Source organism: Protopterus annectens, chromosome 13.part0, assembly GCF_019279795.1.
Source record: "Protopterus annectens isolate FY-2018-M chromosome 13.part0, PAN1.0, whole genome shotgun sequence".
NCBI classification, from domain to species: domain Eukaryota; kingdom Metazoa; phylum Chordata; order Ceratodontiformes; family Protopteridae; genus Protopterus; species Protopterus annectens.
In genome coordinates this window covers 422,607,564-422,751,742 of record NC_056747.1, presented here as the reverse complement: position 1 = coordinate 422,751,742, position 144,179 = coordinate 422,607,564, and the positions used below count along the sequence as shown (strand labels likewise).

Genomic DNA, 144,179 nt, shown 5'->3' with positions numbered 1-144,179 from the left:
GTCTTGTTGACTTGGGTCTCCTGAGACAGTGTAACAGCTGCCTCATGTACACTGACAACCCTCACACTAACAACTCAGTCTAGTACAGAGTGTGAAAAATGTATGTACACCAAGAATCTTGAATCCCTGCTCTCTCACACTTGAAACAGTAACAATGAAGAGGCTGTCAGCTCACCCACCACTACTCATACACATAGTGTGCCTCCAACACAGAAATCAACATACACAGAGGTTCTCTCAAAAAACTTACTGAAACACCAGAAATCTCCAAAACAAAAGACTGCTACAGCTAACACAGTTCCCACTGCACCCAAGACACACAGCAACACCAGTGTCTCACCTACCAAGCCCTTAAGGCATAACACTCAAAAAAACTAATTTTCTTGTCACTGGAAACTCCATAGTGAGCCACACAGATGTCCCACTCACTAGGTTAGGTACAGAGAAAGTCATGGTCAGCTGCCTGTCAGGTGCCAGGATTCATCAGATCATGCATGCACTCAGGTTGCTCTGCAAAAACTCATGTAGAAGTGAAAACCTGAGACTTATCTCACTGGACTGTATGAAGAGAAACATGACTGAGCACTCCAAGTATGTGTCTCAGGCAGGTATGTCCCTACCCTTGAGCAGCATATTACCCTCACCTAGAATGATGCCACAGTATAAACAAAATTATCACTTTCAGTAATTGGCTTAGTTTTTGGTGTCATTCATTCAACGTTTTCTAGAATTCATAAATTCCAACACCTTGGATCATCTTATTCACACCCCCACCAGGGGCAGCAATATCCTAGACCTGGTCATCACCAACATGGGAAACCGATGTTCCACACCAGAGGTCAATTCCTCGTTGGTCAGATCTCGACCACAAGCTAATCAGCCTAGATATCCACATCCCACCCCCAGTCCCAATTAGGGAAACCATCGTAAAAAACTTCTCAAAAGCTAACTTCACACTTCTTAAGACAGAAGTGGCAAACTTCATGACACCCATGCAGACGGACAATAGAGGTATGACTGCCGAATCCTACACAAATGCACTTTATAAGCACTTACACGAGTGCATAGATCATGCTATCCCTAATAGAACCAAGATATTATCCTCCAAAAAAAGGAAGCCAATCTGGTGGTCCTCTGCCATAAACAAACTCTACAACAGAAGAAAGAAACTGTTGCAAAAAAGAGTAAAATCCCATGACTGGAGGAACTCCCTGGTCAATCTCGGTAAGAAGTTGAGATCCCTAATAAAATCCTCCAAAGCTAGTTACGAAAACAAAATTGCCACTGACTCTAAAGACAACCACAAAGCATTCTATAGCTATGTCAAGAATCTAAATGGGAACACTCAGATCTGCTCTGAGTTACAGCATAATGGCACTAAATATACAGAACCAACTGATATTGCCAACATCCTAACAGATAGGTTCAGTGCTAACTTTACCCCCCACTCACCCCCTAGAGGGCCCATCTCTTTACCGGAAGAATGCAAAGTTCCTATAATCACGGCTGCACAGGTAAAAAACACACTCTCCAAAGCCAAGAACACAGCATCCATGGGACCTGACAATATCCCAGGCTGTGTTCTACACGAACTACAGAATGAACTGGCACCCTACCTAAGTACGATGTTCAATCATAGCCTCACCTCAGGCTTTGTACCCACTGAATGGCGCACCGTGACAGTTATCCCACTCCACAAAGGGGGAGCCACGACGGACCCTGGGAACTACCGCTCCATTAGCCTGATGAGCCTGGTCTGCAAGGCCATGGAATGTATCATCATGGAACTCATAAACAAAGACATTGGTAATCTCCAAACTCTGGACCCTACTCAGTTTGGATTTGTAAAAGGCAGATCATGTCTCCTAAACCTGATTGACTTCTTTGAAGCAGTCACCAAAGCCATAGATGATGGTAAAATGGTTCACACAGCTTATCTAGATCTCGCCAAGGCTTTCGACACCATCCCCCACTCTGGAATTATAGATAAGCTCACTAAACTAGGTATAAATCCCTATGTCAAAAGATGGGTTGCCAACTGGCTCACGGACAGAACCCACACTGTGAAAGTAGCGGATTCCAAATCCAACATCAGACCAGTGACAAGTGGAGTACCACAGGGTTCAGTCCTGGTTCCTCTCCTGTTTGGTATCTACTTCTCTGAAGTGCTGGCCAACACAGAAGGTCTTTGGCTAACAAAGTTTGCAGATGACTGCAAACTAGGAGCCATAATCGAAACTCCTAACGATGTGGACAAACTACAAAAGGGCCTCACTGAGACAGATTCCTGGTGTCAAAGCCATGGCCTGAAGCTCAATGCCAAAAAGTGTATTGTCATCCCCTTTGGTAAAAACTCTGTACCCATGAACTACCACAAAGCTGGTAGTCTACTTAATGCCAAAAATGTGATGAGACCTTGGGACACAGGTGGACAGTAGTCTCTCCTTTGATAATCACATTGCCACAGTGGTCAGGAAATCCTTCTACATGGCTCATCTCATCACAAAAGGATTCTCATCCAGAAAAAAAGAGGTCATTGTTCCCCTCTACTCATCACTCATTAGACCCATTATAGGGTACAACGCCCCTTTTGGTATGTACCTCACAAGACATCTACAACAACTGGAAAGACCACAGAAATACCTCACAAAGAGGATTAATGGTCTCAAACAGATGCCCTATGCAGACCATCTCAAAAAACTACAGCTTTACTCCATCGCATATCGCCTACTCAAGGTCGATCTCTGCCTAACATACAATGCTATGTCAAACCCAGAGCTGCTGGACATGCTCCACTTAAAGAAATATCAATCCCTCCGAGCTACACGCTCTAGGGACCTTAACCTTGTCACCACAATAAACAGAACATGCTGGAGGGATAGATTCCTGTCCCAGAGACTTCCCATACTCTGGAACAGACTAGCTATCTATGTCAAACAGAGCTCCTCATTTGCACTCTTCAAGAAAAATCTTGATGATTGGATGGGAAATAGGAAATTCACCCCGGGGATCACTTCTGTGGCTCTGCTCGACAGGGGCATAGGAAAATAATTTTCTTTGGTGGCGAAAGCCAGGGTACATTTTTTGGCTAGGCTTGTATGGGCCCTAGGGCCAATAGCCTAGTACCTACCTATGAACCTATTCAAAGGGGATCCAGTTTCTGTCAGGTTGAGATGATATGGTCAACAAACCTCACTGCTTTGCCAGAGACAATTTGCACCTGGCATCACTAAATTTTTGGCTGCTGGCAAAGGCACTTGCCTCCCCCATTGTGCCTTTTTTAGAAAAGGTCTAAAACACTAAATTGCTGATGTGAAAATTGCCAACCACAACAAAATAATTCATGCTGCTAAACACTAGGAGATTAAACCAAAAACTGCACACCCTAGAAACACTTTTATCACTGGAGGATGTAGATGTCTGTGCAGTCACAGAAACCTGGTTCAAGGCCTCAGAGAGTACCCCAGCCTTGCAAGGTTACATTGTCTTCCACATCTTCAGACTACAATACAAATGTGTGAGAACCAAATGAGGCAGTGTTTCTATCCAAATTAGAGATAAATTCACCTCCCGACTATTTAGACTGGACAACTCCATGGAGTTACTCCAAGTTCAGATTACGGTGGATAAGACCCCCATTCAAGTCATATCTAGTTATGGATCCCCCTCCATGGATCATGATGCACATGAGGCCTACTTGACCAAAATTGAGTCAGACCAAATATTGCTAAATACTCTGGTCATGGGGGATTTCAATTATCCCATCATCAACTGGGAAACCTACTGTAGCCCTAACCCACTAGCACAAAAGTTCCTTGACTTTGTTAAATCAAATGGCCTGCAACAAATTTTTCAGATCTCAACAAAAGGACATCTGGTCCTCACTAAAATGACAAACAGATGCACCACTGCAACTGTCAGACCCTCAGTAGTCCAATCTGACCACAACTCAGTCACCTTCGAACTGACACTGACACCAGAACTCACAAAGGGCAAAGTCAGACTAAAAAACTTCATCAAAGTAAATTATACCCTCCTAGGGGAAGGTATAAATGCATTCTAAGCCCCACCCCCAGCTGGAAGTGGTAATTACAACAAAGCTTAACTAAAGCCCTGTACAATAATTGTATAAGTGTATAGACTCAGCTGTTCTAGAGAGAATCAAAGCCATAGCCCCAAGTAAAAACAAGTCAGCTTCGTGGACATCCAGCTTCAACAAACTTTACAATAAATGCAAAAGGTTGCTGTCTAAGAAAATTAAGTCGAGGCCCCACCAAAGGAAAAGCACCCTCCTCAACCTGAACAGGCGAATAAGACATGTCACGTCCTTTAAGGGTAACTTTGAGAAACTTGGCATTCACAACCAAGGATAACCATAAGGCCTTTTACAGCTATGTACATAGCCTAAAAGATAGGACCCAAGCATGTGCCGAACTAATGACTAACAGGATCACACACACTGATCCAGCACAGATAACAAGCCTGCTTGTGGACAGATTTGGTAAAAATTTCACTCCCTTATCCCCTCCAAACTTATCATAAACCTTGCCCCTGAACCCCCCTACATATCCAAAGAGCAGGTCAGTAAAACCTTGTCTAAGACAAAAAACACAGCCTCTGTGGGACCAGACAGCATCCCAGGTAGTCTTCTAAACAAACTAAAACATGAACTAGCATCATCATTAACTACCCTATTCAATCACAGCCCAACCACAGGCATTGTTCCTGCAAAATGGAGGAAATCAACAGTCATTCCCCTTCATAAAGGTTGCTTAGCCACAGACTCAGGGAATTATATACCCATAAGTCTGACCAGCCTCATCTGTAAAGCCATGGAACGTATCATCATGGACCTTATAAATAAAGACATAGGAAACCTCCAAACCCTGAATCTGATCTCATTCAGCTTCATCAAGGGCAGATCCTGCCTGTTAAACCTGGTGGATTTCTTCGAAAATGTGACCAGGGCCATTGGCGAGGGCAAATTTGTGCACTCAGCCTACCTCGACTTGGCAAAGGCCTTTGACACAATTCCACATTCAGGCATAACCAATAAACTTAGCAAACTGAATGTAAACCACTTTGTTGTAAGATAGGTTGACAACTGGCTTACAAGCTGGTCACACACTATCAAAGTGGGTGATTCCACATCAACCAGCAGACCTGGCACCAATGGGGTGCCAAAAGGGTCAGTGCTGGACCCCTTACTGCTTGGTATATACTTCTCAGAAGTTCAGGCCAAAACTAAGGGGCTATGGCTGACCAAGTTTGCAGATGACTGCAAACAGGGTGCAATTACTGAATCCTCAAATGATGTCAGTATACTTCAGGAGGGTCTTACTCAGACCAGTGACTGGTGTCTTAATCATGATCTCAAACTGAATGCAAAAAATGCATCATCATTCCCTTTGGTAAAAACAATGTCCCTTCACACTATCAAATTAACAACAGTGCGGTGTTGGTGCTGCGGTAGCATTGTTGCCTCACAATTAGACGTTGCCCATTCGATTCTCAGTTAGAGCGTCTTCTGTGTGGCGACATGCATGAATGGGCGTTCCTTCATTGAAGGTTGTGTGTTAGGCCCGGCAAGCCAGCACATAAAACTCTACTGTCAATCATTAGCAGACCGGAGTTCCGCTGTGGCGACCCCCAACCGGGAAAAGCCGAAAGACACAAACAAAGCGCCAGTACTTACAAAGTGGCAAGAGATCTGGGATCACAAGTAGGCTGCAACCTTAACTTTGACCACCATGTGTCTGCTGTAGTATAGAAGGCTTTTTACGTAGCATTACTGATTAGCAAAGGCATTGCCTTTAGTGCAAAGGAGGTTATAACCCCTCTGTACTCGTCATTAATCAGACCCATAATTGAGTATAATGCCCCTTTTGGCATGTACCATACAAAGTAGCTGCAACAATTGGAAAGACCTCAGAAGTTTCTAACTAAGAAGATCAAGGGACTCAAGCACATGCCTTACTGAGATCGACTATAGTCCCTGTCACTATACTCAGTACTGCATAGACTTCTTAGGGAGACTTATGCCTGGCTTACAGATCAATCTCTAACCCAAACCTAATGAATTTGCTGCACATCTGTAGATCAAATGGGACTTGAGCTACCCATTCCAGGGACCTAAATATGGCCTGTGACTTGAATAGGACATGCTGGAGGGACAGATTTGTCTCACAGCGACTGCCGTGTCTTTGGAATAGGCTGCCAATTCATGTGAAGCAGAGCACCTCTGACACTGTTCAAAAGGAACCTGGACGAGTACATGGGGCACCATAAATTCTTGCCAGGGATAGCACCCACAACCCTTCTGGACATGGGCAGTCATTACTAAATACAGTCCTGGGTATTAACTCGAGGATCTGTGGTATTACATTGGAATGAAATGGCTAGGCTTGAAATGACCTCCAGGTTGATAGCCTAGTAACCTCCTATGATCCTATGATAATGTTCTCTAAGCTGTAGTGATAAATGACAAAGGGGTTTGACATATGACTTTTTTACATGAATACCAAGAGCCAGATATTACAGGTATTTTACAATTACAATTTGATACCCATTATCACAAATAGTTGCTATTATATGTAACCATAATATGTTGATATACAGTTTTCATTGCAAAAGAAATAAAATTAATACACACATACACACACTTTCAACCAGCTTCGTTCATGCCCCTACATTCATGCACATGTCCACGGACATCCATACACTAACACCCCAGATCTTCACTGAACTTACTTGCACCATGAGTACTTCCATAACAGTGAATGGGTGACTGCCGTGTTCTTGCAGTGGTCAATTTTTCCTCACAAGATAACATTTGACTTGACCAAGTGATTCACTACAAATTGGGAGCCATCAGCATTTCTGTAGGAGAGCACATGGTTAATTAGCATTACCCCTTCTCCACACACTGCTGCATTAGCATAAAGTTCCATCTGTCAGATCTTTCTCTGTGCCTCAGCAGTAGAGAGGTCTCTGAAACGCAGTGGTTTAGCATGATGAAGAAACTTACAAACTTAGGCTTCCCTATCATTCTACATCTTTCTGAATCCCAGCCTATATGGTTCTTTGAAACATTAGATTGTTCTGCTTCTTAAATCAAGTGGCATAAAATTACATAACTGATGGTGCAGTTTCTTCTTTGCTTTTTTGAGCTAGGTCAGCGACGTAGGAAAAGTTACACAGTTGTCACTGGAGAATTCCCTGAACATTTCTTGAAAATATTTCATACTATTTTAGAGATACAGTCCTTTATACATAGGGGATAAAATAACCAAAGCAGTCCGGCTGCTGTTGTCAGTAAATTATATGTCAGTGAAAAAGGTATACATTAAAAAAAAGAACAGAAAAAGAAAAGTATACATTTTGATTATTTACAATGCTACAAAAACAGTTAAATGGCCTTACAGTGGCATCCAGGTATGCATAAGATGCACAGTATATATATATATATATATATATATATATATATATATATATATATATATATATATATATATAAAATAATGAAACAATAAAAAGCCTCAGACAGCTTGTATTCTTTGATCCTGTAACAGTTTTTTAAGGATTACCCCAGGACAGGATTTAAAGCTTGGAAAAGCTCATATTGAACTTGGCACTGAAATGCTGGCAGGCAAAGGATAAAAAATCCATGCCCTCATCTAATGTTGTTTCTAATCTGAAAATGGCCCCTCCTCAGCACAAATTTAATTTAGTGCACTACTGTCGCAGGAGATAGTTACTGGTCACATTCTAATCAACTCAAAAACAAATTCTCCAGGATGAAGTTTCAAAGGCCAGAGAATGACGCATGTTACGCTTTCGCCAAAAGGAAAAGACGAAAACAGCAGACCATGTGTCAGTGTATAGTATTCTCAGTTCTCGAGCCCTGTGTCTGTACTGGGTGGTACCAGCTGTGTTAGAATGGCTTGCAGCAAAAGTTCAGCTATGTCATTAATTAATAGCAGCCCTGCAACACTTCTGATATATATAATCTCCATTTGTAGATGTGAAAAAAGGGTTGTGACCAATCTATGCTTAGGACAGTTAGAAAAGTACCTTACAGAGCATCTTGCAGTGTTAAAGGTTAAGTACAAATGGCACAGTGATGGAAACTGTCCTCAGCAATTAGAAAATAAATAATTATTTGAGGCAAACTAGGCAACACTTATTTTTGACAGAGGGTGATAGAAAACATTAATGCTGAAAGAGTACCTTACAAGAGGTATAAAGAAATGTCAGAAGGATGCATTATAGGCCGAATACACAATATGGATATAAATGGTACAGATGGCTGAGGCTACTGGTCATAATGCTTGACTATGAGTATATACATCCAGTAGATATGCATTTGATCTATAGAATCTTCTCTTGCACATTGTGTGCCCCTTTCAGTGCTCTTAATGTTTTTCACCAGCACCTTTGAACCAAGTAGTCCCTAATCATTTAATATAAACGTTTTGTTTCACATTATTGTCCTTTATACACTTTAAGCAAGGGGCAGAATGATTCTTCATAACAAATAACACCAGCTTTAATGTGAAGAGTTACACAGTTATACAGATTATGTCTGGGTACTTAGGAGTGGCATACAGAAGGGAGGAAAATTACTGATGAGCATCTAGTGGGAAATCAGCTCTAGCATCAAGCACGTTTGTGTCTGATGAGTTAAGCAGATGTGCATTATACTGCACAATATGATATTGCTTTATGGTAGTCGATAAACATCTCTAGTCTGCTGCTTAATGCCATTTAACATTTTACATTCTCCCCATCCCTGCCTGTCTCCTTAACCTTTTTTCTAACAGCCCCAGGTATTCTAGAATGCCTCTGTGTAGGAGATATTACTGGTCACATTCTGAACAGCCCATCCATCACCCATTTTGTAACTCCATTCAATAGATCCACAACCTACTCCTTAAAAATGAGCTTTCATACCTCCAGGAGTGCTTGGTCCCCACAGTCTGTGTCCATATTCCTTCCTCTGTTCATCCTATTCGGAATGAACCCATCACATCTCCATAGCTGGATCTTTTGCACTCATGCCTTCCCATCTGTTCCAGTCTCTCTTGAGAAGGGCTTCAGGTTCTCTGGCTTCTCTTCGTAACCTTTCCTCTCCATTCCATTCACCCATCTGGTGGTTTTCCTCTAGTTATATTCCAGCCCCCGATCCCTATTCCAGCCCCCAATCCCTATTCCTGTTCATTCTCAAGAACTCCATACAGTACTGAAGGTGTAGCCCTTGCATGCAGTACTAAAGATGTGGTCTGAATAGAATCCCACAGATCAAGACCATGGGCAAGCACCTTATGGTTCATTTCAAGTGTAATAACCATCCCCAGATTCTTTTCAGATTGGTTATATTACATTATGTTAGCTTGATGTTAAATGAATCAGGAAGCCCATCTGGTTTGAACTTTAAGTGCATTTAATCTTTTATATCTCCATTTTCCCTTCTTAACCTTTCTCTCTCTCTCTCTCTATATATATATATATATATATTCCATGTCCCTTCAATACCTTTTTGGGTTCGCTCTCAGTCACACATTTTAGCAGGCTATTTCATGGGTCCAGGATCCTCTCGTTGAACAAGTACTTTTAGAGATGCAGGGAGGAGTCATTTCCTACAGTCTTCTTCCTGTGCCCCATCTAACCTACTCTGTCCATCCTTTTCAAAAATGACCCCTCACATTTCCCTAACATTATCTTGTTCAAATAACATTGTCATGTCAGTATTCTGTTTTCTGCTGCCATTGGCCTCTCCCTCTTTTCATAAACTCCATTCCAGGTGCAATCCACACCTGGATCTTCTTTTCTTGCTCTGCTGCTATCAGTACCGCTTCCCACAACTGACACATCAAGGATGTTCCAGTGAGCAATTTTCCTTTATCTGCACTGGGCCTCAGCTGGTACTTTCTTCCCAGTCGATCATCTTTTCTAATGCTTCCTCAGACTCTTCCCCTATTATCCACTGTTGCACTTACCTTCGTTGCTACAATAACATTGATTATTTTCTTTTTCCCCTCAGTGATTGCTAGACAACAATGCTGACAAGTACCAAACCTAGGAATGACCATACAGTACTTTGTTAGATACTTTACTCCTGGCACTGAACATCTCACCTCAACTCTCTTTGTGGTTCAGTCTAGCTATGCAGCAGTGGTGTTCCTCTGTCTTTGTTTTATATCCTGCCAGCCATGTGTGTGGGATCAGGTCAAAGGTACTTCCAGCTATAGTACATCTAAAGGGGATGCCTGTAGTATGTAGGAGGACTATAAATGCATTCTACTGAATGTCAGGAATGTATTTACAAACTGGGGTGAATATAGTCTGAAGCTGTGGTATCTTAATATTTCCCCTATTCTGAGATGCAGTGGCCTCAGAGCTATTTTATGTAGTTAATGGGGATGTGAGGAGACAGGAATAGTGACACCACTGCAAAAATGGGATATTTGTTAAGTGAATTTCAGAACTTACTGATAAGTGGTGGAATTGTAGTTAATTTCCTCTTATAATAGGGAGACATACACTGATACGGGTCTACTTCACATGACTGAATTTCATTTGGCTGAGACGATACAAATGAATTTTCAAAATACTGAAAAGTCATTTAACTGAATCTCATTATATTGAATTGTAAGCCATAGACATGATGTGCGTTTCCTTCTCCTGTGATTTGCTTGTAATAAAAAGAATTACTGTAACTTATAGTGCTGATTGTCAGAATACAGATAGTCATGTAGAAAGTAGAGTAGTGTTTCTTAATGTGGGCATGTCTGTTTACATTTTTATGGGAAGTATCTCAAGTAATATGGCGGATGTTTTGTGCGTTCCCCACCGTAGTGGCAGCATGGAGATTACTGTAAGGTAAGTAAAAGGTATATGCCCTTTTCCCCACTGTAGTATGATCCTGGAGTTAGTATATATAATTAGAGGGGTGTTGGGGGGGCCACCTAGTTTGGTTTTATATCACCTGATTTCTGTTAAGTAGATACATAAGTAGTTTTTAAGTTCTGGAAAGAGTTATTCATTGGTGTTGTAAGTGTGCATGTCTATGGTTTACAAGTTAGTATTTTAAAATGTAGCATTGTAAGGTTTCAGTATTATGAGTTTCAGCCAAGTGAGTTTTCAGTATTTTGAAAATTAGGTATTTTGGTCTCGGTCAAATAAAAGTCAGCAAATGAAATTTCAGTCATGTGAAGTAGACCCACTGATACACCCTTATAATATTCATCTGTAATCCAGTCATAAAATTGATCAGTTTTGACCAAGAATTCCTCCTGACTGACCAATCCCTCCGAGCTACATGCTCTAGGGACCTAAACCTTGTCACCACAATAAACAGAACATGCTGGAGGGATAGATTCCTGTCCCAGAGACTTCCCATACTCTTGAACAAACTACCTATCTATATCAAGCAAAGCTCATGATTAACATTCTTCTAGAAAACTCTTGATGATTGGATGGGAAATAGGAAATTCACCTCAGGGATCACTTCTGTGGCTCTCCTCAATAGGGGCACAGGAAAATAATTTTCTTGGCTGGCGAAAGCCAGGGTACCTTTTTGGCTAGGCTTATATAGGCCCTAACGCCAAAAGCCTAGTACCTGCCTATGAACCTATGACTATGAAACCACAATGGTTACTTTTTAAAGATTATTGTCCCAACCTTTTGAAGATAATTTCCCAACGTTTTGAAGATTATTGTCCCACACTATCAGCTTTCTCCTCAGTATTGTCTGTATAACTTTCCTTGCCAATGCTTTTAATGTAACAGGCTTGGGGCTGCCTGGAGTTTTCCTGATTCCCTGCTTGTACAATGGTACTGCACTGGGTATTAATCTGTTGAAGACCTCTGTGTAGGGTAGGAGTCTGTCAACAAGCTAGACAGACTCTTTAGGATTCTGGGAGGCAGCTTGTTTGGTCCTTGTGTTTTACCCTCCTCTAAAGGCCTGCATTTCCATCTTTACCACTTCTCTTTTTATCCTGTTATCTGTATACTGCTTCCCCCATGCCCTGTCTCTCTCTCCCAACACAGCAGTCTCCCCTTGCTTTCCATTGTAAAAGCTGAAGCAAATATTCAATCATTCCCTCTTCTTACAGTGTTATGTAATTTCTTCCATCCTTGCTTTCCTGACCAGGTCTGTCTGCCCCTTTTTCTTTTATTTATATAACAACAAATCCTTACTACTCTTTCCTAGTCTCACCTCCTTCATTGACCTTTTGTTTGCCTCTTTGCATTTGTACCTCCTCCACCTCTCTGCCCTTTCTCTTCCAGTTTTTGTATGTCTTTTCTTTTACCACAGTTGTTAGCCTCATATTCATATGTAGCTACACTGATCTTCTCTTTGTTCATCTTCCTCAACCCCCTGCCCCTAGGCCTGACTTCCACTACCCTGATAAATTCCTGTAGTTTGCTTACTTCTTTTCTCTTTTAGCTAATTATAATCTATTCACCTAAAATCCTACACTATTGTATTTGCTTGTATACTGTTACCTTTCCTCAACCTCTGTAAACTGCTATACTAGCCATATCACTTTTTGTTAATGGTGTCTTCACCTGAATTCCATAACCTCCTCTGTGTTGGTCTGGATCATATACAGAATTCTTTCCTTTCTTGTAGCATCTAGTAGTAGTTGGATGAACCTGCCCTCCACACCTCAGTCAACTCCTACTCCTTCTCTATCTTGGAGTTGCAAATCTCACAGTGTGCTCCTAACAGATTCATATGCCCTGGTAGTATAACATGTTTCCCTATCTGACACCTTTATTTATTTGCTCATTTAGTTATGTGTTTGTTTGTTGATAACTGGGTGGCCAACAGGGGAGGTTTTAGAAGCACTAAACAAACAACTAGACAACATGTCTTCAAGAAAAAAAAAATCTGTTTAGTGATACTCAGTGTTACTGCCCAGAGTACTTAGATGCTTTTTCCCATCCTTGTGCTTTGAAATGTTAGGGGGCCAGCACTATCTTAGCTGAATAGCACCCATCTTTCTCTGCATTAACTACCAGTATAATCCAAACAAACAAATCCAAACTGCAACTCGGGCTCAAGGACACAAAGTGCCCAAAGCGAAAAAACCCCCCAGTAAAAACAGGTTTATTACTTTGCAACTAAACAGTATGACACAAAAATAAATGGTTAAGCGCTTTTCGTCTTAATTTAGAAGACTTCTTCAGACCTACAACAGTAGCACAAGTGCACAGTTTAATACAGACCAATGGTGGTTTCAAAAAACACCAACCAATGGTATTGCATAAGTAATTAAGTAATTAAGCTTGGACACATGCCATCAGCAACAAGTCAAATACAAACACAGCAACTGTGAAAACCTGTAAAGAACAAAAATGTAATGAACAAAAATGTATAGCTGCTTTTGTGCACAAATAAAGACACATTAAATCACTGCATTTAGGTGGACAGAGTGTAACTCTTAAAATATGTGATAAAAATGATGAAAAAACTATGGAAAATATATATATAAATGTAAATGTTTATATACACATTGTTATGAGTTACAAGAGCGCTCCAAGTGGACTAAAAGAACGCTGTACTCAAAATAAAATAAAATGAAATAAAATAAAACAAGAGACTGCAATTTCAACTTTAACCAGTGTTGGTCGACTCAACTGTAATGCTTTCACAAATCACCAGCAAGGGTGAAGCAAGCTTTGATGTAAGATGAGACATATTTTTAAAGGTTTAAAACATGAAGCGAAAAACCTACATTCTTTTACTCAACTACAAATAAAACTGTTTAAAAGACTTAGTTAGACAAAAGACTTGTCTAGCGCATTAGGCTTTTTAATTTCAGAATACAGGCAATGGAAGTGACTTCATTCAAACCTGGGGGGTTATAAGAGTTGAGACGCAGTTGCCAAATCAACTCCTGTCTGTCCAAAATTAGATGATAAGGACCCCCTTTTAGATTAACAGTAACCTGACAAATCACTCAAAAGTGAAAGTGTTAGGTGTTCAGCACAATGCCTTGCCAATGCGTTAGAAGGTGACTTTTTTCTAATATGGTATGTGTGCTCATAAATCCTCTCTCTTAGTTTTCTGTCCATCTTACCAACATAATATGCTAGACAGGCTACACAACTTGCCAGGTAGACAACGGATTTAGAGTTACAGTTAAATCTAACCTGCTGTGAATTCTGTCCCTGTTGCTGTATATCTGCAATAGTTATAGTTTTCACATTTAAATGTACCACCAGATCTACTACAGGTACTACAGGACAAAGTTGAAAAAGATGGAAAAACTGCCCAAATGGCCAATAAACTACAATTTCTGGGCCAGAAACCACTACTTTTGTGGTAGCTAGGCTACCTAGTGCTTACCACTCCCACTAATAAGCTAGAAGGCTTCTCTCCAACATAGAAGGGTCTGGGGGGCTCAGAAACTTACAAAACAGTCCTGGATACAGCAAATCTGTATCTGGACTAGACTAGTTACAGGAAAGGTGGGAAACAAGCTTTTTGTTTGTTTTGTTTTTTTTTTTCAGAAAAGCAGTTAAAATGGTAGCAAAACACTTTAAATGCTGTACAAGCTAACACACTTGAGTGTGTAGCAATATTAAGGCAAATGCAGTTTAAATAAATGCAAATAATGAAAATGCTTAACCAGCGTAAAGTTTAATAAAGTGTCATTTGGTTTTATGCTCTGGTGGCTACACCTTCCTTTCCTTGTATTTTTAATCACAGGAGACACAAATACACAACCCAGAACACCACTGGGCAGCATCAGTTTTGGCAGTGCCCTTTTGTTCTGCATCATAGCTTTTAGCTCTCTTCCATCTTCCTATGGGTGGAGATTCCTATGTGAGTAAGCAAGACATAATAGGAGGAGGGGCTAAATAAGGGAGGAGAGGAGGAGGCTTTATGCTTGAGTGAATATCTAAATAAAGAAGATGAACAGAATTCATTTTTGCAACAGTCTTCATCATTCTCAACCTTCCATCTCTAAGATGAGGAACACTATCTCTCATAATGTGGAATAAATGGGTGAAATGTGGAACACTTTCTAACAGCTTACTAACAAATTCAACTAGGAGACTCTCCGGATGGTTAAAATGTGCCACTTTTTACATATAAAAAGTTATTTTCATGAATTAATATGCTTTAGTTTTATTTACCCTGGATGTCATTTAAAACATTCCTAACACTGTATGCGTGTTAGACCTTTTCAGTGTCGAATTTCGAGGAACATGAAATTTTTAACAGCCAAAATGAGAAACATTCTTCATAATGAGATACTCTTGGGAGGTATGATCTTTTTTTTTCATTTGGAAAGCTTGGCAGATCTGAAGCTCAGAATACCATTTTCTGGGGATATTAATAGTATTCAGTCATAGTAGAGAGGCACATGTTTCTGTTAGTACTGGTTAAATCATGGACTGGAGTTTATATGTTTTCTATGTCACTATCAAATATGGGCTGGATGGTCATTGTCTGAAGCAGGAGGGGAGAGAAAAGTTTTTTTTTGGGGGGGGGTCCTCTGAGAAACACACAAAAAAAGCTATCACTAAATCATTTGCAGTATTGATAAATGAGCAGGTACAAGTTAATTATGTGGTGCTACAAGACATAGTGCTGTTAGATGTCACAGTCCCGTAAACTATAATCTTCTGGCTCATACTTCTGAGTAAGTCCTCAGAAACCAAGAAGCCTTACAACTTTTTAGCAATGAAAATGTTTTGTCAAAGCTTATCTCAGCCACTTGGAATTCACTACTACCAAACATTAGAAAATGTGATAATTTCGCACAGTTTCACAAATAACTTGACCATTGCCTGCAGGAACAAATAAAATATATATGCTTCACTGACAGTTGCTAACGTGCACTTATGTAATGTCCAGTGCATTTCTCATTACACTTTAAAAACAGATCTTCCTGCCTCTTTGTTTTAAAAATGATTTTCTGTAGACTGTGTACACTGTAAATGTGTCTATTATTCATATAACTGCATTTTTATAGTACTGACTGTAAATATGTATAGTAGTCTCAGGCCGTGGTGGTGCAGCGGTTAGCATTGTTGCCTCACAGCAAGAGGTTCTCTGGTTCGATTCTCGGCTGGAGTGCCTTCTGTGTGGAGTCTGCATGTCCTCCCCATGGTCGAGTGACATTTAAAGACATGCAGGTAGGTGTGTGAATGAGTGTGCCTTCTTTGAAGGTTGGGCATCAGGCTGACATCTTGGCACCGTAAAAATCCACTGCCAATCATTAGCGGACCGGAGTTCCACTGTGGTGACCCCTAACCCAGGAAAAGCCAAAATACATTATTTTTTAGTCTCATATCTAATTCTTATTTAGTTAACACTGTACTACATTTATGTAGGTGTCTGTAAGTGATGACTCACTTTGTGACTAAAATGAGTCTTTTGACCCAGTTAACAAACAAACATAACTAAATAAATAGAATAAATTAGCCTATTCATCAAATTGGCAATGTATTAAAATGAGATAGACTGTTTGTGGGAAGGTGCCTTTTAAAAAAAAATGTATGTGCTCTGAAGCCAGTAAATATGCATGTTTTATTAGGAGAATGTGTCTCTGAAGTGAATTTATGGTGGAATACTGCTTTGCAGAGATTATTCTTCTTTTATGATTCCAAGCTTTAGTTTCCTTGGTTAAGACTTTGAAGTTTGACTTTTAAGTGATAATTGGATAAAGCAAGTATTTGTACAGTATCAATCAGAACTAGTTTTATATGCTGATATTAACGTCTGGTTGCAGTCTTTAAACAACTTAATAGTGTACCCCAAGTCTATTTTTGATACCAATGGATTTATTTTATTTTATTTTTTATGCATTTTGGGTCCCCTACATCATCCATTTGACACTGCTATCCAATGCCCGACATCCATTCTGGGTCTGTCATGTACTCCAAATCCCCTGGACATTCTCATTTTGTTTTGGACTGGTATGTTCATATTATGCAATGAGGACAGTAACAGCTATTTTTTTTCATGTCCAGGCAGCAAGACATTGCTTCTCATTAATATTAATGATAAATGCCTTGTAGCCATATTGTACAATATGCTGTAATAAAGGTACTGAGCTAACAGCTGCACTATATTTATGTGCAACAGACAGTGAAAGGAGCACTGCTGTGCATAATTTATGCCAAAACACACAGAATAAAAGGCATATTTTTTTAATGGAGCTGTAACATTTTGTTTTGAACTTTATGATGAAAAAAAGAGCAGATAAGAAAGAGACAGATGTTCACTAGGGAAACAAAGGAGGCTACCCATGCAAGAAAAGGGCATTTTATGACCTAAATATAGGAAAATAGTGATGGAGAATGATGTTAGAAAAGGGGCTACAAAGGTAGTAAAATCTGGAAATAAAAACTAACAGAAGACATAACCAGAGGGAAGAAAGAATTATTTAGGTGTAGAAGCAAAAGAAGGACTTTCAAGTGGCCAAGAACAGTAAGGAGTATAATATGGACAGGAAAAGTTACACATTCTCAATAAATTGTTTCTAACTGATCTAAAGAAGAAAGGAAGAATGCCAACTTAGGATAAGAAGAGGGGGAAAAAGAAAGGACATCAAACAAAAAAGTATACTTATGTAAGATATACTAATGAATCCTAAGATAAAGCAAAGTGCAGGAAAGTACAGTGTGTAAAGTGAACTTTCCATAATAGCAGATGTTTGAATGATCACTGCTGCAGTAGCCTTAGCTATATGGGTTATTTCCTGCTAAGGATATAACAGCCAGCCTCCAAAGGTTCAGGGAACCTTCCACATGCTCAAACTGTCAAGCAGCTCAAACTGATCAGACTAAAAGGCAAGTTTGGGTGTGAAGTCCTTCAGAACTTTCCTGCCAGCAGACAGAGGGAGGCTGAGCCCCTGAAAGGACATGTCTGGGAATAACAAAAATAAATGTCCACACCCTGGCATACAAAACACATCAAAAAACAAGGGGGATGGGGGAGAGAGCAGCTACTGCAGCAGTGATCATTCAAACATCTATGGTTATGGTAATTTTACTTAAACAATTGTACTATGTTCTTCATATAGATCATTGCTGCAGTAGCCTTAGCTATATGGGTAGATTACCATAGCTAACTATATTTGGGAGGTAGAAGGAGAAGGCTCCAGGAGCCCCTGGAGAATGGTCCTAACAAAGTGTGATCTAGACCTAGAGAGGTAATTCAGCTTATAGTGCTATACAGAGAACCAAGTAGCAACTTCTAGAATATTCTAGAATCCAACCCTTTCCAAAATGCCATAGGAAAAAGCCAAGGTCTTTGTAGTGTGGGCCTTGACCCTGCCTGGAATAGATTTTCATGGCGAGTATAACAAAAGGTAATAACTTTAGACAACCATTTGGGAATAGTCAATTTTGAAACAAGTTGTCCCTTATTCTTACCTTCACAAGATATGAACAATTGATCTGATGATCTGAAAGATTTAGTTCTTTCAAGATAGTACCTGAGTTGTTTGTGGACATCCAAGGTATGGAGTATCCCTTCTCTCTCAATTTAAGGTTTAGGAAAGAAAACAGAGACATGGATAGTTTAAGCTTAAAGTAAGCATGGATACCACTTTAGGTAAAAAGAAGGATTAGTTCTCAAAGAAACCCTGTCCTTGTGGAAAATAAAGTAGGGGTAACTCACCATAAGAGGTTGGAACTCAGATACCTTTCTTGCAGAGCCCAGTGCAATCACTAAAACTGTTTTCCATGTTAAGAATCTCAAGTCAGCCATATTAGCTGATTCAAGTGGAGCAAGTGTTAGTTTCTCTAACACAAAATTAAGATCCTAAGGAGTGGCCACTGGTTTACTTGGAGGCCTGTCATGCAAAACCCTTTCAAGAGCATTTTGACATGTGACTGTCTTGAAGTAGGAAGATCCATGGGCAGACATTCTGAAATGGTTGATAAACAAACCTTGATAGAAGAATAAGAAAGGACATAGAATGATAACTCAGACAATATATTGTAAGACAGGAGAACAACTAGCCTTAAATAGATGTTGGTTATGTTGTTGGCATCAACTCGAAAACCTTTTCCATTTGCTAATATATGAATTTCTAGCAGTAGGTTTTCTTGCCTCCATTAGAACCTGCTTTACATCCTCAGAAAACAGATGCCTTAATGAAATTAAGGCCTTATCCTCCAGGCAGTCAGTTGAAGATGATTGATGTCAGGGTGTGTCAAACACCTCTTGTGTGAATAGATCCATTCTGTGAGGAAGCTTGGGATAATTGCCTTAGGCCATTTCCAAAAGAAGGGAGAACCACAGGTGCCTGGGCCAGAAGAGAGTCACCACAATGATCTTGAGGATTCCTTCTGAATCTTCAGAGGTACCCTAAATATTAGTAGAAAGGATGGAAAGACATACAGGAACATTCCAGTCCAAAGAAAAGAAAAGGCATCTGTCTTCCAGGCCTTCTTGCATGGAGTCCTGGAACATAATTTTGCCAGTTGATTGTTCAGAGAGGAGGCAAAGACATCTACTTGAGGGATGACAACAGAATCTTGTTTATATTTGTGAGGGTCTGTCCTGGTCCTGCTAAGTTTGCCACACAATGTTCTTTGACAGAATGTAGGATGCCTGTAGAGTGAGACTGTACTCTGGAGCTGTATACCAAGATAAAATGGTTTTCCCTTGCTTGTTGATGTGCCACTTCACTGTGGTATTGTCTGTAACCACTTGTAGAGGTCTTGGGGGGGGGGGGCAAAGATGGTTCAGACAATTGAGTACCTTGATCAGGGCAAACATCTCCATGTTATTTGTGTGCTTGCTTCTCTTCTTGGTGTCCCACACCCCCTGCACTTTTATCTCTCCAAAAACTGCTCCCCAAGCAATGTCTGAAGCATCTGTGGTGACAGACTGCTTTGGAGAAGGGAGGGAGAAAGGGAGATCTTAATTTAAGTATAGCTGTTGTCTCCACCAAGTGATTTCTATTCTGACAAACCCTAGTACTTAAATCTGAAAAGATAAAGGGTGTTGATGCAGGGACCAAAGATATTTCAGATGCAACTCTATCTTTCTTATGCGGAGTCTTGACAGGGGTATCATAGGAAGTTGCTAGGCTAATGGCCCGTGGGCCTTACAAGCCTAGGCAAATTTTACCCTTATTTCTGTGATCAGCACTTATTGCTCCATCCAAGAGAGACACAGGTAGAACCCCTGGGGTGAATTTACACTTACCCACCCAATCATCTGGATTGTGTTTGAAGAGGGCCAATGAGGTGCTCTATTTGACGTGAAATGGGAGTCTATCCTAAAGGTGTTGTAACCTCTGGGAGACAAATCTGTCCCTCCAGCAGGTTCTATTGATGTCACATACCAGGTTTAGGTCTTTAGAGTGAGTATCTCATGTGCCATTTGACTTGCATATGTGCAGCATTTCCAATAAAGTGGGGTCAGAGATTGCCTTATATGCAAGGCAGAGATTGCCTCTGAGTAGTATGTATGAAACAGTATAAAGTGACAGTGATTTCAGCCAATCCATATAAGACAGCTGCTGAAGACCTTGAATTCTGTTTGTGAGGAGCCATTTTTGTCTCTCCAGTTGCTTTGAAAGGTACATGCCAAAAGGGGCATTGTACTCAATTATTGGCCTAATGGGTGAAGAGTACAGGAAGGTGATAACTTCACTTTTTCTCAAGGCAATGCCCTTACTTATGAGGTGAGCCATATAGAATGCCCTTCTGACCACTCTGGAGACATGATGATCAAAGGCAAGGTTGCTGTTGAGAGGTTTGTCACCACTGAGTGCGTACTTAGAGTATTGCCATTGATATGGTAATTTGCAGGAACATTGCTCTTGCTGAAAGGGATGATAATACATTTTTTGGATTGAGTTTGAGGCCATGATTTTGGCACCAATCATTTGTTTGCATAAGACCTTCTTGAAGGATGTTGACATCATTTGGAGACTCAATGACTGCACCCAGTTTGCAGTTGTTGGCAAACTTTGCCAGCCACAGTACCTTGAGTTTAGCTTGTACTTTGGAGAAATAGATTCCAAGCAGTAGAGGTCCCTGGAATGATCCCTGTGGAACACCACTGGTAACGGGTCTGCTGTTGGAGGTGGATGCCCCTATTTTGACTGTATGGGTTTTATCAGAGAGCCATTTCACAAACCACCTTACAATATAAGGGTTGATATCTTCCTAGGAGAGTTTGTCAGTGCATGAGAGAAGGACAGTGTCAAATGCCTTGGCCAGGTCTAGGTTGGTTGTATGCACAGATTTCCCCTCATCCAGGACCCTTGTAACTGTCTCGAAGAAGTCCACCAGGATTAACAAGCATGATCTCCCCCTCACAAATCCAAACTGCGTAGGATCTAGTGTTTATAGGTTACCTATATCTTTACCAAATGGACTCGCAGTAACACCAGCACTCGCAGATCAAATAAAAAGAACTTTAATTGCCAAACATAAAATATCCAGTTAAGCGCTTTCATCAAAAGACTTCATCAGAACTAACTCATTTTCAAACAGTTCCCCATTTAAACCAAATTCTGACATCACATGACATTCATTCATAAATTCTTAAAGTGCTAGTGTCCATTCAAATTGCTCCTTTTCACAAACAATGTGTTAAGACCATATAGTACTTTGACATACATACTTATGTGCATTGCCTGCCTATTAAATCACAAGTCAATACATTTAAACAATAACTAAAAAAAGTTAAATTAACTGAACTTTAACTACAATAGTTAATTTATATTTAAAAATGCCTGTTAAAAAACATTTAAAAATTATTTTATTTACAAGTTAATTCTACACTTAACTACCTACTAAAATAGGCTTAATTGATATCTGCTCATTTAGTCCAGGGTATGTAGAAGCATTCAGTTTAATTTGCCACCTGACCTCCTTGTCGCTTATTTTATTTTTAATGTCACCTCCCCTGAAATTATTTTTAATAACTTCCAATATTCCAAATTTGAAACCCGTACATGTAGTATTATCTTTTAAGTGTTTCCATAATGCGTTGCTATAATCTTCATTTCTAATACTATATGTATGATCGTAAATCCTATTCCTTAAACACCGGGTGGTCATACCCACATAAAAACATGGGCAGCTGTTACAGGTGGCCAAATAGACTAGATTAGTTGTCCTACAGTTCCCCTTTTGATATTTAATTCTAGTTTTATTATAATTGGAAAGCACTATTTCGTCCATTTCTACAATGTACTTGCATTGTTTGCAGGTACCACACTTTGTGGTACCACATCTCCCTTCTGTATCCAAATCCTTTTCTACCTTCCTTTCCAACAGTGCCTTGATGTTATTACCCTTTCTTGTAACAAAATGTGGCTCGTCCCCCACAATTTTAAACATCCTGTCATCCACCTTTAGAGTGTTCCAATTATTCTGAATGATTTTCTTAACATCCCCACTAAAGTTGTTATATTGCAATACACATGCCATACCATATTTATTGGCTGTTCCTTCTTGGTCATTACAGCCTCTGTCTCCCTCTGATGGTTTTTCCAAGCCCACTCCTAGTAAGGGTTTGTATAGTTTACCCCATTGGTTGCAAACATATCCTGTAACATCGTTTATCAAATCAGTCGGGTATCCCCTTTCCTTAAAGAATCCAACTATTTTTTCTAATTCAGTATCTACATCATCCCTTTCAGAGGTCATCCTGGCCGCCCGTATGCACTGACCCTTAATAATACTCTTTTTTTGGGCCCAAGGATGATTACTTGAAAAATGTAGGTAGGAATTACTGAATGTGTTCTTCCTATAAATGTTAGATTTGAATTTGCCATCCCTTAATGTAATTTGTACATCCAAATATGATATAGTTTCATGATGTTTATTCATTGTGAATTTAAAATGTTCACTACATGAATTCAGATATTCATGAAACTTGTTTAAGAGATCTAAGTCACCCTTCCACAGAATAAAAATATCGTCTAAGAAACGAAAATAACAGGAAATGTGTTGGCACCAATGTGTGTTGAAAACAAATTCCTTTTCCCAATCGAATAGTACAAGGTTGGCATAAATGGGGGCACAAGCTGCCCCCATAGCCACACCCTTCTCCTGTTTGTAGTATTCACCTTCATACCATATGTAGTTGTGGGTTAATACCACTTCCATGAAACCCATAATCAGTAATGTTTTGTCCCAAGATAGTGTTTTAGACCACATAATGCTATCCTGTAATCTCTGCAAACCTTCATCTCTGGGTATATTGGAAAAGAGATCAATAACATCCATTGTCACCATCCATTTAACCCCTTGGGCTAGTCCAGGTTCCAACCTTCCAAGAAAATCCCAAGAGTCCACCACTAGGTGTGGGACTTTCTTGACTAATGGTTTCAACCACTTGTCTATAACCTTTCCAAAAGGGAAGGTCTTGGACTGGCTCCCAGAAATAATGGGCCTGAATGGTGGGTCCCTAAGATCTTTATGAATTTTTGGGATACCCACAATGGTACCCAAAATGGGATTTCTCACCTTTAGAAATTGATATAAGTTGGTATCAATCCTTCCATCCATCAATAGGTCCTCCAAGTACAAATCTATTTTATGGTGCCCTATGTTGACCTCATTCACTGAGGACACACTGTACTTTCCGGACTGAAGTAGGATTCCATTAATCTTATTTCTGTATTCCTGGGTGGGGTATAACACCACCCCCCCACCTTTGTCCAGTTTCATAACCCGGATGCCCACATTTCCTTGTAGTTCTTTCAATGCACCTACTTCCTCCTTGGTTAAGTTGTACCTACCCACATTGTTCTTTTTACTATACTTGTAGATTTCTTCTATAATCAATTTCTCAAGAGTACCTAATAAATGGTTTAATGGTGGAGTGTAAGTACTTTTAGTATGAAATTCTTTGTCATCCTTTTTCGCTACACCCTCAAATTTAACTTTCAAATTCAACTTCCTAATGTATTTCTTGACATCGATAATACTATCAACCAAATTAAATTTTGCATAGGGGATAAACTTCATTCCCTTGGAGAGTAGGGTAAAATGTTCTTTCCTTAGGGGCACAACAGTGTAGTTGTAAATAAAGAAATTATCATAGGAACTTGTAACATCGTCCACCCTAATAATCTCATTGTTTTTACTTTCTTGTACACATTTAGTTACTTCACCTACACATTTCTTTACTTTGTGACCCTTCCCCTTATGTGGTAGTCCCCCCCAACTCTGCTTTGCCTGAATTGGTGGTCCTCCCATCCTTCCCCCCCTAAAAAATCATGGTTATTGTGGTACTGGTTGTGAGGTGTTCGATTATTATACCTACCCCCACCTCTTTTGTATCCATCTTGTACATGCGTGGTATTGTACGTATAATCCACCCTGCCTTTTGTCCTTTCCTGTTGTCTGTTTTTATAACCATTATTTGGTTGATACCCCTTCCTATTAGTGTCCTTAACCCATCGGTATGCCTCTCCTTTATTATACTGTTCTAAATCTCTATTTAACTTCTTGCACTTTCTTTCGAACTGTTTTGTTGTAACACTCCCTACCCAATTAAATTGAGTGTCATATAGAGATTCAAATTCATCAAACAGTACATCGTGTATAATGGTGTTGTTTAAATCATCCATTTCAGCTAATAACAAACAAATTCTGTTGTCATTACATCCAATAATATACTCCATAAATGTGAAACCGAACCCATCAAACATTTTGTTACATTCACTTTTATTTTTGTCATTCATTTCTATCCCCATAGGGATTTTGAACAACCCCACTGTCCAAACATTTTTAAATAGTTATTATCCAACTGCAATATCTTCAACTTCTTCCCAAATGCAACAATTAGGTCTCTTTATTATTTATTTATTTATCACATTTATGGAGTATATTATTGGATGTAATGACAACAGAATTTGTTTGTTATTAGCTGAAATGGATGATTTAAACAACTGTACTGTTTGATGAATTCGGATCTCTATATGACACTCAATTTAATTGGGTAGGGAGTGTTACAACAAAACAGTTCGAAAGAAAGTGCAAGAAGTTAAATAGAGATTTAGAACAGTATAATAAAGGAGAGGCATACCAAATAATGGTTATAAAACAGACAACAGGGTGGATTATACGTACAATACCCGCAATGTAAGATGGATGGAAAGAGTGGGGGGTGGTATGATAATTTCTTTATTTACAACTACACTGTTGTGCCCCTAAGGAAAAGAACATTTTACCCCTACCAAAGGGAATTTAGTTATCCCCCTGCAAAAATTAATTTGGTTGATAGTATTATGATTGTCAAGAAATACATAGAGAAGTTGAGAATTTGAGTAATTTTGGGGGTGTGAGTTAAAAAGGATGACAAAGAATTCTCATACTAAAACACTTACACACACCATTAAACCATTTATTAGGTACTCTTGAGAAATTGATTATAAGAACAATGTGGGTAGGTACAACTTAACCAAGGAGGAAGTAGGTGGTGAAAAAGAACTAAGGAAAAATGGCACATCCGGCTTAAGGAACTGGACAAGGTGGGGGGTGTGTTACACCCCCACCAGGAATAGAAATAAGATTAATGGAATCCTACTTCAGTCCGAAAGTATGTGTGTCCTCAGTGAATGAGGTCAACATAGGGCACCATAAAAGAGGACCTATTGATGGATGGAAGGATTGATACCAACTTATATCAATTTCTGTATCCCAAAATTCATAAAGATCTTAGGGACCCACCATTCAGGCCCATTATTTCTGGGAGCCAGTCCAAGACCTTCTTTTCCAATATACCCAGAGATGAAGGTTTGCAGAGATTACAGGATAGCATTATGTGGTCTAAAACACTATCTTGGGACAAAACATTACTAATTATGGGTTTCATGGTATTAACCCACAACTACATATGGTATGAAGGTGAATACTACAACAGGGAGAAGGTGTGGCTGGGGGGGCTTTGTGCCCCCCCCATTTATGCTACTTATGTTATTGATTTGGAAAGGAAAATTTGTTTTTTTACCACATTTTGGTGCCAACACATCCTGTTATTTTATTTTTTTTATTTTTATATTTTTTTCTGTGGAAGGGGTGACTTAGATCTAAACAAGTTTCATGAATATCTGAATTCATGTAGTGAACATTTTAAATTCACAATGAATAAACATCATGAAACTATATCATATTTGGATGTACAAATTACATTAAGGGATGGCAAATTCAACTCTAACATTTATAGGAAGAACACATTCAGTAATTCCTACCTACATTTTCAAGTAATCATCGAGACAGAGGCTGTAATGACCAAGAAGGAACAGCCAATAAATATGCAATATAACAACTTTAGTGGGGATGTTAAAAAAATTATTCAGAATAATTGGAACACTCTAAAGGTGGATGACAGGATGTTTAAAATTGTGGGGGACGAGCCACATTTTGTTACAAGAAAGGGTAATAACATCAAGGCACTGTTGGAAAAGAAGGTAGAAAAGGATTTGGATACAGAAGGGAGATTCAATTATAATAAAACTAGAATTAAATATCAAAGGGAACTGTAGTACAACTAATCTAGTCTATTTGGCCACCTGTGTTTAAGGAATAGGATTTACGATCATACATATAGTATTAGAAATGAAGATTATAACAACGCATTATGGAAACACTTAAAAAAATAATACTACATGTACGTAATTTAAAGATAATACTACATGTCACGGGTTTCAAATGGAATATTGGAAGTTATTAAAAATAATTTCAGGGAGGTGACATTAAAACTCAAATAAGCGAAAAGGAGGTCAGGTGGCAAATTAAGCTGAACGCTTCTACATACCCTGGATTAAATGAGCAGATATCAATTCTATTTTAGTAGGTAGTTAAGTGTAGAATTAACTTGTAAATAAAATAATTTTAAATGTTTTTAACAGGCATATTAAATATATATCAATTATTGAAGTTAAAGCTTAGTTAATTTAATTTTTTAATTATTGTCTAAATGTATAGTATTGTGATTTAATAGGTAGGTTATGCACACAAGCATGTATGTTATAGTACTATATGGTCTTAACACATTGTTTGTGAAAAGGAGCAATTTGAATGGACACTAGCACTTTAAGAATTTATGAATGAATGTCATGTGATGTCAGAATTTGGTTTAAATGGGGAACTGTTTGAAAATGAGTTAGTTCTGATGAAGTCTTTTGATGAAAGCGCTTAACTGGATATTTTATGTTTGGCAATTAAAGTTCTTTTTATTTGATCTGTGAGTGCTGGTGTTACTGCGAGTCCATTTGGAACAGAAAGCATTATTTAGTGTTTGTTACTGGTTGTTCGCTGTTCCAGTTATCTTTTTTTCTTACCTATATCTTTGTAGATAAAGTGCATGATGATTGTCTCCATGGCCTTGCAGATAAGGCTAGTCAGGCTAATAAGTCTGTAGTTCCCAGGGTCAGTAGAAGCACCACCTTTGTGCAGGGGGATAATGGTTGCTGTTTACCATTCAGCTGGGATGAAGCCGGTGCTTAAACTGTGAGTGAAAAGAGTAGCTAGTGGTGATGCTAATTCTTATTTGAGCCCATATCGAACAGCCTGGGATGTTATCAGGTCCCATTGATGCTGTCTTTTTGGCCTTAGAGAGGGTGTTTGCAACCTGGTCTTTAGAGATACAAGGTAGGGGACAGGTGGTAAGGATGTCATGAAGTACATGTGGCGGGGACAGGGGAGTGAAGTTTTCATCAAACCTGTTGGCTAGCAGGTTAGCTATGTCCACCAGCACAATGTATGTATTTCCATTAACTACCAGTTCAGCACATATATGAGCCTTACCTTTTAGGTTACAGATGTAACTAATGAATGCCTTATGGCTGTCCTTGGTTGAGGAAGCTAACTTGGATTTGTAGTTTGCCTTGGAGGACTTCACAAAAAGTCTTATTTGTTTATTTAAGCTGAGGAGTGAGTGTCTCTAGTTTAAATCCTGATCATTCTTACTCTTGGACAGCAGTTTCTTCATTTCATTTTATTATAAGCCTGTTAATGGTGAGCGTCCATCAGGCAGGTTTGCTTTTCCTTGAACAGCTTGTTTTGGTCCTAACAGGTACTGGTGAGTTAATGCAGTTATACAGGTGCTTGTATAGGGCATTGGTGTAGAGCTCGGCATAGTTATCAGTTTTGTATGAGGGGACACCTGCAATGAAGCTATTTATACCATCCCATAAGAGGTTATAATCTGCTTTGGAGAAATTTTCTAGTCTAGTTGCTGTAAGGGGAGGGTTAGATTTGATAGTTATGTCAAATGAGACTGATTTTTGGTCAGATTTCACCAGGGATGAATTCATAGCAGGGGAGCTACAGTGATCACCCAGATTTGTAAGCACCATGTCCAGGATGTTGCGCCCCTGGTGGGAGTGTCAACCAACTGGTCCAGGGCACTGGAGTTGAAAACTTTGAGTAACCTTTGGGCAAGTGAGTTTGAGCATGAGTAATTCACCCAGTTAATGCTAGGGTAGTTAAAGTCACTCAAAATTGTGGTGCTAGGATGTATCTTGATAAACTCAAGTTGATCCAAATAGGCAGAGTGGGTGTCCTGATTCATAGAGGGGTTCTGTAGCTGGAAATGGCTTGCATAGGTGTCCGACTAACAGTTAATTGCACCTGAAGTATCTCTAAGGTGTCATTCTGTTTAACCAATCTGGAAGTGTATTTATCCTTGATGAATATTGATACACCGCCTCCTTTAATTTTCGCGTCTTCAGTTTGTGGTCTGAATGTGTGGAAGGAGGTGTAACCCACAATGGCTGGGGTGCTCTCCACAGCCTTGAACCAAATCTCCATGATTGCACAAAAGTCTGCATCCTCCAGGGTGAGGACTGCTTCCAGTGAGTGCAATTTCATGATGAGACTCCTAGCATTTAGCAACATTTTTATTTATTTATTTTTATTTTACATTTGTTGACCGGGATAGTCCGACTGGATGCATGTCCATTTTCAGTGGAGGTCCGGGGAGAAAAGCTCCAAGGGTAAGCAGATACAGCATTACATAATGATCTTGAGGTTGTTTTTGGTTGGTATTTCTTATGTCGGCAGTTTTGTCATTGTGACACTGCCTAAAAAAGGCAGTATGGGGGTGCAAGAGCTATAGCCAGCAGCTGAAATCCCTAGATGACAGATGAAGACCATCTCTGGCAAAGCATTGAGATCTGTCGATTATGTTATCCCAGGCTGACAGATACTGGATTTCCTTAGAATGACACCAAAAACTAAGCCAATTATTGAATTCGATTATTTTCTGTTTGTATTGAGGCATCATTGTAGGTGAAGGTAAAATACTGCTTAAGGCTAAGGGCATACCTGCTGAAACACACAGTCTGAGAGGTTAGTCATGTCTCTCTTCATATAGTTCACATAAGTACATCTCAAATTGTTCACACCAACATGGATTATGACACAATCATAATGACCCTTGTTGAGAGACTTGAGTGCATGTGTCATATGGTGGATCCTGGCACCTGACAGACAGCTGACTGTGACTGTCTTCTTATCCAGCCTGGTGAGAGGGACATCTGTGTGTCTCACAATATAATCTCCTATGACTAGTATGTTAGGTTTAATTTTTAGCCTTATGAGCTTGACAGGTGAGACACTGGTGCATGAGCTACTGTGTGCATTGTGTTCTGCAGAGGAAGTATTATATGTAATGTGCTTGTGTTTGGGAGGTCTCTGATGTTTAAGTAAGTTTGTGGTGAGGACCTTAGCATATGTAAGTATGTGTAATGTGGGTTTGGGTGGAGTAGGTGATGAGGTGTGCATGCTGACAACCCGCTCAGTCTCAGATATATTGACTGGTGTGTGACAACATTGATTCAAGTTTTTTAATATAGTTGCATCTCTCACATGTTGAGTTTGTGCGGACTAGAAGTAGAATGTTGTCTGTGTACATGAGGCATTTGCTACACTGCCTCAGCATGCCCATGCCGACCAAGTTTGCTAGAGAAACTGTGGGAAATTGCCCATTCATAGTGCTAGGTGAATTTATATGGTACAGGAATATGGTAGGAAAGGGGTCACACATAGGAATAAATAGTGGGGAAGTTATGTTAATACCTCAGAGGCTAGGCTTAATGCTACACTAGTAGATAGAGCAGGGCTGAAAAAAAACTATTGAGGCCGTTACAATGGGGTGCTTACACACTTCACTACTATTGCCTGTTTGCCCAGAAATGTGCTAAAGATGAGGATCTACATTGTTGGGATACAACTGTATCTAAGGGAAAAACTGTAGAAATTATCTGTCTGGCTATGCCTGGAAATGTGCTAAAGATGAGGAACTACACTGTTGGGATACAGCTGTATCTAAAGGAAAACTTGTAGAAGTTATCTGTCTAGCTATGGCGCACAATTGAGAGTCAGTCCACAGTGCTGCACGATGAACAAACAAGCAGAAACCCGGGGGTTAAATACCAGAAGGTTAAAACCTAAAGAAAATTTCAAAAAAGCTCAAAAGAACCAGTGAGGTGCTTACTCCAAGCCCTAGACCAGCCAACATTTAGCCAGGGACCAGTCAGCACAGTGCTCTCACTAAAGTGCAGAAGGGCCCTTTCTTATTCAAGATGGCCTGGAAAATATGCTCAGAACAAACAGCCACTACAAACAAACAATCAGGCCCAGAAACAGCAACCTTGAGTCTGGACTATGTTACAGCAACTAGATACAATATTTTAGACAGAAAACACTGCAGAAATGCTTACCACAGCAGAAAAACAGAAGTGAGACACTAAATAAAAGTTTTAAACAAAAAAGAGTAAGGAGACTCTAGAAAATGTTTTTAACTGTAGACAAATCAGATGTGTGATACCCTCTTTGGCAGGAAAATCAGAACAAAGAGATGCTTAACAAATGGAGAAACTTTCCAGGTAAAACCTTTCAAACAGTGAAAATGGTTAAACGCTTTGCAATCAGTGAAAACAGTAACTAAAATGATTTAACAGGCCCATTAAAGCAGACAATTGCAGTACAACAGTGCAGACTCATTTATAGTAATAAAATACAGTAAACATTTGGCAGCAGACAATAAAAAGTGCAATAAAAGGTAAGGTGGGAACACATTTTATATTATTTCTTCAATATTCATGGATATTTTACCCACAGCGGGCTAATACCAGCTAGATGAGTATCTATCAGTCTGTATCTAATATATATCTCTGTATATCATCTTACTCCATTCATTTCTAACTTTAGTAAAAATTATTGGGGTGAGTTTTCCAGTAAAAAGAAGGTCATGTTTCCATATTCTTGTAGAAGGTAAGAACCATTTCCTCGTCAGCCATGCAGTCTGTCATATTAGCTTATTGGAAGGGATTTTTCCCCATATTTCTTATGCTCTCACACATATTCATGCTCATGGAGTGCATACAATACAGTTTGTATGTTATAGTGTGTGATAGTGTGCACTGCATATATTTTTTAGCAAACAGAACAAAATTTGCCCATCCTATATCTTCTTCTTCTTTCGGCTTTTTCTCAGTTAGGGGTCACCATAGCGGATCACCTGTCTGCTCATGATTGGAATTGAAGTTTTACGGTGTCGAGTTGCCAGCCCGGCACCCAACCTTCCACAGAAGGCACACACACTCACACCTAGGGCCAATTTAGAGTGTCCAATCCACCTACAGCATGTCTTTGGGATGTGGGAGGACACCGGAGCACCCGGAGGACATGCCGACTCTGCACAGAAGGCACGAGAACCTCTTGCTGTGAGGTGGCAATACTAACCGCTGCACCACCATGGCTGCCCACCCTATATGTAAACTAAATTCTACAAATCTTTGCAAACTGAAAGAGTGAATGGCTTCCTGATAGTTTCTTTTTGTGTGTAGTATCTGGCAAGCACTGTGTCAGCTAAAAGAAAAGAAAAATATATTTCCTCAATAGTAGGAACAGGCCTACTGCTTTACAGAATAATGGCCATCCCAACTATTTCCACACATCTGTTTTATATGGTCTTTAGTTAATAAGTCTCAAAAGCTACTATGTCTATTGAAAAAAATAAAATATACATACATGTTCCCCTACTGGAAAAAAGGTAAACCACCTTATTTTACTATTTAAGTGTACTCTCGGTAATTCATTGTCATCTATGGTTCATGATGTAGAATAAATAAACCTTTTAAGCACTGTATCAGTGAAGGTATATGAAAGATGTGTTTGCTAATGGCTCCTGGTGAGAGTAGGAACATTAGTCATTTTGACTTGGACATTTCTGTGTAGGCTCTTTCTGAATGCGTTTACTGATTGGATTGACTCCTGCTTTGGTTTAAGGCCTTCTGCTATATATTGAGATCAGTGGTGTGGCTCGGTGTTGTATTCTTCTGGCATGCTGAATGCTGTGCTACCTTGTGTTACTCTGGATGACACAAGGACAGGATAAAGGAAAATGACAGTCAAACCTTAACTTCTGTGATACGAGCAGTGCTATGCACAGCCATGTCGATTCAGTATTGCATAAGCTGAGCTTACCTTTGAGAGATGAATTTAATGTCTACATTTGTGATCATTAGGTTAGATTGTAGCTTTTTCTCATTTATGTTTATTTACCAAGGCAAGTGAAACCTTACATTTTGTGAAGTTACTTACTTAAAAGCATTGCTATTGTCTTTTGTGGTTTGCCCTCAAGTTAGCATAACATTATTATTTTGTTACTGTGCTTAAACTATGGTTATGTCTACAATACTCATATTAGTAATGACTTAAAATCTGCTGTGCTTAAGTTGTTCCACTGTTCATAGTGCGTATTTTCTAATATGCTTTTTTTTTCTAGCTGACTTCACTAAATTTGTCCCAGAGCTTACTATGATATTTCTCATTAATTTCTCACATAATTTTCACATTACTTAGTTACTAGTCTGTCACCATGGGTGGGCCACTGCCTTGCATGGAATAACATATCAGTAACCCTTCATAATACCAGTTGTAGAGACCTTTTAAGGCTGCCTACAACACTTATGTCCCCAGACCAGCCCCTTCTAAGTTTGGTTCCAATAATGCTTGTCTGTGACACTTTTAATCATTTCAAGGTGTTGCCTCCCTTTATCTGGCAGTGTCAGTACATGTATACCTGTTGGTGAAACATGCCATTTTCACAGTACATATGGCATGATGTAGGGTATGCATAACTACTGCTGTAGCCTTCTCTTCCTTATGCACCTGGATATCATTTGCAGTCCAGGGCCACATGTTGAGACATGGCTACAATACATAAATAAGAAAGCTGTACATGGCACTTTATGCACAGCCTCCCATTTACATATTGTAACTATGTTGTACCATATGGCCCTAGACAGAAAACCCTTTATGACATGTTCCTTCTGTAGTATCATGTCTTCATGGTTTGAGGCTACCCAATCATAGGCAAAGAGAAGGGTGCCATGCCAAGATTTTGGGTACCTACTTACATATTACATGGCTTCTCACTCCCTCTCACTGACATTCAACACAGGGTTTCTGGCTGCCACAGGCGTAATTTGCCAGGCAGGATATTTTCATTAATGCTGGAAAAATAAGACATGTTAGACAGACAGGTATATGTTTCAGAGACTATCCCTTCTCTGGAACAGGCTTTCCATCCATGTGAAGCAGTGTCATCCCTCTCAACTGTTCAGTTTTTCCCAGCACAAACAGATTTTTGCTTTATAGTTTTGGTCTGTTCCTCATAATTGTGGTTTTGTGGCAAGTCACTGAGGATTGATGTCACTAAATAATAAATAATGACAGGCATTTGAGTTCCAGGCTTTATTTCCATCAGGAAATGCATGCTAATACAAAACTGTATTATTTTATCAACGTTTTAAATTTACAAGAGCAATATTTTAACATTGCCCCTGAATTTGGGCCTTTGTTCCCCCCATTATCTTTGGCTATGTCCAGATTTCTTGTACTTAGAAGTTGAGAGGCATGAGCAGCATTATTCCCTAACCCAATTCAAATGTAACTTGGACTAGTGGATAGGGAATCAGAAATGTACCCCCCCCCAAGTCTGACACCTATGTGTCTAGTACACAGCATATAAAATGCTTGACCACCCATTCCCAAGCCTACATATATGAATTAAAATAACCCTGGGGAGGGGAAAAACTGGTCAGATGCATTTGGTAAACATATCTAGGAGCTGCAGTTCTGAGTGTGCCTTCCTTTGGATGAAACATTAAACCGAGGCCCCATCTGCTTGAGTTGGTTGTAGCTCAGGTGGGTGTAAAAGATCCCATGGCACCTATCAGAAAGAGTAGTTTTTTTATTGATATATGCATTACATATTATTTATATATTTTACATATTTACATTATTTACATCTATTTACAAATCACATTATAAACTTCAATATAAGCATTCCCCCCACTCTTTTATCCGCAACCAAAACATTTTTTTTCCAAAATCTTTGTCAAAGTCCATTTTCCATTGTATTTAATTTCATTTGGTCTCTCATTCCATATAGTCCATGAAATATAAAATATTACTCTGTCCATTTTCTTCACTTCTTCTTGTTTACATGCACCATAATAACCAAATTCTATTATGTCCATATTTATTTGTTCAAATTTTAACAAACTTTTCACCCTATTATCTTTACATATTTTTTTCCACAAATTATTAACTCTCTCACATTTCAAACACACATGCTCAGTAGTCTCAAACTCTCTGCATTTATTACATATTCTATTTTGCTTTTTTTCTATGGCATATTTGCCTTAACTGGCAATTTTCTAATAGACAATCTCCATAAAAATCATTACATTCTTTAATCTTTTTATAGTTATTATATCTCATCATTATGGCTTTTTCTTATCTATTTCTAAATGTTTCCATGGATCACTACAATAAAATGCTTTCATAATACTTATGTACCATTCCTTTCTAATTTTCTCACATATATTCTTCTTTAATTTCCATAACACAATTTTGTTTTGGTACTCTTTCATTTCTTTATTCACAGCGCTTTTACTTTGTCTTTTAATTTCCATTCCTTCCCACAGTTCTTTGTATTTATAATATAGTATCATTTCTATCAAGTTTTTATTTTCCTTCAAAATTCCTTTTAATACCTTATATAAAATTAAAGATGCTGCCTGAACTATTGGGCTTATTAAACCCAAACCTCCTTGCTCTTCTTTCATACACATAATCTCTTTTTGACTGGATTCAGTCTAGAGCTTCATATAAAAGAAAACATAATCATCATGAATTCCTTTTCATACCTAATATGAATCATATAGATGTTAGCAACATAAGCGATTTTACTGTTACCATGGTGTTCAACAAGTGCGCTTTTTTCTATATGAAAATCTATACGATTTCCAAAAAATAGTCATATCCTTTACTTCTTTGAGTACATTATCCCATTGTTGTTGTCTGTATTCATTCCTTCCAAATGTTGTTCCTAACATATTTATATATTTTTCATTGAACTAAACACCTCCTATCATACTTTCAAAACCAAATCATTTATTTGTCTCCTTATTTATACTTAAACTAATATTTTTTAAATGTATACTTAATTTTTCATTTACTTTTTCCATCCATACTTTATTTTTAACAATTAATACAATATCATCTGCATAATTATACATTATTGGCAATTGTACTTTCTTCATCATTTTGTATCCACCACTACTTGACATTTTATTAATTTTTTTCACTATTACATCCATAACTAATGAGAAAATTACACTACTAGCTGGGCAGCCCTGCTTTATTCCACATTCTATTTTTATTTATTTCCCAATCCAGCCATTTACATTGTTTCATATAGTTCCTTTCATAAACAGATGTTATCACTTCTAATATTTTTTTGCTTACATTATATGCTGACAAAATTCCCCATAATGATTTATATTGATATTATCATAACCTTTACTAATATTCTCTGTCATAACCTTTACTTCTACATTTTTATTTGTGATATCAATTATTTCTCTTATTATCCATAATAACTCTTGACTTCCTTTTCCTTTTCTTCCAAATATATTTTGGCCATATATTCTATCCATTTTTTCTGTAACCTTTTTATTATTATTCTCGTAAAAAAAAATATAATCTGTATTATTCAGTGTTATAGGTCTCCAGTTTTTATCTCCTCTTTATTTCCTTTTTTAAATATAAATTTTATAACTCCTGCACATATCTTTTTCTCTCTAATTCCAGTTTCTAACCATTCATTCATAACTTCTATAAAAAATATTTTTTACCACTCTTTAATTTCTTTATACATACCATATTCAATTCCGTCCAGTCCTATTGCAGAATTCATGTTAATATCTTTTAGAATTTCATTCAATTCTTTCATGGTTATTTTTTGTTCTAAATACTCATTAGCCTCCTTATTTAAGTTTTCTTTTTTCTTAGCAAATAATTCTGATACATATTCTTTAATTATTTCATATATTCCTTCTTGCCGTCTTATTTGCTTACCTTCTTTATTTTTTAATTATCTTACTATTTTTCCTTCTTTTATTATTTTACTTAAATATGGTACTACCTCTTCTTTCTTTCCTTGAAAACAATATTTTTGCTTATATAACAAATTAATTTTTAATTTGATTCATTTTATAAATTTCTCTTTTTCATAAAAGGAATTTTTCTCCTCTAATAAGTCTGTAAATGTTTCTTGACTTAATATCTTATATCACTCTTTTTCTTTTCTTTTATTCTTCCTTATACGTTTTAAAAATACTTTTTATTTTTCTTCAAAACTAAGCCACCAAACAGTCCAATTCTCATAAAACTCCCTCATAGTCATATGATATTTCTATAATTCCACATTATTTTTTCTCTTCTAAATCTAATTCATTTTCATTAATTCTCTTTACTCCTTTTATTATTCTTATATATTCAGTACCAAAATCCAGGAGCAACACCAAAGAATGCTACAGTACACAAATTAGAAGAAAACGAAAAAGGAGCGCAACTCCATAGACATAAAACTGGAACTTTAATACAACAAAAACAATAACTGGATAAGCGCTTTCGGCGTGTGCCTTCCTCAGATCCTGAAAACAATTCCTACACACAACTATTTAAGAACCAGCTAACTAATCTAGTTAAAAGGCAATTAAGCAATTAAAAAATGAGGCAATGAAACATAGCAACACTTACTCCCCATTTGCATAGTGCACTTGTAACAAAAACATATTTTAAAATGACTTAGATTAAGCTTAGAACAAAACTACATTTTTGTTAAAGACAATCAGCATAGAATATTAAAACTTATAGTAAATAAAACACTGCTGTCATAACCATTACACAGCTTGTAAATCTGTTAAAAACTCAGAGCTCATAATGTTAACATAGCAGGTTCACAACCATAATATTAGAGAAGCAACAGTCACAGCCTGATATACAACAAACAAATAACTATTGTCATCGCATAGAAGTCTGGTGAACTCTCAGAATTCATATTATGAACAAAATAGACACAAAACTCACCCATTAATAGCAGAATAGACTATAACTCCAAACTTAAAAGATGTCATGTTCACATCTCTAAAAGAAATGAAAGCATGCATAAACAACTATTCTATATTAAGTATATAGAAGGACTATTACAGAGCTGACATCTGTAACAAAGATGGATAGAAAGTAAAAATTAATAAATATATAATGAGCTTCCTTAATGGCAAAAAGTCAATCTTCGTTCCTTCAGGAACATTTTAAGTGGAACAATACCATTAAGCCCTGGGAAACAATCAGCCCTTAAGTCCATTATCCATTTAGATTCTTCCATTTCCATTTGATTTGTTACATCTCCTTCTCTTATAGTTGGATGAACCATTGCAAGGACCATAAATCTAAATGTATGGGTTGCATTATCTCGAATATGAGCATAGAACACATTCGTAACAACCTTAATGCGTATATTAGATTGGTGCTTAAAAATTCTTTCTTTTAACATCCTATTCATTTTGCCCACATAGAAACATGGGCAAAAAGTACATGTAGCAACATATACCACATTCTTACTATTACATTTGGCATTTCCAAAAAACTGGTATGTCCTTCCTGTAACTGGATGTGTAAAAATATTACTGGGATTGATAACAGTGCAGGCTATACAACTACCACATTTCCATGTGCCAGAACATGTATGTTCATTCCTTTTGGCTTTGCAGCTTTTATTGCAAAGCAACCTCTTTAGATTTTTTCTTATTCTTAAAACTAAAATGAGGTGTGGTCCCTACTATTTTTTTCAGTCTATTGTCTGATGTTAACACAGGCCAGTATTTTAGATTATTTCACATATTGTAGAATTATCACTACTGTAAGTAAAGTTGACCCTCATGGTCCCCTGCCCTACATTAGGACGTATTCTATCATCTTTCATCACTTCACTTGCCATTCCATTACTATACTGTTTAGAGTGGTAGGGTCTACCTTTATTCATTCTCAGATCTCTTGCAGGATCTATTGTTATTCCTTCTCTGGCTGGCCTATAAACACAATGCTTGAAACCTTGTAACAGTTTATTGCTTCCCATGAGAAAAGTGTCATCTTGAGTACAAAGCCTGGACACACGAGTGACTTGGTTGTCAATCACATTGCGGAAAATATATCTTGGGTGCATACTGGAAAAATGCACCATATGATTCCTCCACATAGGTTTCCAATACAGCATAGTATTTATCCCTTCAATAGGATCGAAAATGAAGATGATTTTCAGAAATTCAGTATCTGTTTTGGACATCTTAACATCAAATTTTAGAAACAAGGTAGTCTGTGTTAAAAAATCCACAAAACTTTGGACTTCTTCCTCACTTCCAGCCCATAGAATCATAATGCCATCCACAAATCTATTATAGAGGAGCACATTCCCTTTCCATTGGAAGTTTACATTCAGTGCCCATAGCTCTTCCCACCAAGCCAACACAAGATTTGCATAGCTATTTGTGCAGGGGGTACCCATAGCTACCCCCCACTTCTGCCAATAATAGCTATCTCCACAAACAAATAAATTGTTCTGTAGCACCAGTTCCAATAGGCTGCAGACAACATAGGAATCTACTTTCCTTTCTCTATAAAAATCTCTTATGGCTTCAACACCATATGAGTTAGGAATCGATGTAAACAAACTATGAACATCCATAGTGACTAATAGCAAATGGGAGAAGCCATAGATGTTAGTAGTGGCTTCTTGTAAATGCTGTAGGAACTGTGCCATATCTTTCACTATGTTCTTGTAATCACTCAATAGCTTTTTCAGCTCACTTTCCAAAAAGACTGAGAGGGGTTCCATTGATCATCCTCTGCCTGCCACTATGGGATGCATGGGTGGTTTAGAGCTGTTTTTTATGGATTTTTGGCAGTCCATTGATGATAGGTATGACAGGATGTTCTACTATGAAAAATTTGTATAGTTCCTTTGTTATACTCCTATTTATAAGCATCTCATAAAGTACATCTTCTATCCTCCTTTTTATCACATCAACTTCTTTCTTCATAATTCTTAAGTATGTTGCTCGATCACTGAACATATCCAACATACTTTTATTATAATCATCCGTACTCATCACCATCACAGCTCCTCCTTTGTCAGCTGGTCTAATGGTTAAATCCTCTCTAGTTTGTAGTTCTTTTAAAGCATCCAGTTCTTCTTTGGTTAAATTCTGATAGTATTTACCTTTGCCATCTGTTCTAATTTTGGCTAGTTCTTGCTCACATAAGCGCATAAAAATCTCAACCGTAGGATGGCTTAATGGAACAAACATGCTAGGCTTCCTAGGTGGTCTTTCAGAGTCATGATCTGATCTAACATTGGACCCAAAAATATGTTTTAATGTCACATTATGTCCAAAACACTTTATATCAGTCACAAACTGGTATAAAACTTAATCCTTTCTCAAGTAGAGTAACAAACTCTTTTTTTCAGAATACTATTCGAGATATTAGCAATTAAGGAATTCATCACAGAACTTTCCTTCTCTTCCTTTCCCTGCTTGCAGTCTGCCTACACATGGCTCCTTCACATGTACTAAAAAGGAAGTTGCTGTTCAATAGGTAGATGTATCGATCCTTTCTTGGGTACGGCTCCTGCTTGCATAGTGGGCATAGAGGATGATTCATTCGTACAAGTAGGATTAGGAGCATTTGTTGTATTGCTAACATTATGAGCTCTGAGTTTTTAACAGATTTACAAGCTGTGTAATGGTTATGACAGCAGTGTTTTATTTATTTACTGTAAGTTTTAATATTCTATGCTGATTGTCTTTAACAAAGTGTAGTTTTGTTCTAAGCTTGGATCTAAGTCATTTTAAAACATGTTTTTGTTACAAGTGCACTATGCAAATGGGGAGTAAGTGTTGCTATGTTTCATTGCCTCATTTTTTAATTGCTTAATTGCCTTTTAACTAGATTGGTTAGCTGATTCTTAAATAATTGTGTGTAGGAATTGTTTTCAGGATCTGAGGAAGGCACACATGCCGAAAGCGTTTATCCTGTTCTTGTTTTTGTTGTATTAAAGTTCCAGTTTTATGTCTATGGTGTTGCACTTCTTTTTCGTTTTATTGTTATATATTCTTCATTTTCCTCTACTTTAACCCATATTGCCACATGATCTGAAAATACAGCATACTTAATTCCTTCTTATAACTTTTAAACTATCAGATATTAAAAAAAATCAATTTCTGTCCTAATTTCATTCCTTTTATAGGTCCAGTGGTTATTTTTCCATACACTTAACTTTCCACTTCTCATAATTTCTTGAGCCATTTTAACATCACAGTTGCTGTTATTTTTCCTTAAATTACAATTGAAATCACCCAGCGCTATAATGTCCATATTTACACAAACATATAAAAGAATATTTTTAAACATAATTTCTCTCTCTTTTTTTGTTACATATGCATATAAAGCTATAATTCTATAAACATATTTTTCCATCTCACATCTATTACCGTAGTTTGGCCTAATTCCACTATGGTTACATCTAATATTTTAATACTTTATTGACATAATATACATATGCCCAAGTATGTTTCTTTCCCCATGTTCTAAACTACCACACCATTCTAAAGTTTTTCAGTTTGTGTTCTTTCTTCTTCTGTTAATAATCTGACGCCTTCTAAAACAATAATATGTGCATCTACTGCAGCACACCACTGTAATATACCTATCCTCCTTACTGTTCACATTTAAAGCTAATATTATCAGCTTTTAAGAACAGTTAGTATAATAAAATGTTTATCCATTTCCTTTCTCTAAGTATTATGTTTTTGAATTTTCTTTTCCTTCCTTTAACTCTTTTCCCTGCTGAATTATTTTTATTTCTTTCTGTGCACCAGTCCGCTTCTTCCTCACTTGTCTCCTCTGTTTTTTTTTCCTTGTTATTTTCTTTAACTTCATGTATAACCTCTTTATCAGTTACAACATTTTGTACATTTTCTTGTATAACACATTCTACTATCTTTTTATCCTGTATAGCATCATTTTCATTTTCTTGCACATTCATTTCACATTCTAGCCATGAATAAACAGTATTGCCACATTTTCTGCACTTTAAATCACATTTTTGTTTGCATTATGCCCTGCTTTACCACATAAATACCATCTTTTTTTATCTCATTCATTGATTATCATTTTTCCACAAAAATACGTTTTTGGTTGACCCCTGTATTTCACAAAACCCCTATTATCATGAACATAAAGCTTGCACAATGTATTCTGACCATGGATAAATATTTTTCTTTTGTTCATATGCACCCAAAAAAATTTCCATGGCCTGCCCAGTCTTAAATATCAAGTCACAAAAAGTCTCTTTATTAATTAAAATTAATGTTCTTATCTCTTTTGCTTTGACACCCAGCGGTGCTATGACAGAGTCCCAAACCTTATACCTGTCCAAACTTTCTTCTTTTTTACAGCTCACACATACTGTATACTTCTTTTTTGTTTCTTTTATTTCTTCTTTGCTCCTTCTCCCACAATTTGTGCATAAGTTTTTGTCTCTTTAACTTTTTCTGTTACTGTCTCTTCTTCTCTGTTTTCTTCTTCTATTTTCTCCATGATGTCACTCCATGAAATTGTTGCTGCACTTTCTGGTTCACTTTGGTTTACCATTTCTTCCAAATAATCATTCCCACAACCCTCCCGATTGGAGGGTTGTAATTATAGATTTCTCAGAGTTAACTGTCTCTCCTTCAAACAATCTCCTCTGAAAGTTTTTCTCTGAATCCATCTCTGTTACAGCTACAATCTCCTTTTCTTCCAGTATTACTGTATTTTCTGCACCCACGACATCAGAAAAAACTTCTGGTAGTGATTCTACCATTTCAGCTACGTTTTCATCAACCTTCACTTCATTTTCAGCCAAAGCTGAATCAGCCATATTTTCTTCCTGTTCCTCCTGGCTGCCTCGTCCTTGGACAGGAAACAGGAAGTCAGGCTGTGTAACACACAAATCCTTCCCCCAACTACCGAGAGTAGAAGTTCTCCAATGCCTTGGCCAATTTTCCACTAATAGTATAAACACCACTTCTGGTCTCCCTTGAAAAGAGGCTACTAGTGGGACTAACCTGGTCAACTAAGGATAGATAAATAAAAAATAAAATAAAATAAAAAAGAATCTATGGTGTATTGCATGAAATAGCACTGGCAGTTTATATTGTGCCAAGAAGAACCTAGTAATTTGGTGGGTAATGAAGCTAATTAGTGCCAATGTTTGTAAATGGTTCCCAGTGTGCAAGGCGCTATGTAAACTCATTGGTGCTAGCAGTGCATTACAAGGTGACCACAAAGTATGTGATCAGTATAATCAGGCATATAGCATGTGTATGCCCAAAGCTCCACAATACAGTGCTGTGACCATGTCATAGCACCACAGTACAATGGTATGTTGGGCAATATGTAGTTTACAAATGCAAGTCTGTGAACATGGGGCTACCATGTTACTTCATCACCTTGGATGAACCTGAATGAATGACCAAGGCTACTTCAGGGATTGATGAATAAAGAACTCCATTGTGGTATGTCAGACAGAGCAGGATTTTACTGTTCTTCCTGCACAGGAACTTCATGGAATATCTGTCGGACAGTTATAGTGGCCCCTTCTGTAAAGTGGATGCTTGGCATGAGCTTGCCAGAATGGTGAGTAATGCTACTGACATCTCCCATTTTGGTCAGCAGTATCAGGTCCTCGTAATATAGTGAACTGAGGTGGTGTCAACCTGACCTGCTTCAACAATGGGAGCAGAAGTTCAGAACGGGGAGCCTGAAATGTGCTGTAAGCATTTTTAGTACCTTTGTTTTCTAGTATCTTCACTGTTGTATGTGTTTACTTAAAAATAAACACTTCATTTTCCAGCAGTAGGGGAGCAGCAGTCGTATATGGCTTGGAGCTTCTGAAGGTAGGAGTACCTTTCCTGGCAGTGGGTTGTATATTACATCTGATAATTGCTCCTGTTGTTTCATCCTTCTTCTGGTCCACTTGTGGAAGAAGAGGATGCGGAAAAGCCACAATCACCACTGTCTGCACCAGTCACTGCCTTTGATAGCGGGTCACCAGGTCTACTTCTCAAGTGAATGGATGATGTTTCCTGTGTTGTTAATGACCTGGTGGGGTCACTAGTGCTCTGTATGTGTACTTCTCAGACAGTAGTGAAGGACCCTAGCTTCAAAGTGGACTGAACAGGTCAGCCCTGGTCTCCTGGCATCAGTTGCAATGTCTGTTGGCTATCATGGTGTGTCAGCAACTAGATGTATACCTCAGCAATATAGAGGACCTTATGATGTGGCTAGTAGAGTCACACAACTAGCAGGCCCACCGATTAAGCCACAAGCGGAGCAACCCTCCCATAACATTGGCCATACAGGTGAGCAACACTTGGGTTTGCTGCAGTCTGGGCTGCCCTGGCATTCAACCATGCCAGGACACCACTGTATCCCCAGCCTGGCATTTTCCCTGTCTTATGTGCCATTCCTCATTCCTTGTTCAGTCTGTCTGTATCCCTCCATTGTCCTGATTACCCTTTGTGTCTGTGTGCCACTCCTTTTGGATTAGGGTTTGCATTCCATGTTTATCTACCTGCCCCTGCTGCTTCCATTCATCCTTTGTCCCATCTACAGCCACCACTCACTGTTTTCCTTACCTATCCTTCTTTAGTGGGCGGCCATGGTGGTGCAGTGGTTAGCATTGTCGCCTCACAGCAAGAGGTTCTCTGGTTCGATTCTCGGCTGGAGTGCCTTCGTGTGGAGTCTGCATGTCCTCCCTGTGGTTGCGTGGGTTTTCGCCGGGTGCTTCGGTTTCCTCCCACATCCCAAAGACATGCTGCAGGTGGATTGGACACTCTAAATTGGCCTTAGGTGTGTGTGTGTGTTTGCGTGTGTGTGTGTGTGTGTGTGTGTGTGTGTGTGTGTGTGTGTGTGTGTGTGTGTGTGTGTGTGTGTGTGTGTGTTCATTCTGTGGAAGGTTGGGCACCGGGCTGGCAACTCGACACTGTAAAACCCCACCGCCAATCATGAGCAGACAGGTGATCCGCTGTGGCGACCCCTAACCGGGAAAAGCCTAAAGAAGAAGAAGAACCTTCTTTAGTAAATGCTACAAATGTACTCTACAGCTGAAACACCTTTCTTCCTTATGGTTACCTTTATGTGCTTACATCTGCTTGCTGTTTTCCTCTTTCCTGCTTTTTATTTACCCCATTTATTTTAAATTTATATAATGAACAGGGTTGGCACTTTTCTTTGCATAGCAATGTTAGTCTGTCTTATGGTTGCTATACTGCCCTTTTTATGTCAAGCAGCTGTGAGTTGCAGCTGCACGGCACTATATTACATGTGGTAGTGTGCATTTACTCAGCCACACTAACCTGCCTTAGCTGTGATGTCATCACATTGCTCAAAACTGTGCTGTAACACTGCTCTTATATTAGACCAGTCAAGCACTGTTAGATATGTTATCACTGCTGCTGTATTTTCTTATGCAGTCCTTTGTTTATGTCAGTAATATTTAATGACTGATACTTGTCTGATTACTTCTGAGCAAATTTGTACAGCAACCAACCTCAAAAGTTAGTCTTGTGTGAGTCTATGGATGCCAGCCTTTATCTTGCAAAATTCTTACTTTTTGTCAAAGGATAATGCCCACAGTGAAGGATAAATGAAAAATGCCCAGTCCAATATCAAATAACTCGTATATCTGATGCTTGTAGTTGGGATATCTGAGAGTTTTGCACTCATGGAATAGATATCAATACTTGTTATTGTGCCTGCTACTCATGCAGCCTTCCCACATATTAGGGTATGTAGCATATCCCAGAACTAGTACTTAGAAGATGTATGCAAATTAGGCAGTTTTGGCCACTTTGGCATCTGCACAGGATCTCCATTTTGAGGAAAATAGGCCCAACATGACACTGAGTAAACTCTCTTTATCAAAAAGAGGAATTTCTTAAAGACAGTTCTTCCTCATATTATACAAATATTGTCTATAAATCATTTATAAAATAGAAAATGAGTAGAAAAAATGTTAATATTCAGCACAAATATATTGCATGTGCATTCCCTGCGGTGATTCCTGGAAGAGACTGGAGACAATATGCTGGTGACATGGTCCAAAGAGGGGAAAAATGTTGGTGGACAAGGCTAAGCTTCTGTGGAGGTTGGGTGATATACCGCATGCCCCCATTACTCACCCTCCCCTCAGACAAAACCAAAGAATTCTTAGAGTGAAAGAAAAAAACTTATTAACACTAATGGATTAGTTAGTGTAGTGAGTTAATGCTCATGCTTTCTATGTTGTGTGCAAGGTTTGAAACCTTTTCCCCATTTCATTTTACATTTTTTTTTGGTTAAATATACTTAACCAATATTTTGCAGCTATCCCTGGTTTCTAATGGTGGCACAGAGGACTAATGTTCTTAATCTGAGATGGGAGAGTGCAGGATTTGAATCCTTTTTAGGGCCTTTACAGCACGCTACAAAGAGTATCCTTCATGTCTAGTGTTCCCTCCTCTCATGTCTTTAGTGTATTTTTTTTTTCTTTTTTAACATTTGTTACACACAGTATTTCTGGTGAATTGTGTTCCCCTAACCCATGTCTCAACTAAGTGCAGGTAAGGCATGATATTCCAGAGTTGTCCCTGGTGGCTTTTGTGCCCCCAGCCCACATCTTCTTTAAATGATTGAAGCTTTTCTTCCCGAGCCTCCACTAAAAATGGGCACCTACCCAGTTGGATTTTCCCAGAAATCAAATGTCAGTAAATAAATATTTCAGAGTTCTCCCTGTTGACTGCTTTTCCCCCAACTTTAAGTGGCACTGAAGCACAAGATGAAAGAGTTATCTCAGGAGACTAGTGGTTACCCCCTGTCCCTAAGTGCCATTGTGGCACAGTGATCTAATGTTACCCCTGGTGTCCAGCGGTTCCTCTCATCATTATGTTTAAGTGTTGTTAAGGCACAAGATGTAACAGTTATCCTTATTATCTTGTGGTTTCCCTATGACTTAGTGTTGCAGGATTTAATCATTTGTGTATGGGAGTGTGGAGGTATGACAACCTCCCCAACTAATACATACACAGACATTCATTTCTTACACACACACACACACACACACACACACACACACACACACACACACACACACACACACACACGCACACGCACACACACACAGACATACACCATGCTAACTCCCTTACTGCAACCTTCCAAGAAGACACACTTGCACTCGCACATGCAGCCCTTCATATACACAAACACTCGTATACCTCAACACTACACATCTGCTAAATTCCTTGACAATTCCCTCTACCAAGATGGAGGAACACAAGTTTTTGGCCCTGTTCATTAACATGAGTGGCTAGGAGTGGTTGTGTAAATGCAGTTCTGAGGAAGAACACATGTTTAATTAGCATGTGACTCTCTCCAGAATGCCTCAGTATCATTTAGTGTGGACGCACTCACCACCCATCATGATATTGCACATCTGCAGCACTCTTGTAGGGCTGTCTCTGAATCAGAAATGGTTGCCACGAGGTGTACACTTCATGTACATGTTACGGTAACCTTTCTGAATTAGGTGCATGGGCAAATTGTTATGGCCTCCATATCAGATAAGACTGAGATATCTAACATTCAGCAAATAGAAATCATTTCTGAAGAACGTATGGAAAGAGGTTATAATACAGAGTGCTACATGAAATGAAATCTACAGTTTTAAGTGAGGGAAACAGTAGAGCAAGCCTGTCATTCATTTGAGGTTAATAGCATAATAAATGAAAAAATGTGCATTGGAAAGTCTGCAAAGAAACATTTAGGGATTTATGATAGCTTTAATTGGCATATTACAGATATATGAAGTATTATATCTTGTCATTGGAATATGCGTAGATCATTTAAATAATTACGTAACATGATAGATCAAAAACCTAGGTTTATCTATAATGTTGTGAGAAAGTTAAAATCATCATTGTTGTAAAGTCAGTGTACTAAAGAATGTACCAGATCGACACAAGGGCACATTTTTGTGTCCTATTTGCATTTAATGTAAATATGTTTAAAAAAAAAATCACACTTCCATCTACAGGTGAATTATTTTATTTTTAAGCCTTTGCTACCAGCAATTCACAAAATATTGTGTATTTTGGCACAGTGTAGAAAACGCTACATATTTTATGTGGTGAGTGGCAAGTGCAACAGAAAATTAAAAGGTGCACTTAAGCACTAATAAGAAATTAGAAGAAAAATCCAAGCAACTGCTCTGTACAGATACACAAATGATGCTGAGAATGAACATGAGTTTTTTTCAGTGTTCTTGAAAATGTTGGAAATACGAGAAGTGGTGGCGTGTGCTATAGAACAGAAACTGCAGAGTATAAATACTCCATCAGTTATCGATGGTGCTGTTACCTGAAACCTATCCATAAAGGTTGTGGCTTTAAGAATTAGTTGATTTTGTATCATGCTATGTGGTAGATTATAAGCACCTGAGTATAATCCTGTTTAAATTCATATGAAGAAGCACTTTTACTGTGGAAGCTTGTGATTACAAATGTTTCCAATTGTACGAGACAACTTTATTTATTCTTTTGGATTTCTTGTTACACTCTGACTTAATTTACCCGAATGAGCTGTCTACTTGGTTGAACAGCTCTGTTTTGCTACCAGAATGACACTAGACCCACAAGGACTAACAGTAAATAAATCACAGGAAGGAAAAATGTCAAGATTTCCTTGCCAAAAGGAGAAGCAGATGATTATTCTGTGAATGTCTGAACCCTCGATATGTTTCAGATAGTAGTGTCAATAAAAAACAAAAAGACTGAAAACTCATGCTCTGCAGTGCATTTCCAATGGAATACTTATAAACGATACTGACCAGGGAAAAGGCCTCCCTTGGTTGTGCAAATTTATTTTTTTAAGAAAAACGTGAATCTGTGTTGTGTCACATTTTAGTAGAATTCAACACTGGTATGTCAAAACTGCATTAATGTGCATATTTAAAGTCCTTTGAAGTCCACACTCCTGCAGGTGAATACAATCCAGACGTAGTTTCACTGTAACTTAAATCAGAGGCAACCTATATAAAGATAATGTATCTGCAGAGTGATGATGCAAGTCTCCTGGCAGCACTGTGTATGAGTTACAGTGGTATAAAATGTTATGATGGCAGAGTGCTGAAATACTTTAGGAATTATTAAGCTTGAAAATAAGAAAGGACTAAACCACGTAGAAAACAAGAGAGGGGGAGACAGCAAAATAAAGTTTATAGGAAACCATCTAGTGGTTTTTTTTTTATTATTATTTATTATGCAACTGCTTGGTAGGAGAAGATTTCTTTTTGATTTGTATTTCATTTTATTTTGTAATGAGGTGCAATTATGAGCAATAATGAGCACAAGTTATGTGGATACTGATTTTAATATTTTTGCTTCTTTTAAAATTCTTTACTTTAACTGTTTGCAGCTGAGAATGGATTCTTTAAATGAGTATGCCATTAATAATGTGCATAAGTATCTTGTCCACTGTACAAAATCTGTGCGTATGTAAATGCAGCACCTGATAATATTAGAAAGACTGGATGATTTGCTTACTATTAGTGACTTAATGAAGATGATTGTACTTATTCCAACTGGCACATTGTAGAAAACTATTGTTTCATATATTAATGACTTGGCTGATGATATGAATACTATACTAGGCAAAGTGGGAATAGAACACATTTAAGAAAGGAAGTACCCTTTGCTAATAAAGATCACGCAACCTCTATTAAATATCATGCTACAGATGACAGCTTTGGAATTCAGGGTATCATCTGAAGATTCAGAGTAAAAGACTTTCGGCTTTTCCTGGTTAGGTGTCGCCACAGTGGAACTCCGGTCCGCTCATGATTGGCAGTTGATTTTTACGGTGCCGAGTTGCCAGCCCGACGCCCAACCTTCAATGAAGACATGCCCATTCACACTTGCACCTACCTGCATGTCTTTAACATCACTCGACCGCGGGGAGGACATGCAGACTCCACACAGAAGGCGCTTCAGCCAAGAATTGAATGGGAGAACCTCTTGCTGTGAGGCGACAACGCTAACCGCTGCACCACCACAGCTTCCATCTGAAGATTCAGAGTATGTAGAAGAAAATAAAAAAGAAAAGGAGAAGTTTACAACAATTCATTAGGAAGAAAATAAGTTGATTAGCATCTATAATGCAGAGAGACTATACTAAACAAAAGAACACTGCTTTGTTATGTACTACCCAGATTACAGGAGATGATAACATTGCTCAGTTGCAAAACATTCAGTCTACAGAAAATGGCATCATTTTTCTAACAGAAAATGTAGATAAAAGAGGCAAGGGGCAGGCTAAAAGGAAGAAATCTAAATTGAACTTGGAAGGGCTTAAGAACGTTACTGTAAGAAAAAGAGGAGAAAGACTGAAATTGACAATATGGCTGAGGATTTGGAATGATAATTGTATGCTTGCGAATTAATTAAGTTGTGAAAACAGTGGGAAAAAGACTAACAATGATAAAGATCATCCTTTTGTAACAGCTGAAAGAGCAGACATTACAGTATTAGAAATCAGAATTTCTTCAGATCTGGCCAGAAGTTATATACTAGTACTTGGAGATTCACTTATCAAGGGGCCTGATGCTCACATATACAGATAGGATATTTAACTTTGATTAGTGTTTTGCTTGCCAACAGCAGAATTATAGGTTGTGGATAGAATAAGGAAGTTTTAGCACTGTTTTCATCCATGTTGGTTCAAATGATCTCATTTCAAGGAGTCACCACTGTCTGTTAGTAGGGAAATTAACAGTCCTCTTAGGTAATGCAGCCTGTACATATATTAGGATATATTTTTTCACAAGTCACATATAGAAAGGAAACTTTTTTTGGTAAATGCTTACTTGGGAACAATTAAGATGTAGGAATGTGTAGAACATAAAAGCTTAATTTCAGACATACATGTATTTAGACAGGATAGAGTCCACTTGTCAAGACAAGGGAAAAGAACTTTAGTAGCAGATATATTAAAATAGTTGACTAGCAAAGGACAGTACATTTTGATTTATTTGTGCTGTTTTCTAATTCTAGGCAGGTTAATAATGTTTTAATTGGAAAATTCACTGCATTCACATAAGACTCATACTATTATTCTTTTGCTAGGCATGTTTAAAGAACAGTGATTGGAAACCATATTGACAGGTATAGTATAAATCTTTTTTGTTGTAGTAGTCATTCTAACAAACATTATTTGGAGGTATTATGATAAAAATTAAAGATTGTTATAAGATCTGTGATTAATTACATCTTTGTTGATAACACCTGTTTTACAGATTGTGCAGTGGTGACAACCCTGGAACATAATACAGTTATTGGAGTATATTTACCACCAAAGCCAAGTGCTAATGACCTGGAGGAATCAAACATTTCTTGTATGAAAGAAAGGAGGGAAAATAATAGCTGGCGATGTAAATTTACCAGAAATATATTGGAATAATCTTGATTCTGCAACATTAGTAAGGATATTATTTAAAGGGTCTGTATTAGAATATCGACAAAGCTGTTAATCAATGGCTTTATAATCAAAAATGCAGGTAAAATAACTCACTTTTGTGGGGGGGGGGGTTATGCAGCCCCCACACACACACACACACACACACACACTAAATGTATATACCAACTCCGAGATCACACTACAGAGGAAAGGGCAAATTTTCCAATCTTCACTGTACCACAATCTCACAAAACACACTTCGATTGCTGGCATTTTCGAGTATAAAGCCATTTGATTAATGGCTTTGTCGATGTTCTAATATAGACCCTATTTAAAACATACTTTCATGAGCAATTGTTGCAGATTGTAAACAAGCCTAACAGGGAAATGAACAGGGAAATGAACATAGGATATTGTATGTGGTCCTAGGAAGATGATTATTTATTCATGTGAAGTTATATCACCTTTGATGTGCAGTGATTGTGCAGTTATAAAGGTTAAACTACAGCTAAATAATTCTGTCAAACTGAAGTCTTAACCAGTGCACAGGAGAGTAATAACAAAATATATGGAAGGAAAGCAGGCACTATGTAAAACTAATTGGAGTGATACACTCAGTGAAAAATGGTAGAAGAAGTGTGAAAGAGAAATTGTTTAGATGCAATCAATCCAATCAATCAATCAGTCAGTCAGAATCTAGCCTCACAGAGTTAGGGGAGGTATATTTCCATAAGAACAAGATACTTCATTAATAAATAGTAATAAGGCTGAATTCTACCTTTGAAAATTGAAATAAACAAACAATTAAATATAGTGTGAAACAAGATCAGGGCAATATTAACATTTATGTGAACATATTGAGCATAGTGAGAAATCATTTTACAGGTATATAAGATGTGTTAGGAGTAAAGCATACAATTTGATAAATGTACATAGATTCTAAAATGTATTCTCAAACATAGCAGACTGAAGATACATCTACAAAATATTTTGGCTCAGCAAAGGGGAAATAATTTGTTTTGGTAGCATCTAGGTAACTTCAGATACTGAAATTAGATTATATTGAAAATCTACTATGCAAACTGGACACAAATAAAGCACAGGGAGGATTCAGAATTATTAATGACCAAGAAACACTTTGACAAAAACTTACAATAACATTATATCTGTTATTCACTAGGCCTTTTAAGTATAGGAACATTCCTCAAGATTGGAGACCTGCACTTGTTAAATCAATTTTTAAGAGAAAGAGGAATAAAGCAAAGCCAGAGTCACATAGACTCCTGAGTTTACTTTCATGCTGAGGAAAATAGTGGAGGAGGTTATTTTTCATAAACTACTATCAGAATTGGAAAGGTTTGACTTGAAACTGTATATTGGACTTCAAACTATATATCAGCATGCATATATTACATAGAGCTAGTTACGAAAATAAAATTGCCAAAGATTCCAAAGACAACCACAAGTCATTCTATAACTATGCCAAGAATCTAAATGGAAATGCTCAGATCTGCTCCAAGCTACAACAGAATGGCATTTAATATACTGATCCCAAGGATATTGCCAATATCCTACCAGATCAATTCAGTGAAAACTTCACCCCCCCATCTCACCCCCTAAATGGCCCATCTCCATACTGGAAGATTGCCAAATTCCGGTAATAATGGCCACACAGGTAAAAAACGCACTATCTAAAGCTAAGAATACAGCATCCATGGGACCAGATGACATCCCAGGCTGTGAACTACATGAACTACAAAATGACCTGGCAACTCACTTAAGTATCATGTTTAATCATACCCTCACCTCAGGCTTCATGCCCACTGAGTGGCGTACAGCTACAGTTATCCCACTCCACAAGGGGGGAGCCACCTTGGATCCCGGGAACTACTGCCCCATTAGTCTTATGAGCCTGATCTGCAAAGCCACGGAACGTATTATCATGAAACTTATAAACAAAAAAACATTGGCAACCTTAAAACACTGGACCCCACCCAGTTTGGGTTAATGAAGGGCCGATTTTTTCTTCTGAACTTGATTGACTTCTTCAAATCAGTCTCCAGAGCCGTGGAAGAGGGTAAGACAGTCCACACAGCCTATATGGACCTTGCCAAGGCCTTTGACACCATCCCTCACTCTGGAATCATAGATAATCTTACTAAGCTGGACATAAATCCCTATGTCACTCGATGGATTGCCAACTGGCTTACTGTCAGAACCGACACTGTAAAAGTAGCTGACTCCAAATCCAGCTCCAGACAAGTGACAAGTGGAGTACCTCAGGGTTCAATTCTGTGACCTCTCTTGTTTGGCACCTACTTCTATGAAGTATAGGCCAACAATAAGGGACTCTGGCTAACAAAGTTTGCAGATGACTGCAAACTGGGAGCCATTATTGAATCCCCAAATTATGTCGATACTCTACAAAAGGGCCTTACAGAAACAGATGCTTGGTGCCAGAGCCATGGGCTCAAGTTCAGTGCCAAGAAATGTATAGTTATCCCCTTTGGGAAAAAAACATGCATCCGTGACTTACCACATAGGTGGCAGTACACTAAACACCAAAAGTGTGATAAGAGACTTAGGGACACAGGTGGACAGTGGTTTCACCTTCAATAACCACATCGCCACAACAGTCAGGAAATCCTTCTATGTGGCTCACCTCATCACTAAGGGCTTTTCATCCAGAAAAAAGGAGGTCATTGTCCCACTGTACTCATCCCTCATTAGACCCATTATAGAATACAATGCCCCATTTGGTATGTACCTCTCAAGACATCTGCAAAAACAGGAAAGGCCGCAGAAATACCTCACTAAAAGAATTACAGGCCTAAAGCAGATGCCCTATGCTGACCACCTTAAAAAACTCCAGCTATACTCTGTCGCATATCGTCTACTCCGAGGCGATCTCTGCTTAACATACAAGGCCATGTCAAACCCAGAGCTGTTGGACATGCTACACTTAAAGAAATCCCAATCCCTCAGAGCCACATGCTCCAGGGATCTAAACCTTGTCATCACAATAAACAAAACATGCTGGAGGGATAGGTTCCTGACCCAGAGACTCCCCAGACTCTGGAATAGACTGCCCATACATGTCAAGCAGAGTGCCTCTTTGGTCCTCTTCAGAAGGAACCTTGATGATTGGATGGGAGAAAGGAAATTCACCCCAGAGATCACATCAGTCACCTTCCTAGACATGGGTTCAGGGAAGTAAATAGTGTGGGAAGAAATAGCCAGGGAATTGTTATAGCTAGGCTTATATAGGCCCTAGGGCTGATAACCTAGTACCAACCTATGAACCTATGAACTACCTATAAAATACACTGATATTCTGTAATATTATAATAGGTATAAATGAAAAACTGAGTTATGATGTAATTATTTGTTTGTTTGTGTCTTTTGGATTTTCCCGGTTAGGGGTCGCCACACGGAACTCCGGTCCGCTAATGATTGGCAGTAGATTTTTACGTGCTGGCTTGCCGAGCCTAACACACAACCTTCAATGAAGGAATGCCCATTCATGCATGTCGACTCACAGAAGATGCTCTAACTGAGAATCGAAAGGGCAACGTCTAACTGTGAGGCAACAACGCTACCGCAGCTCCACCACCGCAGTCTAGTTATGATGTAATTATATGAATCAATAAATTGGAACAACATGCTATTAATGTAATATTGATAAAATGAATAGCTGCATGGCTTGCAAGTAGAACATGACAAGTATCATACTGTAATTGGAGAGGTGAAATTCTAGGTTACAGTTATGTCCCACAGGGTGATGTTCTAGGCCCATACCTGTTGAGGTGGTCTTTTTTTAGAGTCTCTCATTTTAATTCTGAATTATGTAGGTTACTAAAACTTGAATAAACTGATTACTTCTGTTTCAGAAAGACTTTGTCTGCAAAAGAACTTGACTAAATTGACCATTGAGCATAGATGAAATATATGCTGATAAAAAATCAAAAACTAAGCTTAAGATATTTGGGAGACATTAATTGAGGGGTGAATATTTAATCCAGAACATAGTGATTGAAACTGTGGATTTGTTTAAGACCTGGATGTGCAAGTAGACCCATCTTTTTTTTCTTTGAACATATAAGCCTAGTGGTTAATTATAGATATAAAAATATAGGCTGCATAGGAAATCAGAAATAATGAGAACATCATAAGTTACAGTGGCCCCAAACTAAGGTATGAAATAATAATTCAGAAACCTTATAAGAAAACTACCATAACTAAATTGGAAAGGTTACAGCAGAAATGTACCAAGGGCATCAAAGGATATGAAAATATAAATTACTATGAAAGATTAAAATATCTGAACTTGCACATTTTTTCATATAGATGTTTATGAAGAGTCCTTATTCAGGTATACAGGGCATTTGGAGACAGCTACCATTGCGAATGTTTTGGGTTATCGAAGAGTACTAGATAATCATCCGACACCCTGTGCAAGAGATACACTGACTAGCTTTCTGAAAGAGAAGGTGCTATCTAGAACAGACTGCCAAATTATATTAAATCAAGCTTTAGTTTAGGTATTTTTAAGAACAATTTGAACACTTTTTTTATGTTAATGATGCTTTTGGTATATTGGCTGTTTAGAAGGCTATTATTGCCCTGGCCTAAAATATTTGTGTGTGTGTGTATGTATGTATGTATATATATATATATATATATATATATATATATATATATATGTATAAAATCTGTGTGTGTGTGTATGTATATATATATATATATATATATATATATATATATGTGTGTGTGTGTGTGTATGTGTATATGTGTAAGAAGTAGTTATGAATATGTATCAAGAAGAATAAAAGTATGTAGGAAAAGATGAATTAGATTTGATCTAGGAAAAGATGATTGGATGGGAAATAGGAAATTCACCCCGGGGATCACTTCTGTGACTCTGCTCGACAGGGGCACAGGAAAATAATTTTCTTGGGTGGCGAAAGCCAGGGTACCTTTTTTGGCTAGGCTTATATAGGCCCTAGGGCTAATAGCCTAGTACCTACCTGTGAACCTATGAAAATATAAAATGGAAGGTGCTGTCAAGAATTTAATACTGCGGGATAAAAAGAAAGAAAGAAAAGTATTTCTGTTAAACAGGAACTCACATATTCTAAAGAATAAGTAAGACCAAGGACTGAAAATAAAGAAAATAAAGCCTGAGGGGTAATATTTGGTGGTATTTTGATGTGCTTGCTATAAGATAAGTTCCCAGAGGAAACTGTAAAAGTGGGATGACTTTCACTATGAAAGAGCTATCTCTTTGTCATGAACATATTTCAAACACAACAAGAATTCTAAATTGAAGAATTAAGGGTCAGAATAGAGAGATGAAAAGTCAACAAGCAAAAGAGAGTAGCAATGCTGAAACTGAATTCATCCTCAAGTCTTCATGAGGTGGATCCTGTTTTTCACAAAATCTCAAGAAGGCGGCACTGATTTTCCACTTCAGTGAGAGTGTAGTGTTTATGGTCATTGGCTGGTTAGGATTGCCTGGTCCAGGGCTTGAAGTAAGCACCTCATTGGTTTGTTTGAGCTTTTTTTTTTTAAGTTGTTTCAGGTTTCAACCTTCTGTTACTTAAGAAGTTACCTTGTGAGTGTTTCTGTCATTTCACACAGAGCTAAATGGAAGAGGGGCTCTGACCAAAACTCTGATCTGTAATATATAGCAATAAGTATCCTGTTTTTTTTCTTATTTTTACTAGTTGTTGCTTATTCTAGATATTTATAGCACTTTTTATTGTCTGCTGCATACTACTTACTGTATTTTATAGCTATAAACTAATCTGCACAGTTGTACTAAAATTGTCAGCCTCACAGGGCCTGATAAATAAGGTTTTTACTGTCACACTGTTTGTAAATCTTTTCTAGCTAGTTCCACTGTGTGTAAGGTATTAACTGGAAATTTTCAAATTTGTTAAACATCTGTATGTTTGTTCTGATTTATTGCCAATGAGTGTATCGTATAACTGATTTGTTTGCAGTTAAAAGCATTCTCTAGAGTCTCCTTGCTCCTTTATCTGTTTAAAACTTTCATTTAGTGGCTCACTGCTGTTTTTCTGCTATGATAAACATTTCTGTAGTGTTTTCTGCCTAAAATAGTTTCCCACCCTCCTTCCCTATTGGTATCTCGTTCTTATACTTTGTGGCTTTGCAGTTGCCCGCCCCTACTGTAAATTTGATCTGGGAGACTCCTCCCAATCTAGTGTCATTAGCTCATTCTACCTAATACAAAGAGAACATTTGAGAAGGCCAACCCACTTAGTTTCTTAACCTTGAATTATTTTCTGTTCCTCCTTTTTCCCTTACTGAAAAAAAAAACACTTTGCTAGAATCTACCATTGCTAGAATCTCCTTGTGTTCTGACTGAGTGTGCTTCTCAAACATTCTGGAAATACAGAGCTGATAAGTATATTTTGGCACTTTTTAACTGTTCAGAGCTGAATAAATATAATTGAATTCAGTTCAGAATACCATTTGAATAAATTGCATTTATTTAAACTGTATTTGCTTTAATATTGCTACAACTCAAGTGTTCTGGGTTGCACTGCATTTGAATTGTTTTTATTGCTGTTTTAGCTGCTTTTCTGTTAAAAAAGTTCTAAGCTTGTTTCCTCCCTTTCCTGTAACCAGTCAAGTCCAGATACAGATTTGCTGTATCCAGGACTGTTTGTAAGCTTCTGAGCCCCCCCCCAAGCCTTTCTGTGTTGGAGGGAAGTCTTCTAGCTTATCAGTGGGAGTGGTAAGCACTAGGTAGCCTATCTACCACAAGAGGAGTGGTTTCTGGCCCAGAAATTGTAGTTTATTGGCCATTTGGCCAGTTTTTCCATCTCTTTCAACTTTCTGGTTTAAAAGCCCACATTTGCACTTCTTTCCCACCTTTCCTGTAACTAGTCTAGTCCAGATACAGATTTGCTATATCCAGGACTGTTTGTAAGCTTCTGAGCAGTGCCAAAATGTCTGCTCTTCTTTTTTTTTTCCTTAGAGCTGCTAGTTCTCTCCTTTCCTGCACTTTTGCTAGCTTATTAGTCTAGCACATTATCAGACATCTTGTAGCAATTATTGTAGCACACAAAAGTGCTACCAGCACTAAATGTTCTACAAGGAAACAGCTCCAGTACTTATTAATGCCCACCCCTCCAGGCATTTCTCCAGGCCAGTTTCCTGTGCTTTCACCTATTAACCTGATGAACTTGGGCATCCTGAGGTAATGTAGCAACTGCTTCATATACACTAACAACCCTCTCTTCTTACCTCCCAACAATCAGACTTGCGAGAGATGCACTTATAAATCCAAATTGGAAGCCACGCAATCTCCAGCCAAGACCAAAATAGCTGGTCAGGAGGAGAATGTCAACACTTGCACCACACCACATGGAACACATAGCTAGCCAGAACACACATCAGCACTGCCTTCACATGAAAACACATACCACACACCCACCTTCATAGAGGCTCTCAATAAAAATCTACCCAAACAGCAGAGGCCTCCAAGGCAGAAACACACTCGACCACCACAACACAACACTAATCATGAGACACATAACTCATCCAAAGCCCCTAAGACAAAACAGCATGCCCAACACACTAGTCATAGATGACTCGATAGTGAGGCACACTGATGCCCCACTCAGGTTGAATAAGGAGAGAATTATGGTCAGCTGCCTGCCAGGTGCCAGGAGCCACCACATAATGCACGCACTTAGGTCACTCCACAACAGGTACAAATATGACTCTGTCATTGTTCTTGTTGGTGTGAATGACCTGAGATGTACCTACCTGGACTACATGAAAAGAGACATAGAGGAGCTCTTGGATTGTGTAGCCCAGGCAGGTATGACCCTAGCTCTGAGTTGCATTCTACCATCACCCAGAATGATACTACAGTGCAAACAGAAAATTATTGACTTCAACAATTGGCTAAGTTTTTGGTGTCACTTTAAGGGGATCCAGTATCTGTCTGGCTGGGATGACATGATCGACAGACTTCAATGCTTCACCAGAGATGGCCTGCACCTGTCACCCCAGGGATTCCGGACACTGGCCAAGGCTCTTGCCACTCCTATAGTGCCTTTTTAGGCAATGTGCTGAAGAAAGAATTACCATCTTAACAGCTACAAGCAAACAAAATCTGAGGGTTATGCTACTCAGCGCTAGATGTCTAAATCTCAAAATGCACTCGCTCGAAGCACTCCTTAAAATGGAGAACATTGACATCTGTGTAGTGACCGAGACCTGGTTCAAGGCTCCAGAGAGCACTCCAGCAGTACCAGGCTATAATTCATACCACACCTTTCAGCCCCTAAACCTGGACCGAAGCACTAAAGGTGCTAGTGTCTCCATATTCATAAAGGATAGGCACACCTCCAGACTAGTAGCCCAGCATAACGCATCAGAGATACCTCAGGTACAACTAACACAGGGTAAAACTGCAATCCAGGTTGTAGCCTGCTATAGATTTCCCATCATGTCCCAAGACTCACACTCCACATTCCTAAACACACTGGAAAATATTAGTGTACAACCCAATACCCTTATACTGGGAGAGTTTAACTACCCCTCCATTAACTGTGAAAATTACTCGTGTACCAACACACTTGCTCAACGTTTTCTGGAATTCATTAATTCCAACGCTCTAAACCAACTCATTCTTACCCCCACTAGGGGTAGAAACATCCTTGACCTGGTCATTGCTAACATGGGTGACCATTGCTCTGCACCAGTAATTAATTCCTCTCTGGTCAGATCTGACCACAAGCTAATCACCATGGATATCCACATCCCACCATCACCCCCGAGGAAACCACTGTAAAAAACATATCCAAAGCCAATTTTGGGCTTCTAAAAACAGAGGTAGCTAACTTCACGACACCCATGCAAATGGAAAATAGGTGCATGACTGCTGAATCATACACCAAGGCACTGTATGAGCACATACACATGTACATAATGGAACAGGCCATACCAAACAGAACCAAGATGCTCTCCTCCAAAAAAGGAAGCCAATCTGGTGGCCCCCCACCATAAACAAACTCTACAAGAGAAGGAAAAGCTGTTGCAGAAAAGGGTGAGTTCCCAAGACTGGAAAAACTCCCTTGTTAGCCTCAGCAAAAAACTGAGATCCATCATCAAATCCTCTAAAGCTAGCTATGAAAACAAAATTGTTGCAGATTCTAAAGACAACCACAAGGCATTCTATAGTTATGTCAAGAATCTACATGGCAATACTCAGATCTGCTCTGAGTTATAGTGCAATGGCAATACATATACAGAACCAACTGATATTGCCAACATATTGGCTAACAGGTTCAGTGCAAACTTTACCCCCTAAAGGGCCTATCACAAGACCTGAGGACTGCCAAGTCCCTATTATCACAGCTGCACAGGTAAAAACCGCACTGTCCAAAGCCAAGAATACAGCTTCCATGAGACCTGATAATATCTCTGGCTGTGTTCTACATGAATTACAAAGTGAACTGGCACCCCACCTGAGTACCCTGTTCAATCACCGCCTCATTTCAGGTTTTGTTCCTACCGAATGGTGCACTGCTATGGTCATCCCACTCCACAAAAGGGGAGTGACTACAGACCCTGGGAACTACTGCCCCATTAGTGTGACGAGTCTGATATGTAAGGCTATGGAGTGCATCATCATGGACCTTATAAATAAAGACATAGGGAATCTCCAAAATCTGGACCCCACGCAGTTTGGGTTTGTGAAAGGTAGATCATGCCTGCTCAACCTGATAGACTTCTTCAAGTCTGTCACCAGAGCTGTGGATGAGGGCAAGGTAGATCACACAGCCTATCTAGATCTTGCCAAGGCCTTTGACACCATCCTTCACTCAGGAATCATAGATAGACTCACTAAACTAGGCATAAACCCCTATGTCATAAGAAGGGTTGCCAACTGGCTCACTGTGAAAGTAGGGGACTCCAAATCTGACTACCAACCAGTTACACGTGGTGTCCCACAGGGATTGGTCCTAGGTCCTCTCCTGTTTGGCATCTACTTCTGTGAAGCTCAAGCCAACAAAGGAACTCTGGCTGACCAAGTTTCCAGATGATTGCATACTGGGAGCCATTATTGATTCTCCAGCTGATGTAGACATTCTACAAAAAGGCCTCACTGACACCAATGACTGATGCCAGAACCATTGCCTTAAGCTCAGTGCCAAAAAGTGCATTGTCATTCCCTTTAGGAATAATTTGGTGCCTATGAACTACCACATAGGCAATATTCCACTAAACACTGAAGGTGTGATAAGAGACCTGGGGACACAGGCTGACAGCAACCTCTCCTTTGATAACAACATTGCCACTGTAGTCAGAAAGTCCTTCTGTGTGGCACATCTCATTACAAAAGGTTTCTCATCCAGGAAGAAAGAGGTCATAATCCCTCTCTACTCATCCCTCATTAGACATTTTATCGAATACAACACCCCTTTGGTATGTAATTCACTAGACACCTACAACAACTGGAAAGGCCACAAAAATACCTCACTAAGAGGATCTTAGGCCTCAGACACATGCTCTATACAAGCCAAGATAGACGAAGAAAAACTTGCAGGAACACACAAAAGCAACCGAGGATACAGGAAAGCTCTGCTACACCGGCTTTCAATTGTGTTTTGTGGAATAAACATTTTGTGCGTTTTTTGAACATTTGGCTCATTTATTGAGAAAGAAAAAGGATGTAGCAGAGCTTTCCTGTATCCTCGGTTGCTTTTGTGTGTACATGCTCTATACAGACAGACTCAAAAAAACCTCCAGCTATACTCTGTCTCTTATTGCCTACTTAGAGGTGATCTCTGCTTGACCTACAAAGTCATGTCTGATCCAGAGCTGCTAGATATGCTACACCTAAAGAAATCCCAATCCTTCCATGCCACATGCTCCAGGGACCTAAACCTCATTACAACAATAAACAGAACACGTTAGCGGGACAGGTTCCTAACCCAGAGAATTCCCATACTCTGGAACAAACTTCCCATTCACATCAAGCAGAGCACTTCACTCACCCTCTTTAAGAGAAATCTTGACGAGTGGATGGGTAATAGGAAGTTCACCCCAGGGATCACTTTAATGACCTTGCTTGACAGGGCACTGGGAACTAACTTTGGGTGGCATGATGCCAAGAAATCTTCTTGGGCTAGGTCCAAGGTCCAGGGCCATTAGCGTAGTACACACCTATTAACCTATTATTGTACAGTACCATATTTCTGGTTAGTAAAAAATTATCATATCATAGAATGTGGCCAATGGACTGAATGTTTACCCAGTAATCTTTTAGCATTGCACAGTCAAACAAAATCTGTCAGCCTTTTGGCTGATGTACATCTCCAGCAATGTATTTCTGTATAATTGGCTATTTTGTTGAATTTATCTAGGTTAAAGAAAGCTCTATGTAATGTTTTCTAGGAATAAAATATCCAAAATGGAGAGCTGATTAGATACCTAGTCTACCTAGCAGTAGATACCTGCTACCAATTGAAGAGATAGCTTTTTACTGTTTCTAAAATTGTAGTTGGGTTTTCGTAATTTCCACACTTTTTTTCACTCATGTTAGATTTTTATTGTAATGGAATTGTGTATAAATCTGACAAACTTGAGTTGCTATTTGTATTATTATCTAAGATTTTACACAAATTGATTATATTTGGCATCTTCACTCTGTTGAGAATGGGCATATCTTTTATTGTCTATTATATAAACAGTCTGACTCCTTGGATATACATTTTTTTTAATTTGAATGACTCTAAGATGCTATAATTGTCTTGTGGTGTTATCCCCTAAAAATACAAACAAACAAAAACAAAACAAAAATCTGATTCTTGTTTATCCATGTCATTATTTTAGTCAGATTGCTGCCTTTGATCAAGCATTTGGTTACATAAAATAAGGAAATTATTCTAAACCATTTTCAATTATCTAAATGTTTATATATAAAAATATCTGAAAATTTTGAATATATTACTGTTGTATCTCGAACCTCTGAGAGTATATATTGAAAATAGCTACTAATCATTGCCCACATTTTATTGCTGATAATAACAGTAGCCTGTTTTAGTATTTTTAATTATATGTGGCTCATCAGTTCTGAATGTAATTCTGTCTAGTTTGCTTTGCATGAATTGTCTAACCAGTAGATTACTGTTTTAAATATAGATGCTTAAGTATAAGTTTCAGCATCAGAGAATTTTATTGAACCCGTATTCAAATGCCTAATATAATGGAAATAGCCCATTTTGGGAGGTTTATGCTAGACATACAGCCAAGGGACCTTTTTAAGCCTTGCCATGCATCTTAAGCATATGTGACAAGTATAGGACCTTAAGATTACTCTAAGGGCTATATGAAGTCTAGGTATTTGGTGGTCAAGCATGTACAGGTTGCCTCTATCCATTAGGAAAATAACTGCTAGATCAGTGGCAAATTTCTGATTCTTCATCTACTGATCCAACATTCTTTCAAATGGTTTAGGGAAAAACTCTGCTTTACATGGATTGGAAGCTTGTTCCAAGGAAGGGGTATTCTCTGAGGCACATACAGCTCTCTCCAACATGTCCTATTTAATTCATGAGCAAGGTTTAAATTGGATATTTCTGATGCTATTTTTTTTATCAAGATGTAGAGTCAATGTTTGCACTGTGTACAACAGCAAATCCATCTATAAGATGTACTCTATTTCCAGATGTCAAAAATATGTTATTCCCTTTGTTTATCATTTTTAATGATCTTCACACATTCCTTATAACTAGTGATTGCACTGTCTTTTAATTTAGATTTTAATATGATTCTTTGATAGTTTAGTTAACTTCCTTTACTGAGTTATATAGGTTTAGTGGATCAGAGTTTCTATTTATATTGACAATTTTGCTTTGGTTTTATTATTGTTAAATGATAATCCTGATTTTTTTCTCAAAGACTTTAATTAAGTCATCTATATGAGTGACTGATGAATTAATTTATGTTATAGGTAGAAAGATGTTTTTACTTAAAGCAACAGTTTAGATTCATATTTATTTCCTACTTTATTGATTGTAATAGTCTGTTCTTGTCCTATAACTGTGGCTAAAGGTTTCATAGGTAAAGCAAATAAGGTGGGTGACAGTGGGCAGAGTTGTTTTGTTCCTTTTTTAATAATAATAGAGTGTGATAATATGTGCTTACTTTGACATATGCCATTTTATTATCATATAATATTTTAATAAAGTTTATAAATTCCTCTGAAAAGACAAATTATTCCAACACTGTAAGTATTCCCATTTTACTGAGTGAAAATATATGTTCTGTATTTAAACTAATGAGAACTATTTCTATAGTTTTATGTGAATATTCTAACAGGGTTAAGATATTAATTTGTGTTGGCTTGTGAAAAATTGTCTATCCAGTTGTCATCCTTTCTGTATATATGAAAAAAATCATTTATAGTCCACTTTTAGAAGTGATATAGTCCTATATTCCAAGCATGACACGGAGTCTTTTATTACTAGTAATACTATAAATGACTGTACCTCATATAGCATGTTCTGTGCGCCAATCTACACTTCTCACTCACATAATCTTTTGCTTAACATAACTTCTCCTTCCAACTGCGCATAAACTCTGACATCCTTCAGTCCTGTCACGTATCCCATCATGCTCACTGAGAAAACACACAGTTGTAATTATCACAGTAGCACATCAGTTTATGAATATGTCTTTATTTATTGTAAGTTATATATATATTGCAACTGGATATACTTATTACATTTTTGTTGCCTAATAATTGTTTTTCACAGATGTGTATGTTCATTATACTGCTGCCATCTCTCATTAAATGTAATTCTGACTTTCTTTGTATTGCTGGGCTATGACTGAAAGTGGTCATTTTTGGTCAGTGCTCTAACTCAGTAAATTAGTTTTAAATAAAATACATAAATATGTATGTATGTAACCTACTGTAACATCCAGCTGCTACATCTCAGAAACACATGCTGCACCACAGATTCCATGAACCTTTTTCAATAACTTATATAATCAGCTCTACTCTTAAAGGGCAACTATTTCATACCACACAATGTTTGTTAATCTATGAATTACTTTCATGCTATGCCTAACATCATAGCACTTTCTTCTTCTTCTTCATCCCAACCTCCTCTTACCTATCTATTGCTTTACATTTGCACAAGACATCTATGACTACACCATAACAATTTTCTCCACCAAATGCAACTACACTGGTTTTCACCATTTCAGGGTTACCTGAAACTATTTTGCACACAGACCACACTACCATGAGCCATATACAAATGTTTGCCCACCAACCAGATCCTACCATGCACTATTCTTCTGTACGGTGACGTTCTCTCTAACCCTTGCTCAAGAAACAAATGACACATTCCAAACCACACAGTAAAGCTTCTCTGAACTTCTGAGTATCATTTTAAGAAGTATGAGGACTAAATTCAGACATACATGCATGGATTTTCTAACCACTCTCCGGACTTACCTTCACAACTAAAATCTGGCTAAAAACCAGAAACCAGAGATGAGAAAATACTTCCTCCAGGCTATAGTATACTATGCACTTAATGCTGGAATATTGTCAGAATCCATAAATTTGATAGAACCTTTCAATTTTAGTGAGTTGTTCAGCATTGCCTCAGATATTGCATGGAGAATTGCTGAGTCACTGGCTGGTAATGAAGGTATAGGGACAGTATATTAAGCTGTACTGAAGTCTGCCTTACCAGGCTAAACAAAGAGAAGATCACAGTGAGCCAGGATCTGCCATATCATGCATTCACTTAGGTCTTTAAACTACAAGTACCAGTATGACATAGCCTTAGTCCATGTGGGCGTAAATGACCTAAGACGTACCTCATTGGACTATATGAAGAGAGACATGATGGAGTTCTCTGAATATATGTTCCAGGCAGGTATGAGTCTATCCTTGAGTAACTTCCTACCTTCACCAATGATGATGTCACAGTACCAGCAAAAAATTACTGACTTCAACAATTGACTTAGTTTCTGGTGTCACAACAAGGGTATCCCATATCTGTCAGTTTCAGGAGACATGATTGATAAACCATGATGCTTTGCCAGATATGGTTTGCACTTGTCACCACTTGGCTTCTGGATACTGACAAAAACTTTATCTACCCCCATAGTGCCTTTTTTAGGCTGTGCCAAGTTGTTAAACCTTCCAACATAAAAAAAAACATAATCCAAAAGAAGATAATGGTCTCACCACGATGTATTATAACAAACCAAACAGTTCTGTTAATATAGTCTGTAGATTTTATTTCATCTGATGAAGCGTAGTTGTACCTACACGAAAGCGCTTATCCTTTTACCTTGCCTTATGGAATAAAATCTACAGACTATATTAACAGAACTGTTTGGTTTGTTATAATACATCGTGGTGAGACCATTATCTTCTTTTGGATTATATTTTTGCTTTTGTGATTATTGGTCTCTTTGATCCTGCAGTTACATCTTGGTTTCTTCATAAAAAAAAAACACTCACAACCACCTAAAGATACTACTGCTCAATGCTACGAGTTTAAATAAAAAACTGGACTACATGGAAGCACTCCTTACCCTGGAGAACGCAGATGTATGTGCAGTCATAGAAACATGATTTAGAACCATGGAAAGCATAACAGCTATCAAAGGCTACGATGCCTTTCATACATTTCAATCCCCCTCAGCTCAGGATAAAACAAAGGAGGTGTTTCAGTGTTCATAAAAGACAAACACACTGCTAGACAGGTCCAACAACATGACCTGCTTTAGCTGCTCTATGCCTAACTAATCATAGGCTCAACCCCTTATCCTAGTTAGCTACAGATTCCCTAACATGAGCTTGGAAAATCACACCTCCTACCTAAACCCATTGGAATCTCTTAATATTCAAATTAACACCATACGTATGGGTGACTTCAACTACTCCTCATTAAACTGGGAGAGACTTTTGGACTTTTTCAGTGTAAACACCCTTGAGCAACTGGTTAGCTCCCCAACTAGAGGTACAAATATCCTAGACCTGGTACTCACAAACATGGGGGATGCAGCTCCCTCCCATGCATTAACTTCTCCCTGATAAGATCTGACCACAAAATGATCTCCTTTAGTATTAAATTTAACCCAGAACCCCATTAAACTCCAAACCTGTTAAGAACTTTGCTAAGTTCAAGTACCTCAAACTAAGTGACAGTTGATTTAAACTTCCAACCCCCTCCGATCAAGTGACCCAGGGAACACCAGACCCATAAGTTTAACCAGTCTTATCTACAAGGCCACGGAGAGAATTATCATGGTTCTGATCAATAATGACATAGGAAATCTCCAAACAATGGGCCAGACCCAGTTTGGCTTTGTCAAAGGAAGGTCTTGCCCGCTCATTTTGGTGGACTTCTTTGAGAAAGCCACCAGGGCCATGTTTGAGGGTAAAATGGTACCCACCACTTATCTAGACCTTGGCAAGCCTTTCAACACAATCCTCCACTTGGGCGTCAAAGATAAACTTACTGCATTAGGCATAAGCGTCTACATCATCAGGTGGATAGCAAACTGGGTCACTGACAAGATACATGTTGTCAGGATAGGTGAATCCACTTTCGATAAGAAACATGTTATTAGTAGTTTCCAACAGGGCTCAGTGTTAGGACCCCTCTTGTTGGTATGTACTTCTTTGAAGTGAAAGCCATTGTTGGTGGTCTCTGGTTCACCAACTTCAATGATGACTGTAGGCTGGGAGTAATCACTGAGTTCTCAAACAGGCCAAAAAATTAAAAATGACTGTTGCCAAAACTATGGTTTTAGACTAAATGCTAAAAAAATGCATAATTATACCCTTTGGTAAGTCAGATATCCCTGCAAAATATAATATTGATAACACATCCCTAAAAGTAGACCAAGTGGTGAAGGACTTAGGAACACAGATAGATGGTAATCTAAATTTTGACCACCAGGTAGCTACTTATAAGTAAGGTATAGCATCAAGGTTAAAGGGAGTCAAAATGCCATAATCAAGTATAATGTTCCTTTCTGCATGTACCTAACCAGGCACTTACACCAACTGGAGTGGCCCCAGAGGTTTCTCACTAAAAATACTAAGTGTGAGACACATGTCTTATGCTGACTGACTAAAGGCCGTATCCCTTTATTCCAGCTCATATTGTTTATTGAGAGATGACTTGTGCCTGATCTACAAAGTATTCTCTGATCAAGCTCTGATAAAAATGTTACCTATTTGCAAGAAAAATTATATGAGGGTTATGTGTTCCATGGACCTGAACCTTATTTCTGATTCTAACAGACCTTGCTGGAGAAACAGATTCATATCCCAAGGGCTACCTTGCCTATGAAATAAACTTACCATCTTCATAAAACAAAGTCTATCCCTCACTCTGTTCAAAAATAATTTGGATAAATGGCTGGGGAACCATAAATTCACTGCCAGGATACTGCTCATGTACCTTATGGACAGATGCAGTCTGTAAGATGACTCAGGGCTCCAACATCCAAATACCTTCTACCCTGATACTACCACATCCCATATCTGGGGAAGTAAGATATAAGTTTGTCATATCCTGGGTGTCATTGGCTAAGGTTGCAAAGGCTCTTGTGCCATTAGCCTTGAAATCACCTATGAACCTATGTATTCAGTGATTCTGAAACATAAGAATTAAAAGCGCTGGACATATTTTTTTGTGTCAGTAAGAGTTTTGTTATTGAGATAAATTGCTAATATTGATTCCCTTTCTTTGGTACAAAAATTAATATATTTATAAAAGGTTTTCTTATTTGCTATATTAGTCACCAAGTTAGTCTGAAAAATTATTTATTCCCATCAGAATTCTGCCTTTAGTTTTTGCTATTTTTTTTTACTGCATTTTGTTCAAGGGTGTTTGGTCCTTTTTGTAATTTTCTAAAGTATATTTCTTTTTCATATATATTCTCCATACATTTGTTCCCCACCAAAAAGGAAAAATATGTTTTTATTTTTTTTTTAGGGTCAATAAAAGAAGATGTTATTGAAAGTAGAATTAGTCAGAATTTTTTTGACTTGGTGATCTTCCACATCAACTTTAGTTTTAACTTTAGCATTCCAATTCTCTACCTTTGGATTTGCATAGTTAATTTTATTAAATTGAAACTTTTTCTTTGGTGAGGTACACTGAATCCAGGTGAATATTGAACATTACCAGTCAATGGTCTGAATGACTTAATGGCTGGCCAACATCTACCTTTGAAACTTTGTCAATACTATTAGTAATAAGTCAGTAAGTACATTTGCCAAAGTAGATTCCTATATCACTTTTGTAAAGTTATGAAGTGAGAGAGAATATCTAAAAACTCCTGCAAAGTGCCCCTATGGGAGGAACATAAATATATGTAAGGGTAGAAGGGTAATAAACTTATATGGGTTTGTACAACTTAACACTAAACCTGTGTTGAGGTGAGATAATGCCAGATCTGCCAAGGGGAGTAGGGCAGTGCATGTGAAACATATGCCAGTATAGCTAGCTAGAGTTTTGTAAAGAATTGTATGTCATTTGAATATCAAACCAATGTGTACAGATGCTTGTACTAAACATGTATCAAAAGTGGGTCCCGCTGGACAGAAAATAAATATACATGTATGTCAGACTGTATTGCTGTAACTGATTAAATGTACGTATTTTAACAGGGGATAATGGAAGGGAAGGGGTTAAGTTCAGCTCAGCTAACCTTAAGAAAAATAGCCTGAAATTAAATGACTTGGTTTAGGCCATAAAGATTTTATCTCACAGATCTGAATGCAGCCAGAGTTGCAAGTTTGTGAAAAGCCTTTTTGCAGGAAGGGTGGAAGAGTTGGAAGTGTTTTATAGCTTCCAGATGCTGTATTAAGCCTTAGCAAAGTTCTATGTTTGTGTTTTCACACATATGTGCCAAATCCTGGCTTATTTGCTAGTGAGGGGGTAGTGTGGAACCACAGAGTCAGGTGACCAGATGTGATGTCATTCTGTAGCCAGCAATGAAATTGTATTTGAATACTAGTAGGAGATGTGATAGAGATGCACTCTGTCTTGGACCTGACAACAAAGACACTGAACCACTTCATCGTGCCTTACTTTAGTAACTAGGGATCAGTAATTTTTCTGTCAGTTAGGAATATATATTGAGATTAGCTAAATGTTGTTTTTTCTGTATCTGGCTGAGTCTTTTCATCTGTGTTGTTTTTTTATATTTCCTGTGATTGAAACTCTGGTGTTTATTGTAAATAGATATTCAGTATTTTCATGTTTTATTTATTTATTATTAAATATATCTATACCCTTCATTGTGGCTGGCCTTTTATAAAACATTTAGCCTTTTAGAGTATTTGTATTTATTTAGTGGCATCGTGGCTCCAGGTTTCTGAAAGTCTTGCTGCTTGGTTAACACTACCATTTGTATAATTATTAATTTTACTAAGTGTAATTGGGTACCCTTGTAAGAGCCTTAAAGTAGCTGGCTTTGAGTATTCTAATGGCAGTGAATCTACCTTATAATCTGGGTGGAGGTGTCGGAGCAGGTAAGCTGTGCCAGCCTTTTCCAGGTGTGTCTGTGTACATCTCAAGAGAGTGCGTGTGACATCTCCTTTGAACAGGGACACTGAGAGCACTGATTTCACAGAGAGAGTGGTAGAGGACTTGGCTTGGACTACCCAGCTAAGGATTTTATTCTGTAGTGGTCGGTTGGGTGTATTATTTGGGGCCTGGAGAGAAAGCCCAGCTCTAGGAATGGAGTGTGCATTCCCTTTGTCCTCTTAAGGGAAATTGCACTTGGTGCAGAGAGCTGCATCTGAAAATACTGTGTGTGTGTGTCCATTTTTTTCTCATTGAACAATCTCCACTGGTGTCAGTGGTGAGGACTGAGACTCCTTGATCACTGGCCCAGAGAAGGGTTGTCACAACCCACCAGGTATAATAAATCAAAGAATAACTCATCAGTGAAACACTGAATTCTTATATCCAATCCAAGTAAAATTGCATCCACTGATGATCTCCTGGACACTCTTATCAACCATCTGCCAACTTATGCAAAGGATAATATAGGGTGGGGTGAAGGAGGCAGCTGCTTCATGCACAAGGTATTAGGAGGTGTGATCATCAAATGATCTGAATGCTGGTACAGAGATATGCCAGTACAGAATGAATTCTGAGACTGCTTTTGTGGTTAGGACTGAATCACTTTCTTCAGTGCTTAATGTGTGGTATATATTGTAGCAAGCAGTTTGCTGTATTGCAAGCAATTTGCTACAATTTTTAACATGATAGAAAGTGAGTTTTTTTTTTTTTTTTTTTTTAGTCCTGAAGTAGATGACTGTTTTTTGCTCCTCAGCTTTGAGTTGAGGACACAGATTGAGAAAGAATGGACATGGATCTTGGTGCTCATTATGTGAGGAGCTGCAGATCTGAGATCGTACCTTTTTGGTTCTCAATGGTGGGATGCCAGATCAGGAAGTGGCTCCAGGTGCTAGGTGAGCGAGTAGCAGTTCTGTACTTATGCCTGTATTTACCCCTTATGTATCCCAAAACAACAGAGGTGTGACATAGTTCATAACACCACCAAATGTGATAAACAAACATTATCATGTACCATAATATTATGTAACTGGAACAAATTCAAATACCTACCATTAGGTGATGCAACACTGGCGTTTTATCAGATCTTTCGCAGTGTACTCAATAAAATGGCCCCCATGAGAAAAAATAGAGTAAAGGTAAATCTTTGCCCCATGGCTAACACAAACAGCTAAGGACTTAATACATAAAAGGGAAGAAGCCTGGGCATTCTTGCTAAAACAGAAAATACAACAGAGTCACCAGACATTCAGGCAACTTGATAACCTCAGAAACAGTAAAGTCACTGCAGACAAAAAATACTACCTTGCCCTCCAAAACTCTAATCAAAGCAACCCTAAAGCTTTTTGGGCTGCCATGAATATGTTTCTCCACCCAACCAGAGCCAAGGAACCAACCCTGCCCCCAAACTTCTCCTAGGAGATATTGCCATCAACATCAACACTCAATCCATCCAAACTGTTACAAAAATCATTAAAACCAACAGCAATACTAACCCTCCAAGCTATCTGCACAATAATTATTTCACTCTAAAACCAATTCTCACATCCACTATCAAAAATTATCTACTCAAATTAAAACTCAAAGCCCTTGCCGTTGATAACCTTCCATCAGAATACCTTAAAATCATTTCAGATTCAACATCCTACCAAGTATTCATATTAATCAAAAGATCAGTTCAAGAAAACTGTGTTTCAGCTGTCATAAAGAAAGAAGCTATTTTGAGCTAATAATGTACAAGCCAGTTGCTAGCTTTTCTCCCCTCTGAAAAATATTAGAAACATTTGTTCACACTCCACTGCTCCAAAACCTTATGATAATAATATCCTATCTCTCTCTTTCATACCGAACATGTATTTGGATCACATCATAGCACAACAGCACCCCTCTTGGACTTTGTCAATACTGTCAGTCTTAATAGGAACACTATTCTTGGATATGTTAAAGGCTTTTGACATTGTGTCACATGACAAAACACTACAAAATCTGCAGTATATAGGTCCCTTGCATGCCGGCCTCCTTTGGTTTAACAGCTATTTAATCAACCGACACCAACCTGTAAAGAGGCAATCAGGTCTGTCTTCCTTCGACTTACTGCTGGGGCACCTCAAGGATCTATCTCAGGCCTTTTACTGTTTAATTACTTATAAATGACCTCCATAAAACCTCTGTGTATGCATCAATATGCAGAAGACTTAGCTGACATCTGTGTAGCTGACAGTGTGTCTAAACTCCAAACAATTACTCGAGAGTCCTTCTTTTCATAGGATCATAGGAAAATCATACGAGGTTACTAGGCTAATGGCCCTGGGGCCCTTACAAGCCTAGCCAAGAGTTTATCACCAAAAAGAAACATCAGTCAGCACTTGTTGTCCCTGTCAATGAGGGACACAGGTGGAACCTTTGGGACAAATTTGTGGTTTCCCATCCACTCATTAAGGTCGCGCCTGAAGAGGGTCAGCAAGGTGTTCTGTTTGACATGTAGGTTAAGTCTATTCCAGAGATGGGGCAGCCTCTGGGAGATCAACCTGTTTCTCCAGCAGGTTTTGTTGATGTCATATATTGGATTCAGGCCCTTCGAGTGGGTAATGTATGAGAAGTTAGACTTACGGATATGGAGCATGTCTAGTAGGGCAGAGTCCGTGATTGGCTTGTAGGTGAGGCACAGATCACCCCTGAGCAGTCTGTATGATACAGATTAGAGTGATAGTGATTTGAGCTTGTCCACATAGGGCAGGTGTTGGAGGCCATGGATTCTTTTTGTGAGGTATTTCAGTGGCCTTTCCACTTATGTTTGGAGAGGTACATACCAAATGGAACATTATATTCAGTTATTGGTCTAATGAGGAAGGATTATAGAGAGGTAAAAACCTCCTTTTTTAGGTTCATAGGTTTATAGGTAAGTACTAGGCTATCTGCCCAAGGGCATCTATAAGCCTAGCCAGTATGTGTTGTCTTTCGCCGCCCCCTTAGTTTAGTTCCTTGTGCCTTGGTCCAGCAAAGCCATTAGTTCCCTGTGCCTCTGTCCAGCAGAGCCACTGCAGTGATCCCTGGGGTAAATTTTCTGTTTCCCATCCACTCGTCAAGGTTTCTCTTGAAGAGTGTTAGTGAGGGGCTATGCCTAATTTAGATTGGAATCCTGTTCCAAAGCATGGGGAGTCTCTGGGACAGGAATCTATCCCTCCAGCACGTCCTATTTATCGTTGTGGTGAGGTTTCTATCCCTAGAGTGTGTGGCTCTTGGGGATTTGTTTTTTTTTTTTAGGTGGATCATGTCCATCAATTCTGGGTTGAACATGGCCTTGTATGTCAGGCAGAGATCACTTCTGAGTAAGCGGTATGCAACCAAGTACAGCTGGAGTTTCTTCAGTCGGGCTGCATAGGGCATATGTTTGTGGCCAGTAATCCTCTTGGTGAGGTACTTCTGTGGTCTTTCCAGCTGTTGCAGGTGTCTTGTAAGGTACATCCCATACTCTATGATGGGTCTGATGAGTGATGAGTAGAGGGGCAGAATAATATCTTTTGTTCTAGATGCGAACCCTTTTGTGATTAGGTGGGGCACATAGAAGGATTTTCTAACCACCTTGGCAATATCATCATCATCATCATCATCTTCTTTCGGCTGTTCCCATTAGGGGTCGCCACCAAAGGAGAGATTACTATCTACTTGGGACCCCAGATCCCTTATTACATTTTCTGTATTTAGGGGACTACCATGTATGTGGTAGTTCACGGGTACTTTGTTTCTTCCAAAGGGGATGACCATGCACTTTTTGGCATTTAGCTTGAGGCCATGATTTTGACACCAGGTATCCGTCTCAGTGAGACCCTCCTGGAGGATGTCTGTATCAGCTGGAGAGTCAATTATGGCCCCCAGTTTACAGTCATCTGTGAACTTGGTCAGCCATAGTCCTCCTGTGCTTACCTGTACCTCTGAGAAGTATATACCGAACAGGAGGGGTCCCAGGACTGAGCCCTGGGGGACGCCACTTATAACTGGTTTAGAGTCGGACCTAGAGCCTGCAACTCTCACCGTGTGGGTTCTATCTGTGAGCCAATTGGCAACCCATCTCATGATGTAGGGGTTTATGTTCAGGCTGTTGAGTTTGTCTATAATACCAGAATGGGGAATGTTGTCAAAAGCCTTTACGAGGTCTAGGTAGGCTGTGTGGACCTCCTTTTCCTCATCTAAAGCCTCGGTAACTGTCTCAAAGAAGTCCACCATGTTTAGGAGGCATTATCTGCTGTTAACAAAGCCAAACTGGGTAGGGTCCAATATTTGAAAGTTCCCAATGTCTCTGTTAATGAATTCCATGATGATGTGATCCATTGCCTTGCAGACCAGGCTTGTCAGGCTTATAGGGCGATAGTTCCTGGGGACCATTGTGGCTCCACCTTTGTGGAGCGAGATAAATGTTTCTGTGCTCCACTCTATGGGTATGTAGCCTGTAGAGAGGCTGAGTTTGAATAGTGTGTTTAGGTGAGGGATTAGTTCATTTTGAAGCTTGTGTAAGACACAGCTTGGTACACCGTCTGGTCCCATTGAAGCTATATTTTTGGCTTTGGATAGGGCTATTTTAACTTGTGTGTCAGTGATTTCCGGGGCACTACATTCTTCTGGTATGGTTATGGGCTCTTTAGGGGGTGAGAAGGGGGTGAAGTTTGTACTAAGCCCGTCTGCCAGAATGTTGGAAATATCAGTCTGTTCCATGTATTTTGTGCCATTCTGCACTATCTCAGAGCAGATCTGAGAGTTTCCACTTAGGTTCTTGACTTAGCTAAAGAACGCTTTGTGGTTATCTTTGGAGTCCTTGGCAATTTTTCTTTCGAAGCTAGCCTTGGATGATTTTATGAGGGATCGTAGTTTCTTGCTGATACTGATCAGGGATGTCTTTCCTTCTTGGGATTTTACTCTTTTCTGCACTAGTTTCCTCCTTTTATTGTATAGCTTGTTTATGGCAGGGGTCCAACAGACTGGTTTCCTTTTCTTGGAGGAGTCTTGGTTTTGCTTGGGATAGCATGATCCATGCATTCTTGCAGGTGCTCATAGAGTGCCTTTGTAAGGGATTCAGCAGCTTGGACAGCATTGTCTTTTAGCATGGGGGCTGTGAACTTTTCCACTTCGGTCTTAAGTAACGTGAAGTTTGCTTTTGAAAAGTTTTTCATGGTGGTTTCCTTGATTGGGGATGGGGGCGAAATGTGGATATCCAGAGTGATTAGTCTATGGTCTTATCTAACCAGCGAGAGTTTGACCTCCGGTTTAGAACACCGGTTGCCCATGTTGGTGATGATCAGGTCCAATATGCTGTCACCTGTGGTGGGGGTGTTGACCAGTTGATCAAGGGCGTTCGAGTTTATAAATTCTTGGAAGTGTTGGGCAAGGGAGTTAGTACTTGAGTAGTTCTCTCAGTTAATGTTTGGGTAATTGAAATCACCCAATATTCTGGATGCAGTCCCTTTACTTATGAGACGAACCAAATAAAAGTATTTTCTGACCCCTGCCGCTACATGATGGTCGAATGTGAGGTTATCAACCTGAGTGCCCAGGTCTCTCACCACAGGTTGTGTGCTTAGGGGGTTGCTGTTGATGTGATAATCAGTAGGGACCATGTTTTTGCTTAATACTATGATGATACATTTTTTGCATTTAGCTTGAGGCCATGACTTTGGCACCAGTCATTAGTTGCTGTGAGACCCTCTTGCATTATGTTAACATCATTTATGGAGTCAGTGACAGCACCCAACTTACAGTCATCTGCAAACTTGATCAGCCACAGGCTTTTTGTCTTTGCCTGGACCTCTGAGAAGTAGATGCCAAACAGTAGGGGTCCCAGGACAGATCCCTGGGAAATTCCACTAGTGACAGGTCTGCTATCGGAAGTGGAGGCACCTATTTTAACTTTTAGGGTCTTGTTGGTGAGCCAGTTGACCACCCACCTGATGAGATAGGGATTTATGCCAAGTTGTGTTAGCTTTTCAATGATGCCTGAGTGGGGGATTGTGTCAAAGGCCTTGGTCAGGTCAAGGTAAGCTGTATGCACTTACTAGTGACTTTCCCTCATCCAGGGCCTTGGTGACAGTCTCAAAGATGTCAACATGGTTCAACAGGCAAGATCTGCCCTTGATGAATATGAACTGGTTGGGATCAAGTGCTTGGAGATTGCCTATGTCCTTGTTTATGAGATCCATAATAATACACTCTATGGCTTTACAGATCAGACTTGTCAAGCTAATGGGGTGATAGTTTTCAGGGTCAGTAGTGGCACCATTTTTGTGCAAGGGGATGACAATGGCAGTTCTCCACTCTGCTGGAATGAAGCCTTACTTAGGTTGTGGTTGAATAGGTTGCTCAATGGCGAAGCCAGTTCTTACTGGAGATGGTGCAGAATACAGCCTGGGATACTATCATGTCCCATGGAAACTGTGTTCTTTGTCATAGATAGGGTCTTTAGCACTTGATCTATGGAGATATGAGGTGCGGGACAAGTATCGGGGATATTGAAAGGCCCTTTGACAGGGGTAACAGAGAGATGACGTTTGCGCTGAACCTATCTGCTAGCAGGTTGGCTAAGTCAACAGAATTGGTGTAAGTGATACTGTTCAGTACTAATTTAGAACAAACCTGGGCTTTGCCATGGACGTTCCTGATGTAACTAAAGAAGGCTTTGTGGTTTCCCTTTGTTTCAGAGGCTAGTTTTGATTCATAATTGGCTTTGGAGGCTTTCACTAGTGATTTAATTTGCTTGTTGAAGCTAAGGAGGGAGTTTTTCCAATTTGGTATATGTTCATTTTTACCCTTGGACAACAGTTTTTCCTTGAGGAGCAGGTTTTAGTTCTATTCGGTATGGCTGAGTCCATGCAGTTGTACAGGTGCTTGTATACTGCAGCGGTGTACTGTTCAGCATAGTTGTCTGCATCCTATGAGGGGGGGGGGCGGTGGTGTGAAGCAACAGATACACTCTTCCACTGAAACTTGGCTTGACTGCTCCAAATATCTTTTAAATCTTATAAAGGACAAATTGATTATCTTTCCATGTAAATCTCACCCAGACAATAATCTGAACATTATAATAAATTCCTTAAACAACACACAAATTCAAAGAGTTACAAATACTATACTGCTAGGAGTCACTATAGATAAAACCCTAAAATTTGAACTTCATATATAAGAAGTAGTCAAAAAGGCACATAACTTGAACATAAGCAAGCAATAATGCCCAACAGGGTTTGTGTTATTATGTAAATAATGACTACCCAGTGTTGTTCTGAGGCCTGACACTGCAGGTGGAGGGCTTCTCTACCCCTGGAAGGGAATTACTGCTGGTACAGAAAAATGCCAGTACAGGAAATAATTCTAATACTGATTTTGTGGTCAGGACTGAATCCCTTTCTTCAGTGCTTAATGTGTGGGATAAATTGTAGCAAGCAGTTTGCTGCATTACAAGCAATTTGCTACAATTTTTTACACTGTCGAAAGTGTTTGTTTTTTTTTTTTTGTCCTTAAGTAGATGACTGTTTTTCTGCTCCTCAGCTTCAAGTTGAGGACACAGATTAGGAAAGAATGGACATGGATCTTGCTGCTCATTAGGTGAGGGGCTGCAGGATGAACCTTTTTGTTCCTCAACTTAGAGTGGTGGGATGCCAGATCAGGAAGTGGCACCAGGCGCTAGGTGAGGCAGTAACAGTTTTGAACTTATGCCTGTAGTCACCCCTTATGTATCTCAAAACAACAGAGCTGTGACATAGTTACAAATATTTTGGGAAATAGTAACATAATCAAAGATGCAAAAGATGTAGGACTAATCAGTCCAATAGTGGTGTGACGATAGTAGGTACTGCCAGCTATGCCAGGAGAAATAGGGCAGTGGATTTGTAACATATGCCAGCGCAGCTGGAATTGTGTAAAGAATTATATGTCATTTGGGTATCAAACTGATTTATACAGATGCTTGTATTTAAAAATGTATTTGTAAAGGTGCTTGTGTTAAAATATATCAACAGTGTACCCTGTTGGAAAGAAAAGAAATGTACATGCATTATTGCAACTGAATTAAATGTATATGTTTAACTTTGCAAAATATTCTTGAAATTAAATTACTTTATGGTTTAAGCCATTAAGAAGTTATCCCACAGATTTGAATGGAGACCGAGACATAATGCCTGTACTAGAGAATAGGTTGTAGCTTCTGTAGGAAGAGAGGAATGGTTTTATGGTTTTATGACTTCCAGGAGATATGAGCAAAACTCTATCTGTGTGTATGGTAACACATAGGCGCTAAAATCCTGTGCTGGTGATAGTATGGAAAACAGAGTCAGATGACAGGATGTGTGTGTTGTCATTCTGTTAGCCAAAATAATATTTAGATATTAGTAGGAGTTTGCTCTCAGCATTCTGTCTTGGATCTGACAACAAGGACCACTCACCCACTTTATCTTCCTTTGCTCTGTTCAGTAAGTAGGAAGAGTAATTATTTTAGCCAATCAGGAATAGATAGAGAGACTAGCTAAATGCGCTTTTTCTATAATTGTGTGAAACATTCTGTTGGTGTTAATTTTAATATTCCCTGTGATGAAACTCTGGTGTTTACTGTAAATAGATATTTAGTATTCTAGTGTTCTTTTTCTATTTATTATTAAATATATTTAAACTTCTCATTATAGCTGGTCCTTTTTAGAAAATATTTAAATTTTTAGAGTATTTGCACATATTTATTTGGTGATAAATCTGGCCACTCCTGAAAGCCTTGCTGTTTGGTCAACATTACCATTTGTATCAAAATTAATTTCACTCAGTATAACTAGGTACCTCTGTAAGATGCTTAAAGTAGCTGGCAGCAGTGGTTCTGGTGGCAGTGCTAACTACCTCATCATCTGGGTGGTGGGAGCACAGCAGGTTAATCTGTGCCAGCCTATCCCAAGTGTGTGTGTGTGTGTGTGTGTGTGTGTGTGTGTGTGAGTGTGTGTGTGTGTGTGTGTGTGTGTGTGTGTGTGTGTGTGTGTGTGTGTGTGTGTGTGTGTCAGCTGCTTGGAGCAGGGACACAAAGCACTGGTTTCACAGAGAGGGTGTGGGAGGATTAAGCTTGGCGCCCCAGCTAAGGACTCAACTCTAATCCGTGCCAGTGGAGAGTCTTATTGGGGGTTTGGACAGATATAGAGAGGAACCAGACCCCGAACAGAGCGTGTTCCCTGCGTACTCTTAGCGGAAATTGGGCTTGATGCAGAGAGGTCTGCATCTAGAAATACTGAGTGCATCCATTTGTATTCCAAGTAAATGTTCCTCTCCAGTGTCAGTGGTGAGGATTCAGGCTCCATGATTACTGGCCCAGCGCGGAAACATCACAAGTGACATTAGGGTGCTAAGCTTCATACAGTATTAGCACATAGACTACTAAAGGCATTTATACTTCATAATTAATATTCTGCTACACTGTAAACTTTAGTAAAAGAATATTCCATTTGTACTACATAATGAATCTTCTACAAAACTATAAAAACTAGTAAAGGCACAATGTCTTAAACTTAAAAAATATGTACATTAAGAAGAGGGAGATAGTAGAGGAAGGATTTCTAAATGTAATACATGATAAAGAAAGTGTGGATGTGGTGAGGTTGTGAGGGGTAGAAGCTGAAAGCTGTGTGAAGAAATATTTAGGGGATTGAACTGTTGTGTCGAATTCGAGATAGTAGAGGAAGGATTTCTAAATGTAATACATGATAAAGAAAGTGTGGATGTGGTGAGGTTGTGAGGGGTAGAAGCTGAAAGCTGTGTGAAGAAATATTTAGGGGATTGATCTGTTGTGTCGAATTCAAGGAGGAAGGAGGCAGAAGGGGGAGGTGTATGAAGATGAGCTTTTTGTGTGGTGGCAATACATTTGTTAGAGCTGTATTTGTTGTCTGGAGTAGCCAGGCATGATTGGAGGAATGCCTGAGCTTGGGTGGATGTGTGTGTGTGTGTGTGTGTGTGTGTGTGTGTGTGTGTGTGTGTGTGTGTGTGTGTGTGTGTAAACTTGTATTCTGTGTGTAGGAACTTGTATCTGTAATGTCTTGGGATGTTTGAAAGCTGCTGCTGCAACAGGTCTGATAACTTAATATAGGGAGTAATGAAGGCTAGTGGAGTTCAAGGGATTGGAAACAGTAAGAGCCCAGGGCACATTATTGGACTGTGTTGTGGAATCCATGGTGAAGGAGCTGGTTCTAAAGCAATTATATCTGAATTGTTTGATCAGGAAGTGTTTCAGCTGTTTATCAAAATTAATGATCGGTTGTAATGATTTAATGACTTTTAGTATGGTTTCCCAAACCATGGGGGACATAATAGAAGAAGCATGCTCTGTACTATTTAGGTTCAAGAGTGAAGTCTACAAATCAGGTGTAGTTTGAGAAGGGAACCTTAGATTTTAAAGAGGCAGGGCTCTTTCAGGAAGTATATGAGCAGAGAAAAGGAAGCTTTCTTCCCAAACCAGTTTATATAAAAGAGTATCCGGGGGAAGGGAGGAAATGAAAGGCTGTGCTATGAGCAGAACTTGAATGTGAGACTGTAAGTTAAGACAAGGTTCTAGCCAGATTCTAAAGCATTTGTAGTATGGGCCTGTTTCCAACAATTGATTTTGGTTGTAGGAGATAGACCAGGAGTTGTGGAAGCCAAAATGAATACTATCAGCATCAGGCAGTATATATCTCATGTAGATGGAAGAGCTTGATCTTGTGGGTGGTGCTTCTCTGGCTTGATACTAAGTCATAAAGAGGTGTGCTTTGTCAGAATGCAATTTAATGGTGAGAAGCACAACTGGCTCTACTTGCACCCTGTACCAGTACCATGAATCAGCACCACATCCCTCATCCCGCTATTCAAGTGAAGAGTAATAAAAAAAAAAAAAAAGCACTTTACTGCTACATTGTATTGGTCAACGTATTAAAGATCCATGTCCCCTCCCCCAGCTCTTCCACTGAAGAGTAATAAAAAAATGGACATTCCTTCTACTGGCACACCAACCAGGTGGTCAGATGGACAACATGTCTCCACTCCCTCTGGCCAAGCCATTCAAGTCCCATTTCTGTACTCTATCCCTGACCTTCCTTGAACACATCTTATTTAAAAAAAAATAATAATTTCTTCTTATAAACTGTAGCAAACTGCTTGCTACAAATGTAGCAAACATTTGCTACAGTTAATACCCTGCCTGCATGGAGTGCTACTGCGCTCAGATTTTATTTAAAAAAAATATTTCTTCTTATGAACTGTACTGCGGTGGTGGTGCTGCGGTAGTGTTGTCGCCTCACAGTTAGATGTTGACCATTCGATTCTCAGTTAGAGCGTCTTCTGTGTGTCGACATGCATGAATGGGCATTCCTTCATTGAAGGTTGTGCGTTAGGCCCGGCAAGCCAGCATGTAAAAATCTACTGCCAATCATTAGCGGACCGGAGTTCCGCTGTGGCGACCCCTAACCGGGAAAAGCCGAAAGACACAAACAATTTCTTTTTATGAACTGAAGTATTTATACCCTGCCAGAATGGAAAGCAACAGCTCTCAGGTTTTAGTTAATTTTTTTTAAATTGCAGTTGCTACAGTTTAGACCACACACAAAGTGCTATAGCACTCAGGTTTGACCAAAAATGCAATACTGGCTTTTAAGAACCAGTATTGTATTAGAGATTGGTACCAGCTGATCACACCCCTGAACACTTTGCATCTGGAGCAGCTGCCCCTCTCACCTTACCCTAGCTACACTACTGATAATACTTCATAAGCAGAACTTTTGTCGGTATAAGGCTGGAGCTGGCCCTTACACAGATATTTCTCTGAATGTTAAAATGACTAGACTGAGTATGTTGCCCTTTCAGGTTCTCTTATTTTATTTAATGAGGCTCCTTTAACGTTATAGAGATGTGGTTAGGGCTTTGTAGCTTAATTCATCTGCAAGAATCTAATACAGTGGAGTTTTATCGTCTTCCTCCAGGTTGCATACTAAAACAGACAGAAATTACTCGTCACTTTTTTTTGTTTAATCTGACATTGCAGCTTTTGATTTGAGCACATCATTGGAGCTATGCATCAGATCACAGTGTCTGCAGTGGCAATTAAATATTTATTCCATGCAGGCAAAATGTTGCTGCTTCTGCTCAGCTGTCTAGATTAATCTGTTAGTGGAGCCCAGATTCTTACCAAGGCTATCCATTGCTGTCCAAGTGTAAACTCAGGAAAAAGAGCAGCCCTTTACCAACTGCTTTTATCATCTTAAGATGACAAAAATGCACCTAATCTTGGAAAACCTTAACTTTTACTTATCTGATTTTTTTATGACTGTGAGCATGGGAGAAGTGAAAACTTTATTTTTTTACATATTTGCTGAGCATGCAGTCTCAGCATACAAAAGTAACCCAGAAGTAATCCAATGGTACTTTTAAGTAATTTACTCAGAAGCACAGAGTTTGCAATCTGAAATATGGACTTTAAACCCAAGACTACAGATAGCTCTCAATGCTGTATGTTAAAACTAGGAATTTGGATATTACTAAGGATAAAGTAGTGAATAATTTTAAGAACTATTCTGACCTGTTTCCTTTAGTAGAGAAGGAATATCTTGAAAATAAATGTCATTGATTAATTGCATATTCTGTGACTATGTCTTTCATAACCCATCCAAGCAGGTGGTTGATTAAGACAGTGGCACATTTTCTTTTCAGACAACAGATGTAAAATTAAAGAACAGTATTTAAAATCTTAGGAAATCCCAAAAAGTGTAGAAGACTCAAGGTCCCTAACCTGGAGGTGTACTTAAGGTGCATGTTGGTGGCTGTTGTATGCAGGCTGCATAAGGATCTACTCTACAGCAGATACAGGTCTTTTTATTGAGCAATAGTGTGATTAAGGATTACTGAGATCTATCTCATTGATATATCACCTTGTGAGTATAAGAAAATCCTTCCCAAAATGAGTGAGCTAGTTAAAGGATGGGTAAGGAACAGTCAGGTGTTGGATGGGTCGTAACCTTAGGTTGGATGGGGGGCAGCACTTGTCATGCAACATTAGGTTGGATGGGGGGCAGCACTTGTCATGCAATCCAGATATGAAGTCCACAGTCATGCCTGGTTACCAGAACTAGTACCCAGAGGTTCCATGTCTCAGTCTTCTGTATTTTTTTACTGAAGTATACAGTATAACCTTAAACCCAAATGTCACCTTATGGTATCCTATGGTGGTATCACTGTCACTGCAAGCCTAAGACAAAAAAAAAAAAAAAAAAAAAAAGATAACATGTTATGCAAACCTGGCACAGTGGAATAGACACTAGTGTTTACTCAAGTTCCAAGGGAAATCCTTTATTAGAATAAAAAATATATTCTGTGATGTTTTTAGTCATAGGCTTGTTATGGACACTATATTATAATGCATCATTAGATTTCTTACTAATCTTTTGATTTATAACTTATTTCCATTTTCAATTTTCTGACTTTTATTTAACAGGTGGGATTGAACAGACTACATCTGCTGCTTATGTATTTCCTGAGGGACAAATAAAAAGAAGAGCCTACCTTGTGCCAACAGTTGGTCGCTTATGTCTCCTTAAACTAAATATTTCTTTACATCTGTCCACTTAACCTAATGGTCATAGCAGCATGATAACCTTGGTCAGACAAAAATTGTACTCGCGCACACTGCATGTGACTTAACAACACTGATGGCTGGTGATTCCTTTTCTACTGCCTCTTACTAATAGTGAAGACTGAAAGAATGCTTTTTGCAAGGGTAAGTGAAAAGCTATCTCTCTATGTAGGGTGTGGGATGATTGGGAGGGGGCATATTCCACCAAGATCTGATTTCTGAGTGGCATCTGTTAGCTTTCATCCTTTATGGAGGCCGGTCCTCTTACTGTGGTGCTGATACTTGCCTTTGAAATCCAATGCTTTCAGCATTTGTAACTGTGTCATAACACTGCTGCTATTTTTAAAAAAAATTACACAGAGAAATCTTAAGTAGGGAAACTAATCCTCAAAGATCAACTCTGTTAAGTTGACCCTAACCCACTTGAAGATTTCATTCCATCTCTTGGGGGTCTTATTCCAGGTCACCATCATAAAAGAAAACAATAACATTAATACATTAGCATGCATATTTCCTTTATGTAACATCATTTACAAGTAGCAACGTGGATTTTATATGAAAGATTTTAACCACTGCCTATTTATTTTTTTTTATAAATTATCTTTATTGCCTGTGCTGCAGAATTCTAAGACTCCTTTCTTGCTCTTTCTCCATCTACATCACTGCTATACTGGTACATTAAGAATGCTAAAGCACCATTTTGTTAATAATGCACTATTTATTTGCTTGTTAATTAAGGAGATGTACTAATCCAAATGACTTTTGCTTTCCTTGTTTAATCTGGGCCTTGAAGATTGCAGGTATAAAGCACATTAACTATTCATAGTACATACTGATATAAAACAAAAGTAAAAACTAAGAAAAATATTCTGCATGTAATACATGGCTACTGGCTATTCCTGTTCTATTGTAAAATATTTACATGCACTTCTGTCATCCAGTGTCTCAAATGTGCCACTTTGAATTAATTCTTCATGTTCCATATGATACATTTTAGCTGCATTGGACTATTCACTTATTAATAAAGAAATGTGTAAATCATAGTAAATCACTCACACTATTAGAACACTAAACATTTAAGCACATTTTACTGACTGGATTTTGGAGGGGATGAAAATTTGGAAGGAAACGCTGATGCTGGCAGCATTATGTATGGTGGCAGTAGCTGAGAGATTGGAGCTGTTTCTGCGTCTCTCTCATTTAATAGAAAATAACCGTGTTTCAGTTATAGAAAAGGATAGAAAATTGTGCCTAGTTAGCATGAGTGTGTGTGTGTGTGCGTGTGTGCGTGTGTGTGTGTGTGTGTGTGTGTGTGTGTGTGTGTGTGTGTGTGTGTGTGTGTGTCTGTGTGTGTGCCTGTGTCTGTGTGTCTGTGTGTTCTGTTTAGAACCCATGATCTTCCTCTCTTGTATAGGGTTTAAAGTCTCACCTGAGACCTTCAGTCACAACCTTTACTGAATGATAGTTTGTTCTGAAGTGTAGCATTCAAATAATATGCATTATCATTCTTTGGTCCTACAATTTACAGTGAATTCCCCCCAACACACACACACACACACACTCATGTATGCATGCAAAGACAAACACACCAGGCAAAAACCAGTGCATATGTGCACATAAGCAACCACAGACTTGAACTTGCATGCATGCATACAAAACACACACACACTCAAACACTCTCATACATTTTTGTATCTCATACTCACACACACACACATGCATACACATCTTTTATGCACTTTCAGAAAGATTACACAGATGCAAGTTGAATAAATCACACAATAAAGAAAGCTGACCATCATTAAAATGCAAGTTTGCAAAGCAGTAAACAATCCAAAAAGTAATGGAGAGGAAGCCAAATTCATAATATGAATAAAGGGGAGCATGTAACTTTGTCAAATTGTTGGATAACAGCTTACCAAAAATATTTCAACAAGATCATAGACATGGCATGTAGAATGAAATGAGCTATGCACTACAGTGTTACATGCTGTATTTCTTTGCTGCAGTTTCTTCACTGTGGAGGTGGTGTATTTGAACAGCATGTGCTATTGAAGCTCCCCAACTGGGTCACGTGGCATAGAACTCCCCTTTATATGATATAGCATAATATAATATAATACGTGTGTAAGTAACTGTGTAAAGCACAGGAAATATTTTTTTTCTTTTTTTTGCGAGATTTTATTATGTTTTACTAGCATAGTGTTTAGCATACTTTTTAATCAGCTTAGAATAAGCCTAATCTATTTGTTAGGTTAGTTGTGAGATGTGATTTTGATTATTTGGATATATAATACAATGAATTATGATCAACTGAGTAGCAGTCCATTTGCACTGTATTCTGGATAAGAATAAATTCATGTGAAGCAGAGAGTGAAAAGTATAGGTAAGAAGGTAGTAACCATTGTGGTACCTCAGAGTTCCATGCTGTGGCTGGTCAGAGTGTAAGCGCGTGTGCACACACACACACACACACATACACACACACACACATATACATATATATATATATATATATATATATATGTGTGTAGCTAGATAGATATTGCAGTGTAGTTGCAAACTGGATCCTCTATTTGCTGATGACATCAAGACAGAGGCAGTGGTCATTACCACTATACATAATATACATATTATATATGTGGTCAATACATTATATCAACCTGTAGTGTGATACAGTACGACTTGTGGGTTGGATGGGTAGCTGGGAAACTGGGAAACATTGTTAGAAAGTGTAAAGTTGTATGTTTTTAATTAGCAAATAGCATTTAGTTAAATACAGTGGTCAAACTAGAGACACATTTGTCTGGTAATACTGCATAAAGTCCAGTAAAAAAAAATGAAGACTACAAACTCTTTCCAAACTATATTCTTGTCATTATAAAGCTTCTTATCAGCTCCATGATCTTCAAAGTAAACTTGTTGACTTGATTCTGTAAACTTTTGAATTACTGTAGTTTGACAGCTATTTTGGGAGTTTTTAAACAAAGTAATATTATATTACAATTTAACTAAACAAGAATATCTAGCATTGAGGAACCTTCAAGATAATAAGAATATTACTGTCAGACCAGCTGATAAAAGTGGTCCTATAGTTTTATTTGATGCTATTAGATATGACACAGACATGATTGAAATGTTGTCTAATAATTTATTTTATTCTAAGATTTCTAACAAGAAAGTTGAAATAATGATAAATAATGTTCATAGAATTTTAAGAAATTTGTTACATACCAATTTGATAGACAGTAAACTACTAGAATTCGTGATTATATTGAATCCTTTACTACCCATAATTCAAGGCCTGCCCAAAATACACAAAGATCTGTTGACCCCCCCCCCCCCCATTATACCCTATAGTAGCAGGGATTAACTGGTGTACAGAGCCAACATCTATATACATTGAGAAAAAGCTTAGACCAATTTTAAATAGAAATGAACATGTATTGAGAGATACTCAACACTTTTTAAGTGATTTGATTTTATGTACTGAGACAATGCCTAAAACTGATGAATTGTTGTTCATTACATTAGATATTTCGTCATTATTTACAGTGATTCCTAATGATGATGGATTATTAAAATTAAGATATTTTTTATAGAGATACAGTGAAATTTCAGCTAAAGAAATGGAATTAATGATTAGTCTGGTTGAATGTGTTTTACAGAACAATGTATTCAGTGATAGCATTTACTGGCAAAAGCATGGCGTAGGTATGGGCACATCTTGTATGTATGCATTATTCAAGTGATATTAAAAATTATACTGATATTATAGAGAAACACTGGAAAACTTTAACCACTGATGGAGTGATGAATAGTCTTATAGATGAGACACCTAAATTTATTTTTAAAAATATGACATCTTTAAAACAACGCCTTTGTATTTCGAAAAATAATAATAAAACGTTTACTCAACATTGTACGATACCTTGTGGACATTGTAAATTTTGTCAGTATATTGATAGCAGTGGAGAGTTTAATCATCCAGATCAAAATAAAAAAATATAAATTTGCTGTCTTTGCTACTTGTGATACAGCTCATGTTGTGTACTTAGCTTATTGCCCTATATGTTTAACATTTTATATAGGGAAAACAGATAGAACTCTTAAAGAGAGAATAAAAGAACATTATCATGCCAGTAAAGGCAGTATTGCTAGTGTTCTATCAAAACATATACTAAGTACAGATAGCTCTCATTTCTTTAAATTCATGGTGATAGCACGTATTTTTGAAAATATTAGAAAAGGAGATATTAATAATTCTACTGAACAAAATGAATCTAAATGGATTATAAGATTGAGAGGAGATTATGGACATGGCCTGAATGATAGGGTACCTATTAAACCCAGGCTGAAAGCTAGAAGCCTAAACAGAAAATAAAAATAAAAATCAGGAATTATGTTTTTCATTTTTATGTCTATAAGTTATATTTTTTGTAATGCTACTACAATATGTTGTGAGATATATATATAAGTTTTTTATATGTTAGCAACAAACATATTTTATTAAATAGTTTTAAATGTAGTATACCTTTTAGTAGTAAATCCAGTTGGTCATGTGACTTAGTAATTTGATTATATAAATGGTTATGGTTGTATTTTGTTATACAGCTGATGAAGTAGCATCACTATGAAAGCGCTTATGTTTTTAGTTGTTATTAAAGGAGAAAGTTTTACAGGGATTTTTCTGCTGTCCTTGGATCCTTTTGTGTCTTCTGTAAAGTAATATTATACATAGTGGCAGTTGGCTACCAAATTGAGTTACCATTTGCTTTTTATCTTCACTTAGAAAGTACACATGAGGACACTTTGAATATTATATCTACCATCATTGCACATACCACAGCAGCCATGTTGACATATTACCTCATTTGACAGAAAAGCTGATAGCCAATGGCAGTTCAGTGTTAAAAAAACAACTATCCACTTCTTGTAATTTTTGAATTTATGTATTTAACAGCTGACAGAAAAGATGTCAAACAGCTATTAATTTACTATGAGCCTATGGGCAATCATTTGTTTCAATAACTAACGGTGGCTTGACATCTCTTCTCACAACTATCAGATAAGGAACTTGAGTATTGTTTTTCAGTTTTCAGCCATAGAAATACAGACTCACAAACACTGGCATACAGACAAACATTAATTGAAAACAGACACAAATACAAACAGAAAGCCAGATGTATGCATGTGCACCTAACTACACAAGCACAGACACACACGTGTACACATGCACACACACCAATTATACATGTGTGCATGAATACACACACACACACACACACACACACACACACACACACACACACACACACACACACACACACACACACACACACAAACACACAGAAACATGCACACACATTTGCAAACAGATGAATACTGTCTTTGACCATTATATAGTGATTTCTAAAAATAAAATATGTGAAAAAATCCAATGTAATGGACAAGGAAAGGGGCTACTTTTTCTGAGAAAAAAAATCACAAAAATTCAAAAACTTTAAAATGATAATATTATGCAATAAAAACAGACAAAAAATAGATGCCATTTGCTAAGCACAATGATGGCCCCAGAGTGGGCATTATAAAGAAATAAGAGACCGTCTTGGGGAGTCTGTGGTGTCAGATTTCAAAACAATCCCACATGGTTTGTTATTTCTCCATAGTAACTAACCTGCTCGGCATTATTGCTTACATGAAGACCTAGGAGGCGGGACATATTTATAGGGGCACCCTTAAGGTAGAGACAAGAAGAACTCTAGTTTGGCTGTTGCAACCACTTCCTGGGCTGAAATATGCTGAACAGTGTGAAAGAGCACTAGCATAGACTAACAAACTATCTTTTGTGGCAGTATGTGCATGAGATACTGTTGTCATCTTTTCAGTATACAGTTTGCTGGTGAGGAATGAGTCTTCATTTGGTGTGTGTGTTAAATTCTGCAGGCTACACTAGGAAAGAAATATCAAACTTGTTAAAAGTAGGGAATCAAGGGCTGACAAGATCTTAAAATGAATGAGAGATACTAAGTCTGAAAGGCTTAGGGTACTGGGAATGAACAGACTGTACAACAGAAGGAAAGTGATAATATTTTATAGATTACTGAGTGCAGGTAGATAATTAAAAAAAAAATCAAACAGGAAGGACAAACCAAAACTGTGTGCACTGATGGCATCTAAAGGGGGAAGTGTTCAAGACGAACATCAAGGGATGTTGCACCACAATTAGGATGCAGGTTCTAGAAGCCACTGTTGGACTGGTGATGGACTCTAGCTCTGCAGAGCAGCTCAAAGTTGCCTGGAATAGAAAGAAAAGGTATGGTAGGCAGGTGAGCAGGATTAATGCAACACTCTGCTGATCTGCACCAAAGATCTTTCTCCATAATCTTCATATATTAATACAACCCCTACACTCATTCTCAGGTATTCATTAAGATCTCCAGAGTGAGATGTAGGACCTGAGATAAAAAAGGCCCTGATGCCACTATGCAGTATTGTGATTCATAGACACAGTACCTGCAATGAAGTAAGATGTTATTGTCAGCTAATTTGCATGTCTAGGAGATGCAGTTAATCACTGCAAAGTGCAGATCAGCACTTCCTGTGTGCTAGTTAACTGTGCAGATCAGCACTTCTTGTGTACTAGTTAACTGTACAGATCAGCACTTCCTGTGTGCTAGTTAACTGTGCAGATCAGCACTTCTTGTGTACTAGTTAACTGTGCAGATCAGCACTTCTTGTGTAGTAGTTAACTGTGCAGATCAGCACTTCTTGTGTACTAGTTAACTGTGTGGCTCAGCACTTTCCATGGTAGTTAACGGTGACAGCCACGTTGTGTAAGCACAAGCACCCCTTTCTCCTCAAGTCATTGTCAAAACACAAATGTACATGGTGAAACACACACACACACACACACACACACACACACACACACACACACACACACACACACACACACACACACACACACACACTGTCCCTATTGTCAGGATTCAGGAGGAGATGTGAGTTGTTAAGTCAAGCTTCTATGGAGGAGAAGAATGCCTGGGCGAGTGCTTGGAGCAAGGGTTGTAACAGCACATTTTAGACTAGAGTTGTCAACGTTTTGTAGTATGCTGGCCTCTTTGGCTGCTGCTTTACAGCTTTAATAAATAAATTAAACAGTAGGGGTCCTAGGATGGAGCACAGTGGGACTCTGATTGGTCTAGGAAAGAAAGAAAGAAAGAAAGAAAGAAAGAAAGAAAGAAAGAAAGAAAGAAAGAAAGAAAGAAAGAAAGAAAGAAAGAAAGAAAGAAAGAAAGAAAGAAAGAAGAGAAATCATCTTGGTATTTCACTGCTTGAGACCTATTAGTGAAGTAACTACGAAACCAGTTAACTGAGCCAGGTGATAGCCCATAGGAAGAGAGTTTAGTCAGGAGAATTTGATAACTGACTGTATCAAATGCCTTGGATATATCTAAAAACAGGGTTGAGGTTAGAAGAGCTGAATTTCTATTCTGATTTATTATAGCTGTGAACGCTAGAAGGGCAGTGGTTGTATTATAACTGGGTCTGAAAACATGCTGAAAGGGAGAGAGGATGTTATACAAAGTAATATATATATATATATATATATATATATATATATATATATATATATATATATATTTACACACACACACACACACACACACACACACACACACACACACACACTCACATATATATATATATATATATATATATATATAGTAAATTAAGAGTGAATACATCTTTCCAATATATTGATTAAGGGTAAGAGAATGGCGATTGGGCTATAGTTTGTGAGCTAGGCTGATGAGCCGCCTTTATGGGTGGTATTATATAAGAATTTTTCCATATGGTGGGGACATATTTTTCTTGGATAGTGATTTATTAGAAATGAGACAGGATATGTAAGAATATCTGCAGTGAGTCTGAGGTATTCAGATGGAAGTTGGTCCGGAACAGTGGTTGCTGTCTTAAGGGAGCGTAGATACTTTTTAATTGGAGATGTTGACTTTAGATGGAGTGTGAAGGTCAGTTGCAGCTTTAGTGATGGAGATGGGAAGGGATGGATTTGCAGTAGTTTTGTTTTGCAGGAGGGAGGTTACTTCATTTATAAAATGACATTACCTACATGTAACGCATTAAACGGTGAACCAATGCTTTAGGTGTTATTGGTTGGAGATGGGGTGGGTTGGGTTGATTTTCCAGGACTGAACAATGTATTTATGGATTTCCAGATGTTTTTTGGATTGTTTGATGATGAATTTTGGTTGTTGTTATAATAAGCTTTTTTTGTTCTGTTTTGTGCATTGTTTACTATGGTTCCTTAACTGCCTGTATTGTTTCAGGGATGTTTGAGACTTGATTTTTAGCCATGACTTCCAGGCATGAGTTGCTTTTTGTTTTTTTTTTTAGTTAACCAAGGGGCTGGTTTGTTTTTAATTCTTTTGGTTCATAATGGTGCTTGCTCTGACAAGATATTTAGAAATATTATATTAAATATATCTACTGCTTCATCAAGGAGAAGTGTTTTAAGTGGTGCTCAGCTGATCTGCAGCAGGCCACAAGTAAAAGTTTCTTTACTGAAGTTACTGAGGTTTCTGACTAAGGCCATTTATTAGAGAGAACGATCAGTTTATGCCTGGTGCTCATCAATTAGCAAAAAGGCACAAAACAGAACAGGTTTTCTTACATTTACTGAATGCTGACAACATGAAGCTAGCAATATGAAGTAACTGGCTTACACAGTATAATCTAACAATCAAACGACAGGATAGTGGACAATTTGATAAGTGGCCATTAGGGTGCAAGAACTACTCCATTGAGGGAAGTGTTACAGCCACTTTTCAGCACAGGACAGTCATATATCTGAGTAGCTAAAGTTAATATGCAGTAAGGCTGTTCATGCTAAATTTGCTTACACTGCACAGTGACAGTATTCACAGAGAAAACTTTCACAGAGGTGTGCCTTGTGGCAGAGCTCCTACTACGTAAGCCAATGGGTCTGACATAATGTCCACAGGCTCTGAAAGAAAAGGAAAAAGAGAAAAAACTCTATTAAACTGAAATATTATATGAATGCAATAAAGTTATTGCATAGATATTACAGAAAGGACTGAGAGATTGATAGCTCTTTCTCAATTCTGTGGGTGGTTGTGGTGCATGGCCGTTTTTAGTTGGTGGAGTAATTTGTCAGGTTAATTCCAATAACAAATGAAACTCCTGCATGCTAACTAGTCATGCAGCCCCATGTAGTCATCTCCAACTTTGTAAAGGGAATAATGGCTTTCAGCCACACAAGATTGAGCAATAACAGGTCTGTGATACCCTAAGATGCGTGTTGCACTAAATGGATCAGCATGTGTCCACCCTTGTCCCACAGGTCAGGGTAATCCACTGAAGTCCATCCATGATAGTGCTTTGCCCTATATCCTGTACCACTTAGATGGGTGGGGGTATGTGGGGGTGGGGGATCATGTGATATGTATGTGATACGTATGTTAATCTGTAGGAGTTGTATATCTACTACATACCATTAAGCTGGGAATATTGTTGATGTTTCTGTGGGCTGTGTTTGCTGGTAGGTGCAGGTAGCACAGTGCAAAGTAGTGTATATACTGTTTACTTTTATCTAGCTGTCATCCAGCTTGCCTGTGACTGGTTACAGGTAGTGTCCTTAAACAATCAACTCCCAACCCACATGTACTGCAGATGTTGTGAAAACATCTGTGGTATTACTGATGTTGTTGGGAGTTAGGAGCTTACAGCTGTAGGAATCATATGTGTATTAGTCTATGGATCTCATAGTTTCCTCTCTGTGCACCTGATTGTGTTTAGTAGGGAATTAGTCTAGGAGGTGTTCTCCATGGCTTTTGTAACACTTAAGATAATCAGCTTTGTCGCAGAGTGACATTATATGACCTATGCACATATGGATGACACAAATACAGCCATTGTGGGACCACTGTCACTGGAAAATATCATAAATGACAGGCAGAAAGAAGAGTTATTGAAAATAATGTCTGACTTATTGTGCCACATAAAAGTGTTCAGAGAAGACCAGTTTGTGATTGCACAGATGTCAAATGCAATCAGAAGAGCTTGAGCTGTAATGGAATGTGCTTTGGGGGGTTATTGGAAGTAACTTTCAGTATTTATTATGGTAGCAGTCAATCTTCTTCTTCTTTCGGCTTTTCCTGGTTAGGGGTTGCCACAGCAAATCACCTGTCTGCTCATGATTGACAGTAGAGTTTTACGGTGTCGAGTTGACAGCCCGGTGCCCAATCTTCCACAGAAGGCACACACATGCACGCACTCACTCATGCCTAGGGCCAATTTAGAGTGTCCAATCCACCTACAGCATGTCTTTGGGATGTGGGAGGAAACCGGAGCACCCAGAGGAAACGTACGTGACCACAAGGAGGACATGCAGACTCGGCACAGAAGGTACCCCAGCCAAGGATCGAACTGGAGAACCTCTTGCTGTGAGGCAACAATGCTAACCGCTGCACCACTGTGGTGCATTTAACTAACCTCCTTGAAAGCTTATGCTTACATGCATTTTTGCTCAGCCTTGATTTAGAAAAGTAAACAAACTACTGATCATCATTGTGGATTTTTTTTTTTTTTATATATCATATCTAAAGAGCCTGCGAGCATTCAGACAATGAATGATGTTCACATATTCATCACTTTGGACATATTTTTTAACAACTTTATTCAAATATCTCTTAAGACATAGGCAATCATACATTAATATAAAAGGAAACAAACCATATTAACATCTTTCCAGTTACATACATTATGCATCACATATGTTCATTTTTGTAGGCTATCATCAGTACAACTATACATAAATTGCTCATTTCTTGCCTTACCTTAAACCTCTCTCTACCTCCTGAACATTATTCTGCATGTATTGTTCCCATAATTTCCATTTAATTTGCTCCTTCCCTTTGCTAAAGATCCCACTTTCGGTTTTTTATTACTGTTACAATATTCAATACTTCAAGTACACTTGGTTTAGACTTTGACTTCATTTTCTAGTAATTGCTTTTTGGCAGCCACCAAAATTAAAGTTAACAAGGCCTCACTATGTCTAGGCAATCCAGATCCTGTATGCCAGCTCAAAAGAATCATTTCCTTAGTTATACCCAATTGCACATCCAGTATTTCTGACAGGGTAGTATGTAGGGAATTTTTAAAATTTGCCAGCTCATTACACCCCCAAAATATATATTTCTAGTTACTTCTTTCTTCCCCATCACATATCCAACATTTGCCATCTACCAGAAAAAATACCTATGCAAACCCTTCCAAGCAAAAATTCTAAACCTTCTAAACTTTTTTGCATACTTGGGAGCCATATCTATGTCCTTCCATTGCTCCCTTGTAAACTGCTTATCCTGTCTCTCTTCCCTATCTTTTCTAAATTCCTGTGATTGATTTTTATAGTTATTGTGCATTATCTTATATACCATACTAATGATCTCTTTTTAACAGCAGATTCTGTTCTAGATGCAACTAAAAATTCTACGAGAGCAGTTCTTTCACTTAGGATTCCCTTATCCCTTTCTCTTTGCCTATACTCTATTATCAGTCCCTGATAGGGAAGGCAATCTCTAGCTTGCAGTACAAATGTCTTCTTAGCCTCATCTCATTCTGTTACCTTTCCCTCTCTATTTATTTGGTCCCAGTATCTTGGTTCCTTTGCTAGTTTTCTCCAATAAATTCCAGCCCCCTCTTGACTATTAATTTGTACCCCTACTTGCAGTCATCCCTATCAGCAAAATCTCCTGTTTCCATTCTTGTGTTGGCTTAGTTCTTATAATACTTCCTGCTACTTTATGAAAATAACGTTCAGTATGGCTGTTGTTATTATTCTCCTTAAGGATCTGCATCCAAAATCCCAGTCTGTCCTTATTTCTTAAATTTTTTCCTGCTTCATCATTATCCCTTTCCACTTTGAATTTTGACTGTCTGCTAGTATTATGCGAGAGTTAATTGTGTTGCTGTAAAATATCCTTTCAAATCAGGTAATCTTAAACTACCTTGTTCTATTGGAAGGATCAGCTTATCCCACACAACTCTTGTACTTTTCCCCTCCCAGATAAATTCCTTCAACTCTTTATTAATTATTCTCCACAACTTCTCCTCTGATTGATAAAAACATGTACATGAAACTAAAGAGGCTAAAAAACATTTTCACTACTTGCATCTTACTATCCATATCCATAAGCAAGAGTCTGAAGTTTCTCAGTTTTTGTACTATCTTTTGTATAGTCTCTTCTCACTTATCCTTAACTGCCATAACAGAAGCCACTTTAATTCATATTTCTTAATATTTCATTCTATTGTGCCCCATAAATATGGGTACTGATGAACCAATTCATATGTGGGTACCTCATTTACAGCTTTAGTCTTTTTTTATTCATTAATTTTATGTCCTGAAAAGACTTGAATCTGTCTCAAAATGTTCCACAACACTGAGATATCCTTTTCTAGATTTATCAGGTACAAAATAATATCATCTGCAAATAAAGCCAACTTTTCTTCATTACCATATCAACTATATTTTTGAATTTATAAGTTCCTTATTTTCTTAACCAATGGCTCTAAATATAAGGCAAATGACAAAGAAAAAAGAACAACCCCCCGCCTGGTTCCTCTGTTTAGACACAACATGTCAGAGAGGAACCGTCCCACTTTAATTCTTCCCTCCAATCCTTCATATATCTTCCAAATTAACCTTATTATTATATCAGGGAATGCAAATGCTTCTGTTGCTTTGCTCATAAAATCACAGCTTACTCTGTTCAATGCTTTCTCTGCATCAAGACCCACCAACAACAGTTGCGTTTTCTTACATTCTGCTTCTCTCTGGATCAGCATTGTTCTAGAAATATTGCCAAACATTTGCCTTCCCTACACAAATCCAAACTGATCCATATCTATCACTTTTTGCAACACTTGTCATTCTTTAGGCTAGTATAGACATAAGCACTTTATAATCATGATTTAAAATTGAAATGGGTCTACATGAAGCTGGGTTTGATGGGTCTTTACTATCTTTAGATATTATAGCCACCACAGACTTCTTCCAAGATGTTGATGCTTCCCTTTTTTAAAATACTGTAAAACAACACCTTCCAGATCTTTATTACTTTCTTCCCTCCTAACTTCTAAACTTGCACCAGAATACCATCTGTTCCTGGAGACTTTCCTGCAGATCTCCTCCTCCTGTTAATGTTGAACCTCATCTACCTCTAACCTTGGTGTAATTAAATCTTCCATAAACAATTCCATTTGTGCTCTTTCTTGATTTCCACATTTCTCTGCTTTATACACATTTTCATAAAATCTCTGAATTATATCTAATACCTCTACAGGATTTCTGGCTACTTTTCTTGTTATATGATCCCTATATTTGGTGACAACCCTTACCACTTTCTTTTGCCTAAGTCATTCTGCTAAAAGTTTTTGTGCTTTGGAGTTATTATCAAAATAGTTGCTTAACACCAAGCTTTCTAAACTCCTGCATATTATCCAGATGCTCTCCTGTTTTTTCTTTAGCACTTTACAGTTGTGTGTCTTCTTGTTCTGTCAGATTCCCCTTATTCTGCAGAACTTTAACCTTTGTCATCCCCTCTAAATAATTTGTATTTCTTCTTAACCATATCTCTTTCTCTTTTGTTAGTACCCTATTTTAAAATTAAATTTTTATTTTATCCCACTGACTGGCAATAACATTTGAAGAAATTTCCATCTTCCCTAATAACTCTTGAATAATTTCCACTACCCATTCCTTAAACTCCTCTCGTTTTAACAGGTAGGTAAGACAGCATCAGTGTGTTATTTTACTTCATTACCTTGCATTTCATCTTATTTTTTATTGGTGCTTGATCTAAAACAGTGATTGGATGTGTGTCAAAGTTTTTAATTAAATACATGTTCCCGTGAAATATAATTTCTATCTAGTCTAGCCCAGTTATTATACCTTGGTGAATAAAATGTATAATCTGATATTGTTAATCCTCGTTCATTCCTTATGCATGGGTATTGGTTCTGACCTCGGAACCAAGCCGGCCATTTTCCAAGCTCGCATTAGCTTCAAACTCTCGAGCTAAACTCTTACCCACAATCCCCCTCTCCCTGTTATCTCAGATTTCGTTTGCCGTGTTGCCATTCGGTCATGTCAAGCTACTTCTCTTGAGCTAAGTACAGTCAATTGTTGTTTAATAGTTTTACAGATTACTTTTCTGTCAGAAAAGTTCATATTTTATAGTCTCTTACCCTATTGCATCTAGCATACATAATTTCTTCAGGTTTTTCTGCTTCTTTCTTTACCACTTTTACCGTGAGGTATTCTCTCTTTACCATCGTTGGTAATTCTTTTCCTTTTTCTCTCATACCTTCGGGTACTCATTTATACCATTGCTGGTACCTTTTCTTTTAATTAATTTGCTGTCATGCCAGATAAGAAAGGTAGTCTGGGGTTTAAGCGGTGTTCTGATTGTGGACACAAACTGCCTACTTCTGATGCACACTCTTTGTGTGTTTATTGTTTGGGAGCTTCCCATTTGTCTGTTGATCCACCCTGTACTATTTGTGAGAACTTTACTAATAGTACCTTGTTGGAAAGGAAAAACAAGCTGTTACTGAAGGGACTTCTAAAATCTCCCTTTTCAGAGGCTATTTCTTGGTTGGAGGCCTCAACCCCTCCTAGAGCCCATAAGAAAACTTTGGCTGTTCCTACTATGGCTAAATCTTAGCCTTCGTCCCCAGCTGGGGACTCCTGCCAACCAAAACCTAAAAAGGCTAAAGTTTCGGCTCCGGAGCTCACTCAGTCAGCCCCAGTGCTTTTGGTGCCTAGATCTTCGTCACCGAGGCCTTCGGCTCCATTAGTGATTTTGGCTCCGTCTTCTCCTGCAACCTTCAATATATCGGCACCGAGGGGCTCCTCGGTTCAGACCATTACCACTGTATCGACACCGACCGTTCAGTCGGCGCAGACCTTGACCGCGTCGGCTCCGAGATCTTCCTCAGAACCAATGCCTTTATTGTTGAATCCAGTTTTGTCGGTTCCATCTTCGGCACCGACAACCACTTTGGCACTGATCCCTGTGTCAGTGCAGACCATGACCTTGGCACCGATGACTTCTTCAGTTCAGACAGCAGTAGTCCAGTCTCTCTCAGCACTGTTGTCCTCGGTGCGGTCAGATGAGATGGGCACTGAGTCTGCCTCTTCTGTGGACAGGGCTGTTTCTCCCTCAGTCTCCGTGAGGTCCACTAGAAGTCTTTCCAAACATGATGTGTTGCGTCTTGTGGACCAGGTAATCTTGGCCAGAGGTATCCCACCCTTCAGGAACTATCCTTCCTTGGGAGCTATTCCCTGGAGGCCAGATAAGATCTTGTCCCCTCCTGCTTCAGATCCCCATTGGTCCAAAGGTCTTCCTGTGGATGCTTTGGTGGTGGCAGCCACAACAAAAAAGGATCTGGCAGAAGAAGAAAGCCAGACTGTCCATCCACCTAACAAAGAGTCCCGGGCCCTGGACAGGATAGGGAAGTGCAGCTTTGCTTCAGCAACCTTTGCTATCAGGTCCCTGAATTATATGCCACATTTTACCAGGTTTCAAAGGGATCTGGTTTCTGAGCTCTCTGAAACCTTGGCTGGTGCTGTGTCTGATGAGGTCTGTGACAAAGTGGCCTCTCATGCATCAGAAGGATCAGCTAGAGCAGCGGGTTCAGCTGCGATCTTGAGACGACATGCCTGGATGCACTTGTGCAACTTCGCAGAATGCTTTAAGTCTTCCTTTGTTAATGTCCCCATTGATGCCTCATCGTTGTTTGGACCCAAAGTTAAAATCACACTGGCCAGATGTGAACAGGACGGTAAGACCCTTTCTGCCATAGGTGTCCATTATTCTTCCTCTCAATGTGCTTTCTCCAAAAACCAAAAGAGTGGGAAGATATGGTTCAAGAAATCTCAGGGTCCTTTCCGTGACACACAGGCCGAGCTCTCTCCCAGAGGCAGAGGGGGGAAACTCACAGGGAAGATGCTCCTTTCGGGGAAGAGTTGGTCTGCATAACCAGGGTTCTAGGGATTCTTTCCCTGGTCAATCCTACCAGTGCTCCTGAAGAGCAGCCCAACTCCTTTCCTCTGGAGGTGGTTGGGGGACATTTCTCCTTGTACCCTTCTGCCTGGCTAACCATCACCACTTATTCTTGGGTACAAAGGATTATAACCAGAGGTTATCATATCCCCTTCGATCTTTGTCCCGTCCCTTCAAAAAATCTTCCCTGACGTTCCACCCAGTCAAAGGGAAGAAGCAGCACTAGTGATAGAAAAGCTGCTAAGAAAGAGAGTCATCCAAATAGTCCCTCCAGACCAGATAGGGTCTGGATTCTACTCAAGACTATTTTTGGTGCCAAAGAAAACCAGAGACTAGAGGCCTATTTTGGATCTCAGTGTATTGAGCAAGTTTTTTAGAGTACAAAAATTCCGGACGGTCACAATACAGTCTATCCTCTCACTTTTGGAAAAAGACGATTGGATGTGCTCTATAGATCTTCAAGATGCATACTACCACATAAAGGTGGACAGGCCATCAAGAAGATTTCTGCACTTCCATGTGGGAGCCAGTCGCTACTAGTTCAGAGTACTGCTCTTCGGACTCTCTACAGCCCCCAGAGCGTTCACAAAGTGCATGGCAGTTGTCACAGCTCACTTGTGACTTCAAGGATTCCAGGTGTTTCCATACCTAGACGACTGGCTCATTTCTGCCCCCACCAAACATCTGCTGGAAAATCCCCTGGCATACTCTCTCATCGCTGCGCTAACTCTAGGCATAACCATAAACTGGCAAAAATACAATCTCACCCCGTCTCAGTCGACAGAATTCATAGGGGTTATCTTGGACACAAAAAACTGCAGAACTGCTATTCCAGACCACAGAATTCTAAGGATAAAACAACAACTAATTCCAATCCTCTCAAAGGAAAACTCCACGGCTCACATGGTTCTACAGCTGTTGCGTTCCATTTCAGCCTCCATCACCATTGTTCTCCTGGCCAGGTTTCACATGAGGCTTCTACAATGGCTACTGCTCACCCAATGGTATCCTTTTCAGCATCCTCTTTCAGCCATGATTCGAGTAACCCACAGATGCAAACAGGATTTAAATTGGTGGATGACACACAATCTCTCACAATGGGCTCGCCCCTTCTCCCCCCAGCAACTCAAGGCCACAGTGACCACGGACACCTCCCTGATGGGGTGGGGGGGCTATGCTAGGGACACACAGTCCAAGGCACTTGGTCCGAACTGGAGGCCCATCTGCATATAAATGTTCTAGAGCTGAGGGCGGTGCTTCTGGCATTGCAAGCATTCCATCCCCTGCTGCCATCTGGGACAATTGCGATTCAGTCAGACAACATGGTGGTGGTCTGGTACATCAACAAGCAAGGTGGAACCAAATCTTACCCCCTTTGTCTAGAAGCCATGAGGATATGGCAATGGGCGATGGCTACCAACCATTTTCTTCTAGCAAAGCACATTCCCGGGAGTTCCAACGTGATAGCAGACAGACTCAGCAGGTGCATTTTTCAACCTCATGAGTGGTCCCTGAATCCCTTGATAGTGGCGGAGATCTTCCTCCGCTGGGGCTGTCCTTGCTGCGACCTCTTTGAATCCCTGACCAATTACAAATGCAGCAACTACTTTGCCCTGATTCCCCCTCTGGGACAGTCACCCAGGGATGCACTAGTCCACGATTGGCCATCAGGTCTTCTTTACGCATTTCCACCCTTTCCCCTAATTCCCCAGTTTCTGAAGAAAGCCCGTCGGTTGAAGAGCAAGGTGATCCTCATAGCACCATATTGGCCTTGACAGATTTGGTTCCCCTTCCTTTGGCCTCACCTACTAGATCGACCATGGATTCTCCATCCAACCCCGGAGTTGATCTCACATCCACAGAACCTGATTCATCCCAACTTGAACAGCCTGAAGCTCATGGCTTGGCTACTCCAATTCCCTTGATTGCCAGGCAGAATGATCTTTCTTTACCAGTACGTGATATTCTCATTGCTTCTCATAAGTCTTCCACTAGAATTACTTATCTGAGCAAGTGGAAAATATTTACCTGTTGGCTAAAAGATAAACAAGTAGACCCCTTTTCAGCACCAGTGTCGATATTACTAGACTATCTGGCTGACCTTTTTCAATCGGGTCTATCGGCCTCTACCATTAGAGTTTATTTGGCTGCAATTTCTAATTTTCACGAGGGTGTCCAAGATTCCTCTCTTATGTCCCATAAATTGTGCAAGAACTTCATAAAAGGTGTGAATCATCTGAAGCCACCTTTTAGAGAACCTATTCAACCATGGGACTTATCATTAGTTCTACAAGTTCTGACAATGTCATCTTTCGAACCAGCCTCTTCTTGCGACCTCAAGTATTTGTCATGGAAAGCCTTGTTTTTGGTCGCCATTACTTCTGCCAGACGTATTTCTGAGCTTCAATCTTTATGTATCAAGAGTACATACTTGATTTTTCATAGAGATAGAGTGTCTCTGAGAACTAATCCGTCATTTCTGTCTAAAGTGATCTCTGAAATGTCCATTAATCAAGCCATTGAATTGCCAGTTTTCTTTCCCAATCATTCAAACAGAGGAGAGTATTGCCTACATACCCTAGATATCTACAGGCAAATCAATTTTTACTTAAACAGGACTAAACCCTTTCGTAAATCTGACCAGTTATTTTTGGCCTTTTCTGGAACTAGATTAGGATCTGCTGTTGCTAAGGTCATATTAGCTAGATGGTTGAAGGACGGTGTGACCTTCATTTATACACAGTTTAATATCTCGATGCCTACTACCATGAAAGCTCATTCGACAAGGTTGGTGGCAACTTCTGCTGCCTTCCATGCCAGAGCTTCTTTGCATGACATCTGTGCAGCTGCAATTTGGACTACGCCTCATACTTTCATCAATCATTACAAATTGGATTTGGCCTCCAGGGGAAGAGCATCTTTCGTTCTATGATGCTCAGGAATGTCCTTCCATGAGAGCCTCCCAGGAATAGAGGTAGCTGGGGACTCTGTCCCATGCGTAAGGAATGAACGAGGATTAACAATATCAGATAAAGAAGTTATGTCTTACCATAATGTTCCATCTGTATTGTTGATCCTCGTTCAGTCATTACGACTCTCCCTCCTTCTCCCTCCTGTGGTTTCTAGTGGATCTCACCATCCAGTTCTCTTAGGTTATTTGACCAGAGGTAGCCTCTACCTTCTTTGACTTGCAAACTTAATCTGAGGTAACAGGGAGAGGGGGATTGTGGGTAAGAGTTTAGCTCAAGAGTTTGAAGCTGACGCGAGCTTGGAAAATGGCCGGCTCGGTTCAGAGGTCGGAACCAATACCCATGCTTAATGACTGAATGAGGATCAACAATACAGATGGAAAGTTATGGTAAGACATAACTTCTTTTTCTCTCCAAGTTCCTACTACTAAAGTTGTATCTTCCATACAAATATTTGCATACATTTCTTCAGAAAACTGCCCTCTTTTGTTATATTTCCCCCTTCTAGTTCCCCTGGATACATCCTCAGTGTTGCAAATCAACTTCCAGTCCCTACCTAAAAATAATATTCCCTGCTGAAAGCTGATGATTTCACCCAACATTTTCTTAACTTCCATAATAGCAGTTTTTGGTGGAATATAAATATAGGCCAGCATATTCCTTCTTCCTTGCCAATATCCCCTTACTACCACAAATCTACCATTATTTTCTGTCTTCCCCCTCTTCTATCACTATTGGAGCTCTATTAGCAATTAGTATAATTACTCCTCCATTTCATTTGTCCTCCATATTCTGCTGAATATCCATCCTGAAATCCTTTATCAAATTCACATGCTCATTTCTTTCCAAATGTGTTTTTGTAGCATTGCCATTTGCACTCTGCATTTTTTAATATAATTCAATAGTCTTTCCTGTAAGGCCATTTACATTCCAAGATAATATGGATAGTGTAGCCATTATGATAAGAAGTTAATTTGCCATCCTGTTGTATATGACAGTTTATTAAACATGTATTTCCAATGTTTGTGTTACATGCACACACTAATCTTTGGCAGGATGATCTTTTATACAGCTGTTTCTTGTCATTTTTACTTTAACCTATGACACATTTTTCAAGGCTTTTTGTTTTAATGATAACCCTTGAACAAAAAATTAAATGCATTTTGAGAACTTCCCCATCATGTATTAACTTATAGACCAAACCGACAAAACTATGTACATCTTAAAAATTAAATTTAACCCTCAAAATTTAAACAATTTCCTGAAAATGACAGCAGCACCCACAGGCATTACCTAACCTAAAATCAAGGTTAATCATGCTAAAGCACATGTTACAGCCTGTGCTCTCAGTTACACTTATTGGTGTCTGATTTTCTTTATCTCTTTTCTTCTCCTTTATGTAGAAAACAGCTTGTATGCACAAAACAGTAACTTTTAGCCCTAAGAAAAAGTGCACTGGCTATCTTTAAATATAACTAAATGATATGTTGTTCTATTAAATACATTAAAGTATTATGACTGCTAGGGAAGCTGTTATCTCTTATTCACTTGAAATAATTTCAAACTTTATTTTTCATTGAACTGCTTGCTTTTGTACCTTTAAATTTTGCATTTTCCTCAGCAAAAATGCTTAGAACTCTCAAGACTAATTGTGGGCACCTGCAGACAGCTCATTTCCATGGAAATGTAATCAGCAATAAGAGAGATGGAAAGTAAAAACAACCAACTTTTCAGCTGTAGACTTCTTGACTTCTACTGAACATTTACTAATGGAGAAAAAAACAAGTTAATATTATTGCATATGCAAGAAACGTATCACTTTTCATGGCTTTCATCACTTTGTCTTATTTTTCAAACCTACTTGCTTACAAAAACACTTGTTTACATTAAGCTAAGGGCATTAATCCAGAAATTCACCTTTGCAAAAATAAGAGAAAACATCTCAACTCTACATATAATCAGTGCACTTTTACATCCAACCCTCACCCCAGCAGCCCAAGATCACAGCATATTAACTTAAATTTGCCTTTGACAAGCCTTTTTTTCTCTTATTACATTGTAAAGTTCATATTTCTTGCAACAAAAAAGTACTTGTTTACTTTAGTATCATTATCGATGCAACAGTCATTGAAAAGACTCCCCCATACCCACATTTAAAATACCCCTGACTAAATACTGCACAAAACTAATTTACTATATAACATACACTTTATATCATGAATTGTTTTTATGCAGATACTGTTAATAGAAAATTGTTTTACTTACGATAATTTTTTTCATTTTAGTGTTCTTCTAAACATTTATGACATGAAGTGGGATATATACTTTACAGTCCACCCACAAGTTTTAACAAAGTCAACATCAGTCCAGTCTTTCTTTGACATTTTTTCTTATAAAAAACATATTTCACAAATGTGAATTGAACCTTTATAATCTCATATTTATTCAATGATTTCAGTGTTGCTGGTCCTCTTGTTCATCTGCATCTCCCAGCAATATACTCTGGTTCAAGTCCAAGGTACTCCTGATTCTTCTAGTCAACTTCTCTGCTTTGTCTGCTCTCAAGCATTTTCCCTTGGAATACTGTGAAAAGGTTTCACTAACAAAGTCACGCTGAGCTTTATTGTCAGAAGAATGAGAAGCAAAGTCTTCTTCTGTTTGATGCCTCACTTTTCATTGGATAAACTTTTGTATTTCCTCCTTAGTCTGTTCTGCATCAAAAATGTCTTTGATCCTCCAGGAAAAATATTATGAAGACAGCTGGATACAGCAACTTGAATCTCACACCTGCCTCTCAACATTCCTAGATTACTGGGATACATTTGCTTCTATTTTTGCCTGGTGTACTGTGAATAATATTTTCACTAACATTCTGCTGTCTTCATTTTTTAATACTTTTCCCTTCTTCCACAGTTTTATCAGGATCAACTGCTTCTGCTGTTACGATCGCATTTTACTAATACAGGTCTCGGCTGCTTTCCCATGGCCATGTTTGGAGCCTACACTCTATGTGCCCTTTCAATTACCAAATACTGCTGCAGAATACTAGTCCAGTTGAATATTTGTGCTTTTATGAAATTAATACAGTCTGTTCCTTCCAGTTTCTCTGGTGCAGCAGAAAATCTTAAGTTTTCCCTGAACACTTTGTCTCCTAATGCTACCATTTTTTTCAGACAACCGTTCTTGAGAAGTCTCATACTTAACCAGCCTTTTTTTCATTTCAACTTCTGATTTTTTTTTCAGTTTTATCAGTTGATCTGAATAGCTAGTTAAAGCTTCTGTTTGTTTCCAGACATTTATCTGAGTTGATATACTCCTTCAATGCTTCATTTATTTTAATCACTGCTGAGTACATTTGATTTTTTTCTCTAATTTACTGGAAGTCATTTCTTGTACCAAAACTTGAACTCCTTTTTGATGAGCAGCTGCAGGATTCTTTCCATTCAGTGTTTTCCTTTCACCCTTTCTAGTTGATTTTCTTTAAGGATCTCTAAATTTATTTTTGCTGCATCCAGACAGTGTACTTACTAGCCATTAACTGAATTTTACTCAAGCTGCCGGAATTACTAGCTCTTATTTCTCAGTTCTTTTCTCACACTAATATAACTGAAATTAAGCTGTTGATCAGTGTGCAGCCATCTTTGAAGTCTCCACTTTGGGCATAATCTAGTTCAAATTGTCACCTTTTCCTGGTGAAGACTAAATAAGGCAGCCTGACCAAGAGAGTGTGTAACTCACTGATTCTCTAGTATGAGGTAATGGTTACTAGAAAGAGAGTTTTCCAAGACAGAAACTTCATATCTGCAGATACTGCAGGTTCAAAGGATGGAATAGTAGGCTTGTCAAGCATAAAGAAAATGTCTCATGGAGGGAAAGATCTGTAACTGAGGGTCTGATTTCAGAGACAGTGGAGTTCTTAAAAGTTTTTTCTAACATCGTGGTTTAGAAGCAATGATTTTCTGGTGCACAGTCTTACTTATAATCCAACTCTCACAGCCATATATTATTACTGGGAAAACCTTAACAATATATAGCCCTTTGCTGACAATATCATGTCTTTGCTCTTTAAAATCTTATCCAAATTTTCTGTAACTTTGCTTTGAAGAATCAAGCATCTTGATATTCTATGACTACAGTTACCATTTGCTGAATGCATATACTTAATGATGTGATAACTGCATTTTATGGTGTTACCCTTGGACAATTGCTAACTGTAAAAACTCCACTGCCAATCATGAGCAGACAGGTGATCCACTGTGGCGACCCCTAACCAGGAAAAAGCCGAAAGAAGAAGAAGAAGACCTTGGACAATTGCTAAGGTGCTGTTGGTACAATTATCTTTTCCACTTATCATTTAGGCAGTTCCTGAGCCCTTAACTTACAAAAGTGGGTATTGGAAAATGAATGACAGACTATGACAGGAATGCACAGCCACAAAGTGATGTGTGCAGAGGGTGTAGCAAGCCTGTGTGGCAGTAGAGCAGCTTAGATGAAACACTGCCTCTGACACAAAAGTCCAGAAACTTCCTTGACTTTTTGGCTATTTTAATATGGAGGTAAGTGTCTTTGGAGGTTAAAAGGGCATCTGTTGTTCTTCTGACAAACAAGGAAGGATACCAGAAACAAAACTTCGGTTCCACCAATAAGCGTATGTTTGACTCAATAGTCCACGAGAAAGAATAATTGAACTCACTATTTAATAATCCACACAACGCTGAAAAACCATGTAAAATACATGAATGAGACAGCAAGGATGATGTTAGGATAATTGAAACCCACACATCAGCCTGCTACAACAAGTATGAAATGTACACAAAAAAAGAAATAAAAAACGCCAAATGTTGCACATAGTTTAGCGCTTTCAACCAGTTATCTGGTCTTCCTCAGAACTAATAAAAAATCATTCATTTACTCTTTAAATAAGTTTTTTGGCGCCAAAACTTAATTGTAATTTAAAGATACACTGCTATTACGTATAGTGGTACAATCCATATAAATAAGTACATAAGAAAACACATTGAGGGACTAAATGTGAATCATAATACTGTCAAAATAATATAACATTAAAGTATGGGTAAGCGCTGTTAACACCCACGTTAAAATGTTTTAACATAAAATATTTTCCTTCACATAATAAGCTCCTCATGTATAACTGGGTATTGATTGTGAACTAAATTTACATAGTATAAAATGACTAAACAGACACTGTGACACTGAAAAACATACGAAATGTTGTCTAAGAGAGCAGTAAATGTTTAACTATAAAATCTAAAAAGTCTAAAATTCCCTATAACAAAATTGTTCTATAACAGTGTTATTAAATAATATCAACTTACCATATATTAATAAATAAATAATATAAATAAATAAATATAGAAAATATAAACATTTGATCAAATATTGGAGCAACTGTAAGTAAATAAATAATGGGTGCATTTAATGTCACCCCTGGTGCTTTCTATCCCAGTACCCAGTGAAGGAGTCCACGGAAGGAATTTGATAATAGTAATCCTTATTTTATAGTCACAATAGACGTGATTGATCTTTTTTCGTGTATTCCCAAGGAAGAAGGTTTGCAAGCCTTCACGAACAGCTTGACTAGACACACTGATTTAGAATGGGATACTATTTGTTTGATTGCAGAATTGATGGCTATAGTATTAGACAATAATTTCATCTATTTTGAAGGTGAGGTCTTTAGACAGACTAAAGGTGTAGCTATGGGGGCAGCATGTGCCCCCATCTATGCTAATTTAGTCATGTTAAATTGGGAGGACAATGTGTTATTTAAATCCAAGTATTATCAACACGTGCGTTATTACTCAAGATTCTTGGACGATATATATATATTATTTGGCAAGGTGGTGAAGAATTATTACTTGAATTTATAGAATTTATCAATGATAGTAGTGATTTTTTGAAATTCACTTATACATATGACTCTAAAGGTTTGCCTTATCTTGATACGTTTATAGTTTATGATAATGGGAAAGTACATTCCAAAATTCATAGGAAACCTACCTTTTCCAATAATTATCTGGACTATTCCAGTTACCATCCTCCCAATGTTAAATATAATGTATTCAAAGGCCAATGTATACGAGCAGCCAGAATGGTTCAGAAGTAGAAGAATTGCATAAGGAACTAACCCTAATTCAGGAATTTTTTAGACAAAGAGGCTACCCTCTCAACATGATGGAAGAAGTGGTATCATACGTAGTTGCTCAATGGGGCATTAAATATAAACCGTTACTGGGATCTGGTGAAATTCAAAACAATCCCATCCTTAATGAACATGGAGTTAATCCAAACTATCAACGTGCTTGTATAACACCATATTGTATAGGTGCAGACAATATTAAGAAGATTATTTTCAAATTCTGGCACCTTATAAGTAACGAACAGGCTCTGGTAAAAGTGTTAGGTACGAAACCTAAATTTGTTTATAGGATGGGATGTAATTTTAAAAAATTACTTGAACAACACAATAAGAATAAAAGTGTATGCTTGAATAGCATTAGAAAGACTACTAGTAGGAAGTGTGGATTTTGTAATTACTGTAAATTTATGTCCAGTGAAGACAAGATATTTTTGAACAATGGACATAATAGTATTATATTTTGTAAACCTGGTAATTGTAACACCAAACAGGTTATATACTTGGCCAAGTGTGATGCTTGTTCAGCGTTCTATGTAGGTAGAACTGAACGCTACTTGAAAAAACGTATTTATGATCATATGTATTGCATCAGGACCAAGGATACAACAAATGCTTTATACAGACATATAGAGGCATCGGGAGAACAACACACTTTTAAATTTGCTGTCTTAGAGGTGATTTTAAATGATCCCGGGGGGGGTGACATTAAATGCATCTTGGCTTTTAGAGAAACTTGGTGGCAATTATACCTTGATGCCACCAATTCACCTGGTCTAAATGAATGTATTTCAATTAAATCATTACTCTTATAATGTACTCAACTTTTTTAAAAAAATTTAAAAAAAAATTTTTTTTTAATTTTTTTACTTTTTTAGCACAGTTTCAGTGCATATTTTATATTTATATTTACATTTTATTTACATCTTCTCAAGGGCATATTTCATATCCTATATATTGCACATCTCATACATTATATTATATTATATTACAATTATCATAATTTATATAATAATATATATATTTACATATTTATATTAAATGTAAACATCCTTATTCTTATTTATATTATCGATAAAGCCATTATTTATTTACTTACAGTTGCTCCAATATTTGATCAAATGTTTATATTTTCTATATTTATTTATTTATATTATTTATTTATTAATATATGGTAAGTTGATATTATTTAATAACATTGTTATAGAACAATTTTGTTATAGGGAATTTTAGACTTTTTAGATTTTATAGTTAAACATTTACTGCTCTCTTAGACAACATTCCGTATGTTTTTCAGTGTCACAGTGTCTGTTTTGTCATTTTATACTATGTAAATTTAGTTCACAATCAATACCCAGTTATACATGAGGAGCTTATTATGTGAAGGAAAATATTTTATGTTAAAACATTTTAACGTGTGGGTGTTAACAGCGCTTACCCATACTTTAATGTTATATTATTTTGACAGTATTATGATTCACATTTAGTCCCTCAATGTGTTTTCTTATGTACTTATTTATATGGATTGTACCACTATACGTAATAGCAGTGTATCTTTAAATTACAATTAAGTTTTGGCGCCAAAAAACTTATTTAAAGAGTAAATGAATGATTTTTTATTAGTTCTGAGGAAGACCAGATAACTGGTTGAAAGCGCTAAACTATGTGCAATATTTGGCGTTTTTTATTTCTTTTTTTGTGTACATTTCATACTTGTTGTAGCAGGCTGATGTGTGGGTTTCAATTATCCTAACATCATCCTTGCAGTCTCGTTCATGTATTTTACATGGTTTTTCAGCGTTGTGTGGATTATTAAATAGTGAGTTCAACTATTCTTTCTCGTGGACTATTGAGTCGAACATACGCTTATTGGTGGAACCGAAGATTTGTTTCTGGTATTATTTCCAATTATTTTTCTGATGTTGAACACCACTTTGGACACCACCGGCGTGGAAGTCAGAAATTTGCCTGAGAAAGAGATGCTCATACCAGCGGTGAGCAACAACACAGCAACGGATAGTGCAGCCAATTCCGGTAACCTCCAGGCTGAGTTATGCGCATTGAAAGATGAGGTCAAACAACTGACTGCGCTAGTTTACAAAATGTTATCCAGTGAAACAAAACGTGAGACACAAGGCATTTCGTATATGCACACAGAAGCCTGTCATGATTCGGATGACAAGTTACGTACACAACCTACTACTATTAAGGTATTGGCGTCTAAAAATAATTCATTGATTGGGACTAAAAAGGGACAAAAAGTTTTTACTTCATTAAATGTATCAGGTGAAGTTAACGTTTCAGTTTCTGACAATGATGCAGAATATTCTAACGATGGTTCAGATATACCTAATGGTCAACGATCACGTCATAACAGTTGGAATAAAGGGCTGGATATTACTGCACCTTTATCCAGCAGTAATATCAATATTTCCGACTTTACATTTGACTTTTCTCCTTATTGTCTTGACCTTGAGGCGAAGAGAATAGGGACTAAACCTAAAAGAATGCCTCCGAATAAAACTTATTCTGCAGCTGTTGAACCTTCTCACGTACATAAGACTAGGGGTCACACTTTGAGTTCACAGCCCTTATTACCATCTGATGGACGGAAAGACAGACTCAATCAATTTAATCAATTTTTAACATTTGATTTTGAAGTGAGCAATGTGAATGACATAGACAAAGTGGTACATACACAAGAGGACAGTAAAAAAGAGACTGGTAGTTTAAAGTCTAAGATTTTTTTGATGGGTAAAAAATTAAAGACCATCAATGGTCTTAAAGTAAATAATATGTATCTACAAAAATGTTTGGATTTTAAAATTGTTCCAAAAGGTTTAAGATTTTTTAAACTACCTATGGGTATTGATTTGACAGACACAGGTAAAAATGAATTTAACAGTTTATTTGATGAATGTGGTTTTAAATATATTAGGTTATTAATGAAATTTTATGATGAAAGATTAAGTAAATTAATTCAAGAAGTAGATGATTTAAATACTACGATTGTGAACGATTTATTGTTTAATGATTGGGAGAAATTGTACAATAAACAATACACAGAAGCAGGCAAATGGGCTTCTACTCTGTGTACACGTAAAAATGATAAAATGTTGAGGGATAAAAACCAATATCAACAACAATTGGCATATGTTTGGCCTAAGAAACGGAATTTCCCTATAAGAGAACGATACAATAATAAGACTTATATTAGTCAAGATATTAACAATGTAGGAGGGGAATACCATGATTTCGAAGATTATGGTGAACACAACAATATACAGGGTTTTCAAAAATACCCGAGAAACAAGAATCCACCATATCAAAAAACATATCAAAAATCATATGTAAGGGGGAATGCATGGGAGAGGTAACCCCCATTGATGAAACAAATGAATGCTCTATTTTTGATGAAACTACTATATTTTTATCTTCCGATACTTGTTTTGGTAGTAATGATAATGGTTACGGTTTAGTTAACAACGATATTTTAATCGATGACAACATTTATACTTATCACAACTTTAAAATATTCAATTATTCAAGATTGCATATTGATAAGGTACATTTTATGTTGTTTGAGAGAGGTATGAAATATATCCCAAATCCGAGTTTCAACTTAACTGATGTTTTAACTGATTTTAAGAAATATATAAGGAAAATCAATTTAGAAGTTTTTTATAAGGACAGAATTACATATAAAGATAATGTAGGGGGAGACAAAATCAGTAAATCTCTTTTTATTAAGAGCAAATTTACACCACCCAATCACCCCACTATTGATATATTTGACAAGGTAGTGACCAGGGAAATTTATAATGAATACAATCAATTAAAAAATATGAAGGCATATCAAAACTTGACACAGGAAGAGATTAATTTATTATATGCTTTAAAGGAGGATAGTTCCATTAGAATAATGAAACCTGACAAAGGGGGAGGTATCGCCATATACGACAATTTGAATTACATTCAGAAGATCTACAATATATTGTATTCTACTGGCAACTATGAAACAGTTTCTAAGAATGAGCTACATATTGCTTATCAAAGAATAGATTCGTACATAGAAGAATACTTAGTTGAGGCCAGAATCACTGAAGTTATTTATAGGTTTATTAAAGTTATTAATCCAAAATTAGCTACTATGGTGGGTATACCCAAGACACACAAGGATACCAAAGACCCACCTTTGAGACCAATAGTCTCAGGAAGTTATTCCAAAACCTTCCAAATAGGCAAATTTATAGATGTGGTACTAAAAAATGTTTATACCTTTATTCCGCATATGGTTAAGGACTCCTGGTGCTTTCTATCCCAGTACCCAGTGAGGGAATTTGATAATAGTAATCCTTATTTTATAGTCACAATAGACGTGATTGATCTTTTTTCGTGTATTCCCAAGGAAGAAGGTTTGCAAGCCTTCACGAACAGCTTGACTAGACACACTGATTTAGAATGGGATACTATTTGTTTGATTGCAGAATTGATGGCTATAGTATTAGACAATAATTTCATCTATTTTGAAGGTGAGGTCTTTAGACAGACTAAAGGTGTAGCTATGGGGGCAGCATGTGCCCCCATCTATGCTAATTTAGTCATGTTAAATTGGGAGGACAATGTGTTATTTAAATCCAAGTATTATCAACATGTGCATTATTACTCAAGATGCTTGGACGATATATATATTATTTGGCAAGGTGGTGAAGAATTATTACTTGAATTTATAGAATTTATCAATGATAGTAGTGATTTTTTGAAATTCACTTATGCATACGACTCTAAAGGTTTGCCTTATCTTGATACGTTTATAGTTTATGATAATGGGAAAGTACATTCCAAAATTCATAGGAAACCTACCTTTTCCAATAATTATCTGGACTATTCCAGTTACCATCCTGCCGATGTTAAATATAATGTATTCAAAGGCCAATGTATACGAGCAGCCAGAATGGTTACAGAAGTGGAAGAATTGCATAAGGAACTAACCCTAATTCAGGAATTTTTTAGACAAAGAGGCTACCCTCTCAACATGATGGAAGAAGTGGTATTATATGTAGTTGCTCAATGGGGCATTAAATATAAACCGTTACTGGGATCTGGTGAAATTCAAAACAATCCCATCCTTAATGAACATGGAGTTAATCCAAGCTATCAACGAGCTTGTATAATACCATATTGTATAGGTGCAGATAATATTAAGAAGATTATTTTCAAATTCTGGCACCTTATAAGTAACGAACAGGCTCTGGTAAAAGTGTTAGGTACGAAACCTAAATTTGTTTATAGGATGGGATGTAATTTAAAAAAATTACTTGAACAACACAATAAGAATAAAAGTGTATGCTTGAATAGCATTAGAAAGACTACTAGTAGGAAGTGTGGATTTTGTAATTACTGTAAATATATGTCCAGTGAAGACAAGATATTTTTGAACAATGGACATAATAGTATTATATTTTGTAAACCTGGTAATTGTAACACCAAACAGGTTATATACTTGGCCAAGTGTGATGCTTGTTCAGCGTTCTATGTAGGTAGAACTGAACGCTACTTGAAAAAACGTATTTATGATCATATGTATTGCATCAGGACCAAGGATACAACAAATGCTTTATACAGACATATAGAGGCATTGGGAGAACAACACACTTTTAAATTTGCTATCTTAGAGGTGATTTTAAATGATCCCAGGGGGGGTGACATTAAATGCGTCTTGGCTTTTAGAGAAACTTGGTGGCAATTATACCTTGATGCCACCAATTCACCTGGTCTAAATGAATGTATTTCAATTAAATCATTACTCTTATAATGTACTCAACTTTTTTAAAAAATTTTTAAAAAAATTTTTTTACTTTTTTAGCACAGTTTCAGTGCATATTTTATATTTATATTTACATTTTATTTACATCTTCTCAAGGGCATATTTCATAATCTATATATTACACATCTCATACATTATATTATATTATATTACAATTATCATAATTTATATAATAATATATATATTTACATATTTATATTAAATGTAAACATCCTTATTCTTATTTATATTATCGATAAAGCCATTATTTATTTACTTACAGTTGCTCCAATATTTGATCAAATGTTTATATTTTCTATATTTATTTATTTATATTATTTATTTATTAATATATGGTAAGTTGATATTATTTAATAACATTGTTATAGAACAATTTTGTTATAGGGAATTTTAGACTTTTTAGATTTTATAGTTAAACATTTACTGCTCTCTTAGACAACATTTCATATGTTTTTCAGTGTCACAGTGTCTGTTTAGTCATTTTATACTATGTAAATTTAGTTCACAATCAATACCCAGTTATACATGAGGAGCTTATTATGTGAAGGAAAATATTTTATGTTAAAACATTTTAACGTGTGGGTGTTAACAGCGCTTACCCATACTTTAATGTTATATTATTTTGACAGTATTATGATTCACATTTAGTCCCTCAATGTGTTTTCTTATGTACTTATTTATATGGATTGTACCACTATACGTAATAGCAGTGTATCTTTAAATTACAATTAAGTTTTGGCGCCAAAAAACTTATTTAAAGAGTAAATGAATGATTTTTTATTAGTTCTGAGGAAGACCAGATAACTGGTTGAAAGCGCTAAACTATGTGCAACATTTGGCGTTTTTTATTTCTTTTTTTGTGTACGTTTTATACTTGTTGTAGCAGGCTGATGTGTGGGTTTCAATTATCCTAACATCATCCTTGCAGTCTCGTTCGTGTATTTTACATGGTTTTTCAGCGTTGTGTGGATTATTAAATTGTGAGTTCAACTATTCTTTCTCGTGGATTATTGAGTCGATCATACGCTTATTGGTGGAACCGAAGATTTGTTTCTGGTATTATTTCCACTTATTTTTCTGATGTCAAACAAGGAAGGATAGATTACACCTTGACTTTTCAAAAGGTTTCTTTAGAAGTGAAGACATTTAGGCTGCTGTGACATGCTTTCAAATTTAGCCTTGCTTCTCCTAGATTTACTGATGATCATCATAAAGTCAGACTTGTTTGTGGGTGCATGCTACATTAAATAATTAAACTAATCTTGAATAGCTCTTTATTTAAATGAGCTTCACGACCTCTTTCATTGCTTCTTATTCCTTCTTATTCTTGATGATGATAAGATAACTGACAACGAAAGTGACTGAATCTAAGGGGACTATAAAAAAACTGATAATGTGCAACCACTGGACATTATTTTCCTTATCTGTCTGTCCTTGGAAACTTTCTTAAAAGTATTGATATGAATGAAAAATTGACCTTCACTGTCTCCAGAGAGTGATAGGCAAGGCTTTTGGGCTACTGCAGCCTACCTTGTAGCTAACTGCAGCTTCATGGGAATCATGAAGAGTGCCAACCTCTGAGTCCACTGCCCTGCTGGCAACCAGCCTGCAGAGATAATCTGTCTCCAGCACCTTTTTGTTGCTACTGTGGACCATACTGAAACCACATGCACTGTTGGCTAATCTGCATCCTAGCAAAGGTATATTGTGGGAAGGAGTATCATTTTATACTGACAGCAGTGATGGTCTGGTTTTCCTTCATATTTTTAAGTGACTGAGAGACCAGGTTTGAACAGAAGGCACCCCTTAGAATGAGAATCCAAGAAAGTTACTTTGGTGTTCTCTGAGACTTGGGTTGACTTCAGCTTGGAATGCCAACATATGGCACTGCTAAATTTTGCTGTCCATACTATCTGCCACATTAAAAATTACATGGAGCATATGGGTTCCAGGTTGAAGGGATTATTTGTTTGGGTCCTAATCTTTTTTCTATTATGAACCCTCTAGCAACTCTTCTGACATAATGGTGCATGTCATCTGTCATGTGTCTTTGGAAATATACCATGTAGGATAAAAAGTATAATGTCTGCAGAAATAAGGTGGTGGAAGTGAACACAGACTTTCCAGAGGGTCTATATTAAATCAGGGAAAAAAAATGCTGTTCCAAAAAAGAAAAAAAAAACTTTAAAACATTGCATAAAGTGGGGGGGGACTGTGCCCCCCACACCCATCCTACTTAAATATACCAACTCTGAGATTGCACTACAGTGAAGAAAATGGCAAAATAATGAAGGTGGCCAAGTGAGTTCTTTCCCAGGGAAAGAATTTGCTTATATGCCATTTCGGTATTTTGCCATTTCGTGCTTTCAAGTTCGATCAAGATGCATTTGAAAGAATGCATCTTTGATCATATAATAAGGAACCTTTCCCGATTAGGAGATCAGCTCATCATGTTGGGCAGTTGGAGATCTGTGCTATGAGGTGTAGTAGCCTTGTGGAGGGAAGCTGCAGCAATGATGGTATCTGGACTGGTAGTCTGTACCAAAAATCTGCAGCATTATGGAAGGTGAAAACCCCATTTGCTGTATTTCAGTACAGATGCTATTTGCTTAGGTTTCAACATGATGTCTTAAATACTTCTCTTAAAATGTCCACTAAAGTGGGAAGACCGCCCAGGAGGTTTGGAAGGTAAAGTGGTAGGCCTACTGAATTCTCCAAGAGGGAGACAGGCTGGGGTCAGAGAACCAGCTACTCTAATTTACCATTTGTAGATACTCTCCATATTCTTGGTCACCAAGGTGATATGGGAGAACTAGAACTATGCTCCTCTTTTTCAGCAAAGTCTTCCAAGGGAAGGACCCTCACGATGAGTGTTTTCAGACTATTTTACTGGCAGTTCATTGTATGGGGACTCCATGCCTAATTTTCCCCATTTAAAGAATGCACAACTGAAATTACTTTGTCATCCTTCTTTAACTTGAGCATCAAATATTTACTTTATTTTTTTGATTTCTTCTAAAGTCAGCATTCTAGGAGCTAATCATAAGCAGTATATGTTTCTGCATGTAATGCAGAAATCTCGAGTTTTAAAAAAATGAACCCAAAACACAGAGATTTCAGTATCTCGACATTTAAAAGTGAAAACAACAAACAAAAATTAACTAAAATAAAACGTTTGCAGGGGGGCAAGCCCCCCTGCACCCCCACACCCCCCCTACTTAAATATATCAACTCCGAGATTGCGCTACAGTGAAGAGAACAGTAAGTGCAACAGGAGCATTACCGTTCTCTTCACTGTAGTGCAATCTCGGAGTTGGTATATTTAAGTAGGGGGTGGGGGTGCAGGGGGGGTTGCCCCCCTGCAAACACTTTATTTTAGATGTCTTGTCTTTTTTCCCCCCACTTTTAAATGTCGAGATACCGAAATCTCTATGTTTTGGATTTGCTTTTTTAAAACTTGAGATTTTGTCATTTCGCCATTTAAAAGTGGACCCGTTTTTGCATAATGTTATAAATATCTTGACATATTTTCCTTATGTTTTATATATTTTTAAAAACAGTCCTTGGGCTTTAAGAATTCTTTTGTTTTTCTTTTATATTGAGATAAAGTGCTTCTTTGTATCATTCTTGATTATAACAATTGCTTTTGTCATTTAGTTTTGAACATACTTGATACTGCATAGCTTTCCTTCACATCTGAACTGCTTTGTGAGTCTGATCTCCACAACTTAACAAAAATGATTCAACTTGCCACAAAAATGGCATTGTATTCCTTTGCTGGGCATCTGTTTTGTATGAGGAAATTACTCACAAATTCCTACAGTCAGAATTATTTATTACCTTACTTGTTTTGGATGGTGTACATACTGTTTGTTAAGGTCTGGTTATGTGTCACTATAATTGCATGTTTTGCTTATTCATTAAATATTTTCTTGCTCTTTACACATCTCAGGCATCTTGCTATACTCAAACAAGTCTTTCAGTATCATGTTCTCAGACAGCTTTTCTTATTAATTTAGTAGATACAAAACTTTATGTTTTCTGGGTTTTGTGTTCAACATATGTGCTTGTAAAACTACAGGATTTAGCCATCTTCTCAAGCAAGTTTGATATATGTCAAGTGTTTCATAGGCTTCTTGCACTTTTAAACTCATATCTGGGTTTTTTGGCTCAAAATAGTAATCTTTGCTTTAAGATCAACATATTTATCTGTGGATATATTATAAATGCCATGGAGTTTCCACATACCATGTGCAAAATCGTAACCTTGCGTTTTTTTTTTTTGGTAGTAACAGTTGCACTCCTTTATGCCCAAGACATACTCTTTTCAGTCAGTATCAAATGTTGATGGGGCATGTTGTTGTACTGATATTTCCATCGTGCTATTTTAGTATTATTATACTCTCTGTCTTGTTCTAAATTTTATTTATCGGGCCTTTTGCTTTAGTGATATGATTGCAGTAATCTAATGCACTAGTTGCTTAAATGTATAACTTAAAATCTTTCAGGTAAAATTTAACTTAATTCAAAAGTCTTCACTTTTGTCCAAGGGGTGTGTAATTCACTTTTGTACCTGGTTTTATTAGTCATGCTGTTTTTCTTTATACCATTTTATACCATTTTTGATTGTAGTCTCATGACATCTTCTGTGGAGCTTAACAGGTTTACCTTGCTGACATTTTCCATTGTAGTGTATAGAGAAGAACAGAGTGCATGACACATTAACTAAAATAGGGCTCTACACTGCAGTATATGAAATCAATATTAGAAGGTAGCAGTTTTCATTAGTTAAAATGATAAATGAGGTAGAACCACAGTGTCACAGTGGTCTTATTTAAATAACACTGCTGAAAGTACAGTAAGTTAAACTTATCATAACAGTAAATGTTCAAATGAACACTGCTGCATTAGCCTGAGCTATATGGGCAATATCCTGCCAAGGATACAAGAGCTAGCCAGCTTCCAAAGCTTCATGGCACTTCCGTGTATCCAAACTGTCAAGCAGTTTGAGCTGAGATGACTAAAAGACAAATTTGGGCACAAAGTCCTTCAGAGCTTTCCTGCCAGCAGAGAGAGGGAGACTGAGTCCTAAAAGGACAAAGCTAGGATTAACAAATAAAAAAAAAAAATGTCCAGACCCTGGCATAAAAAAACACACCAAAAAACATGGGGGTGGAAGGAGTAGCTACTGCAGCAGTGATCATTCAAATAACTGTTGTGGTAATTTCAACTTAAACAGCTGTACTAGGTTCTTCATATTGATCACTTCTGCAGTAGCCTTGGCTATATGGGTAGAATACCATAGCTAACTATATTTGGGAGGTGGAAGGAGAAGGTTCCAGGAGATCCTGGAATATGCTCCCAGCAAAGCTTGATCTAGACCTAAACAAGGAACCACGTTTATAGGGATTTGTAAAGGTATCTACAGATGACCAAGTAGCAGCTACTAAAATACTGTAATCCAACCCTTTCCAAAAAACAATATATAAAGCCAAGGCCCTTGTAGTGTGGGGCTTGACCCTGTCTGTAACAGAGTTGTCATGATGAGTATAACAAAAAGTAATAGCCTTAGACAACTATTTGGAAATAATCTGTTTTGACACAGGTTGTCCTTACTTCTTACCTTCACAAGAAATGAAGAATTGATCCAAAGAACTGAAATATTTAGTTCTGTCAAGATAGCACCTGAGTTGTCTGTAGACATCCAAGGTATGGAAAGAAAAAAGGGAGATGGATAGTTTGGCGTAGAGTAAACTCAGATACTATATTAGGTATAGAAGAAGGATTAGTTCTGAAAGAAAGCATGTCCTATGGAAAAATGAGGAAGGGTTGACTAAACATAAGTGCTTGCAACTCAGATCTCCTTCTTGCACAGGTCAGAGAAATTAGTAAAACTATTTTCCATGTTAAGAACCTCAAGTCAGCCAGATTAGATGGTTCAAATGGAACACGTGTTAGCTTCTATTACACAAAATTTAGATTCCAGGGAGGGGCCACAGGTTTACTTGGCAGCTTCTTTTGCAAAACCCTTTCAAGAGCATTTGGACATGATACTCCCTTGAAAGAGGAGGATCTATGGGCAGACATACTGAAATGGTCGCTAAATAAACCTTGATAGAGATATAAGAAGAAAAGCATAGGATAATAACTGACAGGAATATTGTAAAACCAGAGAACAACTAGGCCTGAATGGGTGATGGTTATGCTGTTGGCACCAACTATAAAACCTTTTCCATTTGCTAATATATGATTTTCTAGTAGCAGGCTTTCTTGCCTCCATTAATACCTTCTACACCTCCTCAGAAGACAGGGGCTTAAAAGGAATTAAGACCCTGTCATCCAGGCAGTCAGTTGAAGATGATTGATATTGGGGTGTATCAAACACCCCTGTTCCTGTGTGAGCAGATCTATTCTGTGCAAAACCTTACAGTAATTACCTTTGGCTATTTTCAAAAGAAGGGATAACTATGGGTGCTTGGGCCAGAAGGAAGTCACCATAATAATCTCTAGCTCCTCAGCACAAATGCCAAAATCACACTGTGTTACCTCTGCTTATATACTTCCAAAGAAGCACATATCTAGGCAATCCAATAGGTTTGGTTTTAAATTTGAAGGAATACAAATTGGTAAACAAGCATCTTTTTTAGATCTGGATATACATAATTCAGATTGTGGACAGATCTGGACTTTGATACATAGGAAGTTGAATGAGGGGAGCATATTTTTGCGTGGGACTAGTTGCCATCCCCCCATCTTATTTCAGCATTACTTTCTGGGGAATTTCTATGTTTGGATAAAATTTGTAATCAGGATCAATTTTTTTTGAAAGAAGCCCAACATGCAGTAGAAATGTTTGTTAATAGGGGGTATGATAGAGAGAAGGTAAGGGACTCCTTGCAAAGAGTCCTAGGTAAACGTAGTGGGAAAAGACAAGAGGTAACAAGTAGAGAACAATATATAGGGCAGAATAGTACTGAACATATTTTAGGTCCTATAGAAGTTGGAGAAGGGATCCCTGCTTGAATGATAATGGGAATGCTGAAAGTAAGGACATATACTTTGTTATGACTTATAACATATTGAGTGAACAGTTAAATGAATCTTTAAGATATTATTGCTCCATTTTTTTTAAAATAAAGAACTTTCAAATTTAATTAAAACATACCCCCATATTTCTTTTTACAGAGGACGAAGTATAGCGGATATGGTGGTGCATAGTAAATGTATTCTCCCTAATAGTAGACTTAGTAAACAGTTCCCTTTAAAGAGAGGTACATTTGAATGTGATAAATGTTCTGTATGTAAACATATTGTTAATAAGTTTTCTAAAATTAATGGTGTCAAATTTTACCCTATGAAAGAATGTTCATGTAATACAGAGGTAATAGTTTATGTTTTAAAATGTCCATATAAATTATTTTATGTAGGGGAGAGTCAAAGGATATTAAAAATTAGACTTCAGAAACATGTTAGAGACATTAAAAATGAATGAATAGAAGGCTCTTTGGGTATGCACTTTAAACAGTTTTATAATAGAGATCCAACTAGTTTAAAGGGTTGCATTTTTGGAATAATATGAAGCTAGGTTAAGAAGGGAGGTGATGATTAGTGATCAGCAGTATGGTTTCATGCCAGGAAAGAGCACTACAGATGTGATGTTTGCTCTGAGAGTGTTGATGGAGAAGAACAGAGAAGGTCAGAAGGAGTTGCATTGTGTCTTTGTGGATTTAGAGAAAGCATATGACAGGGTGCCTAGAGAGGAGTTGTGGTATTGTATGAGGAAGTCGGGAGTGTCAGAGAAGTATGTAAGAGTGGTACAGGATATGTACGAGGGTAGTGTGACAGCGGTGAGGTCTGCGGTGGGAATGACAGATGCGTTTATTGTGGAGGTGGGATTACATCAAGGATCAGCTCTGAGACCTTTCTTATTTGCACTGGTGATGAACAGGTTGACAGATGAGATCAGACAGGAGTCCCCGTTGACTATGATGTTTGCAGATGACATTGTGATCTGTAGTGAGAGTAGGGAACAGGTGGAGGAGACCCTGGAGAGGTCGAGATATGCTCTAGAGAGGAGGAATGAAGGTCAGTAAGACTAAGACAGAATATATATATATATATATATATATATATATATATATATATATATATATATATATACATATATATATAAATGAGAGGGAGGATAGAGGAATGGTGAGGATGCAGGGAGTAGAGGTGGCGAAGGTGGATGAGTTTAAGTACTTGGGATCAACAGTTCAGAGTAATGGTGAGTGTGGAAGAGAGGTGAAGAAGGGAATTCAGGCAGGATGGAGCGGGCAGAGAAGAGTGTCAGGAGTGATTTGTGACAGACGAGTACCAGTAAGAGTGAAAGGGAAGGTCTACAAGAGGGTAGTGAGACCAGCTATGTTATATGGGTTAGAGACAGTGGCATTGACAAAAAGGCAGGAGTCAGAGCTTGACGTGGCAGAGTTGAAGATGTTAAGATTTGCACTGGGTGTGATGAGGATGGACAGGACTAGGAATAAGTATATTAGAGGGTCAGCCCAGGTTGGAAGGTTTGGAGACAAAGCCAGAGAGGTAAGATTATGTTGGTTTGGACATGTGCTAAGGAGGGATGCAGAGTATATTGGGAAAAAGATGCTAAGGATGAAGCTGCCAGGTAACAGGAAAAGAGGAAGGCCTAAGATAAGGTTTATGGATGTGGTGAGATAGGACATGCAGGTGGTTGGTGTGACAGAGCACGATGCAGAGGACAGGAAGAAATGGAAACAGTTGATCCGCTGTGGCGACCCCTAATGGAAGCAGCCAAAAGAAGAAGAAGAAGAAGAAGAAGAAGATCAGTGGGAATGGGGGAACATATGGATCTCAAAGATAAATTGCTGCATAAATAAATCAGTATATATTTAAGTATAATACGTTGGCACCAATGGGGTTAAGTAATTAGTGCAATTGGAAATATATTATTAAATAAATAGTTTAACTGCAGTGTTAATTGATGTATGTAGTTGTAATATGTGGTTCTTTGGAAGTATACAAGCAGAGGCAACACGGTGATTTTACTCCTTGAAGGCATTTGTGCAGAGGCACTAGAGGTGAATACATTTCCTTTGTGGTTTATGTACCTGTGGCAGTCATTTTTGGTTTTGCTGGGCTGTTTCCTGATAAAACTACCAGTATACAAAAGTTACTTTTTTGGCAGAAAAAAATACAGTAAAAAACACTTAAAAACACTACTGCAGGCCCATGATGGAAAAATAAAGACAATTTATCCACAGCAAATATGTTCTCAGGTAGTTTAGACTACTTTTAAACTGAAAGAAAAATGAGTGCTCTGTTTAAAAGAATGTTACAGAAGCGGTCCGTTAAAACACAACACTCTTGGCTTTAAAATAACTTGCTAGAAGAGGAAAGTAATAAAACTATAATAAATGTAAGAAAGTGAAAAGATTTTTACCCAAAGGGAACTTACCTACTCTGCGAAGGAAAGTAAAGACAACTGTCAATCCTCAAATACCTCATAGTAGTGTACTCTTCGGGGTCAGTAAAGCTCTGAAGGGCTTTGCACCCAAACTTGTCTTTTATTCAGCTCAGCTTGAGCTGCTTGACAGTCTGGACTTGTGGAAGGTGCCCTAAAGCTTTGAAAGCTAGCCAGCTGTTATATTCTTGGCAGGATATAACCCATATATCTAAGGTTGCTGCAGCAGTGATCTATATGAACATCTAATAAATCATAGCTATAGTCTTAAGCTGTCAGAGTTTAATTTAGTTGTTTACACTGAAGAGTTTAGGTTACAACTCATATTTTTTTGTTAGTGTTCAAATTCATCAATTCATTATTTTTGCAGCAGTCAAAAATTTTGCAGTGGAGTGCTGTTAGCCAAGAGCCAGTCAGCATGTATTATTAGTGATGCTGTATTTGGTTGAGACTACAGCAAATCTACATGAGCTTTCACAGAAGTCTTTGTGTGTCTGTACTATTGTTCACAGTGGCAGAAACTGATCATAGATCTTTATCTATGAAGAGAAGATTGAATGTAAGGTCAAGGGCTGGCTTGATGAAATCAGTGTATCATACAGATCATCAGCTGCTAGACTACCTTCCATCCTGGAGTCACTGGTCTCGGCAGACTTACAGATATCACATGCATTATACTGGCCACAAGATAGGGATTAAACTGATGACTGAATAACTTATACCTAGAATTGGAATTGTGAAAAATAAAAGCATAATCAGGGACCTTACGCTACTGGTAATAAGCTGAGAAATTCTGACGTTAAGGGCATAGAAGGCGAGGATGTTGGTGAAAGCGTTTAGAGAGGTCAACCTCCAGCAGATGGTGAAGGCCCAGACAAGGTTTTTGTTCTTGAACTTACAATCTTACAAAGTTTCCATATTATTACTCCATACTCTAGTTTAGGTGTAATGCAACTATAAATAATGATTCATCATTTTTGATTTCCCAGACTATATAAATCTTTTTATACAGCCTATAGTCATTAACCGATTGGTTAATATGATCAGAAAAGCTCAAAGCTGGATCTACCCATATATCCAGGTCTTTAAATTACTGTGTGCAATATTAAATATTTATCCATCTATGTGTCCGAAACCTCACATGCTTCGTTTTTTGATGTATTTATCAGTGTATTATGCTCCTATGCCCAAATGATCAATTTAGTCAAGTTCTTTTGCGGACATGCCTTAGCTGTAGCAGATGTAATCATTTTATCCATTTTCAAGTCATGTGCATCCATATACTGAACACCTCAGATGAAAAAGATCTGAAATATACAACCTAAACAAGTACAAGCCTAGGACAGATCCCTATGAGACACTCTGACTGTAACCTAGAATTTCACCTGCATGACAGGAGGTACAGGCAAAACTCTTCTGCATTTACCCATTTGGAAATTATATGCAGGCAACAAATACATTTCATAGGATCATAAGAGGTTACTAGGATAATGGCCCCAGGGCCCTTACAAGCCTAGCCAAGTTCAACCTGTGTTCCCAGGGTGTCTGGATCAAGCAGACATTAAAATCAGTAGCAAGAAAGTTCCAAGGTTACACCAAAGGCACAAACTCCAGATATCCTTAGCGAAAAACCTTTATTGTGGCAGACCTGCATAAAAAGTGAGCGCTTTCACGTCCAAGTGACGCTTCATCAGACTTCAATATTTGATAAATGAGTTAAGACACTTATATACGATTTCAAAGCTCAATTGATTTAGCAATTAATCAATTAGTATGATAAAAGCTTAAAGTGCTAGTGCTTAAATAAATCAATTTATCAATATGCATTTCTTATATAAAGCCAAACATTCCAATAACTCACATGAAATATTGTATAAAACGCATTAAAAACACATTAAAAACTCCTTTGTAAATGTATATAAAAAATATAATAACAACAATTAATGACAAATAATATTCTAATGTTTAAAAGCCTTAGCTACTAGAAAAGGTCTGAGTGTAATTCTATCATTCAGGCCATATATGTGTGCCTGAAGTCTAAGAATCCACCTGGTCTCTACCTCTTCTGTGTGATTCTTTACATTCCCTAGTCTACTATCTACTTTAATTAATTCCAAGACCTTAAACTTAAAGTGATGAGTAGACCCTTCATCTATCACATGTTTAGCTAGAGCATTGGTGGGGTCTTCTCTGTTAATAGCATATAAATGCTCTCTTATGCGCTCACGTAAAGTGCGGTTAGTTTTTCCTACATAATATTTTAGGCACAACTGACATTGAGCTAAATAAATTAAGTTTTTGGACCTACAATCAGTGTAACTTTTAAATGTATAAGTTTTGTTGGTGATAGGATGGGTAAAGGTGTTATTCGTGTTAATAAACCTACACTGGTTGCATTTACGGCAAGGGAAAGTACCTTCCCTTTGTGAATATGGATGTTCTACTTTTGTTCTTTCATAGCAAAGTAGTCTTTTCAGGGACTTCAGATTCTTGTATGCTATGTTAGGTCTTTGTTCAACTAGTGTCCTGATTTTCTCATCCATTATAAGAATCTTCCAATTATTCTCTATAATCTTTCTTATTTGACTATTCCTATTAGTATAGGGTATAATAAGTCTATTCTTAGAGATCCTTGGTTCTTTTTTATTCATGTTAATAGTATTAGATTTATTATAAAACGGACAACCTTTGTTTTTCCTTGTTTTACTTGCCATGGTAATAGTATTATGCACTACTTGTTTACTATATCCTCTATGTATAAAATTATTCCCTATGATTACCTTTTGTTCATTGAATGTTACTTCATCTGTGGTTAGCTTGGAAACTCTTAAAGTTTGATTCATTACCACATTTTTATGCACATGTCGAGGGTGCATACTAGTGCGATGAAGTAAATTATTCCTCCAACAAGGCTTCCTATATACACATGTATTTATACCATCAAGTCCTTTTGTTAGCAAAACATCGAGGAACTGTATCTTCTCATGGGAATATGTACTCTCAAATTCTAGAAAATCGGTAGTACCATTAATATATTCTATAAATTCATTTAACTTAGTTGTTGTTCCTCTCCATAATAAAAAAACATCATCAACATAATTACTCATTGACCATCAGGCATATAAAAGAAGGCATGCAATAAATTTTGCATTTGCATGGAACAGGACAGAAGGAGGTCTCAAATAACCATGTATATTTATGCATTTCCAATAAGCAAAAACATGGCAGGACTTCTGCTTACTACTACTACTGCTAAAGATGTCAAGCACAGATGGATTTTATTATGGCTAAAGCTTATTCCATAAGCAGTGAGAAACTCCTTAACTTTAACCTTCAGGTTTGCTAGCATCAGCTCATTTCTTATGGCCCTTTCCTCCAGCAATAGAGAATTATCCGTAATTGAGCTATACTTATGTTTTGGGTCTCCTATTTTGCCATGAGCTGTCTGCTTCCACTGTCCCTCCTCAATGCATAGTTCTGTGCAGTGGTGAGTCCCTGTCATACTCCCCCTACCACATTATAGAATGGTTCTGTCTCTCAGAACTTTAACTTCTGACATGACTGAAATGTTTGATATGGAGCCCTCACCATCAAACAAGCACTCTAGCAATTTAAATTCTGTCTGGTGTTAAAAATACTTATGTATTACTTTTCATTAAACATCATACCATGTTTCTTTTGAAGCTGCATTTAATTAAAGTTAAGGACATGTCATTTCTCAGTATTTTCTATCTCAAACCGATAATATAAAAATTCTTTGTGTTAGTAGTATCAGAAATCATTTTCCAAACAATTTCCAGTGCAACTTAACCTTCGTTGCTTGACATTAGATATTTTTAAAGCACTTTGAACTAACTCAGTTAAAAAGGTGTTAATGCTAGAAATCATAGCAAAGATAAACTATGCTTTCTGTGTGAGCAGAATTTTCATGATAGTATATCTGTGATTTCATCAGTTTCTGCATACCTCTTAACTGTTGTCATTTAAGCTCAGTGCTTTGATTTTACCCCTCATATTTAGCCTTGCTTTTCCAAGCATTACAATACTCTTCATATATTCAGACCTATTTACAGGTAAGTACCGTATTCAAAAAATAAACTAAGTCTATATAATATTCTATCCCACTATCTGTATTGGGTCTATTTTATGAAGAAATCCTATTGTGAAAAAAAAAAGAAAATGCTCCTATTTCTGGCTAAGATTTTTTAAACTGCAATGGTATGATTTTTAACTTTCAGAGGCAGAGATGTATGAGGGTTTGTGAAGACTGAAACCTGTCTCGACAGGACTAGGGTCTTGGTAGTTCTAGAGCCAGAAATCACATGTGACGTTGAATGGTTATGTTGCCTCAGTGCACCACATAGTACTGAATTTATGGAATTTGCTTTGGTGTGTAATACAATTTACTGTGCAAGTTTCTGTATACTGTATGTTTCATTGTTAAGCCCCATACTGTCAGGTAGAAAATATTCTTTTTGCATAATGATTACAAGGAGTACTACAGATAAAATGATTTTTCCCACTTATGTACAAAATTTATATTAAGTTCAGACACTGTACATTCTGCGAAGGGGCTGCCTTGTCTCATTCCCAGAATGAATCAAGACTCAGGGAGTGTGTTATTCACAGACGTAGGCATTTCACACAATATGAAATGCAGCAGAATACACACAAGTAAAGTTGCACATATGCAAATGGTGGACTCTGACATGCATATCCCTTCCTTTGGGCGAACAAGGGCACCTTAAACAAGACAAGGCCAGATGCAGTATGCTAATGACAAACAAGGAAATTCTAACATGCCTCTATATGCTAGCTGACATCATGGCTAATTTCCCCACAGTGCCCCAACACATCTGTGAAGGCTGCCAGCCCAGCTAGCTAGAATTTTGTAAATAATTTTATGTCATTGTAAATATTAATATGATCCATAGGCTTGTCTACAAATGTAAGTAACATGTATGTTATATGCTGAGCTTCAAAAATGTGACCACAGTGCACCCTGCTGGAAAAGAGCAGAAATGTATATGGACTATATGTCTGTGCAAATGTATGTTTTCATAGTAGAAATTGGGACGTACAGAATTAACTTGCAAACTCTGAGAAATAAGTAAAGAGTTTTACGATTGTGTTTACCACAGCTAGAAGACAGAATGTCTACAGCTAGAGTTTCTTTCTATTGTCTTAAGACAGAAATAATTACTAGGTTTAAAATGTAAAAGTGTTAATTGCTTTACGACTTCCAGTTTCAGGCAAGCTTCTAAGAGATAAGTGTCAGCTTCTGAGAGATATGAATTTTTCATAGAGACATGTTAAACTCTGTTGGTATCTGTTTAGACTGGGAAGTAGAGGCAGGTGTCAGATAGTGATGTCATCCAGCTAACCCAGCAGTAATGTGTATTATTAATTTAAGAACTATCGCATTGACTAAGTCTGTGCATTTTTGTATTTGTCTCTGGATGTGTAAACATCTCACCAGCACTTGCCTTGCTCTGTAAGTAAGACTTAGATCATAGTATCTCTCTTAGAGATAGATAGGAAAATAGTAAGATCAGTCTAGATGTTTTCAGTATTTATGTGAGACTGTCCTGCAATGTTGTTTTAAAGTATTTCCTGTGACTTTGCACTCTGTTGTCACTGTATTGAGTTATTGAGTATTGTCTTGTTCTTTTATTATTTATTATTAAATATATTTAAACCTTTTAATTGTGGGTGGTTTTGTTTAGAGATATTTAAGTTCTTGGAGTACTTGTATATGTATTTAGTAACACTGTACAGGCCACTCATAAATAGCCTTAGCCTTGGACACACTTACCATTTGGATAATAGTAACATTACACAGTAGAATTGGTCACTCTTTGTAAGGGCCTTATAGTAGCTGATAAGAGTGGTTGGTGGCAGCTGGTACTACCTTATAGTCTGGGCAGAAGGGGGGCATAGCTACAGAACCTGTGTCAGCCTTCCCCAGGAGTGTCTGTGTGTTTTTTATAAATCAAATCTCAAAGTGTGCATATGTCAGCTACTTGGGCAGGGACACGGAGCGCTGGTTGGGCAGGGAGGGTGCTGGAGGCTTTGGCTTGATCATTCAGCTGAGATCTGGACCCTATAGCTGTGCTAGTGGGGAGTCTTACTGGGGATCTGGAGAGAGAGGGAAAAAACAGCCCCAGACTGACTGTGATCTCTGTGTGCTCTTAAGGGAAATTGTACTTTATTGTGTGTGTACTTGTCATCCTCCCAATGTGTACATCCCTCACTGTTGCCAGTGATGTGGAGTGAGGCTCCTTGATTACTGGGGCAGTGCAGGGGCACCACAACATCTATTATGTACTGTTTCTCAATCTCATTTCTGGGTCCTTTGTGGTCCAAATCATGATGCATTATTCATGTTTGCCAAGTTTATGAAAACCCACATTATGTTTTAATCTTTCTCACGAAAAGTAAAACCAACAGTTATGGTTTAGTAACCCTTTCTGCATCAACATTGTACATCAATGACTGATAATCTTATGGACAGCTAAAAGAATTGTTTTAATATCCTTGGTAAACTTTACTAAGTACCCTGTTCCTCCTGTGGGTTAGTTTTCATACAGCATTGTTTAAACACCCTTAATAATTAAGCACCACCTTCCATACCCCTGCTAATCATATGCTGATTTTGGTTTACAATTGTGTTTTTGCCAGACCATTTGGTTCAGGTAAAGTAAGTGCTTATTTTCATCTGTCAAGAACAGAAATCTTGCTGGCAACAATAAAGTACCAGTGTAGCAACTCCTGTGGATTTGTTTCCCTTTTCCTAATATTTTCATAGTGGGTTCCCACTGTAAATTTAAGCAGAATAAGTGGTTTTCTCAAAAAGTTATGAACTAAGTGTGGTTAGAATAAAATGAAGTTTGACATCTGCTGTATAACAGATAATTTCATTTTCTTTGAGTTACAGCAATTAGTGTGTAAAGTGAAATAAAGTGAAAGTGGTATGTGGGGTGGAGGGGACCTGCCCCCTTCAGAAATGCTTTTATTGTGTAACACTGTGGTTCACACTTTTGTCTTAGTCACACTTAGATTTCAGAGTTTCAGCATTCATATTATTTAATCTGGAACTTCAAATGTATCAGCCTGTATAGTAATGCTTTAGTAACCTTATAGTCTCGTATCCTCATCTCACAATAACTCATTTCTAACATTGCATCCTAAGAACATAACACTGGATCTTTGTTGAGCCCACTTTCACCCCCAGTAACCATACCATGCTTCCCTGTGCATTTAAATTTTTTTCCATAAACCCCTACAGTGAATGCCAGACATCTATTTATCAGGAATTAGCTGCTGACAGAGGAACTTGAGCATGGGTCACCTTTACACTTTAGTAGAGGTGCGCAATTTGAACTTTTTAAACACGTAGTATGAGATCTTCTTTTCTATTCACCTTGCTGCATGAAGCCTTCATAAATGCTCTTCTGGAAAATGAATGAGTAAGTAAGTGGATGAATGAATGTGACTAGGACAAGGAGATTTTCTGGATGTACTGCTTTTCACAGTTATGACACCTGCCAAAGTGTCTCAGTACAACTATCCTGCTCTGATGCTCCATCATTTGATTCTTTGACACAGCTGCAGGAGATTTTGCTTCCTTTCTTCACTGCCCACCCACACTTAACCTCCAACTTTACTATGTTACTTTCATCCAGGCCACTTGGTCCTTTTACATTTTCTGCACTTTTCCTTCTACAGCACTGATATTCCAAACTCTCATACAGAAAGAAAACTTCACACTGTGATTGCAAATAGGGACCCTATCTCAATGATCTGCCCATTTCCATGCCTACTGATTCTTTGATTGAGGTAACCAACAGCCCAATTTCTTCTACCTCTTTCCATTAATGCATTGCAACAGTCCTTACACATTATTAATTTGTACTGTACACATGACCTGCTGTACAATTTCCTTATTATGTAATGACATATCAAATAAGTGTCCCTGGTCAGTTTGACGTACAGGCTTACACATGTGCAATTAGATTTAATGTTGTTATATTTTGGTATCTGTTGTTGTTTTTCTGTCTCATATCTAGACTTGCAGTCATCTCTATGAAATTCTTTTTTTTTTTTGTATTGGCTGCTTCTGTTATGCACCGGCTTCCTTCCAGGCACATATTTTCCTCTTGAGAGACTCAGAGGGATAGAAGGTGATACATTCATTAATCCATACCATGCTTGGCACTGTCTGTACTATCAGAAAGTACTAAATCCACCCTCTTAAAACCTGAGCTTTTCAGAAGCTGCATATATGGTGAAGATATGATGCTAAAGCTATAGCCACAGGTAAGTACAAAACAGCACAGCAGCACAGACTCTTGTCGCAGGTAAGACTCACTCACCACACCCGCTCTTCCAGTGTCTTCTGTCTGCTGGAAAAATTGTAGGTTTAAATCACCCTACAGCTTCCTGCCTGAGTAATGCATTCCTGGCTTCTCCCCCACTGCTTTTTAGATCTCTACCTACACTGCAGGATTATTCCGTGAGTTTGCCACTTTCCAAGAAAAAAAGCTGTAGCTACTCTTTGCAGGGGCAAACCAGGATCACTATGATGTTTAACTGAGTAAGTTAGAGTACAGCACTGTGTTGTGTGAATCAGACACTGGTCTGCAGGATGCAATTTGTTTATAAATTATGATATTGATCACTTGTCTGCATTGTCATCCACATATGCCAGTGTATTAAAGCTAAAATTTTCCACATCCCTTACAACACCTGACTTTGCTTGGAGTAAGAAATGTTCTGAATTTACCTCATTTCATTCATTTCTCAGCTTTGCTATGTAGAAGGTAATTAAAAAAAACTTTGCCTTAATTGCGTATTTCATTGGTTTACAGGGCCCCCAAAAAATACTGGATGCCTGTCATGAAAAATACCCAAAAGGAGGCCATATTCTGAAAAAAATGATGAAATCAAGTCACAGATTAACATAGACATTTCTTAGAGATTTATAGGAAAATACAAGTAAATACAGACGCTTTTAATCAAAGCACTTTATGTGGTGCTGCAACTACACAGACTTTTATTAAACTTGTAGTTTAAGAAGTATTGCTCAAATACCTACAGAAGAGAGTAAAGAATCTCTGCTCCTGTTGTGAAACAAGTGCAACTGTATTCTCTACATTCTTGTTCAATTTCATCACTAGCTACAACTTTTATTTATTTCGGAATCCAATGTTTTAACATTCCATGTTGTATAATTTAAAGCAGTCTTGGGATATTTCTTCTAATGGCTGTAAAGCAGCAGTACAACCAGAGAACACGAGGAAACACTGAATCATGCTAAAGCTGTTTCTTGGAGTATTTTAAGGGTCCATATACTGCATAAAAGTAAACATTCCAAGACTGGAACAGTATTAAAAAAAACATTTGACATGTGGTTGGATTTTGCATTTCACTGTTAGACTGGTTTGTGTTCTCTACAACCTTATGAGATTTAAGAAGTAAACTGTCAGACATTGTTATGACTTCATATAAACAATAACTTTGCAAGAAATAACGTAAAGTGTCGTCCCTGCAGCACACAGCACTAATTGTTTTGAAAAGATGATGATAACCAGAACAAAATAAAGTGATCTTTTAATCATAAAGGCCCTGGATGAGATTTAAATAAAATAAAATAAAATAAACTTTTACTGGAGAGCAGGGAAGCAGGTAATATTAATTGAGAGAAAACGTGTGGGTGAGGGGCACAGCTGACTGAGTGGAAAGTGTCTGGAGACCTATCTTAGCATGGGGGAGGAGATGTACTATACATGTCTCCATGGATCATTATTAACAGCTGGCTAAAGTGAACTATATATTTCCATAGTTTAACTGCGGTATTACTTTGTTCATGTTAATGAAGCTTTCTCTTCAAATGTATCTAGTGTAATTCAAGTTCACATAGTCTGTAAAAGTCATTCTGTTAGCACTGCTCATCACTACTGGATGCATATATTGCTTTTCATGCCATGTGAGAGAACTTTGAAGTAATGCAGATGTGTGGATCAAAGGGGCAGTCTGTGGGAAGACAGCACCAGCATTACATGCACACCTGGATGTCTTATTGTTATCTTGCCAGACAGGATCAGTACTATAAAGTGTTACATAATATGTCATAGTAATCTCTAAATTTGTTGGAGTTGGGAGGTAAAACTTGCCTTTACGATCCAGTAAGCAAAAAAAAAAAAACTGAAGGGGGAAGAGTTGGCAAAATAGCATATCTTCACCTCACAGATACAAGGTACAGGGATTGATTCTGACCTTTGTTATTGGCTGTTTGTAATAATCTACAGACTGATTGCCTAATATCTACCTGTGACCCTAAGAAGTTGTACCAATACAAATCTCACCACTTTATTTTATCAGTAAGTAAATTTGGAAATGAAGTAGCAGCTTAGGAGGAGAGGCATTAAATATCAACGAAACCGGACAGGAGACAAGCAGTACATGGTGAGTAAAGAGGATCATGTGGCCTAACAGATGACCTTGGGTTTGAGGTCCCCCTCAGTGTTACATGTGACCTTATGTAGTTATCCCCTCCCCCACCTACCCTAATTTTACTGTCCCAGGCAGCATTAAACCCCTTTACAGATCCCAAATCACCAGTACTTGCCATCAATGCAGTCCAATGCCTGACATCCCTGTGAAGGATATTACATGTTGTTTATCTTAAAACTTCCACCTTTCAATTGCCTCTAATATCCCAACCTTTCCCCTCATCTTTTCTGCTCAAATATACACCACTAGTCTCCCAGAGGTGGAGTACTGCATCGTTTTATATTTCTGCTTTCCCTTCTCTCCCCCAGCTTGTACATTGTCAGTACTCTGAGCTATTCCCCCAATTCATCGTACTCTGTGTTCTCAATTTCCTTCATTTTGCTGGCAACCCTCACTGCATTTTCAAACAATCTGATGCACTGCTGTTACTGCAGTCTCCAGAACTGAATACAACCTTCAAGATTATACCTTTTTGTTGCTGGTTATAAAGCTGTCTGAAACTCTTGAGACAACAGTCCAGGCAAACTGCTCTTGTATTCTCTTGGTTTTACCCTTTCACATTTTTCCAGTAAGATTCAGCCCGGGGCATTATAACCTAAACCCTTTTTCATCTTTCCGACCTAAGAGTGCTCCTTTATCGCCTGCATCAAAATCAAAAACTGCATTTTTATTTTTATATTGAAACATATCTGCTATGTATCTGTCCACACTACAGGCTGCATTAGGACACAACAGAGACAGGTTTTCCTACTGCTGCTAGTGCTACAGTCGTGGTGTCATCATAGAACAGGCCAGTCTTATCTTTTGTTCCCTGTATGACATACCTGTCCTGATACTGAAACCTGCGGCTCGTCACCAGCTAGTAGCCATCAGCAGCAGTTCTTTCCTGACATTTATTAGGTGTCTCATCAGTTGATTAATTTTCTGTCCACCTCACCAGTTGGAGCCCACAGCCAGTCTCTTTACTTTTCTCTGAATTTCCCAGGAGTCAGAATGCCAAGGATTTTATTAAGTCAACACATAATTTATTCACTGGGTTCCCTTAGGCAACCTTAACAGTCATATAACTAAAGCAGGTTATACTGATAAGACCACTGCTGTATGAATTCAAACTGGCTGCACTCTGCTAGACCAGGAACTTCACATACATAATTATTTTCTGACATTTCTTATAATCGAGGCAAAGGTGACAGGTTCATGCTGCCTGACTCATCCTTGCCACTTTAGTTATGTAAGTGGGACTGCTGCTGAATGCTTGAACTACTCTGGTACCACTCTATATTTTTGAAGAAGGGATTCTATACATCACCCAGCTTATCTACCAATAAGATCATCACTTATTGAGTAACTCATCATGCCCTAGTACTCCATCATCATTGAAGTTCCACAAATTCTTTCTCTACCTTCTTTCTAGACACTCCCCTGTATGAGTATCCTTCATCGCCCTTGTTTACATTTTCCTCCCGATCTGACATGTTATCTTCAGAGGAAATTAATTAATTCCACATATCAGTTCAGCCTCCTCCTTTTCCATACTGGTTCTTCCCTTTTCCAGTAAAGGAGTTCTTACACACATTAAAAAACTGTATTATCTCTAGTCATTTCCTTATCTATGTTTACGCTGGCCTGATATATAACCTCAGCTGCCTCTTCCTTGGTCACTTCTTGTACCATTTTCCCTTCTCATCCTCCTACGTGCTTTTATTATTTTCCCTTAAATCCTACTTATGTCATTCTTAGTCATGCTGGCTGTTTCAGTTTACCATAGTTTCATCATCTTTTAATTCAGGTAGCCATTTCCTGTCTCTTGACTTCCTCATTGTATACCTACTGTTTCTTCACAAATGTTAGTTCCTTTTCACTGAGCATCTCAGATGTTGTTATCAATCCTCTTTTAGCCTCACACCTCCATAAAGGTCTACTTCCTGCTGTTTTTCCACAGTACTTATTTGTTCCATTACTTCTACCTCTTCTTGTCCTTCTAAATCGGTAAGGAGCACCACACCAAAAATATTAGCTTCCTACTTAGGATCATTGCCTTCTATTCAGGTCCAACTCCTGCAGGTATACTACCTCCCAATTTATGCTGGATGACTAATATCCCCATTATATAGTTCTTATCCTTCTCCTGCCTTTAATTTATAATTATCCCTGTTTCCTCAGTAGAATATGTTATATTACCTTCTTCCCTGACAAAGTGCTCCACTGTGACAATATGACTGTCTAGTTCTCCATTACAGAAGTCTCTTATATTAGATTCTGCTGTTTTATTTTGTCTCTTTATATGCCTTGTTTATTGTTGTGTGGCTTATTAAGCTGTCGTTTGACAGTTTTATTTTTATGACTGAATGGTGCTTCTACTCAAGCATCAAAAATAAAATACATGCTGCACCTAGTACCTAAATTCAGCCTAGGTCAGTCAGGTACTGACTAGCACTTCTATGGTATTACGTTGGGTTGAAATGGCTAGGCTTAAAATGACGTCAGCTCCGGATCGATAACTTAGTAATCTTCTATGATCCTATGCGGTGCCGGATGTGAGTAACTGTATGTTCTTACCAAGGGTGAGTAGGTTGTATATGCGCCTTTAATTCCAGAAGATAAGGTGACTGAGGGTTCTGTCCCTAGACCAGCTACTTGAAGTAATGCTCCATTTTTTACTGGTCGTTTTCTCCTTCATGCATGCTGACCAACAGCTTCTCCTTAACTTGGGATAGTCATGAAACAATAGTATTTCTTCCATGCATTTCTAATCCCTAACTACTGCTGTGGCGACCTGATGTGTGCAGAAGTTCACAGTGCTGGGACCGTACTACCCACTTATGAACAATCACGGGTTTTGCTGCTTGGCAGGCTCATTTGTTTTTGACCATCTCCATGCCTTTTTGTCAATGCCCATCCTCTACTAGATGGCATTGCTGCATTTGCTCAGGCTGCTTCCCTTCTGTCCCCAGGGATGGGTGAGCCAATGTTGAACTGCTCACTTTGACACAGCCCACCCTCTCTTCCCAGTGCCTGGGTTGCTACTGACTCTCATGTCATCTGAATTGCAGGTAAGGCTTTATCCCTCAGCACCACCAAGACAGACGTGCATGTTTCAGTGCTGATTCTTCAGTGTAGCATCATATAGGATGTAAGCATGTCTAAGTGTATGTGATGAGGGATGAAGCAGATCCACAGCTGAAATGTCATCTTATAAGTGTGACTTTAAATCAAGGTACTGTCTGCCTCTTCTGGTGGCAGCAGAAGTCAGTGAGAGAGATGAAGTAGCACTTATCTGATTCCTAGCTAAATTCATGCTAGTGAGATTAAATATCAGCCAAAGTCACAGCTAAGAAAGGATAATAGATAATAGGGCACTGAGCTCTGTGTAGTCAACATAATTTAGTAAACAACTAAATATATTACTGCATTATGTGCTAATAGTGAATGTAATGATGAAGGTCTTGTCTTTGAATAAGACTATGCCATACTCAACCTGAATAGATGAAAGGGAGTAAAACAGTGCAACTCCTTGAAAATTAAATCAGCCTTGTGAAAAAGCAAGGTTGATTTTTATAAAAACACGTAAACAATTAAAATGCTGGCTGTATGGTACCAAAGGATGCGTGTGTGTGTCCACTGAGACCTCAGGTCAAGTAACAGACCCAGTCACTGGTGACATGAATAAGTCAGCTGGGGTGGGGTATGTGAATTAAACAGCTTGAGCTAATGGAAGGACTGGATGATATGACATTTTTGTCATCAATGGGTTACATGGGAGGCTTCTGTGAATCAGTGTGTCACCAGTAACAGGAAGGGTAAACAGATACTCAGCATCCATGTGCACAGGAACACATACAGAGCATCATTCTCAGATTTCTGGGAGCAGGGCGCTTCAGTTTTCTTTGTAGTTATTTAAATTTTCATAATCAGGAAGGTGCACTGACCAAAATACACATTTCAGGTGTGACCCATGTTCTCTTGGTTAAAAAAAAATCCTTGCCCTGGTCACTGTAGGAGGTCTCCTGTTCAGCCTTCGCCGTCTGTTTAGGAGGAAATGGGGCTTGTGAGGAAGAATGATGCTCAGCATCATCTGTCAGGCCCTGAAAACAGTGTTTTTCTGTGAGATGGAGTGCAGTGCCCTTTATCCCCTACCCCATAGCTCCTCATAGTTCACTCCATCTCATGATAGAGGGACTTATCCTTTGCAGTTGCCCTCGGTGACTTGCAGCATTTAATGAGTAGCAACACATTTTCACTGAATTTCAGTCAGTGAAACACATCATGCTTAGCTGAAGTTTAGCTTGTGATTCCACTATGAAAGTAGGTGTGCAGGCTAACAGTATGACATATCTATATGACTGCACTCTTAGCATTTGTTATGTATCACATAGAAACTATAAATATATTTGCTTGTCTGCCACAATCATAGCATGGCTCAAGTCTGACAAAATGTCTCTTGTGATCAGCATGTCTATAACATATGAACATATCCAAATTAACACATACACAAAAACTTTGTAAAATAAAAGATAAGTGTCACACTGATGCTACCAGGTGTGAATGAGTTCACTTCCTGAACAACAGTAGCTAGTGTGACAGTGACAGAAGGCAAGGCGTAAGGGAGGGAAGAACAGTTGTCATAAATGGTCAGTGCTCTGCCTGGCCTAATGGACTTTTCATGTTGTAAGTCTTCCTAAGCATTTTTAGCTTTCATTTTTTGTATGTCATGACAATGCAACATTTTCTGTAACGACATGCCCTTTTCATATCTTAATAATGATACAGAGATCTTTATTCTAAGTGAACAGAGTTTTACGAATGTGGTGTTTTTTTGAAAGAAACAGGAGACTGGAACAAGAGCCTTGACACTTGACTTCCAGACAGGTGGCCATGAAATGTGGATGTTAATCTCACAGCTTTGCCAGTTACTGTGGACATGCTTCATATTTCCAGAAGGAGAATCAGGCCAACTGTTGACAATAAATTCCCACAGTTTAGTGCTGTCAGTAGATGACAGAGTTTTCCTGCTGTGTTTGACAAGAATTATATCTGGATATTTGAAATAATAAAGACCTATTTATTTTGTAAGAAATGTCTTACTGGGACTACATTCTGTTCAACACATAACTAGGTCAGCACATGCTTATGGTAATAAGTGAAATTTCTGCTGTACTCATAACATATATGATACAATATATGTACTACGAATGACTGAACCAAAGTCTTCTGAACTACGATATATTACAGGGTAAAACTAACAAACTAAAAAACCATAAGAGCAGTATCCCAAACTGAATGCTATAAAGACTGAAAGCTGCTATAACACTGATATTCCCCAGCATTTGATAATGCCTACACTAAGTGTACACTCTTCTGAATGAACAGACAACACAGACATAACTCACACCCTCTTCATCCTAATTTTAGTTTTCCTACTGATATTCTTGCAACTTTAAATATTGACAGGGATTCATAAAGGTTACCACAAAGTGTAGACTACATGTACACTTAGTGTAATCTTTCTGTGTGACTAGAAAGCACAAAACGTGTGATAAGAATGTTCTTGAATATACATTGTGTACACTTAGTGTAGGCTTCACTGACTGGGCCATTATCTTTACTACAAACCTTTAAGTCTGTTTAATGATTGAAGTAAACCTCTTCCATACTCCACACCTCTGCTATCTAGTCTCATTTCAAGATTGTACACTATCAGGAATTAATAGAATACCTAGTTTCATTTGAATCTGATCATTGCACAAATCTCTAGGAGTTATACACACACACACACACACACACACACACACACAGATATATATATATATATATATATATATATATAGTTTATTATTAAAACTGCAAGTTGAGATGCCCGCAGATGGAACACTCGAAATTTGGATTTTTGAATGTCCATCTTGCTGAACATCTCCGTATCAAAAGTTCACTGATATGAACTTGAAGTACTGTTAGAGATCGGGGTACAGTGTGGTTAGGGTAATTCATTCATTTCCTCACTGTCATGCTATCTTGGAGTTGAAATATATACATTGAAGGGGGTGGGGGGTCCAGGGGGGCTTGGCCCCCGCAAGAATGTAAAGTTTAATGTTATGTAGTAAGTTCATACTGCTGACAACAAGTACTGGTGTTCCTTTTTTGCTAGGTGCAGAGGAAACTGTATGTCGATTTATATATATGTATATATATATATATATATATATATATATATATATATATATATATATATCCCTATCAGTTTATAAAAGTTTAAAAACTTTGAAGATCATATGGCCAAGACCATATCTTCAAAGTTTTGAAACTTCGAGCATTTTCTATTGAGATCATCGTACAGTGTGGATCTCAGGATTTGCCATTTTCCCCACTGTAGTGCGATCTCAAAGTTGGTATATTTAATTAGCAGGGGGCACGGGGGTGCAGAAGTGTTGTCCCCCTGCAAGAATGTAACGGTAAGTTGTTTTAGTGTTTTTTATTTTTATTTAAAAGTTTCAAAACTTCGAACATATGGTCTCTGCCATATGATCTTCGATAAACTTTGATAAACTGATAGGGATCCATATTATATATGAAAACTTTCAGTAGCTTGCATGTCACATGGTTTTGACATTATTAATGCAAATATGAACAAGCTATATTAGATATCTTGAGGCATCAGCAGCATGCAACTGCAGATGCACCTGGAGGAATTACTAGGCTGTAATGAGTTAAGCCATGTAACACAACACTCCATCAAGGGTATTTATCTTTAAATAAATTATTTATATTTATAGTTCTTTGTTGATGTTTGCATTAAATGATGTGATGTGATGTAACTTCTGGTGTTTTGCATATTTAAGTTGCTATGTTGAAGTGTATGTTGTTTCTGAGGAAGTTCCTTAATAGTCACACCAGTTTGGTTAATTTGTGGAGTGTTGTGTTACATTGGTTACTAGTGTTTTTGTACAACACTAGCATCCTTTTGACTATTCTTTTTATGAGTTAAGCCATGCTTTCTGATTTGCAGGCTTTATGGACTGGGTTTTAAACTGGCCAGGATGTGATAGGAGGTCTTGTTTTCGTATATTAGGATACAGAAGATTTCAAAATTATTACCCTGATTGATTATCTATTGCTAATGTTTCAGATAAGGACAGAAATGCTACCAGCACTACGGCTATCCACACTAGCAGGCCTAAGTGAGTGGTAGGCAGTAAAACTAGGTAAGCTGAAAGTGCTGTCACTTTAGTGGAGTAAGGTTTCAGTGATGACACAAATATCCACATTTTCTACAGTTAGGAAGGCCTTGAGGCATGGCATATTTTTTATTTTCTCTGCTGGTATTCAGCAGTGTTATACTGATATTTGCCAAATTTGAATTTGGATTTACTAGATTGGTAGCCTGAGTATACTGACTTTGTGGAACAGAATGCCTTAACCAGTATTTGCAGACCCCCAGAGCAATAGGTGTGTGCCAGCCTTGGTGAAACAGACAAGACTGTCTTCCATCTTATTGAAGGCTGACACACACATTGGACAGCCTTTTGTTTAAATTGTAGCCTCATTCTCAGTGATGGCAATATACTGCTGAAGACTAATTTCCTTTCAGTCTTAGCGACACACTCTGAGAACTCCATTAAGCCCCTCTTAGTATAGTTTATGTGGGGTGCATTACAAGTCATTTATAACCGCATAAAGAATAAACATATCTTATTCATATTTGTGGTGAATGGGCTTGAGCAGTTAGTGCTATGGCAAATTCTAGCACCTAACTGGTCTGTTAACCTGTCTTTATTCAGCCTTGTGAATGGTGTGTCTGTGTGCTGCACTATGGAGTCACTTATAACAAGTATATTCCCATGAATGGACTGCTCTTATGGCTATATGACTTGGCCAATTCACTCTTCTGAATGTTAACTGTCTTTGTGGAAGAAACTATGTGTGGTTAGGAATGGTGATAGTATGCTGCCTAGGCCTGGCTACAGTATGTTTGCTTTATCTAGTAGGTCTTTGGGTTTTGAAAATGAGTTTTTAACACCTCAGCATATAATGGTTTTATGTATCCTTTATGGTGTATGGATGTAGTGTTTGTTATTGGCAATGACAGTTTATGTGAGAGTTTGTTTCACACATGGACTCATTTTGTGGTAATAGCAAATGGTTGCCTGTAAGCATGTGGCAGTTTGTACACTGCCTCAGGGTGCCTAGTTCTAGAAAACTGGCAACAGATGGAGCAATGTGGAAACTATGAGTTAAGCTTGACCTAGACACAACTGGTGTCATACAGTTTGCAGTATTATAAAATTTTGATGGCTGTTGGTCTACAGAGAAGGACAAGGGAAGTGTATAATACATAAATGACCAAAACATGATTGTAACCATAACTGATTCAAAAATAGCATCCAAACACACATTCTCAGTACCTGGCTATGCCACTGCTCACCCTACCCAACTAGCCAAAATAGATTTTTGACCCTTTTTGGTGTCCGTACTTCTGATCACCTTCTTTTCTTCTCCTATTGAAACTCAATTGAAGGACACTCAAAGTTTTTTTTTTCCTTTTGCATGTACATAAATACATTGAGGCTATAACATTACTCTGTCTCTTTTTTGATATTTATCATATTGATCACTGTTGCAGTAGCCTTAGCTATATGGATTATATCCTGCTGACGATATAACAGCCAATCAGCTTCCAAAGCTTCAAGGCACCTTCCACATGCTTAAACTGTCAAGCAGCTCAACCTGAGCTGACTAAAAGACAAATTTGGGCACGTAGTCCTTCAGAGCTTTACTGCCACCAATGAGTATGCTCCTCTGAGGCTTTTAAGGATTGATGGTCAGCTTGTACTTTCCTTTGCTGTTTTGATAAGTTCTGTTTGCGGAAAAAAAAAAAAAATCAATTTTCTTAATTTTGCTGATTTATTCCTTTGATCTTCAGGAAAGTTATTTTAAAGCTGGGAGTGCTGTATTTTCACAGACTGTATCAAGACTGTAACTTACA

The 144,179-nt window shown here is 38.0% G+C and overlaps 1 long non-coding RNA gene across 1 annotated transcript; it reads left to right on the top strand.

Moving 5' to 3' along the window:
• The first annotated feature begins 50,574 nt into the window (after positions 1 to 50,574).
• LOC122788343 lies at positions 50,575 to 134,239 on the top strand. Its single transcript, XR_006362643.1, has 3 exons — positions 50,575 to 50,615; positions 83,998 to 84,279; positions 133,555 to 134,239. It is a non-coding gene; the product is annotated as an uncharacterized LOC122788343 (long non-coding RNA).
• Positions 134,240 to 144,179: the final 9,940 nt, after the last annotated feature.